Genomic DNA, 143191 nt, shown 5'->3' on the forward strand with positions numbered 1-143191 from the left:
TATTCACTGCTCTGGTACCAACACTTGACTCAAGCCCCAAAGCACTCAGGTCTATCTCCAAGGATCCCCCCCCCCCAAAAAATAACTTCCATCTCTTCAAAAGTCCTTGGACACACAAACCACATTTTGCAAGCAAACCTCCCGCCCAAAGGCACTCAGTTTTCCCAGCTCTGTGGTCTGAAAGCCCATCACTCCATTTCATGCTCTGGTTCTTGATTCCGCTGTTACCACTTCTCTCCTGTCATAAGCCTGTCTTCTGTATTGAGGAAGTGCAGCACACGTGGATCTCTACTCATGGCTCTTCTTTCTGCATGGCAGTGAGATTCGCCCCCATTTCCACTTCTGAGACAGCTCATACTAAACCGATCTGATGATGCCTCCTTTGCCGGGTGGGGAGGGCTGGCCTTTTTATGAGAGACACTGAGAAAAAAGAGGAACTGAGACCAAGAGCTCAAGTAGAAAGAAAATGTTTGGAAAATGATGATGGCAACATCTGGACAAATGTGCTTAATACAATTGATGTATGGATTATTATAAGAGCTATAAAATGATTTACTAAAAGGAGAGAGAGAGAGAGAGAGAGACTGGGGATGTTTCTTTCTTCCTCTTGCTCTTCCTTTCCTCTTTGCTGGGACTCTGGGGCTGCCTCCAGAGGTGACTCCATGTGGGTTGTGACGTGGTGAGCTGTCAGCACCCTGCCCAGTTTCCACCGACCCTGGATCCATGCAACTCGGCATTCACCAGCCTTTGATCTCCTTGCTTCCTGCTTCACCTTTCTGAATCATCAGCCTGCAGCTATGTGAATGTGACAAAGGTGCCAGCGACTATTGGACCCAGGGACTTGGCTTGGACTGGGCTGCAATCCTTCTTGAAATAAAATTACTTCTTTCTATAACATTATTTCCTATCCAGATATGGGCCGCTGGTTTTGTGTCTGTAGATAACCCAGTGACTTTATGTACAACAGAAAGAAACACGGCCCAGGCCTGCATCCTTCTCACAAGTGTTCTTAGGTTTGAGCCCATGGTTGCAGCACCAGGTCAATCCATTTGGCTGAGCGTCTTCCTCTTTTTCATGGGCCCTCTCCTTTACCATGCATGATGTCCTCTGCAGGGTCTGGTCTCTCCTGACAACATGTCCAAAATACGTGTGATGAAGTCTCCCTATCCTCGCTTCTAACAAACATTCTGGTTGTACTTCTTTGAAGATGGATGTGCTTGTTCGTTGGGCAGTCTATGGTACTTTCAATATTCTTGGCCAACACTATCATTTAAATGCACGTGTTCTTCTTTAGTCTTATTCATTGTCCAACATGTGAGGTGGTTGAAAATGCTCTGGCCTTGGTCAAACACACTTTAGTCCTCAAAGCAACACCACTTTAGAGAGGTCTTGTGCAGCAATGCAATGCAGCGTTTTATTTCTTGAACTCTGACTGTGAATCCAAACAAGATGAAATCCTTGACAACTTCAGTCTTTTCTCCATTTATCATGATGTGGTTTATTGGGACAGCTGTGAGGAGTTTTGCTTTATTTACATTGAGCTTTAATCCACACTGAAAGCCACAATCCTACACCTGCATCAGCAAGAGCTTCAAGTCCTCCTCACTTTCAGCGAGCAAAGTTATATCATCTGCATATCGCAGGTTGTTCGTACTCCTCCCTCCAATCCTGTTGATACTTCTTCATATCCTCCAGCTTCTCTTATTATTTGCTCTTTAACATTTTAAAGAATTCTTGTACAAGAGGCTTGACTACTGCAATACATAGTCTGATTTCTTGACTGCTGCTTCCATGTGCATTGATTGTGGATTCAAGTAAAAGAAAATCCTTGACAACTTCTATCTTTTCATTTATTATGATGTGGTCTATCGGTTCAGTGGTGAGGGTTTTTGTTTTATCGATGTGGAGGTTTCATTCATACTGAAGGCTGTTGTCTTTGATCTTTATCAGCAAGTGCTTTAAACTCTCATAACTTTCAGAGTTTCAGATTGTATCAGATTGCTAAGGAGCCTTCCTGCAATCATGAGGCCACATTCGTCTTTAGATAACCCAGTTTTTAGACGATGTGCTCAACATACAGGTGGAAAATATATGCTGACGGAATACAACCCTTACACACACCCTTCTTGATTTTAAACCATCCAGTAGCCACTTGTTTAACAACTGCCCTTAGTCAACGGACAATTTGTGCATGTACTCATGAACTGTCTGGAATTCCCATTTTTGGCAATGCTATCTACAGTTTGTTATGATTCACATAGCCAAATGCCTTCATGAAGTCAGTAAAATAGAAGTAAACATCTTTATGGTATTACCTTCTGTCAGCCAAAACCCATCTGATACCAGCCACGATATGCTCCCTTATTCCGCGTCATCCTCTGAATTTGGCTTGAGTTTCTGGCAGCTCCCTGTTGTTCTACTGCTTTAGTCATTTTGGAATTATCTTTAGAAAACATTTACTTGTATATTAATGATATATATTTTTTCACAATGTCTGCACTCAGTTGAGTCACCTTCCTTTGGAATAGCCACAAATATGCATTTCTTCCTGTTGCTAGATGCCTTCAAATTTCTTGGCATAAATTAGTGTTTCCAGCACTATATTAGTTTTTTTTAAAAAAAACAAAAACCTTTTATTAGGGGCTCATACAACTCTTATCACAATCCATACATACATCAATTGTGTAAAGCACATCTGTACATTCATTGCCCTCATCATTCTCAAAGCATTTGCTCTCCACTTAAGCCCCTGGCATCAGGTCCTCTTTTTTCCCCCTCCCTCCCCGCTCCCCCTCCCTGATGAGCCCTTGATAATTTATAAATTATTATTTTGTCATATCTATATTAGTTTTTTTGTAAAATTTGGAGCCTTTTTTTGGGTACTGTCTTCAGTGCAGCTTGAACTTCTTCTTGCTGTGCCATTGGTTTTTGATAATATGCTACCTTTTGAAATGGCTGAAAGTTGACCAACCCTTTTTGGTACAGAGATTCTGTGCACCCCTTCCATCTTGTTTTGATGTTTCCTGCATCATTCAATATTTTGCCCGTAGAAACCTTCAATTTTGAAATTTAATGCTTTTCCTCTTTCTTTTTTCACTTCTTTGCGCTTGAGATATGCTGAGTGTTCTTCTCCTTTGGTTTTCTACCTCCAGGTCCTTGCACATTTCATTATGATGCTTTACTTTGTCTGCTCTTTTACTTCATTTTTCCTTTTGCTTTAGCTACTTTAGCTATATTCAGTAGCAAATTTCAGAGTCTCTTCTGATATTCACAGGAGTGTTTCTTTTCTGTATTTTTTAATGTATGAAGTTCTTTTATTTTTAATCATTTTATTAGAGGCTCATAATGTATGATGTTCTTGATGTCATCTCATAACTCATCTGGTCCTGGTCATTTGTATTCAATGAGTCATATCTTTCTTTGAGTCATATCTTGCAATGAGTCAGATTATTCTTCAAAGGTCTCTAAATTCAAGTGTGATATACTCACATTTGAATGATGTCTCTTCTGAACTTGTTTTCATTCTTCTTTTTTTTTTCAGATTTAACCTATACTTCCCTATGAGCAATTGATGACCTGTTCCACAGTTGGCCCTGACCTTGTTTTTGCTAATGATATTGAGTTTCTTCATTGTTTCTTAAGTAGATGTAGTCAATTTGATTCCTGATTATCCCATCATGTGAGATTCACATATATAGTGCCCCCTGGTGGGTCTAGTGGTTATGAGTTGGGCTATAATCCATAAGGTCAGCAGTTCAAAACCACTAACCAACTGCGCTTTGAGAGAAAGACACAGTCTCAGAACTCACAAGAGCAATTCTACTCTGTCCCAGGGTCACTGTGAATCAGCATCATCAACTCGATGGCACAGAGTTTTGCTTTTTGTTTTTGTTGTTGAAAAGTTATTTGCTATGAAGAAGTTGTTGGTCATGTAAAATTCTATCATGCAATCGCCAGTCCTTGCTTCCGTAACCAAGGTCATATTTCCCAACTACTGCCCTCTTTATTTCCAACTATTGTACTCCAATCTGCAGTAATTATCAATACATCCTGATTGTATGTGTAATCAATTTCAGACTGAAGATTTCTTTAATTTCTTTGCATTGCCATTAGTGTTTGGTGCGTAAATTTAAGGGATAGTTGTATTGACTGGTCTTTCTTATGGGTGTAGATATTATCCTATCACAGACAGCATTGTACTTGAAGACATCTTGAAATAGTCTTTTTATGATGAATGCGATGTCATTTCTCTTGAATCAGTTGTCCCTGGCATATTAGAACATTATTACCCACTTCAAAATGGCCAATATCAGTCCATTTAGGCTCCCTGATGCCTGGATATCGATCTTTATGCGTTTCATTTCCTTTGTGATGACTCCCGATGTTCATAGACTCATACTTTGTGCATTCTTCATTCTGATGATGTGATATTTGAGGCCGTTTCTTCTCTTTGTGCCTCCTGCTCTTTGTGCCTCCTGCTCCATCAGCGGCAAATGAAGCCCCCCAAGCTGTGCTCCATTCACATCATGCGGGCCAAGTCTATCTTGAAGAGGCACCTCTTCCCCGGTCATATTTCAAGTGCCTTCCAAACAGAGACGCTTACATCTCAGACAGTGTTCCACAGCTATTCATAAGGTTGTCAGTGGCTACTTCCTATTTCTTCTTCTTAGTTGGCTCTAAGTCTGGAAGCTCTACTGAAATCTCTCCACTCTGGGTGACCCTGCTGGTGTTTGAAGTGCTGTGATTGACTTGCCTGTTGCTGTGATGTCCAAAGTACTTCAGATACCAACAGTGACATTTCTCTGCAGGGCTCCTTTATCCATAGTCTTTGTGACTCCCATCAAAATAAACAATGTTGTCATCTAAGAAATCATCTATATAAAATCAAATTTTTAAAAACAGCTATTTGAAAGCACACAGAGAAGCCCGGGAGCAGGGGAGTTTTAGCCAATGGAGTAAAACAACTAGAACAAACAGGGGAATGTTGATACCATGTGGAAAACGGCATCAATGTCACATATCTTTATGTCAGAGACTGTGGGATGGGAATGGATTTTGTGGTGTGTAGTTTCACAAAAATATTACAAAATAATAATTTCAATATTGATTCAATTTAGTTCAATTAAGAAAAATTGTTTAATTTCCAAATCTCAGCTTATAACTAACTGAGGTTACTTGGGTTTTTTGTTTTTTTCTTACATTTTGTATGTGTGTCAAGCATATAGGAAATTAAACATTTGTCATTTCAATGACTTAACTGTAGATGTTTAAAATACATTCCTCAGAAGTGGACCCCAAACAGCATAATGATAAATGGAGAAAATTCTGGAGTGGCCAAGTGTTTCATTTCACTTGGATCCTCAATCAATGCTCATGGAAACAATCCAGAAATAAAATCATATGGTATTAGGGTGGGTTCTCTAGAGAACAAAACCAGATGATCTCTACATTCAAATGGGGGTATACTCAAGGTCATAGTTTGGCTCCTGAGAACGTTTTTTTTTTTTTCCTTTCAGATTCAATCTGTACTTTCATAGGAGCAATTGATGGTCTCTTTCACAATTGGCACCTGACATTTATACCAAGGAAACAGTTCACACAGTTGTAGAAGCAGGCAAGTTCAACCTGGTTCAAGCTTATAGGTCAGATGTTAAGCTGGAGGGGCTGGCAAACCAGCAATCAGGCAGATCACAGGTTGTTGGAGACAGAAATAGAGGAATCCAAGTTCACCCAGTTAGGTTCATTGTTTCAGAGTCAAAAGAATCTAAGCTTGTCAAGCAATATGGCAGATCACTGATTGCTTTCAGGATTGGTAGGCAATATAGTGGGATGTTGGCTCAAGACCAAAAAATTAGAGGTTGGTGAGACAGATGCAGGATCCAGGACCAGCAACTAGCTTCTGCACAGCAACAACTTATATAGAATTAGGTCACATCCTGATGAAACTCCCTTCTAAGTGCTTCAGGGCTGTGGCCTGGTAAAGGGGCTATCACTCCATTCTAAGCTTACAACTGCTTGGCTTCTCACAGTTGAGGCCATCATGGAATTGACTACAATATGGTAGCTCACATTATGGGATAGGTCTCAACTATCAAACTGAGAATCTGGGTGCAGCCAAATTGCCAGAAGACCGAACTATCATAGATGTATTGCACTGGGTAAAACTGTTGCAAGAGATCTCCTTACAGTGTTGAGTAAGGATGTCACTTTGAAGACTAAGGAGGGCCTGGCCCACACCATGGTATTTCCAATGGTCTCTCGTGCTTGTGAAAGTTGGCCAATTATAGGTGTGGTGAAGTGAAATTTTTAATATGGCTCTTCTGCCCAAGTCTCTGTAACTCCTATTGGAGCTAGGCAAATAAGGTGTGTGTAACAGTGCTAAAGGGAATTGGCCAAATTTTGTTACCACCCCTAGTTATAAGGGTGTACCATCCTTGCTGCCGCTGCAGCAGCAGCAAAAAGAAAAAGCCCAGGATCCTTGGAAAAGCATCTTCCAGATCTGAAGTGTCTGAAGTGGTGAAGCCTGAGACCAGAGGTACTAGTAACCATGACATGGAGACTCAGGGGAGGAGTGCCAGGACTACAGGGTATCTTCTTCTCATCTGTTCTGAAACACTGGAATTGTGAGACAGAGCAACAGGTGGGCTTCCTGGTCCAGGAAAGCAGAGGCATGCGGGCCATGTGGCTGAGAGGTTGATGACCAGATAGAGACTTGGTTGCTGGCTGAGGAGAGGTGTTGCTGTGGACCAAGGACTAGATCCGTACAGTTTACTGATCCTTACTGTTTATTGATCCCGACTTGTGCTAACCTAATAACGTCCCTAATAAACACCCATCATTTTAAATACTGTCTATAGGTTCTGTGTGGCCATTACGGCAAATTATCGAGCTCAGCATAGAAGTAGAATGCCGTGGGAAGAATGGTTGATGCCAGTACGGATGGAGTGAGCGGCATGTTTGTCCCCTGACTCTTGGCCATAGGAAAGTCAGATATGGTCCATATACCATTTACTGCAATAGAAAAGACTGGCCATGAATTGTAATTTAATTCTGTGTTCACGAAGGATATTGAAATTACTATGGACTGCCAAAAGAATCAACAAATCTGTCTTGGAAGAAGTACACCAGACTGACCCTTAGAATCGGGATGGGGTAGACTTGGTCTCATGTACTTTGGAAGGACCAGTTTCTGGAAAAAGACATCATGCTTGATAAAGTAGATGGTCACCGAAAAAAGAGGAAGACTTCTCCATAAGATGGATTGATACGCTCTTAAAGGCTCCGGCCCCGCACACGCCAAAAATTTAAAAAAGATGGATTGCTACAGCGGATGCAAAAGAGGGCTCAAGTATAACGATGATTGTGAGAAGGCACTGGACTGGGCAGGGTTTCGTTATGTTGTACACATGGTCGATATGAGCTACAAAGGACTTGCGGGTCTCTAACAGTGACCTTTCCCACAGTTCAATCAATGCTTTTCTCTTTGTAAAACCACTTTCTTTTCTGAATAGACAGCAGAGAAAACAAGGCGTTTTCTTTAGCTCAAACAGCGATTTATCTCGCCTATTCAAAGAAGCAAAATGTAGCAAGCACTAGATTCCTTAAAGTTCAACGACTTTGTCTCCGTTTGTAACGAGTTTCAATCTGAATGTCAGGTTAGTTGTTAAATCTGTGATTTGCCTCAAAGTGTGGACACAAACCTTTTTTCAAATTATCAGAAATCCTTCTTCTCAGAGCAAAGTTAAGCATCCTCCTATGCTAGACCCACGAAGGCCTTAGGTGACAAGTACATTGGTCCGGGTGAATCTGTTCTCACAATAAGGTCAGCAACTCACGGGACAGAATTAGTCGAGGCAGATGACAACCTTGACTCGAGATAAGGGGTCCGGAGCGATAACGGACTGAACAGCACATCATGGAAGAGGGTCGTGGATTCATGAGAAGCCTGGGAAATCCTGCACTCCCTAGGAATTCAAGGTTGCAGTACACAACCCAGCCCTTCAAGGGGACCCAGTCAGCTGTGAACAACCGGGCGGCCAGGCTCGAAAGCAGCTGATTAATTCTCAGATTGGATGCTGGCGGGCACGCCCCCTAGGCACTCTTCCCGAATTTTATTGGCTGCAGCATCCCCTCTCTCATCACGTCTCTTTCATTGGTCAGAATTTCCAAGTTCCAGCTGCCTGGCAAGCATCATCTGCGCCAATAAGTAAGTGACATAAGGTTCCACCAATAAGAAATGAAAGTGAGTCTGTAAAGACGAGGCTTCTTCCCCTTTTCATCCATTGAATCAATACATGGAATAAAAGACTGAGCAACTGATGCTACCTACCAATCCGGAAGGACGGAAGATGATGTTGAGAGGAGGTGACGTGGCAGTGACGGGACCATCAACTAAAATGAGTAGCAGGGGCGACAGCCAATCAACGACCAAACGGGCCGGGCCCTCCGCATTTTCCCTTCCTTCCTGAGCGCCACAGCCCTCAGGAAAGCGCCAATGAGCTTGAGCCGGCGTCTGATTGGCCTGAACGGGGACCAATCACCGGCGCGGAAGGAAGCCGCGTCCCGCCCCGGGCTCTCACAGGCCGCTGTCGAATGCCGGAGCCCAGGGACATACCAATGTCCGACGGGCCCTTCGCAAGTGACACTCGGCGGCTCCAATCCACACCCTCCGTCCATGCGGCCGAGCCCGCCTCCCCGCCGCGGGCCTTGTGGGGCGGGGACGCTGCGCGGCGGCGGCTGAAGCGCTAGCCGTGTGGGGCGCTCCCGGCGGCGGCTCTTGTAGGCGGTTCCGGTCGTGTCTCGGGGCGGCGGCGGCTCATGGCGACGGCGGAGCTGAGGGGAGTGGTGGGACCGGGCCCGGCGGCCATTGCAGCTCCGGGCGGCGGCGCCGGGCCCCCGGTGATGGGAGGTGGCGGCGGCGGCCGCGGAGACGCGGGGCCCGGCTCCGGGGCCACGCCTGGGACGGCGGCCGTGGCGACGGCGGGGGGCCCGGGCCCCGGTGGAGTGGCGGCGGCGGGCCCGGCCCCTGCGCCGCCGGCTGGGGGCTCGGGCGCCGGGGGCTCGGGCTCCGCTCGCGAAGGCTGGCTCTTCAAGTGGACCAATTACATCAAAGGCTACCAGCGGCGGTGGTTCGTGCTGAGCAACGGGCTCCTGAGCTACTACAGGTAACTGCTTCCGGGGCGCAGCTCCCACCTCGCCCCCGCCGGCAGCCGGGACCCCGCCGCCAAGGTCGCCCCAGGCCCACGCTTGTCACTGCGCGGATTGACAGCCCGAGACATGGGCCCAGCTCCCCGAAAGCCAGAGCCCCAGAACTTGCCCAACCATCGGGTTACCCGCCTGATGCCAGCCTTTCCCCTTGCCCCCTTGGGGAAGCACCCACTTTTCGCAGCGGGCACCTAGCAGTTCGTCGGTGCACTGCGTTTTGCTTAGAAGGGCCCTGGGGTCGCTGCTGAAGCGCCCGCACTGTTCGCAGAGCCAAACTCCGAGCGCGCTGCTCCCGGGGAACTTCCAGTGAGAGCCCCACCTCCTCAAGGGCTTTCAGGCCCAGCCCCCCAGGTGCTTCGCAGCCACCAGGCCCAGGTCCACCGTGTGGCGTGGACTCTCTGGGCCCCGCCTTCTGTCCCCAGGACTTGCCCTGGAGATGGGCAGGCAGGCCAGCGTGGCTTTCCTTTCCCGCTCGGCCCTCTTGCCCCGTGGCGATGAGGAAGGGTCCTGTGCACCAACAGTTCTGGGATCGCCCCGGTTAGGAATGATGGAGTGCGTATTTCTCATCAGCGATGTTTCCCTGGAATGTTTCATGGTGACTCACAAGTTGGCCTGATGGTAGCATACAGGGGACCTTTTGGTTTCCCGTGTTACTATAGATAGAGGTAGAGCTATTTGGGGACAAGACATAAATATTGCGAAGGACTGGAGCAGCACAGCTTAGGTGTTCCACAGCGAAGGCCCCCTGCTGACAAATTTCCCACTTACTGACAACACCACCAAGTGATATGCGCCATTTAGTGCGATGTTCACTAGCCCTCACTTAGAAATGATTGAAGCCGTCCCTGTTCACAACATATTTTTCACCATAGTCACTTTGACGAGTTGTATGTACAACTTTGAAATCAGGGGACAGGCCTTTTTTTGCACGATCCCAAAGAAACACACTGCCAATCAATTTGATTCTGACTCATAGTGACCCTTGAAGACAGAGGAGAACTGCCCCACAGGGTTTCCAAGGCTGCACAGTTTTTTTCAGACTGCCGTGGTGGCTGGTGGGTTCAAACGACCAACTTTTCGGTTTGCAGCTGAGTGCTGTAACCACTGCACCACCAGGTTTTATCTTGCACTAAAGTAAGGCCAGGTAAGAACCACCCCTTGTGAGATGTTCAGATGCCTCTTACAGACATACTTAGGGACAGATCTCATTTGTAACCCAGGGACTGCCCTGCAGCATTTCATCAGCTCCCCAACACATGGAATTGGGAGATAATCCCATTTTACTGCTTAGGAAACTGAGAGCCCAGGTAGCTTTCCCAAGGTTCCCCTGAAGTCAGGATTTGAAACCACGTCAGTTGGAACTGGCATACGTTAAAACCCAAGTAAGTGTGACATGAATCGAATGCTATTTATATTATAGCTAATAAGTTTGTCAAGCATGGTTAATGTGGACATTTTACATTAAAAGTACAGAAGTATCCTTTAGCAGAAGACTGCCTACTATAGTAGCATCTCTCACTGAAATCCTGCTAAAGAAATTTTACTTTAAATTTTTGGGTTCAAAATGCTGATGTTAAAAAGCATTTCTTTCCTTAATAAAGTTAGGAGTCTGTGGCTCCAATAGTTGAGGGTATGGAGAGGTGGGTGTTGGAGATTGTTAGGAACACATGCTTGGGGTCTAACTGGGGAAAGTGCCATAAATTACAGACTGACCCCCGTTGCAAACAAGATGTGTTTTAACTGCATCTTTAAGTTTAATTTGTATGTACGTGGAACGGATGCTTAAGGTTCCTACTTTGCCTTACTTGGGTGTAAAAAAAAGACTGGAAGCCTTTATCATGATTTAAAAGCTGTGGGTGCAGCAAGTGAAGGTGGCTGTGAGGAAGGGTTTATTGTCAGTAGGAGTTGGTTCAACTATTTCAAGGGCAGAGTTACATAACACCAAAGGGCAAGTATTGAGTTGTCAGTAAGTGGGATATTCGTGACCTAAGGACTTACCTGTACCCTTTTCTGCTTAACCAAAAAAACTTCCTGCCGTCTAGTCAATTCTGACTCATGGCTACCTTACAGGACAGGGTAAAATGCCCCTGTGGGTTTCCAAGTCTAATTTTCTCCTGAGGAGTGAATGGTGGTTTCATCCTGCTGATCTTGTGCTTAGCAGCCCAGAGTGTAACTGCTATGCCACTAGGGTTCATGCTTCCAAAGCAGAAACTGCTGTTGAGCGCATGCAGATTCAGAGTGACCCTGTGGGACTGTGGCCTTATGGGAGTAGAAAACCCTGTCTTTCTCCCACGGAGTAGCTGGTGGTTTTGAACTGCTGACCTTGTGCTTAGCAGCCCAACAGTGTGTATTAGTTACAGTATTCTGAACTGATCTTAATTATGACCCTTTTTAACTAGTCTTCCAGGACTGCCAGGCCAATGTAACATCCGAAATAGAAAATTTTAGTTTGCTCCAAGGCCCAGTTTTTTTCCACTGTTCTTGTTCATCTATTATCAATTGACTGTCATGCTCATGTTTAGTTGATTTATATCCTGACTTGGCCCATAAGTCAATAGTAGCACCGATGCGTAGTCTCAAAAGTTTATCCAAGTTCTTATCCAGGCCAGCTAATTACTTTGATCCATTAGTACCAGTCTTGTCTTGATGAGTAATTGATCTTTGACATTTGTGTCATATGTGTTACTCTCTCTTCAAGTACTTTTCCAACTTTTAACTTTGTTCTTTTTTAAAATCATTTTATTAGGGACTCGTACAACTCTTATCATAATCCATCCATCCATCCATTGTGTCAAGCACATTTGTACATTTGTTGCCATCATCATTCTCAAAACATTTGCTTTATGCTTGAGCCCTTGTTATCAGCTCCTCAGTTTTCCCCTCCCTTCCCGCTCCCCACTTCCTCATGAACCCTTGATAACATAAATTATTATTATTTTGTCATATTGTACACTCTCTGATGTCTCCCCTTATCTACTTTTTTGTTGTTAATCCCCCAGGGAGGAGGTTATATGTAGATCCTTGTAACTTTTCCACCCTCCTGGTATCACTGCTCTCAGCACTGGTCCTGAAGGGATCCCTGGATGCCCTGTGTTTCCAGTTCCTATCTGTACCAGTGCACACGCTCTGGTCTAGCCAGATTTGTAAGGTAGAATTGGGATCATGATAGTTGGTTGGGGGGGGGGGGGAAGCATTTAGGAACTAGAGGACAGTTGTGTGTTTCATGGTTGCTACACTGCACCCGGACTGGCTCGTCTCCTCACTTTGACCTTTCTGTAAGGGGATGTCCAGTTGCCTACAGATGGGTCTTGGATTCCCCAGTCTGCACTCCACCTCATTCGCAATGATTTGATTTTTTTTTTCTTTGATGCCTGATACCTGATCCCTTCTCGACACCCTGTGATCACACAGGCGGGTGTGCTTCTTCCATGTGGGCTTTGTTACTTCTGAGCTACATGGCCACTTGTTTGCCTTCAAACCTTTAAGACCCCAGACTTAATTTTGTTCTTGAAACAGAAAGTGGTACCTGTCTTGATTACAGATTAAACTTTCACAACATATCAGCCGCATTTTAGGAATATGACCGCCCTTGTTGGCTAAGATGATACCACCCACAAACCATCCAAGCAACAGTATCTAAAGTCATCAAATCTATCCTCAGAGTCAGACAGAAGTACTTCCTGCTAATTGTAACCAAACCAAATTCACTGCCATCAAGTCAAGGCTGACTTATAGCAACCCCCCTAGTGGGTTTCCTTGATTATTTACGGGAGTAGAAAGCCCAGTCTTTGTCCTCTGGAGCTGCTGGTGGTTTTGAACTGGCGACCATGCGGCTCACAGCCCATTGTAACCACTACACCACTAGAGCTCCTGCTAACTAGAGGAGTAATTTATTCTTCCCCGGGAGAGATTTTCCAGTCCTTCATCGCCCCTTAAAGTTTTTTATCCAAGTTGTCATCATCATGCTTTTTCACGTTGTATGCCTTGTTTCAAAATACTGCTTTCTTTTTCATTGAGATCACATACTTCCTAGACCCGTTTCCGCACCAAACATTCTCACTAGTCCTTAACAAGCCACTTTCTTCCTTTTCTTGTTCTGCACTGTTTTATGCACCCAGTTAATCAGATGTCGCTTTATGTAAAATCATGCACAGAATCCACACTTTCCCAGAGCAGGATCATAGTATTAATTTTCTTGGCCAGCTTCTAGAGATTGAATTACTGTTTTGGCTTGCCTTTTCAAGCAAACCTTTCTAGCCAGAAAATATCCCTGTTGTTGATTGAATTATGCCCCTGCAAAATATGTTGTCAATCCTAACATTTGCTAATGGGTCGTCTTTGTTAAGTGAAAGAGACGGGATTGGTGTAGGGCACATTGACTCCGTCTCTTGAGATCTAGCTGACATGTAAACAAGCAAGCCAGGAAGCAGAGGTGAAGGAAGAGCGATGCCAAGCCACATGAAAGTCGCCCAGGAGCAGAAACTCGAGCAGACAAGCACCTTCCTCTAGAGCCAACAAAGCTAGTCTTTCTCTGCTCCCAGAGTTTGTACACTTAGTCCTCTAAACGGTGGGACCCTGTCGTGTTTCTGTTACAGCAGCACCAGATACAGGGAGATAGGATTAGGGTGTTCTTCCAGAGCTGAGCAAGAGAAAGAGAGCCTTCCCCTCCAGCCAGCATCCTGAATTCAGATTTTAGCCTTCTAAAATGTGAAAAAATAAATGTCTGTCTGTTAAAGCCAACCACCTGTGTTACCTCTGTAGCAGCAGCACTAGAAAACTTGAGAATTGTCTACCGAGTGGAGTATTGCTCTAAGAGACAACCTGAAGTGTGGAATTGGTTTTGGATTTGGGTAATGGGTAGAGGCTAGGAGAGTAGTGCCTTCTGGTAAAAGCCGAGATTGCCTTGAAGAAACTCTTGGTAGGATTGTGGACAGCAGAGGCAATCTGGAAAGGCTCCCAAGGAAGCATGGAGTGCTATGGATGAAGACTTGATATCTGCGAGAATGCATAGGGCACCACCAACACAGTGGTGCTTTCAGAGAGAACCGCGAACAGATGATTGTAGTAAAGTGGAGGGAGAGAGATGCTGTTTGTGCAGTGGGAAAGAACTGGTGTGAATTATTTTTAAGTACTTGGAGGGGAGAATTGTAAATGATGGGCTTGATGTCTGGTGGGTGAGATTGCTAAGGAAGCTCTCATAAGGGCCACATGGTTTCTCACCACTCAGAGTAAAATGCAAAGGGGAAAAGGTGGACTTGAAAGTGACCTGTGTAAAATTAAAATGGAAGTTAAAGGTTTGGGGAATTCCACTCCACAAAGAGCATATGTCCCAGGATGTTCATCAAGGAATCAAGGACGGGACTTCTGTTTTCTTGTTAAAGAAATTAAGCCTGAGATAGTAGATCTAACCAAATACCACAGCAGAGAACCCAACACCCTATAGATGGAAAAAAAGGGAGAGTTAAAGATTTGCTAAAATCCCAAAGTCTGGAATTCTACAGGCAGGAATCTATTGTCTGTAAGAAGAGAATAGGCCCATCCCTGGATTGGCAAGAGATCTGTTGGAAATGTTGGAAGGAACGCCTGAAGGAGAGCCTTCTTGTTTCCAGTGGGCAGGGCCATGGTCTCTTAGATCTCAAATGGTGGGGCCCCAGCCTTGTAGGCTTCAAAGTCTGATCTTAAACTACTTGGCTCCACAGACCAGGCTGCTCCTACAGTGCACCTGTGGGATAGGGCCGCCACCCAAAGCTGAGGGGCAGAAGAATGCGCTTAGGAGAATGGGCCGGCCAGGAGCTGAACTGCCATCTCAGAGGGCCTGAAATACAGAACTGTGGCCCAGGACCAAGAAAACCACCTGAGATTCATAGGGCAAACCCATCACCCAGAGTCCAGAGAGCAGGGCCATTGTCTAGACAATCTCAGAGAAGAAGGAATTATTTTTAGGCTTTGAGACCTAATGTAAACCTGCCTGGGTTCAGATTTGCTTTATGCCTGTTATTCCTTCTTCCCACCACTTTCTCCCATTTGTGTTGCAAGTGCCTATGTTGTGTCCATTCCGCCATTGTACTTTGGAAACAGATAACTTGTGGTCTAGATTTCATAGTTTCACAGATGAGGAGTTTTACTCCAGGATGGATTACGAAGAGTAACCTGTCCCCCCCATCTCCCCCAAAGAGGAATTTTTTTTTCTTTTACAAAACAACCTTATCCATTACACTTAGTACATTTGTCAAATCTGTGATATCATTCTTGGAAACATTTTTTCATACTCAGCTGTTTGGATGGCTGACAGCACCTCCCTCGTTTTTTTCTTCACCTCTTCTGTGTCTTCACATTGTTATCCTTTCATGTCCCTCTGCACTTGCAAAAGCATAAAGGAGTCGGGAATGGAGCTAGGTCAGGTGAGTAAAGTGCGTGGGGCAAGGGAGGCATGCTGTTTTTTGTGCCCCAAACTGGTGCACTGAGATAACTGTGAGCAGGTGCATTGTCGGAGTGGCAAAACCAGTCCCCCATCTACCACAAATTAGGCCTATTTTTTGTTGCACACGGTTAGGAAGTCTTTCAGAACCTCTAAATAGAAACTTTACAGTCTGAGCTGGTGGAACAAACTCCAAATGCACTATAAGCAGACATTTTCATCCCCTCGGGAACTTGACAGACATCTGGAATAAGGTTGGTCATCAATCAGCCTTTCACCTTCTTTGAAATGAGAAAGCCTCTCTTAACGTACACTTAAGTTTTTCCCACAGTGCTGTCCTTGTAAGCTGTGTTCAGCATCACAATAGTTTCTGTGGCATTTTTTCTGAGCAGGAAACAGAATTTCACAGCTGCATACTGTTCTCTTAAATGAGCCATCACAAAAAATGAGGTTCAAGCGAAACTGCTTTTACGAAAAAAATTCAGTGACCAGAGAGAACCTTCCCTGGTGACGCCACTGGGTGCACTAAGAGTGAGTTGCTGGATACTCATCTACTTGGGAAAAAAACTCTGCACCACCTAGCTCAATGTCGGGTGTTTTTTTTTTTTTTGGTAACTCCTCATTCACTTAAAAGTTTTGCACACAGTGGATTGAGATACCTCAGAAGATGAGATTTTGGACCTAGAGTTGATTTAAGAGTGGGGTATGATATTGTGACAAGGGTACATGTGGTCAGGGCATGAGTTGGGGGCACAGGATAGACTGTTATGGATTTAATCAAAATATGTTGTAACTCCTAACCTCTCTATTTGTAGCATAATCCCATTTGGAACTGAGTTGTCTTTGTTTTGTTAATGAGCTAGGACTTGAGTAGTGTGTACCTTGAATTCACTCTCTTTTCCGATATAAAAGAGTTAAGTTAAGCAAGCCTGGAAGCAGAGGTGGAGGAAGAGCGATGGCAAGCTACTTGAAGATTGCCGAGGAACAGAGGCCCACACGAGACAAGCACCTTCCTCCAGAAGCAACGGGAGAGAAGAGAAACTTCTCCTGGAACCAGTTTTCTGTATTTGGATGTTCAGCCTACTAAACTTGGAGGAAATTAATTTCTCGTTCTTACAGCCACCCACTTGTGGTATTTCTATTGTGGCACCCCTAGATAACCACCTAATTCTCAGAGGCCTAGAACACCCATCTCATTATATACTAAGAGCCCTATCTCTTCCACTTGTATATTGATCATATATTGTAACCTCTGGTAAATCTGCCCAAACCCAACACCTCTGAGGGCAAGCCTGCCTTACTCTCAGGGTCCTTTGGTGGTCCTTCCTTCATGAAATTGATCCAGGAAGAAGTCGTTCCCAGGGAGTTGGAGTCTCGGGCCCACAAGGCAGAGTGTGGGGGAGAGTTCAGCTAATACCTTGGGAGTAGAAAGCCTGGGTGAGCCGGGCCGCCAGCTGTGCGTCTGTCATTTGGCCTGTATTATTCATGATGTAACTGAAACAGGCCTCGGGGTGGGAAGTGAGAGCAGGAAAAAGACTGGGAGTCGTGTTACAGTGCGGCAGGTGCAGAGGATGGAAAATGGCCCTGTTGGTGGAGACCCCCCGGCTATGCCATACTGCTTGTTTGTACATTCACAGCAGATGCCCAGTGTCAAGTGGAAAATCAAACTGCCGCCACTCTGTCTTCCCAAACAGTAAACAGACTTTCAAACACCGAAGCCTCGCTCCTGGAGCCAGGGTGTGTGTCAAGTCTGTCATGCAGGAATTCTGGACCTGCCAGGTGTGTTTGGCTCCTGTGAAAGGGGGAGTGGCAGTGCTTTGTGCTGTGGCAGTAGGCAGAGGACTTTGACCTTCTTATGTTCCCAGCTGGTCTGGAGAAAAGTGCAGCCCCAGCCATGACCAGCAGGCCACAGGGAAATGAGTGTGCATCCTATCTCCGACCCCACCATTGTGCTAAGAGCTTGATGTTTTGTGAGAAGGGACTTACAGCTTGTTGCCACCAAGGAGTGCCGTAAAGTTCAAAAGTTAGTGTATGAATAGAACTGTCAGTAGAGGTGGAGAATATTTTTACACCCAGTCCTCCGAGAACAGACCGCTGAATCCCAGCTAGCTATTAATAGGATGGCTTAGCAGTCCCCACCGATAGAGGTCAGTGGACCGTCGGAAACCCTATTCCAGAAAGATGATACCACCTGGTGATTCTTTTCTACTTAGTCTTGGTTGACTCCCTCAGACGCATTCCTAGTTGAGGTCCTTCTTCATAGCACTTGCACTGTAGCCAGTGTTCAGTACTCCCGGCGCCTCAGTGTGCTTTACTACACTCTGGCCGCATCATCTCAGCCTCCGGCAACCGTCCTCACCCAGCTCGAGTGAGTGCTCAGTTACAGTGAGGGAGCGATGGTGCTTCAGCACACAGAAGTATTCTAGTAGGGAATGAGGCACCTCACTAGGCCATTTGTTGTATGAGTTTGTAAAGCACTTTGAAATTCTAACCTACTCTGTTAAAAAGAGAAAAAGCAACTTCCTGCCTGCAGAAGGGCACGAGGGTGCTTTGGGGTGATGGAAATGTTCTACGCGGGGCTGTGGCCGTGGTTACACAGTTGGGTGTGTTGTGGAACGTCACTGAGTGGCGCATTTAAGATTGGTGAACTAGTTTGCGTACTACCCCGGTAAAGCCAGTTTCAAAAAAGAAATGCCAAGAGCAACGGCAGGGCAATGGCATCCTCCTCTGAAGATTGGAAGGAAAGCCCTGCTGGCTGCTGCTTGAGGTTTAGGGAGCCTCCACTCCATCTTGCTGATCCCAAAGGCCTTTCCATGGGTTTAGAGTTATTTAAAGAATTGGAATGCGCTGCAAGACAAACCATCGCCAGCCTTTGCCATCCCCTGACGTGCCCTGTCTCGGTCTTGCTGTTGCAGGTCAAAGGCAGAAATGAGGCACACCTGCCGAGGGACCATCAACCTCGCCACAGCCAACATCACGGTGGAGGACTCTTGCAACTTCATCATTTCCAATGGCGGGGCACAGACCTACCACCTGAAGGCTAGCTCAGAGGTGGAGCGGCAGCGCTGGGTGACAGCCCTGGAGCTGGCCAAGGCCAAGGCTGTGAAGATGTTGGCAGAATCAGGTAGGACACAAAAGACACCTTGCCAAGAGAGCTTTCTAGGGCCCTTTTTTGGGTCATGTCTCATTTTGGTCCTCTGTGTGTTCTATTTTGATTACTGCCCATCTCCTAGGTAGCTTGGGCTTTTATTCCTCGAGCAGTATGTCTTCTAGAGAAGTGATTTTCACCCAGTGCGCCCCCCCCCCGCCCCGCCCCAGGCACATTAGTCAGTGTGTGGAGACACTTTTGGTTATCACAGCTTTGTGTGGATAAGGCGTTGTCAGCTTTATTGGCTTCTAGTGAGTAGAGACCAAGGATGCTGCTAAACCACCTACAAGGTACAGGCAGCCAAGAATTAGCTGCCCCAAATATCTGGAGGGCTGACACTGCGGACTTCTTATCCTGGAGGTGTAATACCTGTGCTTTTCTTTGTTGTACCAGTTGACTAGTTAGTGTAAAGTGGAGAAATAACTTTTTGTCGTAGTTCAGTCTTAGGACTATTTGAGAACGTATTCTCTGTTCGCAGTTTCGTCTTTTCTCTTGATACCTTTCTTAGCCATCTGTTAGTTAAGTGGAAACTGCCGTCTTGCTGGTGGCGGTGTGGTGTGTGTCCTCAAGCGGAATCCAACACACGATAGGGCAGAGTAGAACTGCCCCACGAGGCTTTCCAGACCTGTCTTTATGACAGTAGGTGACTGGGTCTTTTCTTCTGTGGTGCCACTGGTAGGTTTGAACTGTTGACCTCTTAGTTAGCAGCTGGGCACTTAACACCAGGCTCCTTAGCAGTCGTGGTGGTCTGCCCCAATTGAATGTGGTGCTTTCTGTGGAGAAAAACAACGTCATTTTGCCATGTTCACGTCTTCAGTGGTCAGAAAATGACAGCTATGCCCTGATGGTACTTGTACTGAGTCTGTTCACATACAGCTTTGTTTTGTTTGTGTATTATCCCTGTCATTTCCCATACGTTAACATCTAGTAAGCAAAACAAAGGAAAAAAACCTACTTTGTAAATTATTCTGTAGCGAGTGCTATTTTGCCTGTCATCCCACCTTGCCGTGTAGCAAAGAGGGCAGGTCTCTGGTTATTTCTTGTGTTTGGGTTTTCATGCTGGTGTTAGCTCTCCCCAAGGAAGTGGCACTGCTGGAAAAGCACTTTGCAGTTACAGAGTGCTGGGTACAAAGCCAGTAGTGAGAGCTGCAACTTAGCTGCTCTTCCTGACTAGCATCGCAAACAGATGAGCGGAAGACCCTGGGCTGCTTTCATGGTGGCGTCAGTGTCAGACGTTCCTGAGCTCTCCTCTGGGTGAGATGTGCATCAGCAGGCCATGGAGTGGTATGGCCTTTGTCTGCAAACGCTAGATCGAGATTCTCAACTCACTTCATATAGGACCCACAAGACCCCCAGCAATTTGTGAAAACCGTTATTTAGGACTAGAGTGGGACTGTCACGGTGGAGGCAAAAAGTTCAATACTTCATTTCCAGGACCTTTCAGCCTCTCCCTCTTGTGCTCTAGGTCAGTGGTTCTTAAGCTTTAGTGTGCTTCAGAACCCCTTGGGCAGCTGGTTAGAGACGTGGGTTCCTGGACCTTACCTCACCTCACACTGTTGAAGCTGTCTCTGGGGATCGACCCCGAGACTGTAGCATTCAGAAGGCCCGCAGGTGTTTCTGATGGTCTGGAATCTCCTGCGACTTGCAAGCCTGCTCAGTCAGAAAGCACAGCAGCGTTGGGCGGTCCAGCCTGGCTCAGTGCCGCTCCCTCGCCTTTTCACCCTTGCAGATGAGTCAGGAGATGAAGAGTCTGTCTCGCAAACTGACAAGACTGAGCTGCAGAATACCCTCCGGACCCTGTCCAGCAAAGTGGAGGACCTGAGCACGTGCAATGACTTGATAGCCAAGCACGGCACAGCCCTGCAGCGCTCCCTCAGTGAGCTGGAGGCCCTGAAGCTGCCCGCCGAGAGCAACGAGAAGATCAAACAGGTCAATGAGCGGGCCACCCTCTTCAGGATAACGTCCAATGCCATGATTAATGTAAGTGACCTCTTTGTTTCTTTCCCTCTCGGACATGTGGCTCTGCCCAAGTCCCCGAAAAATGGTAAACAGGCAAAGCACAGAACGTTCGGCCCTGCTTCACTGCTCCGGGGACTGAAGTTACAGTGTTGGTGGCCTGAATTAGAACAGGTTGCACCGATAAAACGGCTCCCATGCTGTGCTCAGGTGGTGAGGAGTACAGCTCCGTGGAGCTAGTGCTCCCTTGCTCCAGCCAGGAAGTGAGTTAGTGGTCCAGAGTTCTAGCTCTGCCCCTACAGCCCACAGGTCGACTGGTGGCGATGCTCCTTGAGGCCCTAACTTCGCTGGGTGGTGGCGATTTTCATTCTCACTTTAATTGCTAGGTCTAAAGGATTTCCGGGGGTCCTTTCACCTTAGCTCCTTTCAGCTTGAAGTTGGAGTGTTTGTTACCGCCACCATGCTAATCTTGCCTTGCAGCGTGGGAGTGAGTGGTACATTGAGTACCAGTAAGAGCCTTTTGCTACTAGCTAATCCCATGTTCTGGTCTTTGGATTTAAAGAGGGAGCCAAAGCTCCCACTTCCTTGACTCCTGCCTTGTTGAAACCCTTGAGTGGCTCGGGTAGGAGACTCCAGGTAAGTGTGATAGGCTACGGCAATATTGGCGTGTTTCAGGTGGGGAGATAAGTAGGAAATGAACACGTGGCTTAAACCTGCTAGTTTTCCTCAGCCAGTGGCTGGTTCTCACCAGGCAGGTTGTTTCAGCTGGTGTCCACATAGAAACATTAGGAGGGATTTCATGAGCAAGTGAGAAGAGTATTCTGTGGAAAAGGGCTTATGCCGCGCCCCCCCCTTTTTCATGTTTAATTAAATGGGATAAAATTACCTTACTAGGGTCAGATTTTCCCTTGCTTAGCAAGTGATAATAAGACTTCTGCCTACAGCGAATTTAATTCACATGCTTCCTACAGATCAAAGGACTTTTCTTGGGAAAGTCTAGTCTCTGTTAACCCTTTTGTTCCTTGAAAGAAGGCTGTGATCAGCTTTCTTTTTCATGGTGTTGAGCACTTTCATGCAAGGTAGAAAGAAAACACAATTTTCTCCGCTTTCTAGTGAGAAAGGATTGCAGGAAGAGTCGGGTTCACCTCCCAGCATCACTCAGCAGTCCTCAGTGAGGCTCGGGTGTCCGATGTCATGGTGCACTTTCAGCAAATTGCCCCGCTGCTTCTTAGGGAGCACGTGCCTGGCTTTATGATTATTATTATTATTATTATTTTTAACACGCCTGCTTTTCTAACTCTTTGTGACCAGTCATAAAGGCTAGGCAATCAGCAACTATAGATGCTCTTGGAATACAAGAGCTTAAGAACCAACAATTACGTATTCATGTTACTTTTTGTCCATGTCAATCCCTCCCCCCCCCAGTGTAAAAATTTGCTGAACAAAACACCTGTTGAAAATGCATTCCTCAAAAAAAAAAAAAGAAAGAAAATGCATTCCTCTTTCTTCTTCGAGGGAAGAGGGGGCTTCTCCCAAGGGCCTAACTCTGCAGTGTTGGGTTTAAAGGGAGTGAGCCCTTTGAAGTCAGAGAAGTCCTGTTCTCACCTCCTGTTTGGTGCAGCCTGTGTCCTTTCATAGGTGGCTATTGCTTGAAGAGTGTTTCCTGTGCCAGGGTTGTTGCCTTTGAACTTCCAAGGTGATGCAGGCAGGCAAGGCCTTAAGGGTAATGTGCATCCTAAACATGAGCATCACTTGGGAGAACTAGTCTGAGATGGAAGGGAAAGAGACCTGGATAAGTAAAACACTACAAAGGAAAACCAGGGTAGGGGAGACGATAAAGGGGAGCTGATAGCAAAGAGTTCAAGAACAAAAAAATGTTTCGAAACTGACGGTGGTAGCAATGATAACATTATGCTTGATCTAGCAGGATTATGGATTGTTATATTATCTGTAAGAGCTCCCAATAAAATGATTAATAAAAAAAAGCAAAACCAACAAAATAGGAAGTCTCTCACTTCCTGAAGTAAAAACCTGCTTCACAGCCACTGTAGTCAAAACAGCCTGGTGCTGGCACAATGACAGACACAGCGCCCAGTGGAGCAGAACTGAGAATCTGTGGTCCTTGCCCTTATGGTCAGCTGATCTCTGACAAAGGGATGAACGCTGTAAAATGGGGTGTGGAGAGTCTTTTGAAAACTGGTCCTGACAAAATTGAATATCCATTTGCAGAAGAATGAAGCATGACCCTTACTTTGCACCATACACAAAACTAACTCAAGATGAATCAAAGACCTAAAGAGTAGAACCTGAACCTGTAGATGATGAAAGTAAAAACAGGGCAAACGTGTGGGCCCTAATTTATCGTGTACATAGTTGATCAGACAAAACTTGACGATGCCCGCCCAGCAGAAGTTAATCTAGACAGACCTTCTGAAAATGAGAGATCTGGTGTATCAGACAGCTTCTGCAAAAGAGCGAAAAGAGAACTTACAGCCGGGGACAGCATTGTTGGCAATGACATATTTGACAAGGGCTTAAGCTCTAAGATGCACAGAAAACTGTAACACCTCAACAACAACAAAGGCAAACCAATCGAATTACAAATGAGCACCGAAGCTCACAGTGGGCCGCAGCTAGGAAAAATGACGTCTGAAGGAAGGAAACATTTCATTCACTATCCTGATGTGCTTAGGAGAGTGCTTTTCTTACTACCAGAGTACTCTAAAGTGGGGGTGCACTCTCAGTGGCACCCTTCCCTACGTCGCCAATCGCTAATAAGCACAGACTGTGTTCTGGGATAAGCAGTGGCTGCTCACCGCAGGTTGGCAGTCAAACCCACGAGCTCAGTGGTTCTCAGCCTGTGCGTCGCTATGCCTTTCAGGGTCGACGGACCCTTTCGCAGGGGTCATCCGATTCATAACAGGAGCAAAATGACAGTTAGGACGTAGCAATGAAAATAGTTTTATGGTTGGGGGGGTCACCACAACATGAGAAACTACGAAAGGGTCGCGGCATGAGGAAGGTTGAGAACCACTGCACTAGCTGCTGTGAGGGACAGTGTTGAGGCTGTCTGCTCCCATAAAAGATTTAGTCTTGGAAACTCCAAGGAGTAGTCCCCTTAACGGCCACCATGCGTTGGAATTGATTCAGTGGCGATGTTTTGGTTTGTTTTGATTTATGTTCTAGGTAAGAAGGCTGTCACCGTGGTTAAATACTCAACTACGATGGAGAGGTTGGTGCTTCATGCCCAGCAGCTGCTCCTTGGAAGAAAAATGTGACAGTCGTCTTCCAGAAAGATTTGTAGTCTTGGAAACCCTGTGCTCTGACCTATGAAGCTGACTCAGGGGCATTGAGTTGATTTGGATTTTAGGCTCAAGGCTAAGGGGATATAAGGTAAATGGGGACAGGTTCTTAGGGCGATTTCTATTTAATGAGGGGAGAAAGGTGAACTGGTTATTATGGAGTGCACTCAGTAAGGTGACCGAACGTCCCACGTTTGGAAGGACAGTCCCGATTTTCAACAATTTTTCCCGCGTCCCACGGTGTTTTAAAAAAGTCCTGATTTTTGGAAAGACTGCACAACAAGCTAGGGTATACGGTTTTCGGCTGCCATGTGGCTATTTCGCCAGGATATGAGTTTTATCAGTGGTGTCCCACTTTACCCATGTTAAAATCTGATCACCTAGCGCCATGATCGAGGTGAACGTAGGTTGCTCTGCTAGCACACTGAAGCTCTGCAGCTGGGATGAGGCGGATTGTAAGCAGGTAAAACCTCAACCGAATTCTGCGAGACCGAGGAGAGTCATATTGCAGAAAGGCAGTCCAGTCCCAACTGTATAACCAGGGGCAGCCTGCTTTCTCTGACCGTGATTCTTATCCGTAAACAGCATGATAGTAGTAGTATCCTCACAAGGTTGCTGAGACCAGCCACGAGACTGCCTCAAGTGGTGTAAAGTAGAAGCCAGTGGAAAATGCTGCAGAAATGTAGAGAAGAGGCTGACTGCTCCAGACTGGGGGGCGGTGCCACGGAAGAAGTACCATTTGCTACAGGTCTTGAAGAATGAAGACGACTAGGCCAAGCAGAGGGAACTCTCGGCAGTGGAAAAGCATATGCTAAGGAAGATAGTCTCGAGAGAAACCTGTGGGTCCATCATAGTGATGGACGGCTCATTGTAGCGCCACTGCAGGGTGCAGGGGTCGGCATGGCTGGAGCGGAGGCCGGTGTGCAGGTTCTGGCCATACTGTGAAGGGCCTTTTATACCTATAATCAGTATTTCTAGTTTGGCACTAGTATCAGTGAAAGGTCACTTAGAGGACTGATCTGAACAGATTAATCCTTTTCTCTAGAGCCCTGAGGTCCTCAGGCAAATCTTTTGTTTCTCTTGGTAACCAAGAATTATCACACTAAATATATTCATGTTTAGCCCTTCTCAGTGCAAAAGTCTCTGTTCTCAGTGTCAAAATTCAGTTTTAGGTTACTCAAAACTTGCCCAATGAAGTCAGGGGTAGAGCATAGATTTCAGTTCAGTCCAGCCTTGGTTGGAATCCATCGTTCCAGGCATTTTCCCTCTGGCTTGGTGTGTGGTTCGCAGACTTGCCCCAGGTGTTGCTGCCACACATACTTTGTCTAGGTTTACTGCTCACTTGGTATTCGTTTCGTTTGTCTGACCAGGAAAATGTGAAAGGACCATGACAACCGTGTGCTCGTTCTGGGTTTGACCTTGCTTGTAGCTCAGAGTTGGCTGTCACCGACACTGTGGCGTAACAAGCAAAAGCCTTCCATTTCCAGTGGACGTTCCCAGAATAATATTATTTAACAGTGACATGGCCTGAGGGAAATCTGATGAGTTGAGTGGCAGTGACACATCTCTCTGCTTTCCCCAAACAGGCCTGCCGAGACTTCCTCATGTTAGCCCAGACCCATAGCAAAAAATGGCAGAAGTCACTACAATATGAAAGAGACCAGCGTATCCGACTGGAAGAGACCCTAGAGCAACTGGCTAAGCAGCACAACCACCTGGAGAGGGCCTTCCGGGGCGCCACTGTGCTGCCAGCCAACACTCCTGGCAGCACAGGTTCCGGCAAAGGTGAGAGATGTACTTAGTTCCTCGGTGGCTAGTTCTGATATGACCAGGTGGTTTTCTGTGCCGGCCAGAGTGGGTCCCGACTCACTCATAGTCACTCCTTAGCACAGGGTCCCCGAGGCTCTCAGTCTTTATGAAGGCCTAGTCTTTCTCCGGTAGGGACCGGGGAGTTTGAGCCACCAGCCTTTCGGTGAGTTGCCCCTTTGGAATGAGGGACGTCGGTCCACTGGAATTGGAGCAGTTGATTTCTCTTGGCTTTTCCATTCTCTCTTCCATTTGTTGCAATGTTCGTGCCAGACGTGTGGTAAACATCATCGACGTAAATGAACGAGGCTTCTCTCCTTGTAGATCAGTGCTGCTCCGGCAAAGGAGACATGAGTGATGAGGATGAAGAGATTGAATTTTTTGATGCTTTTGATATCATCACCATGCCTGAAAATTTGGGCCACAAGTAAGTTACCTTTGACTCCTGAGGAAAGTACGCACACCTGCCCCTCACAAAGTTACTTAGTGGGGGTGTCACTGCCCTTGTCAGTGTTGGCCACGATGAAGGGGGCCGTCTTCCTTCTGAGTGTTGTCCTGTGGCCATCCTTTAGTACAGGCGTGTGCCCTGGGCTTGGCATTCTGCTTTGTAAAGAAATGTAGAGCCGACTCTCTAGTCCGATCTTTGTTCTCATTCTCCTGCATCTCCCCTTCACGCAGACGAACTGGCAGCAACATCAGTGGCGCCAGCAGCGACATCAGCCTTGATGAACAGGTAGTTCTCCTGTGGGAGTTGCCAGGGGCGGGGGACTTGCCGTATGTGATGTCAAAGGATTTGCTTGTAAAGAGCTAAGGCAGAAAGCCAGTCTTTTTTAGTCCAGGCGAAGGAAAAGGTTGTAAACACTGTGTTTGCTCTCCATCCTGGGTGACTGGATGACTTTGTTTTCATCCTCAGTACAAGCATCCTCTGGAGGAGACCAAGAAGGAGAAAAGAACCAGAATCCCATACAAGCCAAACTACAGCCTCAACTTGTGGAGCATCATGAAGAACTGCATTGGAAAAGAACTCTCCAAGATCCCCATGCCGGTGAGCTTGCTGGGGCCTGCGCTGGTGCCTGGTGGTCTTCTCCAGCTGCAGTGGGAAGAGTGCTATGCGGTGCCTTCTCCCCTGACAGTTGTAAACTATCCCTTCAAGTTAGCTACTGTCGTTTTCCCTTTGCATCTGGTGTCTCCACATCACCTGGAATCGGGTGCATTTGTTCATAACAGTTGTGGAAGAGCAAATTGGCTATGCTTGGTGTGCAAAGAGCCTAAAAATATAAGTGAGGCTAGGCTCCTGTAGTTTATAGAATCTAGCTTAAAGGAAACACATGAAAGGACGTAAAAAAACATGGTCTTCGAATTTCTTAACCTGGGCCTGCCCTCGTGGGTCTGAGGATGGTCCCAATGGGTTCAGGACTAGGTTTGCTCCACCCTTCCGTCCTGTGGCCCATCCCGGGAGTTTGGCTTCAGGCCCTCCCAGGCATCCGGTTGTCTTCCCTGTTTGAACTTGTTACCTGCTTTCGCACCTGCCATGGCCGCTTTTCTGCTGCTTTGGCGGCTACCACCCTTTCCTTTGGAATTCATCCAACACGTCGTCTCCTTCAGTCAAGTGTCTGGTCAGGGTGAGACGTCTCCCGGCTGTACTCCAACAAGTTCCATTGTTTCCCTCTGGCCAGTGTGTGTCACTTGCTCCTTCTTTTCCAAAACCTTTATGAGTGCCTATTGTCTGCCCGGAGCCTTAGTGGCTCCTGAGACAGGCATTGAGCTGATAGCTTCAAGGTCGGTGGTTCAAACCCACTAGCTGAGACTGGCTTCCCCTGTGAAGAGTTATAATTTCAGAAACCCAAAAGAGCATGCCTTCTTTGTCCTTGAGGGGTTCTATGAGTTTGGGTTGACTTGATGGCACTAGGCTTGGTTTATTGCTTGCCTGGTGTTGTGTTCCTGTTAGGTGTAAGTTCATTTCCAAGGAAGAGAGTCAAGCATTCCTCTATACCAAAGGTCAACTAATTCTAGCCCTTAGGCTAACTCTGGCTGCCATCTGTACAGTGTCCAAGCCAAGAATGGATTTTATCTTTTTATTTATTTATTTATAAAACATTTTATTAGGGACTCATACAACTCTTATCACAATCCATACATACATCAATTGTGTAAAGCACATCTGTACATGCTTTGCCCTCATCATTTTCAAAGCATTTGCTTTCCACTTAAGCCCTTTGCATCAGGTCCTCTTTTTTTCCCCTCCCTCCCCGTTACCCCCTCCCTCATGAGCCCTTGATTATTTATAAGTTATTATTTTGTCATATCTTGCCCTGTCTGACGTCTCCCTTCACCCCCTTTTCTGTTGTCCGTCCCCCAGGGAGGAGGTCACATGTAGATCCTTATAATCGGTTGGATTTTACCTTTTTAAAAGGTTGAGTGCTGATTGTACAATTCCTCTTGATATAATTGAACGATTGAACTATTCAGTGGTATGATATGTGAATTGTGTGCCAATAAAACTGTTGGGGCTGGAGGAAGGTTGAAAAATATCAAAAGGATAATGTTTTGTGACACAGGAAAGTTACATGGAACTGAGATGTTCGTGCCAGTAGACTTTTCTTGGAATACCAGGCTCCAAACAAATCTCACTGTCATCCAGTTGACTTCAACTCACAGTGATCCACTAGGATAGAGTAGACCTGCCTTTGTGGATTTTCAAGACTCTTCAGATCTGAGAGCAGACACCTCAGTGCTCTCCCTGGGAGCCGCTGGCGGGCTTGCGCTTGTGGTTAGCATTGTCAGCAACTCAATGTGCAGCTCACTGTGACTGTGACTACTTGAGGCCTGTTGGTGTAGTGGTTCCATATTGGGCTGCTAGCCACATGGTCTCAGCAATTCGAAACCACCAGCCACTTCTCAGAATAAAGGTGGGACTTTCAACTCCTGTAAAAGAACTACAGTCTCAGAAACCCACCAGGGCAGTTCTACCCTGCGGTAGAACTCATGGTAGGGTCGCCATGAGTCAGAATTGAATTGAGGGTAGTGAGTTTGTTTTTTCTGGCTCTGTTAGTCCTGCAGTGGCCGAGTTTAGTAGTTCTGATGGAGCCCATTTGGCCCCGAAAGCTTAAGTACAGTGTTTGCTGGCAAGCAAATGGGCCTCACATCAGGGTGTCCTTCCAGTCAGCAGGAAGAAGGGCCAGAAGAAACGAAGAAGGGCGAGTAAACCATCTCTACTTCCTTCTCTTTAGCCAGATCACCGTTATGTGGCCCCAGCTAGCTGGAGGAGAGACTAGAAATGGTAAAGTCTTGTTCCATGTTGACTGTTCTGTTGTAAACGAAAGGAACCCTGGTGCTTGGCTGCTCAGTGGGAGAAAGATGTGGCAGGCTGCCTCTGGGAAGACAGCTTTGGGGCGATTCTCCATGAGTTACTATGAGTTGGAATTACGTAGACAGTGGCTTGGTTTTGTTTATTGTAAAATAATGCATAGCAGGGAGTAGCTAGTAGGCTCTGCCCATGGTGAGGGGGAGGGGCATAGCATGCAAAAACATAGCCTTTTTCCTGCCTCTTGGAGCGTATGGACCGCAGTAGTTAGTTGCTCCTTCTCAGTGTAGTTTCTGGGCAGGGATTATGTCTTCGTGGCCTTGCTAGCCTTGGTGCTTAGCCCAGTGCCCAGCACCGATAGGCTGTTCGGCAAGGTGTGCATGCATTTGTGGATGGAACTGGATCTTGGAGCGCAACTAGGTTTCTAAATAATTCTTAAACACGTGGGGCTTTTGTTAGAAAACTGTGTGCTGTAAACCAGATAAGGCCATTAGTCTGCACACTGGAGAAATAGGTGGTAATTGGTTCGCCAGGGGCCACAGAGAAAGCTCAGCTCCCCTGGCAGGGGCTTAAGGGAAGTAGGTGAGATGAGGCTAGGAGAGCAGGTCATCGCAGCCTGGGCATGCATTTCCTGTGGAAAATGGGCTTCTGGGTTTAGATCACGTCTCTGTCCCACCCTACCGCTTGTTCCTTGTGTGTTGCCACCGGGAATGTACAAGTGCCGTGCCTGTTGGCCCACAGAACCAGTCCTGCCTCTGCCTGCTCCACATCCCAGGACAGCTGATCCCTCGAGACCGCTTTCAGGCCTCTCCAGCGTCTACTGTCTGTCTGGGCTCTGCTGGAGGGCCATGGAAAGAAGCCCCAGGGTGTGTCTCCCCATAGGCAGTGCTCTGGGAGCAGCTGTGTGGTTCTATTTTCCATTGGACAGCTCTCCCCCCTCCTCTCTCCCCCAGGTTTTAGCTTAATCTGGGTCCTGGCAGCCACCCAACTGCCCTCATCCCAAGGCTCGTCTTTGTCCCTCAAGCCTGCCAATGGTTATGTCTTCCTGCTCTTGCTAGTCTCCAGGTTGTCCTTTGTGACTGCTCCGCTCTCCATCAGCTGCGAACCTAATTGTCTGCAGCTTTTCACTTTCAATTACTCAGATTCATGTGTTTGCCTGTTGGGCTTCTGAGTGAGGAAACAGCAGTCAGAAAAGCGCGGCGCTTGTAGAGAAGCAGAGGTTTCTGGACCATTTAGACGGGAGGGGTGGGGGGTGAGAACAGCCACAGCCCAGTGACCACTCTACTCTCGCTGGAGGCATTGTTGGTGTGTCTAGTGACCCCGATGGCTGGCTCACGACGCCCACCCCTTCCGTTGTCCAAAATGTGAGTGGAAACATGATGGTGATTGAAGGTTCTGCCAATTAGGGATTTGTTGGTGTAATTAATCACTGTGATACTTGGGCTTGAGGTCACTTGTAACGTACAAATACTCCTGGGGATTAGGGTGTGAGCAGCCTGTCACCCCTGGATGTGCCTTTTCCTTCTCATAATGAATGCATTGTCTTTCGTAGAGAAGATTTTGGAGTTCGGTGCAGTCACATAAGAACAGTTGTGACGTTGGTACCGGACCAGGTGATGCTTTATGCTGTCTTCAGAATCCACTCAAGGGAGCTGAACAAGAGTGTTTTGGTTGAAGTAGGAGAGGCTCTTCTTCCCAGGGAATGATCCCAAAGTTGGTCCCGAGGCTCTCTTTCTTGGCTGCTCTCTCAGAAAAAACAGACTCTAAAGTCTGCTTTAGCTTTTAAAATGTTATCAATTCATCGACGCTCGAAAATATTAGCAATGTCTACCTTGGGTTGGTGGGGTTTCAGGTCATTGTTTTCCTTTACACTTTGTTTTTGGAGCTCATTGTGGTGAAAATTAGAAGATTAATATTGTATGGGTGGGGGTGGGACAGTAAATGTTAGGGTAGTGTGTTGCTCAGCAGCAGACTCCAGTATCCCCACAAGGACCCAGACCTTGGGTTACAGCTAGCTCAATGGCAAGTAGCTCAGGAATTTCTGGGTAGAAAGTTGGACAAAAAGTCCACAAGGTGGAGCTTTAGGAAAAAGGAAAATACCAGAACCCTGCAGTGTTTCTAAAGGTCAGTTCTAGGCAATGGAAAGAAAACTTGTTTCCTCCTCAGGCCCGTGGTAGTCAGGCTCGACATCAGATGGACTGTTGATTATACAAGCTGTACCAGTTTGTCTGGGTTCCCAATTGCTTAAATTGTTTCTGTAGAAGTTTATAAAATTACAGAGCCTTTTTAACTTCAGTCAATTTAGAAGCTTTTTTATTTTAAAAAAGAGGCCAGGAGTGTGGTTCACTTCTCTGTGTACACTGTGCTTATCCATAGGGCCTTGGAGCCCTGGTGGTGTAGTGGTTAAGCATTAAGCTGCAGTCCATGTGGTCAGCAGTTCGAAACCACCAGCAGCTCCTTGAGAAAAAGACTAAGCTTTCTACTCCCATAACAGTTACTTTCTACTCTCGGAAACCCCCAGGGTGGGGGTAACTATGAAATCAGCAGTGCGTTGAGAGTTATCCATAGAGGCTGGCACACCTAAGGACCAGGTAAATGTTAGAAGAATAAGTGAAGTCTGGGTGAACATCTTCCCCAGACAGGAACTAGCACCACAAACACACATTTGGCTTCATTCCCTGAGTGGGATTTAACGTTTGGGAGGTGAAAGCCCTCACAGCCTCCTTTCACCCTCATCATGACCATTCCAGGCCCAGAGACCTCCGAGCAGGAACCAGAATCACAGCCGGATGTAGACCTGAATGGAAACGTCACAATCAAGTCCAGGGGTAGAGGCTAGAAATGTAATCTTTTCATTCCTAGACTTAAAATTTGCTACTCTTCATTCATTCCTCCTGCAAGCATTTTAAGTTCCTAATTTCCCTTCTGAGTGTACACATGGTAGAGCCTACTTACTTGTAGTCATTCGTGCAACGCATGTTGACAGTGGTGTCCTATGGGGCAAGTCTTCAGAGGCGCCCGGGAGGCACAGCTCCACCTCACAGTGTGTGACGTCAGGAACTCTGAGGAAGGATTGAGGCTCGGGGAGGCACAGCTCCACCCCACAGTGTGTGATGTCAGGGCCAGAGGACCTGTCTCCTGCTCAGCTGGCAGAAGCCATTGACAGGGGAGAAGGGAGGCGTTGCATGCAAGTGAAATCTTTGAGCTGCTCTGCTGAGTAAAAAAGCCTTTCTTCTGCCTAATTGTTGATTATCTTGCTGTTTCTCGTTTTGATTTTTTTTTAATTAACCTCTCTTATGTAATTGTTTGGGGTAAAGTTTTTACATCTATTCTTTTCTTCTCTGCCCAGGTGAACTTCAATGAGCCCTTATCCATGCTTCAGCGCCTTACTGAGGATCTGGAGTACCACGAGCTGTTAGACCGAGCTGCAACGTGTGAGAACTCTCTGGAACAGCTCTGTTACGTTGCAGCGTTCACCGTGTCCTCCTACTCCACCACTGTGTTCCGTACCAGCAAGCCATTCAACCCGCTCCTTGGGGAGACCTTCGAGCTGGACCGATTGGAGGAGAATGGGTATCGATCCCTCTGTGAGCAGGTAAAGGGGTCAGACACCTTCCTTTTAGAAAAGAGGGGCGCCTTGTTCTGGTTGCTCCTCCTCAACGTGATGTTTGTAGAACTCCCGTCATCCCAGCCGGCCTTCTTTTCCTTCAGGACTTGCTCACGTACGACCTGGCTGTTGTGGGTGTGAATTTTAGGCGTCTTTCGGCAGTTTATAGGTAGTATCTTCTCCTTTTTCCTTCTTGATTCGAACCCCTGATTTCTTCCAGGTGAGCCACCATCCCCCTGCTGCTGCCCACCATGCTGAGTCCAAAAACGGCTGGACATTGCGTCAGGAAATCAAAATCACCAGCAAGTTTCGAGGCAAATACCTCTCCATTATGCCCCTTGGTAAGTTTTGAGGCAAATTCCTCTCCCATAGGTCGCTCTTTGTCAGTGTTGGTGTTTGCTGACGTGATGGAGGAGGCCTAGGAGCCAGGATCCCCGAGGCCTGCTTCAGGCTGAGCCTTACTAGCCCTGTGGCTCTGGGGAGGTCATACAACTTCTTGGTTATCTTTTTTTTTTTTAACAATTTATTGGGGCTCATACAATGCTTATCACAGTTCATACATATACATACATCAATTGTATAAAGCACATCTGTACAGTCTTTGCCCTAATCATTTTTTTCTCCTCTTTTCTTTTTTTACATTTTATTAGGGACTCATACAACTCTTATCACCATCCATACATATACATACATCAATTGTATAAAGCACATCCATATATTCCCTGCCCCAATCATTCTCAAGGCATTTGCTCTCCACTTAAGCCCCTTGCATCAGGTCCTCTTTTTTTTTTTCCCTCCCTCCCCATTCCCCCCTCCCTCATGTGCCCTTGGTAATTTATACATCGTTATTTTGTCATATCTTGTCCTATCCGGAGTCTCCCTTCCCCCCTTCTCTGCTGTCCCTCTCCCAGGGAAGAGGTCACATGTGGATCCTTGTAATCAGTTCCCCCTTTCCAACCCACTCACCTTCCACTCTCCCAGCATCGTCCCTCACACCCTTGGTCCTGAAGATATCATCCACCCTGGATTCCCTGTACCTCCAACCCTCATATTACCAGTGTACAGCCTCTGTCCTATCCAGCCCTGCAAGGTAGAATTCGGATCATGGTAGTTGGGGGGAGGAAGCATCCAGGATCTGGGGGAAAGCTGTGTTCTTCATCGGTACTACCTCACACCCTAATTAACCCATCTCCTCTCCTAAACCCCTCTATGAGGGGATCTCCATTGGCCGACACTTGGGCCTTGGGTCTCCACTCTGCACTTCCCCCTTCATTTAATATGGTATATATATACATATATACACATACATACACACACTTACATCTTTTTTTTTTTTGCATGATGCCTTATACCTGGTCCCTTGGCACCTCGTGATCGCACTGGCCGGTGTGCTTCTTCCATGTGGGCTTTTTTGCTTCTGAGCTAGATGGCCGCTTGTTCACCTTCAAGCCTTTAAGACCCCAGACACTATCTCTTTCGATAGCCGGGCACCATCAGCTTTCTTCACCACATTTGCTTACTCACCCATTTGTCTTCGCGATCCTATCATGGAAGTGTGCAGTCAATGATATGATTTTTTTGTTCTTTGATGCCTGGTAACTGATCCCTTTGGGACCACTTGATCACACAGGCTGGTGTGTTCTTCCATGTGGACTTTGTTGCTTCTGAGCTAGATGGCCGCTTGTTTATCTTCAAGCCTTTAAGACCCCAGTCACTATCTCTTTTGATAGCCGGGCACCATCAGCTTTCTTCACCACATTTACTTGTTCACCCACTTTGGCTCCAGCCGTTGTGTCGGGAGAGTTAGCATCATAGAGTTCCAATTTAATAAAAGAAGGTATTCATGCATTGAGGGAGTGTTTGAGTAGCGGCCCAAGGTCCTTCCACCACCTTAATACTTGACCTATAAATATAGACTTGGTTATCTTATGAGTAAGGAGGTTTTTATTTAAACGTTTTATTAGGGGCTCGTACAACTCATCACAATCCATACATATGTCAATTGTTTAAAGCACATCTGTACATTCATTGCCCTCATCATTCTCAAAGCATTTGCTCTCCACTTAAGCCCTTGGCATCAGGTCCTTTTTTTTCCCCTCCCTGTTCCCCCCTCCCTCATGAGCCCTTGATAATTTATAAATTATTATTTTGTCATATCTTGCCCTGTCCCACGTCTCCCTTCACCCACTTTTCATAGTTGTAAATTCTTTGTCATTTTAGTGATATGCCATGCATCTGTGGTGACAGCAATGGAGGTGGACAATTGTGACCTTGTCTGGCTTCCCTGTTGCCATGAGACAGGTGTCCGACATGCCTCCACATTCCATCCTCTTGTATTTATTCTGACGCTGTTTTTCCCATGGCACTCTGTGTGTGCCAGGATCCATAATTTGTTGCTACACAGAGCTCACAGACAATACTCGTGAGTTAGGGAAGTTAATAGGTTTCCATAAGTCAGGCCCAGTAGAAGGATACAGTCATTGGTCTCCTTAGCCAGCAGCCAAGCTCTCTCACGGGTTCTTAGTCTCTCACCACGTAGTCCCTTGGCTTTCACCTGCACAGACCAGAAAGCCAGCCCGCCTCGCACTCTAGCCCACAGTTCTGCCCTCTTGAATCCCCCTGCCACGGTCTCCGGTGCATCTGATCTCAGCAGCCTCCACCACTTCAGATAAAGAGCTTGGGCTTGTTCTTCCAAATGGTCTTGCAGGTTCTATTTCCCAGAAGTCTTGGAAATGCCTTTGGTGGAGGTGTGATTGTGTAGCTGAAGCTGGCCCTCCAGGGTGTGCTGCGTGCACCCCTCTAGTGGAGGTGAAAGACGCCTCCTAGGAAGCAAAGGGTGTGGCTTGGTCACACCCACTGCTGAAGTCAAGACTTAACCCCACCGCCAACACGCCATTGCCTCCACAGGCAGAGTCCGGACTGTGAGCATTGCATAGGGAAGGATGGCTAGAAAAGCCGTTTGGGTTGACTCTGTCTCACATTGTTAAGCACTGTCTCTCACTGCCCTGGACTTGATGTGACTCAGTTACTCTATAGGGCAGTGGAGCCCTCCTGTGGCCTTGCCAAGCTATATATCTTTTTTTAAAGTCATTTTATTGGGGCTGTACAGTTCTTACCACAATCCATACATACATCCATTGTGTCAAGAACATATGTACATTTGTTGCCATCATCATTCTCCAAACATTTGCCTTCTACTTGAGCCCTTAATATCTGCTGTTCATTTTCCCCCTTCCCTCCCCACTGCCCCCTACCTCATGAACCCTTCATCATTCATATATTATTATTATTTTGTCATATATTACACTGTCTGACATCTCCCAAGCTATACATATTTATGGGAGCAGAAAGCATCCTCTTTCTCCCGTGGAGCCGGCCAGTGGTTTCCCATAATCCACTACACCACCAGGGAGGGCTCCGTAAATGCCAACTTAGAAATTGTAAAATGCATCTGTTTGGGTTTTTATTCAATTGGGCTTTGTTGAACAGGTGTCATTTCCACCATTGTTCCAGCAGTCAGGTCTCTGTTCATGGGGACTTCTTGTGATTGCAAGATTACGTTTCCAGGCCTGTCTCGCCCCCTTTTGTCCTCCCTTCCCTCTCTTTTCCTCTTATGGACGAGCTAGGCGTAGTTTATGTAATGGCTAATTTCCAGATAAGATGAAACTTGATTTTTTAAAAGATCTTACTGGAGTACAAGTTAGTTGCATGTCAAGATCAAAGACTCCAACCCGGGAAGAGGAATCCCCATTGACAATGTCCACGCCCTGAGACGTGCTATCCAATAAGATCCTCTTCTCAGGTTCCAAGTAGGCATGGATTTTAGGACCCTATTCATCCCTATTCAATGCGGAGCTCTTATTGTGTGGATTCTTCTGGGAAACAAAAGATAAAGCAAGTACAAATTTAATTTTTGTCTTTGTTAGGTTCCATCAGGTTGGCTCCACTGCATAGTGCCCCCTGTATACCGGGAAACAAAACTGCCCAGCCCTGTGTAGTTGTTTGAGCTCATCAGCCACCGTGTCGGTCCACGTCATGGAATGTCATTGTCTTCCCTCCCCTCTACTTTACCAAGCATGATGTCTGTTTCCAGGGACTAAGCCCTCCTTAGTCACATGTCCAAAAGTCTGGGAGATGAAGTCTTAACCTTCTTTGTTTCTGAGGAGCATTCTGGCTGTACTTCTCTCAAGATAGACTGGTTTCTTTGGCACGGTGCTTTGAGTCTTTGCCAGCACCATGGTTCAGTTGTACGGATTCTTCTGTGGTCTTCCCTACTCATTGTCCCAGGTGATCCAAAATACCATGACTCCTGGGTACGGCTCACCTTAGTCCTCAAGGTGACAGCCCTGCCCTGCAGCATGTCATTCACTTACTTCAACACTTTAAAGGAGTTCTTGTGCGGCTGATAATTTCAATTTGAGGCAGTGGCAATCCTGTGAAGAAAACAGTAGAAATGGGAGTAATTGTTGAAAAAAAGAAAAGCAACTGTGTGCTTGAAAGGGTGTGGTGGTCAAAGAAATTCTCTCTGAGAAGGTTACATATGAACAAAAATCTAAGCAACCAACAGATGGTGTGGGGAGTGGGGGTCCCAGTGAGAGCGAGCTCCGAGGAGTAAAGTGTCTCACAGCTCAGGGGGCTACAAGTCCAAATTCAGGGTGTCAGCTGTGGAGGAAGATGGTTTTCTTTCTCAGACTCTAGTTCTGGTGCCCCTCAGTTCTTGGTGAGCCTCAAGGGGCCTCTGTTGACGCCATCTGTGCTTCGTCTTTGTCTGTTCTGCTCTTTATAACTCAGGGGGCTTATGGCTTAGGCTCTTCACTGCCCTCGTTTGATCTCAGCTGATTGATTGGCTACAGTGCATTAAAAGAGAGTGATTGCTGTCCATTCGATTCGATTCCACCCACAGGTGAGCATTGTAACACACATTTTGCAATCACACTTTCACCCATAATAAAAGGCCATAGCCATTCAAGAGTGAGCAGGGAAGTAGGTGGTGGATGGTCTCACAGGGATTGACAGGGACCAGGTCTTGTAGGGCCCTGTGTGCCCTGGTAAGGAGTTTGGTTTTATCTCCTGTGGGAAGGAATCAAAGGGTTTTGAGAACGTCTAATAATTTCATACGACTTGTTTTAAAAAGATCATTTGGACTAGAGCCGCCGAGGACAAAGGCGTCAGTTAGGAGACCAACAGCAGATAGTTACAGGGGTTCAGGCAAGAGCTGACGGTGACCTCAACTGTGCTGGTGGTGGAGGAGGAGGAGGAGGCGTTTGGTGCTGTATTCGGGTGGAGCAGATAGTGGGAGATGTTACGAGGATGAGATGACGTAATTCGTGGGGAGAGTGTAATATAGTGCCTGGTGTGGGCAGGACCCCTCCCCAGCGTTGCTGTCATTTTTGTGAGTCATGGTTGCTGTGGTCATCCTCATCAGCATCACCTGCACCATCACCTCCAGCTTCCAGGGCGACTGAAATCGTCTACACCAGAAAGACATGCCTAAGTCACAATTCGAATGTTCTTTTCTTTAGTGGCTACAGAGGAAGCCTAATCATACTGCTATTAGAGTTGACCGTGTTGGTAACATGTAAATATATTTATATACATCGATGCAGTCAAGGGCTAACATAATCTGTGAACTTGTATGTATGTAGCTTGTTCATTGGTTTTGTTACTTTTAAGTTCCAATTCGCTCTGTCAGACCATTGACTATGATTCGGTATTTGTGTGAGATCAACTGAAGGAGCAGGAGAAGCCCATGTCTGCCACGTGCTGTGTTTCAACAAGTTTGTTTGGCAAATAGGCATGTTTTCTTATTTGCTCTGAACAACAGGCTGGGATTACCCCCAGCTAATGGGGTAAAACTGAGACCTAGGAAAATCAGAAACCCACTCAAGGCCACACTTCTAACGAGGGGTGGACCCAGGATTGAGTCTACGTCTCTGTGACGCCAGAGCCTGTTCCCAGCCCTGTACCTTTTTTACTGTGAAGGCCCCAGGTTTCGTGGTTTGCATAAGTTCACACAGATAGTCACTAACGACTGGACCTCCTCATCCGCTCCCCCCACCCCCCACCTCAGACCTGACGACCAGTTTGGGCTCCTTCCCTAATGTATGCATGCGCTGGGGGGGGGGGGGGCACGGTGTGAAGATGGCGGATTTAACCTGTTGCTGTAATTTTGCAGTATTATAGGCACAGATGGCAAAATTATCAGAGTTGTTTCCTTTTCCAAATGTCTACTTTTGCAGAATATAGAGTACTCGCTAAGATGGGTCAAGGTTATCCTCATTTAGTTAGATCTTATGTACAGATGCCAAAGTCAAGCCGTGTCAAAGAAGTGATGTGAGTGTGGAGTCTGGGGGCCTCCAGCTGTGTACGCGGCAGATTGCTGTGGGGCTGAGGCCACGCCTGCTTCCATCCTCCAACTCTGTCCCTGCTGACACTGACTGCCCCAGCACTCCGCGTCTCGCTGGGATCAGTAACTCATTGCAGTGGCTGTCCAGAACTGGCAGACAATACTCGGGATTATGGGTTGCTAAGGAAGTTCACAGATTACAAATGCACCGGTACAGTTAGTTATTTAGACTTCATGCAGGCCTCCCTGACCTTTGGCCTCCGCCAGTCACGCAGCCCTTTGGACTCTGCCCTGCTTGTGCAATGTTCCAAAGCTCTTTCAGGGCTGCCAGGAAATGCCCAAACGGCATGCCTCTCGCACCATAAGCCTCAGCCCAAAGTACTGCCTCTGGGGGATAGCAAGCCCACCCTCACCCCCCACTTCCCCAGTCTCCCCCAGTTAAGTGCCTGAAGACACTCTACTCACCAGCCTGCTTGCCTTTACTTGCTTTGTGGGCTGCCAAGCCCACTGCCCTGTCTCATGCTCTGGCTCTTGGTTCTGTTGCTGCCACTTGTCTGCTGTCACAGCTGTCTCTTGAACCCAGGAGATTCCGTGCTCAGGGATGTGGGGGGGCCAAAGGACACTCTGCTCCTGGCTCTTCCATCTCCTCAATCGTGAGACTTCCCCCTTCCTGCTTCTGCGTTGCTCACTGTATCATACATACCCTGCGAGATGGCAATCACAGTCAACCCACAAGGGAGTCCTGTCAGTGTGGTCCCCACCTTCCCTTCCCCAGACCCTCAGTCCTTTGGTGGGAGGCACTGCACAATGAAAAAACATGGCTTCAATGGCGCCAACATTCAGTCGTTTATTAATGCTTTTTAATTTGTTTTCTTTTGTTCACTAGGAGAAATAAATCAATCTCTTATTATTTCTGGCTGGCATTGTGTTATTTTCCTAGTCTTTGCTTTTAATCTTTGTATTTTCTGCTTCCAGGTACCATTCACTGCATATTCCATGCAACTGGGCATCACTACACTTGGAAAAAAGTTACTACCACGGTCCATAACATTATCGTTGGCAAGTTGTGGATAGATCAAGTGAGTAAGAGGACCCACGGCACTTGAAGTTCAGAAGAACACCTCCCTCCTCAGGTGTCTCCTTGCAGGACAGGCAGTCCTCTTGAGGCAGTTCGAGTCTGCCCTCCCGGGTGGCTCTGAGTCAGAATCGACTCAGTGGCAGGTAGTTGGTGGGGAAGTTGGAACAGATGCATTCGGTTCTTATTTAGCCCGTTAGCTTCTTAGGTTCTTACTTAGCTTCACTTCAGTGCAAGAAAAAGCTTGGAGCCTTTGCCATGACTTAAACACACACACACACAGAGAGAGAGAGAGAGAGAGAGAGCAAGTGAATGTGATTGTGATGAATTTGTTGTAAGTGGGACTGGTATTACTGATTTCAAAGTGAGGGCAAAATTGCGTACGTGCCATTAAAGGGTAAGTTGGACATTCATAACATGGAGACTCCCTGTACTTAGGAGCTGTGAACTGAGCCCCAGAATGTTGCTGGTTCACAGGTTTCTTCTGAGCAGTTTCTCCCAAGTACTATTCCCCCTCTTCCTCCTCCATCACCCACCCCCCTTCCCAGTTTCACAGTAATGACCCATGAGGGGGCTTCACAAAGGTCATGGACATTTTTCTTTCTTTTTATTGATCATTTTAATGGGGGGGGCTCTTACAAATCTTATAACAATCTATCATTCAATTGCATTAAGCACACTTGTGCATATGTTGCCACCAACCTTTCCAAAACATGTTCTTCCTACATGAGCCCTTGGTATCAGCTTCTCTTTGTAATCCTCCCTCCCCCACCCTCCCATTCTCATGAATTCTCGATCAATTTTATATTATTATTTCGTGTCTTACTCATGGTTGTTTTTCATTACCTTTTTCATTCATTTTTTCCCCCACGAACTTTGGGAAGCCTCTCAGTACTATTTATAAAAGTCCAAATTAGAACATCCCTTCAGTTACTGTCTGACGGTGTCGGGCACTGTGGAGAACATGGTGTTGTTAGGTGCCACCCCGTCAGCCCGACCCATGGCGACCTTGTGCACAGCAGAAGGCAACACTGCCCAGTCCTGCACCAGCCTCACAACTGTTGCTGTGGTTGAGCCGAGAGCAGTCTGGCTCCTTGAGGACCGCCCTCTTTTTCACTCTCTCTACCAAACATGATGGCCCTTTCTAGAAACCTGTCTCTTCTGATAATGTGTCCAAAATATGTAAGACAGTCTTGTCATCCTTGCCCCTAAGGAGCGCTCTGGCCATACTTCTTCCAAGACAGATCCTTTTGTCCGTGCTACTTTCAACACTCTTCTCCAGCGCCACATTCCAAATGATTCCATTCTTCTTCGATCTTCTTTATTCAGTGTCCAACTTTCACGAGCATATGAGGCTTGTGTCACGTGCTTAAAACAACATCTTTGCTTTTCCGTATTTTTTGGCTTTTCAATCCTCCTCAACTTCAGCAAGCCAAGTCGTGTCATCTGCATATTGCAGGTTGTTAATAAAAGTTCCTCCAGTCCTGATGCCACATTCTTCATATGCTCCAGTGGAGACATAGGGTCGTAACAAACCCAATTGCCATGCTTCCTCCTTTCGTCACTCAGCAGGCATTTATTGCCAGGCTAGTAGGAGATGCCCTAAGATAAGATGGTTTTTCCCTTAAAGAGAGTAAACTCTCATTGCCATCAGATCAGTTTTAATCCATAATGGCCTTATAGGACAGGGTTGGCAGTCGCGGTGTGTAACAGCAGAATGAAACACTGCCTTGACCTGCGCCATCCTCACAATTGTAGGACAAGGTATAACTGTCCTTAGGAATTTCTGAGACTGCAACTGTTTACAGTAGTAGAAAGCCTCTTTCTCCTGCTGAGCATTTGGTGGTTTCGAACTGTTGACCTTGCGGTTAGCAACCATCGTGTAATCACTGTATCACCAGGGCTCCTCCTAAAGACAGTGTTTGCAGGGAAGTGAGGGAACTCTTCTGAGGAGCCGGGCCAGGTGCCACAGTAGATGTGGGAGCTGAACTGAGTCTCCACGGTGGGGGGGCTTGCATGACAGGAGAAAGAAATGGTGTAGAAAGGCTCATGGGGGTGGTGAATAGTGAGCAGAACGCATTGGTTAATCATGCAGTTATTAAGGGTGCTAGCAGGGGGCTGGTTTGGACAGGTAAGTTATTGTGAATTTCAGTATATGAAGGGGCTTCAAAACACCCTTAGAAAAATAGAATTGAAAAGAATGAAATTTTTCCACATAATTTTTAAACCCTGTGCTGTTGCTAAGGCTGGGTAGTCAACTAGTTAATTCCAGCTCGATCCCCTGCTGAGAATGTGCTTTTCTTCTTCTTCTTTTTTTAAAAATATTTTATTAGGGGCTCATACAACTCTTTTCACAATCCGTACATACATCATTTGTGTCCAGCACATTCGTACGTATGTTGCCATCATCATTCTCAAAACACCTGCTTTCTACTTGACCCCTTAGTATCAGCTCCTCATTTTCCTCTCCCTCCCCCTCCCCCTGAACCCTTGATAATTTATAAATAATTGTTATTTTCTCATAGAGAATGTGCTTTTCTATCCCAGATTTCCTACATCAGAATCTTTGTAAGAATCACCTGGAGACCTTTTTAACCATCGATAGATTGTGATTCTGTATAACTGGGGTGGAGATGGCACATTGTCATCAGGGGGTGAACCAGTCTGAAGCCCTGGCTGAAGTTCACACCCAAAATGACACACTTAGAAACAAAACTAAAGGGTCATTTGTTCTTGATTCCAACCCAGAATATACAAAGATTACAGAGGAATGGCCTCACCTTTCCAAGGTTGTTTGAGGCCTGAATCCTTAAGGTAAGGGAGTAGTGGAATGTCAGGTGGAGTAAAGAAGTGTGGGGTGTGTGGCATAAAGGTTACTTGATCTAATCCTTAATAACACATTTCTTTTCCCTTTTCAGTCAGGTGAAATTGATATTGTGAATCACAAGACAGGAGACAAGTGCAATCTTAAGTTTGTTCCGTATAGCTACTTCTCTCGGGATATAGCAAGAAAGGTAAGGGAAGTTGGAGTTTAAAAAATAAAATTAAAATCCTCCCCGGCACACACACACATACACAATTAATTTGTATTTCTTAGAAAGCCTACTCCCGTGGAGCTGGCCAGATAGATGTAAATGGATGTGGATGAATGGGTCAGTATCCCTAACATGGTGATCAGAAAGTGGAGTTCAAGGAGAAAGTCAGCAGTCAGGAGGAAATATTAGTTGCCTCATTAATCCAGAGCTGCCTCTGTCTGGTGAAGATGACATGTGAAGCAGAAACAAGTACAAGCCAGGAAAGAGACACTGAGTAATGCAGAGGAAAGATGTAATACAAGGATTGATTGCAGGAAGAAACCAGGGGCAGATTGACCCCAGGGAAGTGTGAAGGAGAGTTGTGTGGCTTATGACACCCCCACCCCTGCAGTGCAATTGTGCCCCGAGTTTCTGGGGGAGTGAAAGATCTGGAGAGAGCAACACACCACCCCTGTGAGCCCCGCTCAGCCACTTCTGTATGGATTAGTACAAGACAAACTCCTGAATGGAAGATGAAAATAAAGCCTCTGGCTCCTGGCCGTTGCTGTCTCAAGCAGCACAAGAAGTCAGTGCCCTGATTCGGATGGCCCCTGGTGTTTTTAACTAGATTTGCTCAGTGCTTGCCCTTAGAACTTGGCTTCTGGATTAGTCAGGGAAGCTCGCCCCACTGTGATGCTTCCCCGCAAAGCTTGTTCTCCCATCCTTGTAGGTGACAGGGGAAGTGACAGATCCATCAGGAAAAGTCCACTTTGCCCTTTTGGGGACTTGGGACGAGAAGATGGACTGTTTCAAAGTCCAGCCTGTCCCTGGAGACAATGGGGGTGATGCTCGTCAGAGAGGCCACGAAGCCGAGGAGAGCCGGGCCATGTTGTGGAGAAGGAACCCTTTGCCGTGAGTACCAGCCCATGTGCTGCTCAGACAGGGTGGCACCTCACCCTGTGCTGCTGGCAGCTGAGCCTGTCTTCCCACTTGAATTCTGAGCCATTGAGCCGAGGACACTGGCGCCTTTGGAGAAGTGATTGGAACCAGACGCCATTGCTGCATCGTTTCAGCTTTGCCACACCTGGTTTCAGAAAAGTGCAAAGCAGTCAGGTCATGTCTGCCAGAAAATGACCCGGTGCTTTCTAAAGGGCCTTTGTTTGGAGCAAAACTGCAGAAGAAGCTGGGAGCGAAAGGTGCCTGCCTCATAGCAGCTTACCTCAGAGGCTCAGCTGCAAGACAGTGGCAGCATGAAGGACTCTGGGAACAGCCAAAATCCGAGGCCGTTTGACGCCTGTTATTACCTAAATAAATCAGAGGCTCACAGATTGACTTGGCTTACTGCCCCCTTTCCAGTAAAAGAATTACTCAGCACCTCCCTGGCAATTAAACACTTTGTACCATAACCCGTAATCCACCATGCAGTGTAGGCATCTGCTGTTACCCGGTGGGGACAGCAGGGCGGTATTGCTCACTTTGAGAAACTGAGCTAAACTATTTTTTGTGGTGATAGCCAAGATTATGCCAGAAAGAAGATAAAAGGGAAAGAAAACAGGGTTAGGAATGTCCATTTAGCCAGCAGAATGTCTCCTTCCTACAGAATGGAGATCCCTGCGGTCGAGTGCCAAGAGAGTCCCGAGAACGATTTGATGGCGAGATGCTGGGGCTGGGGTACATCCTGAGTCCCAAGCACCTGCCGTGCTTCTCAGTACTTTCTGTTTGCCTGGGGAGAGGAAGGCATCTGGCAGTGGGATGATTCTCGCTCCTTGCCTGGGGCCTGGGCTTCGGCATTACCTGTTCTCTGTCTCCTCCCCCACTTCTAGGAAGAATGCCGAAAACATGTACTACTTCTCAGAGCTGGCTCTAACTCTCAATGCCTTTGAAGGGGGCACTGCCCCCACAGACAGCCGCTTACGGCCTGACCAGAGACTGATGGAAAATGGGCGCTGGGATGAAGCAAACGCCGAGAAGCAGCGCCTGGAGGAGAAGCAGAGACTCTCCAGGAAGAAGCGGGAAGCCGAAGCTGTGAAAGCCACAGAGGATGGTAAGGAACCTGCCTTCAACCTCATGTCCTGCGGCGGGAGCTTGCCAGGGTCTTTTCAGCCCTAATTGGCCTCTCCTTTGCCCTCTCTCTTGTAGGCACTCCCTATGATCCCTATAAGGCACTATGGTTTGAGCGGAAGAAGGATCCAGTTACCAAGGAACTAACCCATATTTATAGGGGAGGCTACTGGGAGTGTAAAGACAAGCAGGACTGGAACACATGTCCGGACATTTTCTGAGGTGGCAGAAGCCAGTCGGAGGACGACCCAAAGGAGAAGAGGACAGGATGTGCGGGAAAGCTGGCGCTTGGGACTTTCTCACCGAGTGCTTTTCCTCCAGGTGTTCTGTCTTAACCAATCAATTTTTTTCCCCCAAATCAATCACCAGAAACAGATGCCAGTGGTGGTGATTGGCTGGTTGCCTTAGCTGATTGAAACGGAAATCGACATGCTAGAGAGCTGATGTGTGTAAGGGTGAGGCTCAGTGGCTGGCAGTTCAGTTCGGGTCGCCTCACGTCTGCAGAGTCGATTGTGGGCTGACGCTTCTCCCTCTGCCCCCAGTTAAGATGACGCCACCCACCTTCCTCTGCACTACCCTGTTCAGCCCACGGAGGATGGAAGCTCGGGTGTGATTGCGGTGCGTTTTGGTGCTGTTCAGAGCGAGAGCTGATTTTAAAATTCCTTTCAAAAGAAACAAAGAGGGGCTGGTTGTGGGCGAGCTTAGTGGCGCATTCACAAGCGGGGCGGGTGTAGCGGGGGTAGATGACTGCCGCACTGGAGTACCTGCCAGAGGGATGTCCCAAGGGGCTCGGAAAATTCAGAGTCACATTCTTGGACGTTTCTACTTTCACTTGCCTAAAACACCTTCCTCCTGGTGCCCTCCTTTGGCATCTGCCAGAGGCCATGTGAGTGGCAGCAGGAGCGCTGGAGCAGCCTCACGACAGGGTCGGTGGACGTCTTCAGACAGACCTGCGAACGATGGGTGAAGACTGCTAACCACCGCCAGCCACTTCTGCTTTCCCGGCCCCGCCTCGCCCCATCCTTCACCGCCATCCCAGCTTTTCTCCTTTCACCTGGCACGCTCCCAGTGGGTACGTGCGCCCAGGTGGATAAAACATTGCCTGTCCCATTCTGATAGACTCCAGAATTTGAGAGATGGCGCTAATCTGGAATAAAAAGTTGTCACCATCTCTCAAGCCCTGTGGACTGGAGCCGCCTCTGGAATAATGTGTTCAATATCTGTACATTATATATATGTAGAGAAAAATCTAATTTTGTTGTTTGGTTTTCCTCCCTCCCATGAAGAGTTTTTTTGGGGGTGAGGAGGGGGCGGTATCACTTGGTTCCCTGGGACTTGTGTTGGGCACTCGGTGACATAGAGTGATGTGCCTCTCGGGATGGAGGCAAACCTGGGCAGCGACAACAGGGACATTTGTCTGCTTTGTATCATGAGAGGTTCATTGCTGCCCAAACTCAGCTCCAGACCCTTACCTCTGTCCTGTTCCTCTCCCTCCTCTTGTTGGGAAAATCACGGTGGGAGGGCAGCAGGGTACTCTCCAGTTGAACCTGCCTCTGTCTGCATCGAGGCCCCAGGAGAAATCCCCAGAGAACCTTCCAGATTGCAGGGCTCAAGCACCATCTTGTGGGGCGGAAGATTGGACCGCCCCCTGCAAGTCCTGAGTTCCTCTTGTGTGTTCTTTATCTGTTGTCTTTTTTAAAAAATGGAACCCCTGTGCCACCTACCCTTGATTGAGGATCAAGAATTGAGGTGCCTTCCTTGTGTGTCTTTGTTAGTGTTTTGTTGTTGTTCTTGTCCCTTGACTTCTGAGCCTCGGTCCTGGGTAGGTGGGTGGGTGGGGATATCATTCCAGAGGAAGCCATCCCTCCCTGGGGAGAGGAGGTCTCTGCTGGGGAACTGAGTGCACTCAGTCTTTGCTCACCCTTCTTCCCTCCATGCCTTTGAGAAATCTGGGCAGGGAGCAAGCTCCGGGGAAACGTCCTCTAAAGAACCCTGTCTCCAGCACACGTGACGACGGGTGGAGCCAAGGCCTTCAGGGAGGCTTAACCAGGGGCTTCAGACCGTGGGAACTGGCCAACTTAACGGTGAACTTCCCCGCTTTATCCTACTTCCTCCTCCACCATCTGCACTACACCTCCGGCTTGATCCCTCCCCAAGCCGATTCTGCTAAGGGAAGAAGCTTCGAGTCCTTCAGGTGGAATAAAGTCACACGAAAGCAAAACAAAACGATATATATTTTTTGGTTTTTTTGCCTTATTGCTTTTTTTCCAAGAAAACTACTAAATTAAATAATTTTTTAAAAGCCCCATGGTTTGTCTGATTTCGCTTCTAGTCCTGCCTGGGGTTGGGGGAGGCATGGCGTGTCTGGTCCAATGGTGATTTCATCAACTTGGGAGTGTAGGAGCTCTGTCCTCCACTGAGGGTGTGGGGTGTTGGGGGTGGGGGGGGGGGTTATAGAAAGGGGCAGAAATGAAAGAAAAGGGCAAGAATGCCAGGTGTGTTCTCCGTTTACGCCGTGGAACGCCCAGGGGTAGAATCGAAGCGTCCTTTAAATTCACCCTGCGCTGTCACTGTGATGTCGTCAGTGTCCTGCCCCGTGCGGGAACAGAGGAGCCAGTATTTTGATACTCTGCCTGTTTGCCTTTTTAAAAGAAGGTCTTTGGAAGAGTCTCTTTCTCAGTTTGTATTCCAATACTTGGCTGTTTCATCTCAGTGACCCTACAGAACAGGGTAGAACTGCCCCTTTGGGTCTGACCTCATCTAAGGGTTCAAATTCTGAGTTTTTTTGAAGCTTAATGAAGTGACTGCATTTTTGCTTCAAGACCTCTGAGAGAAGTAGTAATATTTGTTTGTTTTCTCTGGAGTTCAGGTGGAGGGAGGAGACAGGCAACTGTTAGACTGGGTTGCCTAGAGAAATCCAGAGACATTCATGTGTGTAAGAGAGCACTATGTCAAAGAACAATCATTGTGAAAATACCCTAGCCCAGTCCAGATCAAGTCCATAAATCCGTTATTCGCCATATGTCTGATACTAGTCCATAAATTTCTCTTCAGACTCACATAGCCATTCACAATGACGCCGAATGCAGGAAGGTCACAGGGCAGTTGGTGCAAAGTCTTGTAATCCATTGGCAGTGGAAGCATCTCCAGGGTTCTGGCTGCCATCAGCTTGGATTGAAGTGGCTTGTCAACAGGAAGGCAAAGGCAGAGTTTGGCCCTCAAAGAGGAAGTTCCCAGAATCTTGAGAAGGCCACCTCTAAAAGGAGGTATCAATAGGCAGTGACCTGATTGACAGGCTAGACTCCACCCCTTCACTTAATAACCTCAAGTTGACAGGAGATTATGTAACTACCACAGCAACCAATGGACAGAGAACTTACAGACCAGAGCACCACACCGTGAGGGGGGAACTCAGGTGTGCTGAGCAGCTGCTGCTGTGTAAGGGTTGCCAAGGGGGGCACTCAGGGTTAGCTGGTTCACACTTAGCAGAGTTTTCAAGGAGGGATAACAGTCATTTGGAAGACGAAGGCAGTGCTCCCAGGAAATCTAAGCCTATTCCCAGAAGGCCGTACAGCTGGTTGGTACCCAGTGCTGGTTTTGCAGAACCCCTGAGTTTGAGAGCTTGGGAGACATGGGGGGGCTGGCAGGCAGCTGGATAAGTAACTCGGATGATAGCACATCATGCCAACTCTATTTTTAGTTAATGTAGTTAGTCCCTAGATACTCCACTACTAACTTAAGGTGGGTGCTGTGAACCTGGCCAGTGAACCAGGCAAGGAAGGCTGTGAGGATTCCAGCCAAGGAGCCCGCTGGGGCAGTTCTACTCTAGAACACGGGGCTGGGGGAGACCACTGGCTTCTTTGCAGCCTCTTGGGCCTTCCCCCCCCCATCATTTTATTTGGGCTCATACAACTTTTATCACAATCCATACATCCATCAATTGTGTAAAGCATATTTTGTACATTCGTTGCCTTCATCCTCAAAACATTTGCTCTCCACTTAAGCCCTTGGCATCAGCTCATTTTCCCCCTCCCTCATGAACCCTTGATAATTTATAAATTATTATTTTGTCATATCTTACACTGATGTCTCCCTTCACCCACTTTTCTTTTGTCCATCCCCCAGGGAGGAGATTTTATGTAGATACCAGTAATCAATTCCCCCTTTCTACCCCACCCTCCTGGTATCGCCCCTCTCACCACTTGTCCTGAATTTCCTGTTTCCAGTTCCTCTCTATACCAGTGTGCATCCTCTGGTCTAGCCAGATGTGTAAGGTAGAATTGGGATCATGATGGGAGCGAGGAAGCATTTAGGAACTAGAGGAAAGTTTCATCATTGCTACCCTGCACCCTGACTAGCTTGTCTCCTCACTGCTTCCGTAAAAAGATGTCCAGTGCCGACAGATGGGCTTTGGGTCCACACTCCGCACTCCCCCTCATTCACAGTGATAAGATTTTTTTGTTCTTTGATGCCTGATAAACCTGATCACATAGGCTGGTGTGCTTCTTTCATGTGGGCTTTGCTGTTTCTTGGGTCTTTAGAACTGAGGAATACCCTGCTTGTTTTGGAAGCCCACCCAAGGGAAGTCCACCTCCAGTCTCCTTGATCTCTCAGGTTTCCATGTCCCCCAGAATGAGTAGGGCTATCAGGGATTCTCTTCCTAGCGTGGCTCTCCACTCACTTCATTTGCCTTAGCGACGTTGCTGGACTTGATGGTTAAGTTTCAGCAGGTTTTTTTTTTAATCTAAAAAACAAAAAACTACAACAATAACAAAAGTAAAACAGAAAAACCAGAATCAAAAGGAAAACATTGAAAAGTACAAACAATTTTAAATGGGTCAAAAGGTAGATCAAGTGATAAGGTGTTAAATTTTAACCTAATATATATATATTTTATATTTCACCTAATGCATATATATTAACCTAACTGCATCAGCAATCTACTTCCGAAGGCATGCTACTAAATAGCAAGGCTTATTCACATCCCTGGTCTACAGTCAGAGGAAATTCACCAGAGGCTTAACTCATATATTTTCTCTTCACCTTTTTTTCTTTTTTAAACTGAAAACAACTTTAAAACAAAGGAGGGGAGATCAAATGATCAGATCTTACATTTTATGTCTGCCATAATCTACACAGCAATGTTTCAGCAGTTTTTCTGCCAAGCGAAAATCCACTGAAATAGACCCTTGACACGGGTGAGACAGACATCTTGCTATCTCGTTACACGTAATTTCCTCTATTCACAGAAAACCAAGCTCACGGTCATTGAGTTGATTCTAATTCACAGTGGCCCTATAAATCAGCCAAGCAAAACTCACTGCCATTGAATTGGTGCCAATGCATAGCAACCCTTTAGGACAGGGAATTTGGGACTAGTGCTTAGTGGGACTTGAAAGCCCTGTCTTCTCCAGAAGGCGGTGGTGGTTTCAGACTGCTGACCTTGCAGTTAGCAACCACTGCACCACCGGGGCTCCTCCAGGGACCCTGTACTTACTGCCATAGACTTCATTCTGGCGTATAGCAACCCTATAGGACAAGGTAATACCGTCCCGGTGAGTTTCCAAGACACTTACAGGAGTAGAAGGCCTCGTCTTTCTCCCAGTGACCCTGTAGCGACAGTCAAAGGGAACTGAAATAGTTTCATAAACCCTGCTTGAGTTCCCTAGAGCCATAGTGTTGGGTCAGAGAGATGCAGTGACCTATCTGCCCCTGTCAAGATTACAGCCCTGGAAACTTAGAGAGCAGTTCTAGTCTGCACTTCATGGTTAGATCTGACAACAGTAGGCTTTGAGTTGTGTTTTTTTTTTTGGGGGGGGGGGTTGTTAGCTCATTAATGGCCACTGTGAAAAGAGTTGGCATATAAATCCAAAAGGGTGGTCACCCCACTTCAGCAATCAGATGCGAGAACAATTCCAGCACAGTCCTGAAATGGGGCAGAAAACCCTCGCAATGGATTCTTTGTTGACGTATCCTTGATGGAAGATAGCAAAATGTAGCGCTTGCTTCTTAAAGAGCTGACAAAACTTTTGTCCTTTTGTCGAGAATTCTGCCCTGCCCTGTGGGGCACATCCCAGCCCTTTCTCATGCCTTCCAGTCCCAAGCTCCTTATCTGGCCACCCTCCCCTTAGCTGCCCTCCCCACTGTCTTCAAATAGAGAACCCTTGGGTCTCTGAGGGGCAGGGAGCAGGGGCAGATGAGGGACCAAGGGGTGTGTGCTCTTATGCAGGCAGCCTTGCAGAGGTCAGTGTTTCACACTTCACCAGGCGATTCGAGTGTCACCACCCTCTGGGGCAGCGCTGCGTCCTGTAGATTTGCTGTGGGTTGGAATTGACTCCATGATGAGTTTGGGAGCTACTATTACTAAAGGTCTTTGGGTGGCACAAGCGATTCATTTGACGACCAAGTTAAAGGCTAGCAGTGAGAGTTGACGATTAAATAGGAGGTAGGGGGAAAATAATGTAAAAAAAAATGAACAAGACACCAGAACAGAACAAAACAAAAATATTGCCCAAAGATGAAGAGCAAGGCCCAAAAAAGCATCTGGGATGATTTGGCTGGTGGACCACCTGGTGAGGGTTTCGGGTGGAGGAGGCATTCAGAGGCCTTGCTGGAAGGTCAGGTTCCAAGTTACACAAGGCTTTATTTCTAACGAGGGAGCCAATACATGGTGTTTACGCAGTGCGGATTATGGTTCGTAGGCAGAATGACCAAGAGGCTGGAGAGGATGTGAGGATGAAGGGACGTGAAGGGATTCTAGAAACATTACGGATGAATATGACCTGGGTCTGAATACGAGTGGAGAGAGGAGACGGGTTAGAAACATTTTTTTTTAATTCTGATGGGAAGATGGGAGGTGGTGGTAAGATAAACAAGTTGAGAGCGCAAGATGAGTTCGTTTTTGGAATTACTCAGTCGGAAGTACTTGTGGAGAAGATGAACAGGTATTTGGAAAATGGGTTTGATATGTGATAGCCACCTTTCTTTGAGGAAGTGGTGGTTTGCTGACAGAGGCTGCACATTAAATCTTGGGATTTAATGTACAAAAATTCTGACTCAACCAAACTAGAACTAGTGCAATAATATGTATTTTATGAAAAAGGGAACTGCATTACCTCATATAGTCCAGTAAGTGACTGAACAGATGTAAATTGGCCCGTTGTCATCAATGTAACAAATGTAGGGCGGGTCTGCACTACGGTATTGTTTGTTACTTCTGGCTGTATCATGGATGGCCATAAACCTTGTGGTTTAGGATACCCAGGACTAGGTCTTAGGTCAGGAGTCTCACATGGCTTGGGTGGGTCTCTTGCTCAGAACATCACAAGGATGAAATCAAGGTGACAGCCAGGTTAAGGTCTAACTTAGAGGCCTCAAGGACAACTCTCACGTCCAGGTTTACTATTATCGGCAGAATGCAGTTCCTGTGGCTGTTGGGCTGAGGTCTGGTTTCCTTGCTGGCTATCAGCTGGGGAGGTGCTGGGCTCCCAGAGGCTGCCCACATTCTTCAAGTCTCCAAGGGAACACTGCTGCTTTCTTGTGCTTTGAACTCTGGCTTCCTCTCCTGGGACCTAGCTGGAGAAAACACTGCTTTTAAAGGCCCACTAGGTTAGGTCAGGCTGACCAAGATAATGCCCCTATCTTAAAGCCAACTATGCTTTTCAATATAACCCAGACACTGGAGTACAATGGCTCCTATTAACAGCCCCAGGGATTCTACAAGGTGTTTCAGAGGCTAAGGTGGGGGTGGGGGAAGGGGGGGAATGGGACGGGACGGGAGGGGTCATAATCTTGTGGACATTTTAGAATTTTGCATAGCACAAGTCACCAGGGAAAGCCAAAAGTATAGGCTGAGCAAAGAAGAAAAAAAGAATCTCACCAAAGTCACTGCCATTAAGTTCCTTCTGACTCAGAGACCCTATAGACCATGGTAGAACTGCCCCTGTGGTTGTCTGAGACTGAAACTCTTTAAGGGAGTAGGTCTCATGTTCCTTCTGAGGAGCAGCTGATGGCTTTGAACTGCTGACCTTGCAGTGAGCAGCCCAATGGTAACCACTATGCACGCAACACAGATTATATATATATATATATATATATATATGATTTTTTTTGTTCTTTGATGCCTACATGATCCCTTCGACACCTCGTGATCGCACAGGCTGGTGTGCTTCTTCCATGTGGATTCTGTTGCTTCTGAGCTAGATGACTGCTTGTTTACCTTCAAGCCTTTAAGATCCCAGATGCTATATCCTTTGATAGTCAGGCACCAGGTGCTGTCTTTACCACATTTGCCTATGCACCCATCTGTCCTCAGCGATCATATCAGGAAGGTGAGCACACAATGATATGATTTTTTTCTTCTCTGATGCCTGATCCCTTCAACACCTCATGATCACACAGGCTGGTGTGCTTCTTCCATGTGGGCTTTGTTGCTTCTGAGCTAGATGGCTGCTTGTTTATCTTCAAACCTTTAGGACCCCAGATGCTATATCCTTTGATAGCCAGGCACCAGGTGCTGTCTTTACCACATTTGCCTATGCACCCATCTGTCCTCAGCGATCATATCGGGAAGGTGAGCACACAATGATCTGATTTTTTTTCTTCTTTGATGCCTGATACCTGATCCCTTCAATACCTCATGATCACACAGACTGGTGTGCTTCTTCCATGTGGGCTTGGCTGCTTCTCAGCTAGATGACCGCTTGTTTACCTTCAAGCCTTTAAGACCCCAGATGCCCTATCTTTTGATAGCTGGGCACCATGTAAGTATGGATTGTGATAAGCGTTGTATGAGCCCCCAATAAAATGAATTTTTTAAAAAAAGAGTCTAAGCAAAGAATGGAATCTTCTTTTTATTGGAAAACACTTGGCCACAATCTAGTTTCCGCATGATGACCCCATACTTTTCATCTCAGGAACACTCTTCTTTCTCTCCAGGGTGACCACCTGGAACCCTCCGTTTGTAAGTGGGCTGTTGTTGGGTGTCGCTTTAGGCAGTTCTGAGCCCTCACAATCCCTGCGGCAGAACTACCCCCTCCCCCAGGGGGTTCTGGGCTGTAATCTTTACGGAAGCAGATACTAAGGCTTTTCTCCTGCATAGTCACAGGTAGGCTCCAAGTACCCACATTGCCATTTGCAGCAGAATGCGGAAAAGTTGTGCCCCTGTACCTTCTGAAGTCATGCTCTTATCTGAAGCTGTAAGAGCCCTGCGCTATGACATATGAATCAAGCAATACGAAAGCCTTGGTTCATTCTGACACTACAGCTTTAAGGAATATATCTAAAACTTTTTTTTTCCCCTTAAATGACTGCATGCAAAAGAGACACAATTAACAAACTGGGTGGAATCAGTCAGCTGGGAGTTGGAGGTGGAATTAAGTCAGCTGATTAAGGGATATTATGAAACTAAAGGTTGATTTTCTTTTCCAGTTTGAGAGAAACCAGAGTCAATCCCATTCATGAGAGGAACTGGGGACTGTTAAAAATGAAGAAATACCCAGATGGGATTGGAAATATTGAGGCCTATTTCAAACATTTATATTTATTGATAATTTTACCGTACACGCCCAGTGCTTCTACGCACCCCTCCTCTGGAGTTAAGATCCAAAGTCTACGGCTAGCCTTTGACACACAACCTTCTTGTAGTCTTCCATCAATGTCTCGGGTTTGGCAGTGCCTGTAGACGATTCAGACTTTGAAAAAAATCTGTCCTGGGACTTTTGTTATAGAAACCTTTTGCACAAGAACAACATATACAAAAGGATATTCACTGTTGTTTTAAAGGATGAAAACTAGGTTGGGCTGGGAGGGGATCCAAATGGCTACCATCAGGTGGCTAATGAACCAGATTGTTCTGAATCCACCCAATCCAACCCATGGCTTAACAAGAATGAACTATCTAGACACCACTGACCCAGCGGGGGAAATTCATGATTCCGTGCAAGTGAGAAAAACCAATTGTAAAAAAATTAAGTTTGTAAAGAGGGACCTTGCTTTACCACCTCTGGTATTTGTGTCTATGTCCCGCAGAGCAGCCAGGAGTTGGAATGGGTTCGAGGCTGTGGACTCTGCAGTCCAGCTGAAGCCAGCCCGGACCAACAGCATTCCATGACAGCGAGAAGGAAGTCGCGGCTACACAGTGGTTCCTCCTGAGAGCCTGTGCGCCTGCAGAGATGCCTGGTCCCGCATTGTCTGTTAGGAGGGATTTTAGTGTAGAATGCGGGCCGTGTGCCTCAGTGCGCTCTGTAAACTTTAACCTTAAAGACAAAACCCCCCATATTGCCACCCTCTGGTTTCTTACTCGCAACGCCAGTTGGTAGTCGGTTGCCGGCAGGGCAGGGCTCGTCCTGTTTTTTGGCTGGCTGGGGACAAGGGAGAAAGGGTTTACCAAAAGAAAGCGAACCCGCTGCCGGCTAGGAGCTTCGGACTGGTAGAGCCTCATCTTTCTGGTTGGTGGGTTTGAATCACTGACCTAGAGGTCAGCGGGCCCAACGCTTAACCCGCAGCGCCACCAGGGAGCCTGCAAGTAGATTTCGTTTTATTTTATTATTATTATTTTTTTCTTTTCCCCTCCAATCGCTCAGAGCAAGGTCAGGGTCCCTTCCTTGGGCCTGCACCTGGACCTGGGACCACATTCCCCAGTTCAAGGAGCTGTGGGGTGGCTGGGCTTCAGATCTGGCCCGAGTGTCAGAGAATGGGTTCCACCCCGTGGCCAGGGGTGGCCCGGGCTGCTGCGAGACACCGATCCGGCTCATCTGGTTTGACAACCGCAAGGGGGATGGATAAGTTTCGGTGTGTGTGTTTTGGGGGAGGGGAGGGAAGGGGCCAGGGCGGGCGGGCGGGCCCGGGCTTGGGGGATAGACGTCCTTCTGGTTAGGTCTACACTAGCCCTGCCTGGTTGCGCAGTGGTTAAGCGCTAAGCGAAAACCCAGCCTTTTACAGACGATGCCATCGCAACAGCTGAAACGGATACTGTTTGGTTTGGGAAGGTTACAAGAAAATAGAAGGCGCCCAATGACATCTGAATTTCAGACGACGAAAGGTTTCAGTCTAAACATGTCCCAAATCTTGCATGGATGGATCTGCACTAGGGAAAAAAAAAATATATATATATATATACTTAATTTTTACACGTTTCCCTCAAGTTCAAATGCACTTCGTCGCTCTGGGTTTTCTAGATCACAAACTACCATCGCTTATCATGTATCCTGAAGCATCTTGACTCGGATGCACCTTCCACCCTCCTGAAACACTGGCCCTGAGCATCTGCAGTCTCGGGCACTTGCCTTCAAGGGAGGCCTGATACTCTTTCTGAACAGACACCTCCACCTAGCACTTTCCAAATAGAATCGGTGGCGTGGACCAGTTGACTTGCTGTCACAGACAGCAGACAATCCTTGAGGCTAGGGGAGAAGTGTTTCCGGGAACACCCCCGCTCCCCCAGTCCCCACCGTTGAACACTGGGGTGAGGACTGGACTGGGGCAGTACAGTGACTATGGGTCCAATTCCAAACCTTGGTAAGAAAGCGAACCACTCCTCTCAAGACAGCTGCAGTCGGCTCTGCATTTAAACTAACTAAAAACCAAGCCCCCTCGCATCCAGTCCATCCACACCGACAAAGCCTCCAAAACAAGGCATGGTTTGGTTGTTTTTTTTTTTAACCTCTCCTGGGGAGTTCTTACATTCCAAGAACTCAGCGTTCAACAATGAGAGATTACTGCCTTTGATATGATTATGCCTATCTCTCCTTTCTTTCATCCTGTGCTAACAGACTGTGGGTTTGGGATGAAGGGGTGCATTTTCATAACAAAGACTCAGGAAAACCCAGTGATGATCCAAAAAGAAGGAAGTCAACAGTTCACACTTGGCGTGTAACCCATCTGTGAGGAGGAGGGATGAGATGATTATTGCTGTTTACAAGCAAAGTGCCTTCTGAACAAAACCAGCTAACTTCAGACCCCAGAGGCTGGGGCCATTTTGCAAATGTTGGAACATAGTCCTTTCAGGGGTCAGCCCCAGGAGAATCACTGAGGTAAGAACTTGGGGTTCAAGCAAGATGCTCTACCGACTACCCTGAAAACCACTCTTGCCTACCAGGCTCCCAGGCTGAAGAGGTATCCTTGTGTACCTTCTGAGCACCCAGTTTGCGGAAGGCTATGAATAACAGTAGCCCCAAATCCATTTAGATTACATTGGAAAATAGATTACTTCTATGGCCCCAAAACTGCCCAGGGAGGCAGAGCTTCCTTAGGGACATGCCTGGATGTATCCTGGATAGAGATGCCATATTGGGGTCATATAGTCTTGAGTCATGTCCTGACTTCCATGGTTGGAAGGCCCTGGACCAATCTTATAAGTGCTTCTGTCTAAAACAATGTATGTGTTCCAATCGTGGTCTTTTTCCAGCTTCTTCACTCCCACCTGTGACCGTGATGTACTGGCCTGCCACCAACCATGCTTTCGTGACAGCCCCTTGGCTATTTCATGTCCTTTTAAAGTTTAAGGGTCTCAGCAAACACGTAGACCACCCCACCCTCATTTGGATGATGTGGATGTGGCTTTGTCTTGTCTTTGTCCTGTGCAAGGATTCACAAATGTTCTCCTTAAATGATATTTGAGATTTGGGGTCTCCTTTGTACCCTAAAATACTACTCACCTTTCAAGGTGCAGCTCTTATGCCTTTTTCTTTTCCGACCTGATTTCTTCCTTGTCCTCTGCACTTCTTTCTCCTGCTTGCATTTCCCCATATTAAAGCTTTGATAAAACAAATCTCAAACGTTTGCTGCCTGCCTGCACGTTTGCCCAGTAGGTGGTAGCTTTGACTGCCACCAAACAAAGGCTGGAGATGTGTACACTCAGACGTTTCTCGGAAGAAAGGCCTGGTGATCTTCCAAAGAATGGGCTCTTGAAAATCTTGTGGAGCATGCTCTACTACGACACACGTGGGGTCGCCAGGAGTTAGAATCGGCAGGCAGCTGTGGTTTGTCGTTCACTTTGGCATTCGTTAGCGGGGACAGGGCGTGCAAAGCCCAGGGGGCAGAAAGGGCAGGGCAATTTCAGTGAAATTTAAGTATGTAGTTGGCGACCGGGTGACTTCCGTGAGCGAGAGCGCGCATGCGCGGAGGTGTGCTAGTGGGTGGGTGGGTAGGTGGCTGGGGAGGGGAGCCGGAGGTCCTAGGGACATCGGGACCACTCGGTGGGCGACTGGGAAAAGTACAGGGAACTGCATCCCGGAGCAAGCGGCAGGCTGATTGATACCTGGAGCCACTGAATTGTGGCGTCTGGGCGGAGAACAGTCAACGTGCAGCAGGCAACGGCCCACTCCTCCGGATTTTGGAGGACTCCGGGTCACGTTTACCAAGGAAGAGATGGCCTTCGAAATAAAAAGGCGTTTGGGTTGGTTTCCATTGTAAATAAATCTATTTAGCGGCCCTCCGTAGTCGCCTCTCCCACCCCCCGCGGGATCTCGGGAAGGAGCTGGATGGAATCACAGACAAAGGAGGGGCTGAGAACTGCCCCAGCACGCAGACTGTAAGTGCGCATGCGTGCACAGAGCGCCGCGGCAGTCTTCACTCAGCCACGGGGAGCTGCTCCCGTGAGCCCGGATAGCTCAGTCGGTAGAGCATCAGACTTTTAATCTGAGGGTCCAGGGTTCAAGTCCCTGTTCGGGCGAGCAAAAGTTTTTGGCAGTATACTTTAAGAAATGCCGAAACCTCAAACACACCCACCCACTCCAAAATTATGGGCGCTGTTTGTGAGCCTTCTCCCTTTAGAGGGAGAATTCTGGAGTGTGTGTGAGTACAGTCGGACCTTGGCCAGGATGGCCACGCGCAAGTCTCTTCGAAGAGGCCCGCGGGCAATTGCTGCACGTGACTTGCTGGCCGTCGTAGGGGGCTGAGGACTGCTGCACCCCCGCTGCGGCGGTGCTGAAGGAAGGGTGGTGGGCGACACCCAACAGACCCTGGGGCTCCGCAGGACGCCCGGCTTTTACTCTGCCACCGTCAGCCCCTGCCCCTTGTTCCCTGGAATGGGACTGGATTCCCACCTGCTTCCTTCCACGAAGGGCTGATTCCCGGCCTTCTCCCTTCTCTAGGTTCAAATGGAAGAGTTGACTTCCCAGCAACGGAAACCCCAGAGTCACTCTTCCAAACCAGGTCAAATTTTTGTGCCCTAAAGGGGGAAGGGGAAGGTGAGCTGGCAGCTTCCGGGGGATATTGGGAGAGAGCTCATCTTTAAGCAACTGGCAAGGGGAAAATGGTAGCGAGATTAAAAAAAAAAAAATTAAAAACCCACAAAAAAAAACAACCGACAAAAAAAACCCACCAAAAAACACACACATAAAAACTCCCTATGAGTATAATTAATTCATAAGGAAAATATTTATCACCTAGTGAAGTTTTAGGAAGTTGGCTTAGGAACATAAGAAGAGGTGAAGACACAGGGTCACAGAGACGAAATTAATTCCCCACTTGAGGTGAAGGGACCAGGTAGGTCATCTAGATTTAAGCCTTCCTTGCCTTAGGCAGGCACCAGAGGAAACGTCGGTCTTTGTGTGTGTGTGTGTGTGTGTGTTTTGCTAGTAGTTTCACCGTTTTTATTATTTATTTAAATTAGGAAATCATTTTATTGGGAGTTCTTAAAGCTTTTATAAAAATTCATACATCATTTGTGTCCAATACATTTGTACATATGTTGCCATCATCATTTTGAAAACATTTTCTTTCTACTTGAGCCCTTGGTATCAGCTCCTCCTTTTCCCCTCCCTTCCTCATCTTCATGGATTCCTGACAAATTATAAATTGTTATTTACAAATCTTACCGTCCGCTGTCTCCCTTCACCCACGTTTCTGTTACTTGTCCCCCTGCAGCGTGGGGGTACGGTCTGGGAAGTCTTGATTTCATTGACAGGATGGGTGAAATGAGCCAGCTGCCCTCATTAGTGGACTGTGGTACCCACTGGGTTCTGAATAATTGGGCAGGGCGGGCTAGGATGGAGGGACCCTCGTGTGAGCCCTGGCCTCTTATCCACTCGGGAATGCCTTACTAAGTGCCACACAAACTCACCAGGACCCCCCCACTTGCCCGCTGTCAGAATAATAATAGTAATAAAAGCACCCACTTCATAAATTTGTGGCGATTAAATAAGATCACAATGCCCACACAGTTCTTATTACAGTCTGCCGAAAGGCACGTGTCTCAACACAGAGTCGTTATTATTAAAGAGCTTTTGATCTAGGGAGGACAAGAAAGATGCACATTAAAGTAAGGGGCTATTTTCAAGGAAAAAGATGCCCAATATGTCTAACCCCACACGCTCGTAGTCACGTGCATTGTATTGGTTATTCTGTCCTGAAGGGGCAAGAACGGCCCCTGATCCAAGGAAGAGGAGGCAAGCCAGATAAGATGGCCTTCTTTCTTGAAGAAAACGAATCATAAGCCCATAAAGCATTCCAGGAAGACAAATAAAGCAAGGAGCCGTGGCAAACATTCAGCCTCATCTTCTTCCCGAGAGAGTCCGTGGTGAAGAACTCTAGTTCACGTTTGGCAGCCTTGAAAGAGCGAAGCCTCTTTGCTCCCAGCAGTCTGAACAAGAACAGACTGGGCTGAGCCAAAGAGAGGTTAAGGTGCAAAGGATGAAGGTCTCCTATTCTTTTTTTTTAATTTTAAACATTTTCTTAGGGGCTCATACAACTCTTATCACAATCCATGCATATACATACATCAATTGTATAAAGCACATCTGCACATTCTTTGGGGTCTCTATTTTTATCCCCTTTCCCTTTTCAAGCCCACTCCCTCTCCAGCTATGATTTCCCACTTTCACCCTTTGGGATGGGAATAACAATAATTCAAGTCCTTCTTGACCCAGACTTTTTGTTTTTTGGAGCTAGATCTCGTTGCCTCCGTTCTGGATGATTTAGGGCAAATCATTTATTTCATCTGAAAATGTTATTATCATCTCCCCTAACTCAGGGGTTGGGGGGCGGGAGGGGCTGGGGATGGAATGCAACCATGCAGATGACGTGCTGGGTACACAGTAAAAACTTACTATGTTTTTATTATGGGCCCTGGAGAGAGGGAGGGACTAGGGCGACAATTAAAGGGAGCTTGGCACAAAGCAGAACCAGGAAGTTTCTTCACATGAATTAGTTTTCTCATTCAATGCGCTCAAAGTTTCAGAGATAAAAGCTGGAGATTATAAACGAAAAGTGAGAAAAAAAATGGTTACCTTTTCTCTTGCTAAAAAATTCCTTTAGCTGGGTAGGAAGCACGTATGTGTGAGCCGAAATAGCTCAGTTGGGAGAGCGTTAGACTGAAGATCTAAAGGTCCCTGGTTCAATCCCGGGTTTCGGCACAGTTTTTGCTGGCGCCTCTCCTTTGAGCAGGTAGTCCTGAAGTTCACTTCCGTGTTTGTAATATTCCCAAGGTAAAACACGTGTGCAAACTACACACAGGTGGCAAGCAGACTGTGACTGTGTACATAAACTCTCTCCCTCCTAAAAAGAAGACCTGTTTTTCCTCCAGAAATCAATGAATAACCTGTCCCCGCCTGGGAGGCACGTTACTCAAACTCCTGGACCAGGCGCAGCAGCAGGTCTCAGAGAGGTGGTTGTCACTGATCCTTTGGGTTTGAAGCACAGTGCAGCCCTCGTCACCCGCCCCCTCCCCACCCCCCCTCTTCCGCACAGGATGTTAACTTTCTTCAATGAAAACGAACATCAGACTGTGACAAGTCTTCTAAAGCCTTGATTATACAGCAAGGCTCACAAGCTCTAGGGTCCCCATCTCTGGGTTTCCATCCTGAAAATCTCTTGGAATCAGTTTGCTTTCGAGCTTTTCAGTGCCCCAAAGAACATTAATCTGAAGACTGACGACAGATGTTCTTAAAATGGAAGTTTTGAAAATAAAAATGGCATATGCTAGGTCTAAGCAAAACTGCCGATCTTAAGACAAGATTGGAAGGGGAAGATCTTTTTGGTTGTTTTTTTTTAAATAGGCTGGATTGTACGTAACTAATTTAACTTTTAAACGTTTTAATTTTTGAACTTAAAATAACTTCCGCCCGAACAGGGACTTGAACCCTGGACCCTCAGATTAAAAGTCTGATGCTCTACCGACTGAGCTATCCGGGCTCTTGGTCTGCTTAATTTCCTTAGCCTATCCGCAGTTCAACAGGCCACGTGGAACTAGCACCATGTATCCATGTTCCTTTCCGGAGGAATAAAAAAATTTTTTTATTTCAGAAATTGGCATGCATGTTTTTATTCAACTTCATGAAAAATCGAAAATGTGGGCGAACATTATCATGGCATCAATACAACCATTAAAAATCAACAACAGATTATTATAATCTGGTTGATTACATAAATCATGGTATATTTATGAAATCATTAAATATTATCCTTACAATGAGTTTTAAAAAATTTTTGAATACATATCTCTATAAAAATGTCTTATCAAAAATTGCATTTTTAAAAAAATTTTAAATTCTTTTCTTTTTAAAAATCATTGTATTGTGAGCTCTTACAGATATTATAACAATCCATAATTCAATTAGATTAATCATAATTGTGCAATTTCTTCTACCATCAGTTTAAAAACATTTTCTTTCTTCTTGAACTTTTTGATATCAGCTCCCCTTCATCCCCTCCCTCCACTCCCCATTAATCCTTATTATTGTATAATATATTGTTTATTCATGGATGTATCTTATGCCATCCAATGTATCCATTTTCTTTTTTTTAAACATCATTTTATTAGGGGCTCATGCAACACCTATCACAATCCATCCATACATAAACTGTGTAAAGCACATTTGTACATTCATTGCCCTCATCATCCTCAAAACATTTGCCCTCCACTTAAGCCACTGGCATCAGCTCATTTTCTCTTCCCTCCCCGCTCCCCCCTCCCTCATGAACCCTAGATAATCTATAAATTATTATTTTGTCATATCTTGGATCTACATATAATCTCCTCCCTGGGGGCCGGACAACAGAAAAGTGGGTGAAAGGAGACGTCGGATTAAAATCTGGTCTTTCCCTGATTCTCTTGCCAAATCGATGGAACAAGTGTTTGGTGAGATCGACTCGTCAGCTTCCCTTTCCTTCATCCCCTGTGGGATTGCTAATTCCCTGTAAATCTTTGAGGAGCGATGATGAATAACTAATCAGCCCTTTAGTCATCTGGTGGACAGACATTCACGGAATACCCGTCATACTCTAGACCCTAAGACAGGTGGGGCGGAAAGACCCAGTTCCCATCGTCCGTCCGTAGCGCCTGGCGACTCTCCAAGCAGCAGGACCCAGTCAAGCTCTTGAGTGGTGCGGAGGCCGCAGCTGCGCCGAGCAGGGAACCTGGGCTCCCTCCAGAAGCAAAGGCCTTTGAAGTCCCATGTGCTGGTGACGCTGGACGGGACCTGGGCCCCTGGAGATTTCTCAGGAGACCTCTGGAACGGGGGCTCTGGTGGCATAGTGCGGTTCCAACATCGGTTGCTTTGTGGGAGAAAGATGTGACTGTCAGCTCCCAGGAAGATTTACAGCCTTGGAACCCTTAGGGATCCCTCTACGCTGTCCTATAGGCTATGAGTTGGCATTGCTGCGGGGGTGTGCGTTTGGTGTATTTCCCTAGGGGATCGGAGCTTTCCCAGAAACTTCTGCTCAAAGTGTTTGATCGGTCCTACTCCAGGCAGGGTACTCTGATTGCTGTGTCCCAGACCCAACTAATTCTCCAGATTTGTAATTCTTCCTCTCCTTCCTTAAGGCACTGGATAAAATTCCTTGAAATTGAGAGGATTCTGGGAAGTGGGGCTGCACACAGATGTTAGCTCTCCTAGGGGACACTTGACTACGCGGAGGAGGAGGGTAATGGAGAGAGTGTTCTATTATAGAGAAATATATCAGGGCTCAGATTTAAAACTGATCAGCTAAGGAAGGAGATCAACACTCTGTTGAATAAAAAACAAAACAAAACAAAAAACAAGGTATCAAACAATATGCAAGTGTTGTTCATTGCTGTCAAATTAAGTGTCACTCCAGCTGATACTATGTGCTCAGGGCAGGGCTTTCCAGGTGCTGGTCTTTCAAAGAGTGCCACACCTGTCTTCCAAGGTGCCTCTGGTTGGGTTGGTAAATATTTTGCCTAGCAGTTGAGTGTGTTTGTAAAAAAAAAGAAATACAGGATATATTTATAGATTGACCTATGTATGCATATAGACACATAATTTTATTAGGGTGCTGGTGAAGAATATTGAAAATCCCATGGAGTGCCAAAAGAGCACACAGATCTGTTTTGGAAGAAATGCAGCCGGACTACTCCTTAGAAGAGAGGATGGTGAGACTTGGACTCATGTACTTTGGACATGCTGTCGGGAGAGACCAGTCCCTGGGGAAGGCCATGATGCTTGGTAAGGTAGAAGGACAATGAACACAAGGAAGATCCTCAGTGAGATGGATGGACACGGTGGCTGCAGCATTCGGCTCAAACATAAGAACAATGTTGAGGATGGTCCAGGACCGGGTGGTGTTTTGTTCTGTTGTATACCAGGGTCACAATGAGTCTGAATCTACTCATGGCACCCCAGAACCACAACAGCAACATATTTCAACACATACAAGCCGTTGTTGGATGTCACTGAGCTGGTTCCAGCTCATCAAGGCCCTATGGGCAACAGAACGAACTGCTGCCTAGTCTGGCACCATCCTGACATTTGCGGTTATATTTAAGCCCGCTCCTCTGGGCGTCTACTGGAAGCGCTTCTTCTTTTTCTGTGCCGACCCTTCATTTTAACAAACACGATGCCTTTTTCAAGGACTGGTCTCTCCCGAGAACACGTCCAAAGTATACCCCCCCCCCACACACGCATGCGCTGACACTGTGGGCTAGTTGTTAGTTGCTAACTGCAAAATATGTGTATGTATGTATGCATATGTATATGTTGTTGTTATTGTTCTTAGGTGCCATGGAGTTGGCCCAGAGATGCAGCCACTGTGTCCATCCACCTCATTGAGGGCCTTCCACTTTTCTGCCGCTCCTCTACTTCACCAAACATGATGTCCTTCTCTTTGTATGGATGTATATAGTTATGCAGAATGTGCTCATACATTCTGGAGATATCTATAGAGAACAACCAGGCAAAACCGCTGTCTTTATGGAAACCGGCAGTGAAGTATATGGGAGGAGACTCTCATGACTTCCTTTATGTGTGTCTGTATTATTAGAATTTTTAAAAACAAGCATGTACTACTTTTCTTTTTTTTCCCAGCTTTAAAAATATATATGGTGGGAATACACACCAAATGCCAATCTGACAAGCACGGCACTTTTGAAATAAAACAAGTGAAGCAAAAAACAAAAACAAACAAACAAACAAAACAAGCGAAGCACAAAATGCTGTTTGTCCAATTCTTCTACCCTTGAAGGTTCTCATGGGACGGCCCCTCAGCTCGAAGCTTCCCTAACCCTGGGTTCTCTACAGATGACAGCAGAGAAAGCTCTCCCCTTCGAAGTTCCCTCCCATGCCTCATCCTTTCTGGAAGGTGGTTGCTGGTAGTGACAAGGCACAAATGCAATAGGTCCCATTGTCACTAACAAAGAGTTGGATCATTCAGCAGGAATCAAATCACAAGTCTGGGTTCAACCAGGCTCCCCTGAAAAGAAGCTCCCGGGCCGGGAGGAGGTCTGCGTCTGACCAGTTACTGAGAGTCTGCCTGTTCGTCTCTGGATCTCTGGCTGTTCTAACACTGCCAGGTACACACACACCTGCTGAGTCCAGGTTTGGGAGCATGTGAGCATGAGGACTGGTCTCCTGGGAAAGACAAGGTGGACAGGTAGTACGCAGTCTGCAAGTGGAATTTAATTGAGTGTTGATTGTGTGGGCACCAGCCACGGCACTGCTTTGATTTTATGTAACACTTCATACTGTCCCTTTCCCTGTGCCTTTTTGCCCCCCATTTTGAAATTCCATTCCCTTCCCACTTTCTTACTGCCTTTGATTTGGGAAGTGGCTGCTGGTCCTTAGGGTCAGGACTAGGCAGTTGTTCCAGATGGAGTCAGTCAGCAGGGACTCCCATCCTGTCCTGTTGCCGTGGCCACCACAGTCTACAGCTATTGCATGGGTCTGAGAAGGGCGCTTCGCTTCTGCTTTACAGACCAAACCAAACTCAGTGCCATCTAGTCAATTCTGCAAAACTGCTTCCGTGGGTTTCCAAGGCTGTGAATCTTTACAGGTGTACAAAACCAAAACCAAACCTAAAACAATCCCTGCCTTCCTCCCATGGAAAGGCGTAGTGGTTTTGAACTGCTGACCTCGTAGTATAGAGGCTCAGCACAGTCACCACGCCACAAGGTCTTTAAAAACAAAAGCTTTCTAGATGCCCAGTACCTGGTGCAAAGCATTCTGAAAACCTGGGTGTAAATGGAAAGCCATTGGCCAGGGCAAGGGTTTTGTGGGGGTGGGGGTGGGGATGTGGGGCAAATTGGATCTAGTATGGTAGAACTATGGGGAAGGAGCCCTATTGTAACGTCCGTGGATCATGGGAGAAAGATGAGGTCGCCTTCAGCTGCCGTCCGATTCTCCCGTGCTTCGTGGCAGCTCTACTTATTCTATAGGGTCGACTCCAAGAGAGTGGGTAGGTAGGGCCACGGGGAGAAAGATACTTGTAATGATTTTTTTTACCCCATGATCAAATGGATTAGGTTTATCCTATTCATTATTGTGCGCCCTTATTTTCTTTCACTTATACCAACCCGGAATCCTTCCATGTATTATTTTTTTGTTTCTATGTCACCTTTTCCAATGTACTTGACAATGACCTTTCCAACAAGGGCCTCCGTCTAGTCTGTTGTTCTTATGACTGTTATTTTTATGCTTTGCTTCGCCTTTTAAATCATTAAAAAAAAAACAGCCCTGCCCCCCATGAGGGCCCCGTGTGTAGAACACGACTTGGGATGAAGCAGCAACTCCAGACGTAAGTGTCGCTGCTTGCAAGGGGCACCTTTTCCTGGCACGCTGTGGGGTCGGTCCCCTCGCGGCCAGTGCAGCAGTTTCATGCGGATGCGTTTCCCTCTGCTTTCCATGTCTTCATGAATGCCGTTGTGATTACACTGTTCCCACCTGGCAAAAAGACGATAAATTGAAACAGTCATCGCTCCTTAAACCTGTCGAGGTGTGGGCTTCAGTCTTCTCTGGACTCCTCGATTTCAAAAGAGAAGCCCCCAGGCACAAGCTTATCACGAGGCCAGGCAAAGCTGCCCGCCGGACCGGGAGCAGGGCTTGAACACACGCAGATGAAGCCGCGGGTTACCACACCTGACACTCTGGCCGCTCGGCTACTTCGTCCTTAATAAAGCCTATCTCTGTTTGCCATCCCGAGAAACGAAAAAGTTGCTAAGAATTCAAAGGGGTTCTTATTCTTACTGCAAAACAACAATATGGAAAATAAAGGTAAGACATTTTGAGTGCAGCCTCGTAACTTTTTCATTACCAGGCACTCGGAGGCACTGAGAAGGGATGGAGAGAGGATGCAAGCACCCAGCTCTCTAAGCGCCCCCCACAGCTTGGAACAACTTAGAAAAGCGCTGGTCTTGGTTTCTTTTTTAAAGGTGGACGGCCCGGGGGCTGGCAATGTCCATTGCTGCTTGTCTTTTTCTTCCTACTCCCTGAGTAAGGAACGAAAAACAAAAGCGACTCTGGTGGGACTCGAACCCACAACCTTTGAATACCTCAGTCTGTCTAGAAGTCCAATGCGCTATCCATTGCGCCACAGAGCCAGATGCTAGTACCTTCTGCGCTGCTCGCTCCAAGTACAGAGCAGCGGCCGCCGGGGGCACTCACCCGAGGCGGCCACGTGGTCCTTCCCCGCGCCCCGGACGGGCAGGTTGGCGAGGGCGCAGGGACGCCTGACATCCTCTCCAAGGTTTCTGTCTGCGCGCGGTTGCCGGGCGTTCGCCCTCCATCCCGCGACGCGCCCCGGAGAGGAAGCCAGACCGAAAGTCTTTGTATTGTCTAAGGAGCGTCTGTCAGGACCGTTGAGCAAGCGGTTCCATAGTGTAGCGGTTATCACGTCTGCTTTACACGCAGAAGGTCCTGGGTTCGAGCCCCAGTGGAACCATCTGTTTTTCGGTTTTTGTTTCAGTTTGATTGGTGTCTTTCGGGACCTGGAAGTATGCTTTTGCTCCTGGATGCGGGATGCGCAGCCGTTTCGGGTCTACGCGTCTCGCCCTGCCGGCTGGCTGCGCGTCCTCGGCGAGGCTGCCCTCTGGTGGCCGCTTTGTGCCAGGTCAGGCGGCTGGCACGGCGCGCCTTCCCACCTGCACGCCCAACCGCCTTCCAGTCACCTGTATGGCATAAACGCTGCTCGCTTTGCATCCTACTGACACAAGCAAACAAACGAAAACAGACAGAAAACCCAATTTCTCGATCAATGCACCCACCCATCCATTCGTTTATCTTTAGAAATCCTTCACTCAGGGTTAAATTTGAAATGCCTTGTATAACACAGTTTTAAAGGTTGCTTTTACCTTTCGGTTGAGGGATATTCTGAAGGGCAAGCCCTCCATTGCTGATACGCTCCAAGTCCACTGACCTTCTAGTTGACACATTTATATTAAAAACAGTACTCTGACATTTTAATGGGTGGATCTGCCCAGGGTGAAGAATTCACACAGCTCCACATTCTTTCCAATGTGTTTTCAACATATTGAATTTTCTTCTGGTGCACCTCCAGAGATGTTCTATGCATTCACTGGTGTAGGTGCATGCTACATCAGACGTTTCTATCTGTTTATTTACTTTTCATTATACGTTTTCATGGTTATTTTTGGTAAGAATGATAGGCCGGCTGTAGGGATCTTTGCCACCCCATCCGCACAGGCACTTTGGACGCAATCTTGGGAGGTTATGCCTGGAGGCACGCTATCCCTGGAGAAAGACGTTCATACTTGTTGAAGCAGAGCTTCAGTGAAAAACAGGAAGAGCCTCAATGAGATGGATTGTCCCCTGGGCTGCAACACTGGGCTCCCACTTCAATGATTGTCAGGGCGGCGCAGGATTAGACACGGTTTCCTGCTGTTGTAAGAAGCTTGGTTTTGAGAGAGAATTAATCCCAGGCACCTGAAAACAACTCATGGAGAAATATTTCAACACACTCCCCTCTGTACACATGGTTCCTAATCCCAGGGGAAAGTACTGCTTTCCAAAGGTGGGGAATGAGCAGTGCTGCAGCTAAAATGGGAACGATGCTCTGTGAGTGTCTGCATGTCGGTCAAACAAGACATTCTCATCCTTGAAAAAGGAACACACTTTTGTGGGAAAGGGATTCTTAAGTATACCTGAACCCAAGAGTACCATGGTCTTTTAGACATTTCATCATCAGTTAATTATCCCTTAAAAGCAAATGCATCTTTATGCCTCCTGTGAGATTCTTAAAGTAAAAATGACATGTGTTTGTGTTAGGTAGACACCCCGAGGCTGTTGAGGGTTGTGTGTCTGGCTACTAACTGCAAAGGTAGCAGTTCAAACCCACCAGCCTCTTCTGGGGAGAAAGTCGAGGCTTTTTGTGCCTGTAAAGATTCACAGCCTCTGAAATGTAGGGGCCGGGGCAGTTCGACCCTGTTTTATAAGGTCGCGATGACTGGAGGGAAGAGAGATTTTTGAGTATGTGCGACTTAGTTCATCCTATTAGGATATTCCATCCTTTTGAACGTGGCCTCTCTCTGGCACCCTGGGCATCTGGACAGACAATGAAGGTTTCCTGTTCTACAGCTTGTCCACCGTGGGATGATGTCTAGGGTCTTCTGAGAGCCATCTAGACCGCCGAGATTAATCCCTAGCCAGGCCATAGTGACAGTGGACCCCTCTTCCTCCCTCTACCCAATATCATGGCACAAAGCTTTACCCTTCTGGAGTGATGTCGATCTTGCAAAGCTGCGGCATTGGATCTGGCTTGCCTCGATGCACTGTGTCTACCTGATGGACCCTCTTAAGAGCAGGAATTCCAGGCCAGTCCCAAAGGGTAGAACACAGATGCAGCTCTGGGGACTATTACAGAGCAGGGTTTCCTTGTCTGTTCTTCCTTCTGAAATCACTTTGCACAAACAACTCCTTGGCCTCGCTTTCCATGGTCCAGCACCTGTGCATCAGAGATTGCACGAGAGAGAGAAAATCCCAGCAAATGGATGGTCAACCAGTGTATCCTAGTCAAGTCCTAGTTGACCACCTATTTCAACGACCTGCGTGCCAAGCGAATGAGTCATCAAGGGCCCAGATAAAATGGAATCTTATGTTTTATTTTCCTTAGGTGAGTAAAGAGGGAGTTGGGAAGAGGACTTTGGGGTGGGTGGATTTGTAAATTGTGAAGTCATTAGTTCCTGAAGTGTGGGAAAATAGCTTTTTCTTGGGCCTGTGCTTCTTCAGCTTTTGTGTCTTGTGGACATGTGAGTTGGGAAGCGTCTACATAAGCAGACAGGAGAAGATGCCTTTTCCTGGGAGCAAAGCCCAGGCGTGAATGAGCGCAGCATGCTATCCCGATTCTGAGAGGGCCTCACAGGCTGGCAGCCTGTGCTCCTCGGTTAGGTGATAAGAGCAGCTACAGAGCTCTCAACACTACCGTGGAGGAGAGTGCTTTATGGATGGACTTGCTTTCAGCTCCATGAAATCCCATATGAGGCAGCAGTAGTCAAGTCTGTACTAGCCGAGGGTCAGTTTGTTGAGCTCTAGGTTGCCCTGAATTCTCTGGGAAATTCTGGGTAGGACAGGAACCCTCTCTGAGCTTCTGCAAAGGAAACCCGGAGCCTTCTTTGAAAGCAGACAGACTCATTTGAGTCCTCCCAGCTGAGCAATGGAAAACAAATTTCCACCTAGGAAGAGTTGGCTGGATAGTTAGCCCCTGTGCCTCAACCCTGGAGATTAGTTGGCTCTTTCTGGTTTGGGCCGCTCCTGGTGTAGCAAAGGACTCAGCACAAAGCCAGTCACTGGTTGGTTGCTTCTGACTCTGTGCTGCAGAGTATTCAAGGCAGCAAGCTTTCAGAAGCAGAGGGGCAGGTCATGCTTCCAAGGCATCCCTGAGTGGGTTCAAACTGTCAACCTCTGGATTTCTAATCGAGTGACCCAGGGACTCCTACAGCTCAAGCCCAGAGAGGCCATATCTCTTATTGTCTACACCTATGCCTGTAAAAGGAGATGTGTGGGTGATAGAAACCAAACAAACAAACACAAGTGAACTTACTGCCGTCGAGTGGATGCGGACACTCATTTGACAAGGCATAGGATCTATAGGACAGGGTAAACTGGCCCTATAGGTTTCCAAGACTATAACACCATAGGGCAGTACAACCTCCCATCTGTCTCCCTCGGAGCAGATACTGGTCTCAAACTGCTGACCTTGAAGGTAACAACCCAACATACAACCACTGCATCATCATGGCTCCCATGTTGGGTGATGAAAACCATGTAAACAACAACAACAAAAAATCCTGACTCACTCTGATTCCCACAACAAGGAGCCCTGGTGATGGGAAGCTCCTCCCCAGGACTCCTGATGGAACCATTCGAGGTCTTCTAGGTTAGGGACCTGAGACTCTGAGCTTGCCAACGATCTCTCTGCGAGATACTGAGACAGTCTTGCGGGATGAGCAAGACAGACCTCTGGCTTCCCGGTGGTGTCTTGATTGAAGCATTCCATTGTGTTGTGTTTTTTAGAGATGGTTTTGTGAGAAACCAAACTCACGGCATTGAGGAGAGTCGGACTCACAGCAACCATTAGACCAGGGGAGATCTGCCCTTGGGGGTTTCTGAGACTGCCAAAACAGACTTGGGTAACTTTCTGAGTAGAAAGACTCATCTTTCTCCTATGGACTGGCTGGTGGTTTTGAACCGAGCAGCCTGAAGGCTCCTGAGAAGTGAGGCTGGCCAGACTTTGTCTCCCGGAATTTGGACAGGTCTCCGGAGACGCAGTCCCTGCAGGAGGACGTCCTTCTTGTTAGAGTAGAGGGGCAGTGAACAGGGGAAGACCCTCAGCTGGCACAGTGACCATGAACAATGGGCTCAAACAGAAGAACAATTGTGAGGATGGTACACGGTCGGGGGCTGTTTTGTTCTGTTGCTCTGAGTCAGAACCGACTCAACAGCACCTCCCCATCACATCATTGTGTTGTAAAACAGAACCAAACCCAACCCAACCAAACCTCATTTCTGTTTTAATTCCCCAATCTGGACTTCACACCGTGCAGTTCTTTGGAAGGCTCAAGTCTTCTCTTGAGTCTCCTCATGGCTGACTTCATCTCCTGGTTCCTCAGGGTGTAGATGATGGGGTTGAGGACAGGGATGATGACGGTGAAGGTGATGGAGACCACTCTGTCCATGGGGAGGGCTGTGAAGGGCCTGGCATACACGTAGATGCAGGGCACAAAATGCAGGGTCACCACCGTGAGGTGGGCCGTGCAGGTGGAGATGGCTTTCCTCCGCCCCTCCCCAGTGTGAGACCTCAGCATCCCCAAGATGACCGTGTAGGACCCCAGGAGGAGCACAAACCACAGGGTGGTGACCAGCCCGTTGTTGGAAATCATCAGGAGCTCAAGGGCGAAAGTGTCCGTGCAGGCGAGTTTGAGGACCTGGGGGACGTCGCAGTAGAAGCCGTCCACCACATTGGGCCCACAGAAGGGGAGAGGGAGCAACAGGGCGATCTGTACGATGGAGTGGACAAAGCCCCCCACCCAGGAGGCCGCAATGAGCGCGGTGCAGCGCCCCCTCCCCATGATGATCACGTAGTGCAGGGGCCTGGAGATGGCCACGTAACGGTCGAAGGCCATCACGGAGAGCGAGAAAATGTCTGCCCCGCCGAGCAGGTGGAAGAAGAACATCTGTGTGAGGCAGCCTTCGAAGGAGATGGCCTTCCTCCGTGACAGAAGGTCCACGAGGATCTTTGGGGCAGTGATGGAGGAGAAGCAGATGTCCAAGACAGAGAGGTTGCGCAGCAGGAAGTACATGGGGGTGTGGAGGCGAGCGTCCCAGGTGACAGTCACCATGATGGCGACATTTGCCAGCACCGTGGTGACATAGACCATCGATAAAAAGAAAAATAAGAAGAGGCTTAGCTTTCGAGACTGGGTAAGTCCACAGAAAAGGAATTCAGGCACCCTGGTGTAATTTCCCAGGGCCATTGGAAGGGGCTTTGCTCTGCGCACCTTAGCGAGAAAAAAAAACAAAACAAATATCCTAAGGCAATGTATTTGAGTCAAGGTTTATCTGTCTTACAGAACTTGGGCATCAGTATCTATATGTATGGAGTCACACGTCTTGCTTTTCCTGAACTTGCCGTGTTGTGTGGTGGAATCACTGAGTTCTGCTTGCTTCACTGGCCTCACTGGTACAAGCAGAGGTTCGGACTAGATGGCTCATTTTCCTCCGGTGGGCACCGAAAGGCTTGCTCCTCTAGGTTTGCTGAGGAAGAGAATGGAAGGGAGGCATTGTGGGAGGATTTGGGGTCTCCATGCTGGTTGGTGACTTAGGGCAGCTCTGGTCTCATTGACATCTACTTCACTTGTTTGTCACCAAAGGCTTGCAAAGCCCAGCAACACGTCAAACCTTGATCCCTCCCAGGAAGAAGCACCAGGAGGGGGACCGAATGGCTTGGCATAATTAAAAACCACCACTGAGCACCTGCTGGAAATGAGGCTTTGCCAACAGATCTCTGAGATCAGAAAGGAACCATTATTATCACCACTGTACCAGGTCTGAGGACTCGTCCCAAAGGGTACATCTATTTTTCCCAGGGCCTGGGAGTCACTTCGAAGGAGGAAAAGACTGCCTTTTCTTGGTCTGCACTCAAGGATGGTCCTAGCGTGCTACACTGACTGCCAGTTTCAGGATACACCAATCCAAGGCCCACATGCATAAGGACCCTCTTTAGACTTTTGAGGGCACTTTAAGCAGGTGGCTTCACCATCCTCTCTCCTTCCTTTTATCAACGTGATGGGATGTCAGGCCCCTTCCCTTCAGTTGCCCCCCTCATCTGCCAATTTGGGGTGGCACTAGGGTGATTCGGGTGCTGTGGTGATGCTGGAGGCTGTGGCCCCCACCCGAGAGGGAGACTAGTTAGGAAACCAGTGAGACTCTCTATGGAGAGCTAGTAATGGGTGTGTTGAGGGTGGGGAGGACAGGACACATGACAGACTCGAAGAAAGTAGAACCCCTTCCCCCCACAAAAACCCCACAATGTTCTCAGTCCCTGTGACTGGAGGTCAGTCTTTCCAACAAAATGTGCTCCCATCAGTCCTGTGCTGAGGAGGTGACTGTGCCCACAGGCTGGATGGACTGGGAAAACAAGACACATTTCTCCAGGGACAAAGAGAGCTGACATGCGTGTTGTTTTTTGTTTTTTTTTCTTAAGCCGTATGATTTCAAATGCCAGCAGGCTCTCCCAGAGTGGATGGGGAGGATGTCTCAATGACGTGACACAGACCCAGAGTTAGGAAAGCCAGGAGGGGAAAGAATATCCCCAGGGGCTCTCAAGCTGAAAGGGGAAACAAATTCAACGCTAGGCTCTCCGTTCTACTGCTACCAGTTGGAACCAATTGGATGGCTCCCCAGGGGAGCAACAGTCTTAACCACAGCCCCCACCCCCGTTACCTTTCAGTGACCATAAGTCTTTAATCTTGCATTTTATTTCATGAGGTCTCAGGGGTTGGCGGTACATGATGTCCTTTATGCAAAGAAGAAGCTGGGCGTGGTGATGGGACCAACTCTGTCTATGACGAATATGGCACAGATTCAATGTACCTCTGATTCCAACCCTGCTCTTGTCCCTGTGCCCACAGCCAGACCTCCTCTACCCACCTTCTCTCTTTCTCTCTCTCTCTGGGCCAGTTTCCACGGTGAGGTAGTCAGAATATCATTTTCCTCCTGCCTCCTTCCTACAAAAGTTAATCTGCGTGTCCTGAGCTTCGATGCTGCATTTCTGGTAGAAGAAAATCCATGCATTGATGTGAGTGCAAGACAGAAACAGGGGTCACCCCACCTCACCCCATGGATTGTGGGTCCTCTTTAGTCCTGGGTGGGGAGGAAGGAGCAGATCCAATGAAAGAGTTTTGAATTCATTATATTCTGTCTACTGGACCAGGCATAAGTAACATTTTCATCCCCTTTTGGGTTGCCCATATATTCAGGACAAATAAAGTCCCTGAGGGGCTGAAGTGATTGTGGGTCACCGAGTAAGTCATTGGTGCAGTCAAACCTTGACATTCAGCCTGATGCATCGGCCATACCATAAAGGACTTCAGTAATTTTTGAAAAGATTTATCACATTGGTAGTGGTGACCAAGTTAACTCCTAGAAAACAAAGCAACATTCAACCAAGCCCAAACAAACAAAAAACCACCACAAAAACTAGAAACCAAACCAAACCCAAACAAAACAAATCCACAAATACCCAAACTCACTGGATGCTGACTACAGGGTAGAACTGCTCCCGTGAGTTCGGGGACTGTAACACCTTAAGGGAGTAGAAAGCCCCATCTCTCTGTCACAGAGGGTCTGGTGAGTTAGAACTGCTGGCTTTGGGGCTAACAGCCCAATTTATACCCAGTCTGCCACCAGCGCTCCTACTCTCAACCAAAGGATCCTCAAATCAGCACCCGGCAGGGAAGCTGAACTCTTGGTTTGTGTAAAAGCAGCCTTTGGAAATTGTATGGCTAAACCAATCCCAAACACCTCTTGCCTCTCTTTTTCTCTGGAGAAATGTAGCTCATTTTCCCAGTCCATTCAATCTGTGTTGCACAGCCAACTCCACCGCATGGCATGGATAGGAGGAGTCCTTGTCATTGCAAAGATTACTTGCAGTCCCCACGAGCGAGAGCCTTGGGTTAAAAAGAAAACAAACTCTTGTGAGATGTCTACTTTCTTCCCTTCTCTCCATTGTGTCCTCTGGAAAGAGTGCTGGGGGTCTAGGGAGTAGTGTGCAGGACCAGCGGCTCAGCAGTTAGGACTCCCAGTGACTTCCTGAGCTTTCTCCTTCTGGGAAGACCCAGAGGGTCCATTCCATCTTCCCTTCTAGGGTCACTAAGGGTCCCAACGGATTCAACGGCAGGGAGCTTTCTCCGCCTTCAACTAATGTCCTAGGCCCTCTCCTAAGATGGTATGAGTTTCCTAACTGGTCTTTGTTAAAAATATATATATTTTGGCTTGGGTTCTCTCTCCTTCATCCTCTCTGCAGTTTACAGACATCTCTTTATAAGTCGTAAAAGGTACTAAGTTGCCACATTGTTTGAAACGCTTCCCGGCTGACTATGACCTGGAGAACAAAGATGACGCGTCTCTGCTGGCGTCCGGGGTGTCTTCCGTCTAGAACGTCATCTGGCACCCCGTGTCCCTTGACTCCTCTTTCAGTGGCTCAGACTCTATGCAGCTCCTTGCCAGTCCACACTTCTGTTTCTGCATTTCGACTGCTTCCTCTCCCTGCCATAGGCCCCTGATTCTCACAATCTCATCCTCAGCACCACCTGCGCCTGTTATCAGCAAGTACTGATATCCCAACACAACGCAGAGGGTAGAGGTGTAGGTCTCCTCATCTGTAAAAACATCGCTCATGTCCTAAGCTGGATCCCTCCCCTGTGACTCTAGGGATCCCTGTATTCACATTTCTTCTGGCACCGGTGATAGCTCACCCCGCTAATTTCATAAATGCCTTTCTCTTCGTAGGTCATTGGACTTTCCCTAGTAAGCCTGAAGTTCATCCTGTCTGCACAGTGTTTTGTTTATCCTAATATTGTCAGTTTTTCCAGGCACTTGATAGGTGCTTCATGAGTGCTTTTTAAAAATCAGTGAATACACCTCATTGGCTTTTCTGTGGCCGTCTGCGAGGGGCTACATGAACACAGTTAAGAAACCATCTTGCTAGCGTCTCTGATCCTTTGGCTTTGGTGATACCCGGTAGAGACTGACTTTCTTATCCAGCCTACTAAAGAGTACCAGGTCCTTGAGAAAATCATTCCCCATTCTGAACCTCCCCTGTGAAATGTGAGGTAGTCTCGTGAGGGGACAGGGGGCACAATTCCAAGAGCTTTGGAATAGCGGACATCAGTGTTAGGCTGGAATCTTGCTTCTTCCTTCTTTGTTACCTGGGCAAAGTCCTTTCATTTCCACAGCTTCCTTTTCTGTAAACTGGTTAACTGAACTTGCTTCCTGTTCTAGCACGTTGAAAACAGTTCCTTTCTCTTCTGCCCTTCGTACTGCAAAGGGGTATTCAGGAAGACATTTGTAAAAGGAGATTTCACAAAAGAAGAGATTGTTTTTGATAAGGTTTCTTCTTGTTTTGTTCCGTGCACTTGTGTGAGTTGCCCCAGTGGACCAGAGCCTTGGAGGTTGGCTGAGGGGGATCAGGAATGAGGCAGAATCTGGGTCAGCAGGGAAGGTGTCCTGGTGAGCCATGGGCAGTGGTTGAGGATGGCACTGCCTTTGAAACCTGCAACCCTTTTTGAGGTATTATGGTGTTAAATAAAATGTGAGAAGAGACTCCCTGAATCCCTTGGAAATAACCTAAGCTGAACACAAGTAGCAGCTGAAGCTTTCTATCAAGCACCAACTACCTTCTCTTACTGTGCTACTTTGTTTCTGTAGCTATCTCTTTTTATGACGTTTCTAACCTTCACATTCATCTCTTTACTGTATGTCAGTAAGGGTTGCAACTAGGTTTGCAATGCCTTACTGCCTGGTGCATTTTCCATGCTCCTTAAATGATATTCATGCACAGTTCACAAGGTCCAGGGTTCTTACCTACATTTTTCAATATTCAACCAGGAGTCTACACCATCTGGGACTGGAACCCGAGCCTCATCCTGAGTGAAACTGAGGAAACAGTGTTTGCAGATGAAGTCTTTCAGAAGATGAGTTACACCAGACTTGAATGTCTCCTCTTTGAGCTTCGCTTTGGAAAGGACCAGATTCACAGAGTCACACCATCTTAGCTTTTCTGCCTGTCCCAAAGCGTTCCTGCTAAGCGCAGTAGTCCCTGAGGTCCAAAGCTAATTTATGAATCAGCAAAGGGAATTTTATTGGACGTGACTGTAGAAATCGAATGGACATTTTTCTGGTAGTGTTGGAGTTTCTTTGGGAGTTATTAAATAGTTTCTTGGTCATTATGCAAGTTATCTTTCTTGCTCTCTGTCTTTTTCTTTCTGCATCCTGCCTCTCTTCCTGACATGAGGACATCTCCTGCCTCTCTTCCTGACATGAGGACATCCACATTCTCTTGTTTCCAAATTCATCAAGACTATGGCACACAATTAATTTATCTTGTGATTCTTTGAGTTTTGGGGAGATTGCTCTATCCAAACCTTTTATGTCATGTAATCATGCACTTTTACTGGGGGGCAGTATTGTCCCTAAGGGGACAAAAATGGATTCTTGTGGTGAAATTAAAAAAAAACTTAGAAATTATAAATTGTTTATAGTTCTTCAAAGGGCCATTGCACATAAATAAATCTACAGCTTATTTGTGGTGTTAAAATTTTATGGAGGAGGAATTAGGCAAAAAAATTAAAGGCTTTTTGAGGTAGGAGAGAACAATTTTAAAAGGTTGTCTCTGTCCTATAGAGCATAACGAGGATCATAGAAGTGTACTATCTTTTTAGACCTTCTTAACCAAACATGACTATTGCTTCTCTTGATTAAGTTTTGAGTGATATTGATGATCTTTGAGGTGAGTTTAGAGAAAAGGGAGCTTCATTTTTTCTCTCTCAACCTTCTTGAAATCCTTTGTGTTGGGAGGGCTAGATTCCAACATAGTCCCTATGATGATTATGACATGATTCTGAATCGGATGCCTCTTTGTTTTCTTTCCCGGTACATAAAATATGCTTTGAGTGGTTTGAAACATGTCTTTGATAGTTTTTTGGGGGGTCTGTGAGCTATAGAAATGTAGCTCGAATAGTGAATTCACACTATGTGATTTCATCTCCATGATAACACACAGACTCAGGTAGTCTGTCAAGGAATATCTGGTGACCACTTCTGAAAAAAAATGGACAAGAGGATGTCTTATGAATAGCAGCAGAACATTATCTGAGAACAGTGCTGGAAGATCAGCCCTGCACATTACAAAGCACCTGAAATGCAACTGGGGCAGAGCAGTGTCTTTGAAAGAGGGGTGACTGTAATAGCGTGGGGGAGTATAGCTTTGTTGACCATCCTTTGTGGCTGTGGCATGACTCAAAATGAGAAGACAGCTGCAAATGTGTTTTAATAATTGAATCTATGAAGTATGAATTTAGGAAAACTGGAAGTAATCAGAAATGAAATACATAAAGATCGATATCCTAAGCTTTACTGAACTGAGATGAACTGCCATTGGCCATTTTGCATTGGACAAATCTACAAAGCTGGGAGTAACATCAAAAAGAACATTTCAAGATCGATATTGAAATACAATACTGTCAGTGATAGGAGAATATTCATATGCATATAAAGAAGACCAGTTCTAGGAGCAAGATGGTGGGGAGTGAGGCTGCAGTCTCTCTGGGGCAGCCTCATCTTTCTCGGCAGGATCTCACCACATTGGATGTTACCAAATTGACACCACTGTCATATGACGTCATCAGCACGCAAGCCACCAACAATATAGGCACAATTGGTCATGTAGCTCGTGGGAAGTCGACAGTCGTAAAAGCCATTTCTGGCGTCCACACTGTCAAGTTCAAAAATGAAATAGAAAGACATATTACCATCAATGTTGGATATGCTAATGCTAAGATTTATAAGCTTGATGGCCCAAGTTGCCCTCGACCAGAATGCTATAGATCCTGTGGACGCAGTACACCTGATGAGGTTCCTACAGACATTCCAGGGACCAAAGGGAACTTCAAATTAGTCAGGCATGTTTCCTTCATGGACTGTCCAGGCCATGATATTTTGATGGTTACCATATTGAACGGGGCCATGGTGATGGATGCAGCTCTTCTGCTGATAGCTAGTAATGAGTCTTGTCTCCAGTCACAGATGTCTGGACATCTGGCTGCTATAGACATCATGCAACTGAAACATGTTTTGATTTTACAAAATAAAATCAATTTGGTGAAAGAAAGTCAGGCCAAAGAACTGTAAGAACAAATCCTTGCATTTGTACAAGGTACAGTGGCAGAAGGAGCGCCAATGATTGTAATTTCTGCTCATCAACTGAAGTACAATATCGAAGTTGTCTGTGAGTACATAGTAAATAAAATTCCAGTACCTCCCAGAGACTTTACTTCAGAACCCCAACTCGTTGTGATTCGGTCCTTTGATGTCAACAGGCCTGGTTGTGAGGTTGACGACCTTAAGGGGGGTGTTGCTGGAGGTATTCTTCTGAGAGGAGTGTTGAAGATGGGCCAAGACATAGAAGTCCGACCTGCTATTGTCTCCAAAGATAGCGAAGGAAAACTCTTGTGTAAGCCAATCTTTTCTAAAATTGTGTCACTTTTTGCAGATTATAATAATCTTCAGTATGCGGCTCCAGGGAGTCTTACTGGAGTTGGGCAAAAATTCACCCTACATTGTACCGAGAGGACAGAATGGTCAGGCAGGTACTTGGTGTCATAGAAGCTTTACCGGAGGACTTGACAGAGTTGGAAATTTCCTATTTCCTACTCAGACAGCTTCTCGGTATATGTAATGAAGGACACAAGAAAGCAGCCAAGGTGAAAAAGCTGTCCAAGAACGAGGTGCTCAGGGTCAACATTGGATCCCTGTCAACTGGAGGCTGATTTGGGCAAAATTGTTTTAACTAATCCCGTGTACACAGAAGTAGGAGAGAAAATTGCCCTTAGCCGAAACGTGGAGAAACACTGGCGAATAATTGGCTGAGGCCAGATAAGGAGAGGAGCGACAATCAAACCAACAGTTGATGATGACTGAAGATGCCAGTTAAATAACAGTAAAGCTGGAAAATCGCTCCCCCGCCTAGGGCTGTCGGAAGATGGCCAGTTAAATAGCAATAAAGTTGGAAATCGCTCCCCAACCTAGGGATGTATTTTCAAAGTAATAACACAATTCCATTTCACCGCTCATTACCTTCAGCGGTAACCATAAGATTACTCTGAGTATTTGCTGATGAAATTTAGTGTCTAGTACTAAAAGGAGTCCATAATAAATCAACAATTAGTGTAATATTGGATTTACTCTACGGTGTAGCAAAAATCTGATTCCCAAGTAATGTCGAATTTATACATTATAAATCAGATTATTTGCTACAGCTAGCCTTTGTTGTAGCATACATGCCAATTGAACCTATTTGAAATAAAGATTCTGATCACATTCCCTTCATCTTTGGGTAGTTCCAGGAATAAAGGGTTGTCACGGCATATTAAAAAAAGAGACAAGTTAATGATGCAACTATTATTCAAAAAGTGCCCAAACTCACTAATACCCAAGGTGGTGACATTGAACATTTTTACCTCCTTCTGTCGTCTGGACTAAATCCTCACAGCTCCATGAGCAGGGATCAGGGTTCAGCCACATTGTTGCTTTTGTTTACATCTCTGCTCATGTCCCCCCATGGTCTTGGAGGGCTACATAGGGGCTTTTTCTCAGCTCAGCTGAGGCAGGGAATAAACTCTTGCAGCTCCATGGGTGAGGAGTAGGACTCAGCTACATAGTTGCTTCGGTTTCCCTCTCTTCCCTATATTCCACACCCCCCCCCCCCCCCGCACAGTCTAAACATCTTACTTTTAAAATTTTCACCTCTTTTTCTCTTTCCTGTTCTCTCACACTCCACTGCTGACTTCCAGACCACTCCCCTTAGCCTAGGGCATGTACGCCTGCAGCACACCCAGCTAGGGGAGCTCCCCACTGTGTAGTTAGCCGGCAGGGAAAGCCCTGCTTTCCCTCCAGGGGATATTCTGACCAACTTCTCACTGGGGAATTCCTGCCTATATACTTGGGGGCATAAGGCTGCTTGGCCAACACTCATCAACATTCCAAGCTGTTGCAGGAACCTCACCCCAAACTCAACAACACCAAAGCAGGCAACCCACCAGCCTTCTGGAGCACTCCCCTGATAGGGAAGCCACATGAGGATAAAGTGGTAGGTTACTCCCATAGTAAAATAAGCTGTAGGCAGATCAAAGAACCGTTCCTACAAGTACCCCAGAGAGAGCCAGTGCTCTTTGACTCCCTGGAAAATGGCACCTGGGTCCTCTAAAACAAAGCAATGTAAACAGCCATCAGCCCAAACGACCTCGACGAAAAAACAGGAGAAACAAAAGGCAATACCAGAAGATATCCTGAACATAACGACATACATAGAAGAAGCAGACATTGAGCTGCCACAGAAAGAAATTTACATAATGCTGCTCATATAGGATATGAGGGAAACAATACAGAAAAAGGATGAAATGATAGAGGAAATTAAGTATATAAACCAAAGGGAAATAGAGGAGCTGAGGGAGGAGATAACAAAACCCAGTAGCAGACACACGGACCTTGAGAATCAACTGGAGGAATCAGAGAACTGCATCAGTGACTTGGAGGACAGACAATCAGATATTAACAAATGTGAACACAACTCTCATGAGATCATCAGAGAAGCTGAAGAAAACCTAAGAGCTATGTCTGATGCTATGAAGCGGAACAACATTAGTATTATTGGCTTAAGGGAGGAAGACACACAAAGAAGTCATCTACAACAATAGTGAGAGAATTCTTGAAGGAAAACTTCCCCAGCTTAATGAATAAAAAAACGAAACCATTCAGGAGGCTGAAAGAACACCAACTAGATTGAATCCCAAGATGAAGTCACCAAGGCACATAGTAGTTAAACTATCTAACTTTGAGGAAAAGGAGAAAATCCTGAGAGCCGCTAGGGAAAAACAAGCAATCACATGTAAAGGTTCCCAAATAAGAATATGCTAAGACCTAACAGCAGAAACTTTGAAGAAGAGGAGAGAGTGGAGTAACATATTCCAAAAATTGAAGGAAAACAATGCAAACCCAAGAATACTCCATCCAGCCAAATTATCAATCAAGAAAGATGGAGAAGTAAGAGTTTTCCCAGTCAGGAAAAATCTCAAAGAATACATTAGAAGAAACCCAGCCCTACGAAAGATCCTTGCTGACCCTGTATGGGCAGAAGAACAACGTTCACAAAGAATAAATAAGAGACCACCACATAGAACAACCTCACCCAGAGGGCAAAAAAGAAAAAACATACCCCAAGATAACATTGGCTTAAGGATGGAAAGAAGTCAAGAATCACACACACACACACACACACACACACACACACACACACACACACACAAACACATTAATGAGAAAGGAAAGCAGGAAAACTCACAACACAAAAGGTATAAGATGACATCACAGAGTTCGCTGATAGAGATAACCCTGAATATCAATGGCCTGAACTCAGGCATTAAAGAGTGAGACTAGCAAGACTGGCTTAGAAAGCAACCCATTATCTGCTGCCTATAGGAGACACATCTCAAGTCTACAGACAAAAATAGGCTGAGAATCAAAGGCTGGAGAAAGTCATACCAAACAAACAGCAATTTGAAAAAGCAGGGGTTGCAATCCTGATCTTGGATAAAATTATCTCAAAGTGAAAACCATAAAAAGAGATAAGGAGGGACACAATATAACGCTCAAGGAATGGTAGACAAATAACCACTAAGCAATGTAAACATTCTCATTTGGGAAAGAGAGACCCGCAGAATACGTCAATCAAACATTCCAAATGATTAAAAAAGAAATCACAGCCTCAACAATTAAAGTGGATGACTTCAACGCACCACTCTCTGAGAAAGATCGATCGCAGGGAAAGAAACTCATCAACGAGGCTAGAGATCTAAACACCACAATTAGATAATTTGACCTGCTAGATATTTACAGAGCTTTTCATCCACGTACGAAGGAATTCACATTCTTTCCAAGGCCCGAAAGCACATATTCGAAGATAGACCACATACTGTGGCATAAGGTGAATCTACATAAACTTAAACACATTGAAATCATACAGACCTCTCTCTCTGACCACTGTGCCATAAGGCTGGAAATCAACCAAAGGAAGAGAACAAAAACAAGAGCAAACAATTGGAGGATCAATCACTCTCCACTGCAAAAGGAGCACGTATTGGCACATATCAGAGATGAAATTAGGACATTTCTAGAAACCAATGAGCATGAGCACACTACATACCAGAACTTATGAGACACAACAAAGGCAGTCATCAGAGGAAGTTTCATAGCAATACAAGCACACCTGAGAAAGGAAGAGACTCATGATTGATATGCTGGCAAAAAATTTACACAACTAGAACAGAGTCAGTAGGACAATCCTACTAATAGCAAAAGAAAAGAAATGATAAAAATAAGGGCTGAAATTCAGGAGAGGGAAAATAAGAAAACGATGGAAAAAATTAATACCGCTAAAAGTTGGTTCTTTGAAAGGATAAACAGAATCTATAGACCACTGGCAAACCTAACCAAAGAAAGAAGGGAACAAATCTCAATAGCAAGGATAAGGGATGAAAGAGGGGACATTACAACAGACCCTAATGAAATAAAAATGATAGTTATATAGTACTACGATGGATTGTATTCCACTGAATTCACCAATTTGGAAGACATGAACAAATTCTTGGAAAAACAATCCCTCCCTAGACTCTCCTCGGTGGATGTCAAGAATCTCAACGGACCCATAGCAATAGAAGAAATAGAAATGGTTATCAAGGGATTACCAACAAAAAATGTCCTGGACCACATGGCTTCACTGGAGAATTCTACCAAGCATTTAGAGAAGAACTAACACCAACCCTATGCAAACTCTTCAAGAACATAGAAAAAGATGGCAAACTCCCAAATTCCTTCTATGAAGCTCGTATAACTCTGATACCCCAACCGGTCAAGGATCCCACAAGAAGCGAGGACTACAGACCAATATCCCTAATGAACTTGATGCAAAAACCCTTAACCAAATACTAGCCAACAGTATACAAAAGTATATAAAACAAATAATTCACCATGACCAAGTGGGATTCATACCAGGGATGCAGGGCTGGTTCAACATATGAAAGACGATTCATATTATTCATCACATTGACATGAAAAACTATAAGAACCACATGATAATATCGATAGACGCAGAAAAAGCATTTGACAACATCCAACACCAATTCCTGTTTAAGACACTAGCGAAGATAGGAATGGAAGGAAAGTTCCTCAAGACAATACAAGCTATATATGAAAAACCAACGGCCAACGTGGTAGTCAATGGAGAAAAGACTAACACAATCCCACTGAAAAAGGGAACCAGACAAGGATGCCCCTCGTCCTCACTCTTATTTCATATGGTGCTTGGGGTTTTAGCTAACAGTATAAGGCAAAGAAGAGACATCAAAGGTATTCATCTGGGAAAGGAAGAGGTAAAACTATCGTTATTTGCAGATGATATGATTTTATATATGGAAAATCCCAAAGGTTCCACAAGGGGAGTACTGGAAGCAATAGAGGAGGTTGGCAGAGTGGCAGGACACAAGATAAACAAACAGAAGTCCATCGGGCTGTTATACACATCGGATAACACTACCGAAGAGGAAATAAAAAAGTTGGTACCCTTCACAATAGCCAAGCACAAATTGAACTATTTAGGGATATACCTGAATAAAAGAACAAAAGATCTATCTGGGGAGAACTACTAAACACTATTACAAGAAACCAAGAGTGACCTCAATAATGGAAGCTTATCTCATGCTCGTGGATTGAAAGACTCAATATAGTGAAGATGTCAATTCTGCCAAACGCACTATATAAGTTTAATGCAATCCCGATACTATTACTCACATCTTTCTTCAGAGAAATTGAAAAACGTACTACCAACTTCATATGGAGAGGGAAGAAGCCCAGAATTAGCAGAGAACTCCTCAAGAAGAAGGACAAAGTGGGAGGGCTTGATTTACCTGCCTTTAGCACATACAATACAGTCACAGTTGTCAAAATCTCATGGTATTGGTACAATGACAAATACTCAGACCAAGAGTAAAGACTGAAAACACTGAAATGAAATCATCAGCATAAAACTGATGTTTGATGAGGGCCCCCCAAATATCAAATGGGAAGCAGATGCCCTCTTTAACAAGTGGGGCAGGAAAAAAATATATATTTACCTCAGAAAAATGAAGAAGACCCTTACCTCATTCTATGCACAAGAATAAACTCAAGGTGGATCACAGACCTTGAAGTTAACCCTCAAACTATTAGGGCCATCAATGAAGGAATTGGGACCAAATTGAGAACTTTGGCACAGGGAATACATAGGCTATCAGAAATAGGGAAGGACACAAACACACAGGAGGCACAAATTGACAAATGGTATATACTGAAGATAAAACACCTGTGTACATCAAAAGAATTCACCAAGAGAGTAATAAGAGAGTCCATGGACTGGGAAAACATATTTAGCAATGACACATCAGACAAAGGCCTTATTGCTAAAATCTACAATTCTCTGCTAGTTTCCAGAAAGAAAAAAAACGAATTGCCCACAAGAGAGTTGGGCAAAGGACTTGAACAGAAGTTTCATAGGGGCTGAAATCGATGGCCAAGAAACATATGAGAAAATGTTCCCGATCTTTAGCCATAAGAGAAATGTAAATTAAAACAACAATGAGCTATCACCTATCACCTTCAAATGTAGCCCAATTCTAAAAATCAGAAAGCAACAGGTGTTGGAATGGCTGTTGGGAGACAGGAACTCTCATGCACTGCTGGAGGACTTGCAAATATGTATGACCACTATGTAAATCGATCTGGCGATGTCTAAAACAGATGGAAATGGAGTTACCATATTACCCAGCAATCCCCTACTGTTCATAAACCCAGAAGAGGCAAGAAACAAACGAAGGCCAGACATCTGTGCTCCAATGTTCATTGTGGCACAGTTCACAATTGCAAGGAGTTGGAAGCAACCCTAATTTCCATCAACTGATGATTGGATTAAAAAACTGTGGTATATACATACAATGGAGTACTACACATTGCTAAAAAGCTGTGATGAACCTATGAAGCACATCGCTGGATGGGAAGAACTGGAGTAAATCATGCTAAGCAAAGTAAATCAGGCACAAAAGGACAAGTACAACGTGAGTCCGCTGAGGTAAGTGTTAAAAAAATGCAAAAGGGGCATAGGGCAAAAGCTACTGTCTACAAACATTCTTGGGGTGAGGACCGTGGAGTATTGCAGGGACCAGATCAAATGCAGGGATGCACATGGTAGACAACCAAGGAGGATGGGGAAAGGGGAAACATGATGAAAATAAGGAAGAAATGTGTAGCAGGGCATGGGGCGCTAACTCACCCAAGGGAAGGTTATTGTTTATATCTCCACAGGGAAAGAGGGACCAGACTTCAACCTAGTGCCCCAATGTGTGAATGCAACATTCCACCATGGAGTAGGCAACCAGAGGAGAGGTCTGGGGGGCTGGCCCCAGTCTCAAATACTAAGTAGATGCCTGCCCCTCCCCCCAGAAGAATTTATTTCAAAGGACAGCATTGAATCTGCAGCTGGGAGAAGGACATATCTGATCAGAGCCCAGGGGAGCAGATGAAGGGGGAGTAGGAGAGAGTGGAGCACACCTGGCCCACCAGACCTTGAGGATGATTACCCCAGTTAGAGCAGCCCGTCCACAGAGAGGATCACGTGGCCAGCCCCACGATGAGACATGATGCCCCTCACTGACCCGTGGCCCTGCGGGGGACAGCATCAGAAACAGTGTGTGGGAATTGCGCCCCATCTGAACCTGCCACACTGAGGCAAAATACTGGGGGAGTGCAGCGGAACAGCAAGGGAATGGAGCGGCAAGGTCCCCAGGGAATGCCGAAGCAGACTTTGGGGCCAGAGCCTGGTGCCCCAAGAGACTGGACAGAAAAACACTCCTACAGGCCAACAAATGATCCTTGAACTGACTACAAGCTTTTCTTTCTTGTTGTGCTTTGTTTTGTTCTTTGTCAGTGGTTTGCTGTTGTAGATATTGTTTTGTTGTATATTGTTGCTTGTTTTTGCTGTGTCTTGTTTTTGTGTATGTTATTACCTCCGTAGGTCTGTCTAAATAAGATAGGCTGGATGAACAATCTGGAGGAGAAAACAACAGGACTGACAGTTTTTGGGTGGGGAGGCGGGACATGGGGGAGGTGATGGGAAAGGAAGTGTTAACAAACCCAAGGACAAGGGAATAACAAGGATCCAAATTGGTGGTGAGGTGGGTGTGGGAGGCCTGTTAGGGCATGATCAAGGGAACTGTAACCAAGTGGAATTACTGAAACCCAGGTGGGAACTGAGCGTGATAGTGGGACAGGAGGAAAGTCAAGGGAAATAGAGTAAAGAGCTGGGAGGTAAAGGGCACTTATATAGGTCTAGATAAAGACATACATATTCAAATACATTTATTTATGAGGATGGGGAAATAGGTCTATATTTATAAGTTTAGTATTAAGGTAGTGGAAGGACATTGGGCCTCCACTCAAGTACTCTTCAATACAGTAATACTTTCTTCTATTAAATTGGTATTCTATGATGCTCACCTTCCTGACACAACCGCTGAAGACAAAGCAGGTGAATAAGCAAATGTAGTGAAGAAAGTATCTTTTCTTCTTTTTATTTTTGATATCATATGTATCCTTGGTTTTGGTCTTACTCCTGCCATAGTACCTGGTCCTTAGTTTGGAAATTATGCATCAGGTTTGTTTTCCTCTATTCCCTTTGTGCTGTTTGAACTTACCTCAGTGGACTCATGTTGTATTCATCAGTTTGTGCTTTGCTAATTTCACTTGGCATAATTTCCTCCTATTCTTTCAATGAGATAATATGCTTCATGTTTTCACTGCTGCTTTTTAGGGATTCGTAATACTCCATTGTGTGTCTATACAAGTTTTAAAAACAATTCATCTATTACTTTCCAATTCTTTGTGATTGTGAATTGTGTAGTGATGAGCATTGGAGCACACATGTTTGGTTGTGGTCTGTTTCTTACTTCTTCTGTACATATGCTCAGTAGGGGGATTGGTGGGTCGTAAGGTAACTGAATTTCTTTTTCTTTTTAAAGATATTGCCAAATTGCTTTCCACAGTGGCTGCATGTATTTATAAGACCACCAGCAGTGGATGAGAGTTCCTATCTCACAACACCCCCTCCAGCATTTGTTCCTTTCTGTTTCTTGAATTGGGCGACCCTTGTAGGTGTTAGGTGGTATCTCATAGTTGTTTTAATTTGCATTTCCCAGATGGCTAATGATTGGGGACACTTTCTCATATATTTATTGGCCATTCAGATTTCTGCTCTTGTGAATCTCCTGTTTAGACCTTTTGACCAGTTCTTCAGTGGGCAATTCGTTTTGTTTTTGTTGAAGGCTTGCGGAGTTTTGTAGATTTTAGTACTAAACTTTGTCTGATATGTCACTGCTAAATATCTTTTCCCAGTCCGTGGGCTCTCTTATTATTCTCTTGATGAAGTCTTTCAATGTACACAGCTGTGTTATCTTCAGTCTTTCCACTTTTTTCTTTTAGCTTCCTCTCTGTGTGTGTCCTTCTCTATTTCTGATAGGCTAGATATTCCCTGCACCAAGGGTCTTAGGTTTGTCCCACTTTGATGATCCTAATAGTTTGGGGTTTTACCTTGAGGGCTGTGGTCCACCTTGAATTTGTCCTTGTGCATGGAATGAGGTAAGGGCCTTCTTTCATTTTACTGCAGGTAGATATCCAGGTTTTTTATCCGTACCATTTGTTAAAGCGGGCATCCACATCCCATTTGATTCTACTTGGGCCCTTATCAAAGATCAGTTGTCTGTGTGCAGTGGATGTTTTTTTTTTTTTTTGCAGGTGATTTTATTTCTGGGTTTCCTGCTCCTTTCCCTTGGTCTGAGTATCTGTCATTAAACCAGTACCATGTTGTTTTGACAGCTGTGGCTGTTAAGTAGGTTTTAAAGTCAGGTAATGCAAGCCTTCTGACTTCATTCTTCTTCTTGAGGAGGTCTTTTTTTTCCCTTTCAGGTGTGTGATTTTATTGAACTGGAAAAGTCAGTGTCCAGCTAGAGCCCTGGCTCCTCCACACCCTCACCAACTCAGGGGGACCCCAAAGCCTTCACATCTTGCTAAATTTGGCGGGACAACAAGGGAAGGGGGAGCGCCCAATGGCTGACCATTCGAGAGGAAAATTTAAAAACAAAAGAAAATACAGAACTTTAAAAACAGAAAAAGAACAATAAACAAGCAATATTTAAGGCAAAAGAATTCTTTAAAAAAATGTTAGGTCACATAATTTACACAAAAGCAGTGCTCTTTTTGCTTGCACCACCATGTGGGCCTGTAGGGGCGGGGACGAGGGCCGGACCTCCTTCTCGGAAATGTGGATTGGGGCCGGCTTTGGAGAAGGGCTATAGTCTTCTCTCACATGGTATGACTATTTAATAAAAGAAAAACACAATCATGTACAATCAGAGTCTTGGTCATATTGTAGAACTTGGGGATGCTGTCTCCCTCTGCTGTCACTCTCACTGTTCCAGTTTTAAAATCCTGAGTCAAGAGCCCAAACAAAAATGAAAAAAAAATCAATCAAAACCAAACAGATAAACCCATGCCAATTTCATCTTTTAAAAAAATTTCCTGGTCAAGTTAGGTTTTCCTCAAGAAAGGGATAATGGTAAGGAACAGTTCCCGGAGAAGCATTTGCGGTGGACGATGGAGGGGCTGGACTCGTCCTACTCCTGCTTGCGGATCCACATCTGCTGGAACGTGGACAGCGAGGCCAGGATGGAGCCACGGGACCACACGGCGTACTTGCTCTCAGGGGCAGCCATGATCTTGATTTTCATCATGCTGGGTGCCTGTGCTGTGATCTCCTTCTGCATTCTGTCTGCAATGCTGGTGTACGTGGTGGTGCCATGGGACAGGACTGTGTTGGCGTAGAGGTCCTTACAGATGTCAATGTCACACGTAATGATGGAGATAAAGGTTTCATGGATGCCGCAGGATTCCATTCCCAGGAAGGAGTGCTGGAAGACGGCCTTGCGGCAGCAGAAGCACTCATTGTCAACGGTGATGACCTGGCTGTTGGGGAGCAGGCGGTGGTGGCCATCTCCTGCTGGAAGTCCAGGGTGACGTAGCCGAGCTTCTCGTTGATGTCACGCACAATCTCATCCGTGGTGGTGAAGCTGTAGCCCCGCTCCGTCTGGATCTTTATGATGCAGTTGATCAGGTCCTGGACACCCAGGTCAGATGCAGGATGGCATGGTGGCAGGCATACGCCCTCGTAGATGGGCACTGTGTGGGCGACCCTATCACCGGAATCCATCACAATGCCAGTGGTACAGACAAAGGCAAAGAGGGACTAGAGAGCCTGTATGGCAACATCCATGGTGGTGGTGGGGGTGTTGCAGGTCTCAAACATGACCAGGTCACCTTCTCTCGGTTGCCCTTGAGGTTCAGGGGGGCCTTGGTCAGCAGCACGGGATGCTCCTCGGGGGTCACGCGGAACTCGCTGTAGAAGGTGTGGTGCCAGATCTTTTCCATGTCGTCCCAGTTGATGACAAAGCCATGCTCAGTGGGGAACTTGAGCTGCGGCCTCTTGCTCTGGGCCTGGTCACCCATGTAGGAGTCATTCTTGCCCATGCCCACTATCACACCCTGATGCCGTGGATGTCCCACGATGGAGGGGAAAACAGTCCGGGGAGCATCTTCACCGGTGAAGCCGGCTGTGCACGTGCTGGATCCTTTGTCGACCATAAGCAAAGCGAAAGCATCACTTGTGGTGATCTTGGGGTTTCGAGTGTGAAGCAGCAGCAGTGACTGTCCAGCTTGTGCTCACGAGAGGGACGCAGTCTCGGCTGTCTCTTGAGGAGTTCTTTAGTAATTCTGGACTTTTCCCCTTTCCATAAGAAGTTGTTACATGCACCCCCCCCCCCATATCTTTGAAAGAAGATGCTGGTATTGAGATTGCATTGAACTTATATAGCACCTTGGGTAAAATGGGCATCTTTTTAATATTGTTTTCCAATCCATGAGCATGGGGTACTCTTTTATTTATGAAGGTCACTTTTGGTTTCTTATCCTAATGTTCTGTAGTTTTCCTCGTACAGATCTTTTGTATTTTTGGTTAGGTAAATCCCTAGATATCTCAATGTATTCTTGGCTATTGTGAAAGGTACTACCATCTTGGAATCATTTTATGTTATCTTATATGATTACATAGCAATCCAACTGACTTGTTTGTTAATTTTGTATTCTGCCACTCTACCATATTCCTATATTGCTTCCAGTGCTCCTGTTGTGGAACTTTTGGGGTTTTCAATATACAGAATTATGCCATCTACAAATAATGATAATTTCACTTCTTCTTTCCCAGTGAATACTTTTGATGTCTGTTTGTTGCCTCATGTTATTAGGTAGGCCCTCCAGAATGACTTTGCATAGAAACCGGGACAAGTGACCTTCTTGTCTAGTCACCTATTTCAGTGAATAAAATAATTCATTTTTCTATTGATTATAATGTTAGCTCTTGCTTTTTCATCTTGAATTATATTGAGGTAATTTCTTTCCAATCCTATCTTCTTGAGTGTCTTAATTAGGAATGGACATTGAATATTGTCAAATGCCTTTTCTGTGTCTCTTGATATTGTCATGTGGTTCTCGTCCTTTTTCTTGTCAATGTGCTGGATAATGTTAATGGACTTTCAGATGTTGAATCATCCCTGCTACCCTGGAATGAATCCCACTTGGTCATGATGATTTGATTTGCTTTATGTACTTTTGTATTCAATTAGCCAAAATTTTGTTGTGGAATTTTGCATCAATGTTCATTAGGGATGTCAGTCTGTAGTTCTCTATTCTTGTGGCACCCTGGCCCACTTTTGTTATCAGTCTTATAGTAGCTCCATAAACTAGAATGAGTTTGCCTTCCTTTTCTATGTTTTTGGAGAGCTTGTGTAGAATTGGTGTCCGCTCTTCCCTGAATGTTTGGTAGAATTCTCCTGTGACACTATCTGGGCCAGTAGTTTTTTTATTTGGTAGTTCCTTGATAACCTTTTCTATTTGTTCTTTTGCTATGGTTCTGTTCAGGATCTTGACATGTACAAGGGATAATCTGGGGAGGAATTATTTTTCCAAGTATTTGTCCATGTCTTCTAAGGTGCTGCATTCATTGGAGTACAGACCTTCATAGTACGGTGTAATTAATCTTTTTAATTTCATTACAGTCCACTGTAAGTTCCTCTGTTTCATCTCTGATTCTGGCAATTGATGTTTTCTCCTTCCTTTCTTTGGTTAGCCTTGCCCATGGGCTGTTCGTTTTGTAGTGATGGTTTCTTTTAAATGTATTCTGTGAGTTTCCCTTATGTGGAAAAACACTTATCTCTGTCTATTTTGATGGGGAGTTTGGTAGGAAGAGGATTCTTGGGTTGGCATTATTTTCTTTGAACTTTTGGAAGATGCTCCACTCTGTCTTTTGGTGTCTGCTGATTAGGCTGAGCATATTCTTAACTGAGAACCCATATAAGTGACTGGCTTTTTAAAATTTAGCTGCTCTTATGATTTTCTCCTTTTCCTCAAAGTTGGATAATTTGACTACTGCATGCCCAGGTGAGTTCTTCCTGGAGTTCAGTCTGATTGGTGTCCTCCCTGCTTTCTAGATGATTGTCTGATTCCCATTCATTAAGTTTGGGAAGTTTTCTTCCAGGAATACCCTCACTATTTTGGCTGTGGATTTCTTTGTTGTGTCTTGTCCTGATATCCTGATTATTTGAATGTTGTTCCTCTTCATAACATCACTCACTGTTCCAAGAATTTGTTTAGCTTCTTTGCTTGTCCTGTTTGATTGACTTCCCCATTTGTTGAAATCTGCTTGGCTATCTTTGAGATTGATGATTTGCTTCTCCACCTCTTTTAGCCTGCTGATGAAGTCTTCTACCTTGTTCTTAGATTATGTTGCCTTGTCCCTTAACTCTTGTATCTCCCTTTGGTATGTGAACTCTGTCTTTTCTATTGCTTCATGCTTTTTGTGAATTGTTTCCTTTATATCCTGTATGACACTAAGGGACATACTAAAAATATCTTTCTGTGACAGTTCAGCATCTGCTTCTTCTGTGAGCAACGTTAGAGTCAAGTCTTCCTTTGACAATGCATTGTGTGTCTCTTGATTTCTTGTAGAGGTTGCTGCTGCAGGTTGTTGTCTGCATGTTGTTTTGGTGGAGCTTCAGGCCATTTTCTCGGGAGGCTAATAAGAATGATTCTGAGGGCTTCTGTAGCCAGGTGCACTGTGGCATTGGGCTGCTTCTTTATCACCCTAGACAGCTGGGGTTACTTATTTGGAGGGCAAACCAGGTGGTGTTCATGGGCAGCATGGATTGGGCAGTTTCAGGTAGCAAAAGTGGTGCTGTGCAGGTTGATAGCATGGGAAGCCACAGAGGTGGTGACTGAGAGAGTGTGAAGTTTCCAGGCTGTTTGCCTGCAGTGATGTGGAGCGCCCTGGAGGGTGGGCAGGGTTGCCGACAGAGGCAGGGAACACCCTGGAGGGTGGATGGGGGCGGCTGCATGTGGGGATCACTCTGGAGGCTGGGCAAGGGGTAATTGTAGGGTGCAACATGGATGATACAGGCTGGGGTAACCCAAGAATCAGGCCACAGGTCGCTGGAGCTCTGCAGTGTCTACAATGGGAGTAGAGAGAGGGATAGTGCCTTGTAGAAGTTGTCAGAGCAGAGCTCTGAGTTGCTGTGAGGTTTAATGATATGTCCCAGACTGCCTTTTCCCCACCTCAGCCTCCTGATCCCCAAGCTCAGTGATCACCATGGAGCTCCCAGTGCAACCCGTTTACCTCAGTACCATCTTGGCAGAAATCCCCCGAATTTGTCACTTTCAGTAGTAAGGTGCACTTGACCTAAGCTGAGGCATTTTTAAGAGTATCATATGCATGTGCAAGTCAGACAATGCATCAGTAAGATTGATGAATTGATTTATTTGAATTATGGTATTGGTGAAGAATATTAAATCTATCATGGAATGCCAGAAAAATGAACAACTTTGTCTTGGAAGTACAGTCTGAATGCCCCTTAAAAGCAAGCATGATGAAACTTAATCTCCTGTACTTTTGCATGTTATCAAGAGAGACCAGTCCTTGGAAAAGGACAATGTGTTTGGTAAATAGAGAGTTAGTAAAAATGAGAAACTCCCTCTGTGATGTGGCTTTACACAGTGCCTGCAAAATTGTCCTCAAACAGGCATTGACTAGTAGCAGCCATGGCTGTACCCTGCCCTATGGTTATGGAGTTCAACAAGATGAGCAAGAGTGTCAACAAGCGAAGGCATGGCCACCTTGGGAGGTGAACAGCTTCGAGCAAGTGTCATGGTGTGGCTCAAGGTCTCCAAAGAAAAGTGGGCATTCCAGTTCATCAAGAAAAGGTAAGGGTCTACATCTGAGCGTGGAGGAATGAGAAGAATTGAAGAATGTGCTGGCCTCTAAGAGGAAGGCAGCTGCCAAGAAGCCTGAGTGTCACTGTACCTCCTCCCAATAACAATGGGGGACCAATCATAGTAACAGTGGTGAGGACAGTGCAAGTTCAAGGATTGTTCTGTTCTGTTGTAGATGGGGTCACTGTGAGTTGGAACTAACTAAATGGCACCAATAACAAGGAGTATTTCTCGGTAAGTGTAGTACTCTGTACAAAGTACCTGGCACACAGGTAGCTGGTGCTCTCATAACAAAAATACTAGTGACTGATGTGCATTTATTTTTTTTACCTCTCAGGAGACTGGAAGTTTGAAATCAGGATGTGTCCTTAGGGAGAGGGCCTACCTAATTAATTTGAGCTTCTGGTAGCCAGCCATCCTAAAGTTTCTGGGCTGTAGATTTATCTGCCTCTGCCATCAGATAGCATCTGTCTTTCCCCTCTAGCAGCACACATATCTCTGTGTTTATTCTTATCTTTTTATAACTGAGAAGTTATAAAGTTTTTTGTGTGAGATGAACTGATTGATGACATTACATTGCATTATGAGAAGTGATTGCATCACATTAGATTAGATTACATCTACAGATCAGGGGAATAAGGACACAGAACACATTTTGGGGGAACACATTCAATGGTCTAATAAATGTTGACTTTCTTTTCTAATCCATATCCCAGGATATTCTGTTACAGGTGCTCTGGCTATTTCTAACAAGACAGCTTCAGTGCCATCAAGTCAATTCTGACTCATTGTAATCTGCTAGGATAGGGTAGAACTGCCCCTTTGGGTTTATGAAACTGTAACTCTTTATGGGAGCAACGAATCTCATCTTTCTCCTAAGGAAATTGGTGGTTTCAAATCACTGACCTTGTGTTTAGCAGCTGAGTTCATAACCTACTATGCCACTAGGGTTACCAACAAGACCGTAGCATTAATCTTCTGCAGATTTCTCTGAACCAGGGGCCATATGTTTAAGTTTGCCAAGGACATTCCTAGTTTATGCTTCTTGTCCCCGCATAATTATTAATAACATCCCATTCTGCACGCAGACGTTTTTCAGTGTAAACAACAAGTCAGGATCATCCTATCTAGATGATCTCAGAGTCTTCCTCAGGGCATCTTTCAGTTCCTTGTTCCTCATGCTATAGATCAATGGGTTTAAAATAGGAGTGATGAAAGTGTAGACCACAGACACCATCCGGCCCATCTCCGGAGAGTAGCTGGAACGGGGGGACAAGTATATGAAGCTGGTGCAGCCATATTGCAGGAGGACCACGATGATGTGAGAGGAGCAGGTGGAGAAGGCTCGGTGGCGCCCTTCTGCTGACTGGATCCGCAAAATGGCGGCCACAATGAAGACATAGGAGATGGTGATGAGTGAAAGAGGAATACTAAGGGCAATGAAGCTGATGATATACAGGACAGTCTCATGAACATGTGTGTCTGCACAAGCCAGGCGCATGACTGCAGGCAGGTCACAGTAAAAATGGTAGATCTCATTGTCATTGCAGAATGGGAGATGGAAGATTAACATGGTCAGTGGCAGTGAAAACAGGAACCCAAGTATTAGCGACCCTGCCACCAGCTCCACACACAAGGGCCAGCTCATGATGAGGGTATACCTCAGAGGGTAACAGATCGCTATAAACCGGTCATAAGCCATGACTGCAAGCAGGACACAGTCAGCACCACCCAAGAAGACGAAGAAAAACATCTGGGTGCCACACCCAGTGATGGAAACAGAGGTTTTGCCCATCGACAGAAGGTTGGCTAAAGCCAGAGGGGCGATAGAAGTTGTGTAGAAGATTTCCAGAACTGCCAAGTTAGCCAAGAAGAAGTACATGGGAGTGTGGAGGGAGTGGTTGACCTGGACGATCCCTGCGATGGTAGCATTTCCACAGAGGCTGGTGAGGTACATCAACAGGAAGGCCACAAAAATCACCATCTGCACCTCGGGGTGAGTTGAGAATGGGCGGAAGAAGAACTGAATCTTCAAAGTTTTATTGATTCCTTCCATGAGTAGCTCATTGGACCTCCTAATAGGAAAGAGGGTAGCTACCTCTGGACATCTGTCCTTGAAGGTGACCCTTTCCCATGCCCTCCACGCCAATGTTAGAGCCCATTCCCGAGGCATCCACCCCTAGGGGCATACTTCCATGTTAAAGGTGATTCTATAATTCCTAAATTTGCCATCCTATCACCTTTCTGTCCCATCCCCAAAGACTGAGAAATTCTGAGGTTGGGAACTCTGGTGCTTTCATCTCATACCAGTGCCAACCTTCGCACAGTGCCTGATATAGCAGCATTATCAAGAAATATTTTGTTGGGTGTATTAATAGATTAGTGTATAGAAGTTCAATATCATACAATTTTAAAGTGTGGCATCAATTCATTTGTGACATATGAAATCTGAAACTTCAGGAAAGATGGATATTGTGACTTAAGGAGACCCAGACCTGGTGCGTTGAGCGATGCCCTAAGATTCTCGTGAAGGAGCAGTTTTATGCTAAGATTGTAGTCTCGGGTCAATAGCTTGGGGGTCAATACAGCTGGTATAAAACACTCAATTCTTTAGGATATTGGGGATAAAATGTCTCAATGATCATCTCTGTTCATGTTAGTCTCTTTAGCTTCCACAAGTTGGACCAGATAAATGCGTCCTATCACTTGGGCATAAATTCAGCCAAACTCAATCACTTGTGTCTCAATATAACAGGTAGTTTTCATTGGTTATATTTCATTCCAACATCGAGAAAATGGAAAAGGAAATCAAACATGGAGAAATTCTGTAAACTCCAGGGTCTTCGTAAATACTACCATGCTAAAACAATCCATTTACGACAACACACATTTATTGCACACTATCTTATCCCCTCCAGGTAGCAGAACTTAAAAGAAGCCTAGAGAAGAAAAGATTCCTGATCTGGGGCGAAGTTAATTATATAAAGAGGAAGGCTTGTAGTATTGCCTAGTTACTAACAAGAAGCCAAGGAGCCCAGGTTGTGTAAACAGTTGCTTGGCATCTCATCGAAAGGTTGGTTGTTCAAACCCACCCAGTGGCTATGCAGGAGCCTAGCAACCTCCTTTCATAAAGGAAACTCTATGGGACAGACCTGCTCCATCACATATGGTTGCTATGAGTTGGAAACACCTTGACTCCACACATCAACAGCCACAAGATAAATACACTTGAATGCAAGTAAGAGTCTATATGGAAATGATATCAACTTAGACCAGGTAATGGGCTTTTTGTGATTGCAAACAGAAAAATAAATCAGAAAGTAACTTTTTGAAGACAGACTTTCAAAATATGACAGTAAACATCAAATAGGTGCACACTTTGCAGATTCCATTCATTATGCACAATTCGAAGGGGGATAATGATTATTTGGATCCAGGCATGCTTTGTAAACTGAAAAGAAATATATTCTAGTGTCCAGAAGGCACAAAGCTTGTGTTGGGAAACGTGAAGTCACAGGATCAATGTGACATAGCCTGATTCAAGTGTCAATTTTAACTTAGAAATGATTTTCTATCCAAACAAGCATGGAGACAATGTGAGGTAGGAGGAAGGCTTGCATGAATTTTGAGGGATGAAAATTGTAAGATTTCAAAAAAAAAATTCTCACTAGTGGTTAATCCTCAAGCCATCAGGATTACAAATTATTTATCTTCCAAATGAAAATACTTAAATGGGAGAATTTAATGTGCTACTTTAGATCATAGATTGGCTACTACCTAAAGAAAAATACATTTCTCCATATGTCCCAACTTCATAATTCTGATTTGAAATATGTCCCCGTTTATTATCCCAAAGTAGGTAACTGAAGTAATGGTTACTCTCTTCTAAAATAGGAGTCGTCCCCAGAAACCCTCCCAGGACACAGCTCGTCTCTGGGAAAAAAATCAGTTGATCTTTTCTTGAGCTTGTATACTATCTTGCAATCAAGAAATCCAGTCTCCAAGGTCTTTGTCCTTTAGCTAAACCCTGAACAACTTGATGAATGATCTTAGAAAAGTCAGAGATGCCTGTGGGAATCAAAGATCTACCCAATTACTTGGTCTATGTCTTCCAAAGAGATGGAAAGACCAAGGGTGCATAAGAGGGTACATTTTAAATCCATCTCATAAATGTACAAAAGTACTCTAGCGGACATGTGGTGATTGAGATATCTTCTACTCACCCCACCCTCCACAATCATGACCCCCAATTCTACCTTACAAATCCGGCTAGACCAGAGCATGTACACTGGTACAGATAAGAGATTACAGCACAGGGAATCCAGGTCAGATAACCCCTTCAGGGCCAATATTGAGTGTAGCGACACCAGGAGGGTAAAGGGAAGGTGTGGGGGGAAAAGGAGAAACCGATCACAATGATCTCCATATAACCTCCTCTTAGGGGGATGGGCTACAGAAAAGCGGGTGAAGGGAGACTTCGGTCATTGAAAGACATGAAAAAAATGATAAATTATCAAAGGTTCAAAAGCAAGGGAGGGAAAAATGAGGAGCTGATACCAAGGGCTCAGGCTCAAGTAGAAAAAAATGTTTTAAAAATGATGATGGCAACAAATGTACAGATGTGCTTGACACAATGGATATATGTGTGGATTGTGTATGAGCCCCCAATGAAATGAAGGAAAAAAAAAAGAATTGAGTACAGGCCTCAAGTATGGAAGGAAGAATTCTAACACTAAACCACTATACCTCCACCCAGCTCCCGGGATTTACATATGATGCTAAACCATTTTAGAGCTATTCAGTAGGTTTTTTTTATTATCCATGTTTTTCCTTCAGAGGAATGTATTGAAATTCAAGTTTAAATAATTTGCCTAGCTAGTAAACGACAAAGTAGCACTTAATTCCCATGTCTCTCTGGAAGCAAGTCTAAGTTAATATAATTGATAGATGATTTCTCTCTGAGCATTACAGCGGGTGCAAGGCTGAATAATTGGTATCCTACAGAGGCAAATTCTTTTAGTTCTCATTATTCTTGTTACAAACTATCTCGCTGTGAAGTGATGTGCTCCAAACTTCCCGAGATCCTTACAAAGGAGGGCTCAGCACCCGACTTTGTGAGTTTACTCTCTCTCCTTTTATTCTTCTTCCCCTCTCTCTATTTGTTCATTTAACCAACAGTATTCATTAAAAAAAATAACACATATATAGTAAGGCACTACTCTAGGTAATTCTTATTCTGTATTGGAAAATATTGAGTCTTCCATGTATTACCAGAAAAATAATACATCTGTTTTGAAAGAAATACAGCCAGAATGAACCTTAGAAGCAAGAGTGGCGAGATTCTATCCCCGCCTCCACACACATATTTAGAGTATGTCATCAGAAAGGACTGACTTCTGAAGAAAGGCATCCTGCTCAGTGAAGCAGAGCATCAGTGAAACTGAGAGATACACATTAAGCTGGTTTGACACAGTGGCTGCAAAAATGATCTTCAACACAGCCACAATGCTGAGAATGGAGAAGGCCTGGGAATCGCTTCATCCTGCTCATAGGGTCACTGGGAGTCCAAGCTGACTTGCTTGCACCTCAAAATGACAGACAGCATCATCTTTCTCCATGCCACTACCAGAGCTCCTCAGCACTCATGACATTAAGAAGGCATAGCTCCAGTTTGTGGGAGAGGAGGGAGCAGTGTGGCACCTCAAAGAGGGTGCTCTTGTTAGGAGAATTCAAAATCCTACTAGTAATTAAAATATTGATGTTCGGAGGCGTCCAATCACTTCTAACTCAGAGTGACTTCATGTACAGCGGAGGTCCTAGCCTCAGAGTAGATGCTATGCTTATATCTACTGTTTCATCCACTGTATTAATCCATCCTGTGGAGCGAGAGTCTCCCTCTTTTTTTCCCATCTTTTATTTTATGAAGCATGATATCCTTCTCCAGAACAAGTCCTTCCTTAGAACGTGTCAAAATACATGAAATAACATGCTGTCCTCACCCCCAAGGAGCATTCTGACCGCACTTTTTTCAAGATAGACATATTCATTCCTCTGGAAGTCCATTGTATATTCACTATTCTTCACCAACACATTTCAAATGCATCATTCTTCAACGTTCCTTATTGTGTAGCTTTCACATACATTTGAGGTGATTGAAAATACATGGGTTGGGGTGGGGACAGGTGTACTTTTGTCTTCAAAGTGACATTGTAATAAAAATAGCACAAATCAAATTGGGCTGTGTGCTGTCCTAAGAGGACAATATTCCAGGAGTGCAGAATACCGTCTTACTTTATGCAAGATGCATAATCAATTGCATGTCCTGAGGGCACTGCAGGAAGAGAGCAGGGTGCGGGGGATGGGGAGCTGATAGCATTGATGACTGTGTAACCCCTCTTGACGGGATAGAACAACAGAATTGTATGTCAGTGGATATATTGGACAGTGTAAGATATGGCAAAAATACCCTACTGTAGGGAAAAAAGAAGGGTTGCTGGAGAGGTGGGGTTATGGGAAGGAAGGAAGGGGATAAAGAGCTGATATCAAGGAGTTCAAGAAGAAAGTAAATGTTTTGAAAGTGATTGTGGTAGCAATTGTACAACACTGTTTTATGCGTTTGAACTGTGGAATGTTATGATATCTGTAAGAGCTCCCAATAAAATGGGTTTTTACACTTGCTTGTCATTAGAATAGTTTAAAAAAATATGTCAGGGGATTCCTGACTGGGAAGGAGGCTGGTCATTCCTTTTGTAACAGGAGTTGGAATTTTCTAACTTTTCCACTTCTTTGGGTCTGAAGTTGGGATTGTTAGATGTCGACATACTAGAGAAGCCTTTGGAAGTGCTCTCATTGTGTCTATTCCAGGACTGGGCAGTGTTGAGCGCATCTTCTCCGACAGAAAGTGTGCTGATGTCCTCATCATTTAGAAGAGGCCTTCATGGCATTTCACTGGTCTGAACACCATAGACTTTTCAGTACATATTGAGTTCCCCTTAAGCCATTTGGTATAAAACACTGGTTCTGTGGAACTAGATTCTGACTTCCTGTGAAAAGCATCACTCTATGCCCAGACTACTGTCTGTCTAACAGCTTGGTTTAGTTACAAACAAAAGACTTTTTAAATCTAAAACTTGGAGTCAGGGAGGAGATTCTTACCTTTTGCCAGTGTGCCATCGCAGACTTATTTAGATCCTACGCTGCGGACCCCTGGAGTCTGCCTTGAGGTCCATCTGCCCTCAGAGAAATCCCAAGGTGTGGTAAATGGACCCCTCCTAGATTCATACATCTTTCAGAATCAGGGCACTATGTTGAGACATTCCTCAGACTAGACCTGATTCCTATCAGATCAAGTCATGGACTGAGAGCTATCATCTTTCCTCTTTGTTTTCTCTACATGAAAGCATTTGGACTTTGCTTATCATATCTCTGCTGCATGAACTTTTTCTTGAAGTTCCCCTGGTAGACGCCGTATTTTCATCAGCTAGAGACATTCATAACTCATGTGGCTAGAGAGTCATCCTTGGTCTCTTGAGGCGATGAAATCTTGGGAAGCACAATGATTGAAAATAGTGCTCCTAAGAGTTAAAATTGCATCAGGGTGATTCCACTGGCACTTATTCCCTAGGGAATATCTTTAGCATCATGAGAAGTTCAGTGATGAACTAAGTTGGCAGAAAGAAAACAATATAATTTTCATTTGAGTTATCTAGAAATTAAAAAAATATTACATATGGCATTATTCTTTTCTGCCATATTTAACAGTAGCTTTCCTTCTGGGAAGTTATATTCTCCTACTTTTACTCGGTTCTTCCTTCTTTTTAAAATTTTTTTCCCAGATGATCCTTCTTAATCTACTTTACTAATTCTCATCTTTTCCTAATTTCCACCCAAGCTGTGTCTTTACGCTAAGTCCTCTTTCCTATTTCCTCCTTCCCCCTCCCCCACAGATGACCCATGTTAGCTTGACTTTCAACTCAAATGAACTCACACACGTGATGCCCCTGGCATCAGCTCCTTATCTTCTCTCCTCCTTCCCTGCTGCCCCTGCCCTCATGAACCCTTGATAATTTATAAATTATCATTTTGCTATATCTTGCACTGTTTGATGTCTCCTCTCAACCACTCTTACATTGGAGAAATATTTCAACACTCTCCCATCTGTATGCATGGTTCCTAATCCCAGGGGAAAGTACTGCTTTCCAAAGGTGAGGAATGCGCAGTGCTGCAGCCAAAATGCAAACGATCCTCTGTGAGAGTCTGTATGTCAGTCAAACAAGACATTCTCATCCTTGAATAAGGAACACACTTTTGTGGGAAAGGGATTCTTAAGTATACCTGAACCCAAGAGTACCATGGTCTTTTAGACATTTCATCATCAGTTAATTGTCCCTTAAAAGCAAATGCATCTTTATGCCCTCTGTGAGATTCTTAAAGTAAAAAACATGTATTTGTGTTAGGTAGATGCCCCGAAGCTGTTGTGGGTCGTGTGTCTGGCTACTAACTGCAAAGTCAGCAGTTCAAACCCACCAGCCTCTTCTGGGGAGAAAGTCGAGGCTTTTTGTCCTGTAAAGATTCACAGCCTCTGAAATGTAGGGGCAGGGGCAGTTCGACCCTGTCTTAAAGGGTCGCGATGACTGGAGGGAAGAGAGATTTTTGAGTATGTGCGACTTAGTTCATCCTATTAGGATATTCCATCCTTTTGAACGTGGCCTCTCTCTGGCACTCTGGGCATCTGGACAGACAATGAAGTTTCCTGTTCTACAGCTTGTCCACCGTGGATGACGTCTAGGGTCTTCTGAGAGCCATCTAGACCACTGAGATTAATCCCTAGCCAGGCCGTAGTGACAGTGGACCCCTCTTCCTCCCTCTACCCAATATCATGGCACAAGGCTATACCTTTCTGGGTTGATGTCGATCTTGCGAAGCTGCGGCATTGGATCTGGCTTGCCTCGATGCACTGTGTCTACCTGATGGACCCTCTTAAGAGCAGGAATTCCAGGCCAGTCCCAAAGGGTAGAACACAGATGCAGCTCTGGGGACTATATTACAGAGCAGGGTTTTCTTGTCTGTTCTTCCTTCTGAAATCACTTTGCACAAACAACTCCTTGGCCTCGCTTTCCATGGTCCAGCACCTGTGCATCAGAGATTGCACGAGAGAGAGAAAATCCCAGCAAATGGATGGTCAACCAGTGTATCCTAGTCAAGTCCTAGTTGACCACCTATTTCTTTTTTTTTTTTTCTTCTTTTACATTTTATTAGGGACTCATACAACTCTTACCACAATCCATACATATACATACATCAATTGTATAAAGCACATCCATACATTCCCTGCCCCAATCATTCTCAAGGCATTTGCTCTCCACTTAAGCCCCTTGCATCAGGTCCTCTTTTTTTCCCCTCCTCCCTCCCCCTTCCCCCCTCCCTCATATGCCTTTGGTAATTTATACATCGTTGTTTTGTCATATCTTGCCCTATCCGGAGTCTCCCTTCCCCCCTTCTCTGCTGTCCCTCTCCCAGGGAAGAGGTCACATGTGGATCCTTGTAATCAGTTCCCCCTTTCCAACCCACTCACCCTCCACTCTCCCAGCATCGTCCCTCACACCCTTGGTCCTGAAGGTATCATCCACCCTGGATTCCCTGTACCTCCAACCCTCATATGCACCAGTGTACAGCCTCTGTCCTATCCAGCCCTGCAAGGTAGAATTCGGATCATGGTACTTGGGGGAAGGAAGCATCCAGGATCCGGGGGAAAGCTGTGTTCTTCATCGATACTACCTCACACCCTAATTAACCCATCTCCTCTCCTAAACCCCTCTATGAGGGGATCTCCATTGGTCGACACTTGGGCCTTGGGTCTCCACTATGCACTTCCCCCTTCATTTAATCTGATATATATATATATACATATATATACACACATATATACATATACACATATATACACATACATACACACACTTATATCTTTTTTTTTTTTTTGCATGATGCCTTATACCTGGTCCCTTGGGCACCTCGTGATCGCACTGGCCGGTGTGCTTCTTCCATGTGGGCTTATTTGCTTCTGAGCTAGATGGCCGCTTGTTCACCTTCAAGCCTTTAAGACCCCAGACACTATCTCTTTTGATAGCCGGGCACCATCAGCTTTCTTCACCACATTTGCTTATGCACCCATTTGTCTTCAGCGATCCTATCATGGAGGTGTGCAGTCAATGATATGATTTTTTGTTCTTTGATGCCTGGTAACTGATCCCTTTGGGACCACTCGCTCACTCAGGCTGGTGTGTTCTTCCATGTGGACTTTGTTGCTTCTGAGCTAGATGGCCGCTTGTTTATCTTCAAGCCTTTAAGACCCCAGTCACTATCTCTTTTGATAGCCGGGCACCATCAGCTTTCTTCACCACATTTACTTGTTCACACACTTTGGCTCCAGCCGTTGTTTGACCACCTATTTCAACGACCTGCGTGCCAAGCGAATGAGTCATCAAGGGCCCAGATAAAATGGAATCTTATGTTTTATTTTCCTTAGGTGAGTAAAGAGGGAGTTGGGAAGAGGACTTTGGGGTGGGTGGATTTGTAAATTGTGAAGTCATAAGTTCCTGAAGTGTGGGAAAACAGCTTTTTATTGGGCTTGTGCTTCTTCAGCCTTCGTGTCTTGTGGACATGTGAGTTGGGAAGTGCCTACATAAGCAGACAGGAGAAGATGCCTTTTCCTGGGAGCAAAGCCCAGGCGTGAATGAGCGCAGAATGCTATCCCAATTCTGAGATGGCCTCACAGGCTGGCAGCCTGTGCTCCTCATTAGGTGATAAGAGCAGTTACAGACCTCTCAACACTACCGTGGAGGAGAGTGCTTTATGGATGGGCTTGCTTTCAGCTCCATGAAATCCCATATGAGGCAGCAGTAGTCAAGTCTGTACTAGCCGAGGGTCAGTTTGCTGAGCTCTAGGTTGCCCTGAATTCTCTGGGAAATTCTGGGTAGGACAGGAACCCTCTCTGAGTTTCTGCAAAGGAAACCCGGAGCCTTCTTTGAAAGCAGACAGACTCATTTGAGTCCTCCCAGCTGAGTAATGTAAAACAAATTTCCACCTAGGAAGAGCCGGCTGGATAGTTAGCCCCTGTGCCTCAACCCTGGAGATTAGTTGGCTCTTTCTGGCTTGGACCGCTCCTGGTGTAGCAATGGCTGAGGGACTCAGCACAAAGCCAGTCACTGGTTGCTTGCTTCTGACTCTGTGCTGCAGAGTATTCAAGGCAGCAACCTTTCAGAAGCAGAGGGGCAGGTCATGCTTCCAAGGCTTCCCTGAGTGGGTTCAAACTGTCAAGCTCTGGATTAGTAATCGAGTGACCCAGGGACTCCTACAGCTCAAGCCCAGAGAGGCCATATCTCTTATTGTCTACACCCATGTCTGTAAAAGGAAATGTGGGTGATAGAAACCAAACAAACAGAAACACAAGCAAACCTACTGCCATGAAGTGGATGCGGACACTCATTGAACAAGACATGGGACCTATAGGACAGGGTAAACTGGCCCTATAGGTTTCCAAGACTATAACATCATAGGTCAGTACAACCTCCCATCTGTCTCCCTCGGAGCAGATACTGGTCTCAAACTGCTGACCTTGAAGTTAACAACCCAACACACAACCACTGCATCATCATGGCTCCCATGTTGGGTGCTGAAAACCATGCAAACAAGCAGAAAACATATCCTGATTCTCTGATGCCCACAACAAGGAGCCCTGGTGATGGGAAGCTCCTCCCCAGGACTCCTGATGGAACCATTCAAGGTCTTCTAGGTTAGGAACCTGAGACTCTGAGCTTGCCAACGATCTCTCTGTGAGATGCTGAGACAGTCCTGCGGAGATGAGCAAGACAGACCTCTGGCTTCCCGGTGGTGTCTTGATTGAAGCCTTCCATTGTGTTGTGTTTTTTAGAGATGGTGTTGTGAGAAACCAAACTCACAGCATCTGGGGGAGTCGGACTCAGGGAAACCATAAGGTCAGTTTTGGGAAACTTTCCGTGAAGAAAGTCTCATCTTTCTCCCACGGACTGGCTGGTGGTTTTGAACCGAGCAGCCAGAAGGCTCCTGAGAAGTGAGGCTGGCCAGACTTTGTCTCCCGGAATTTGGACAGGTCTCCGGAGATGCAGTCTCTGCAGGAGGACGTCCTGCTTGTTAGAGTAGAGGGGCAGTGAACAGGGGAAGACTCTCAGCTGGCACAGTGACCATGAACAATGCGCTCAAACAGAAGAACAATTGTGAGGATGGTACACGGTCGGGGGCTGTTTTGTTCTGTTGCTCTGAGTCAGAACCGACTCAACGGCGCATCCCCATCGCAACATTTTGTTGTAAAACAGAACCAAACCCAATCCAACCAAACCTCATTTCTGTTTTAAATCCCCAATCTGGACTTCACACCGTGCAGTTCTTTGGAAGGCTCAAGTCTTCTCTTGAGTCTCCTCATGGCCGACTTCATCTCCTGGTTCCTCAGGGTGTAGATGATGGGGTTGAGGACAGGGCTGATGACGGTGAAGATGATAGAGACCGCTCTGTCCATGGGGAGGTCCGTGAAGGGCCTGGCATACACGTAGATGCAGGGCACAAAATGCAGGGTCACCACCGTGAGGTGGGCTGTGCAGGTGGAGATGGCTTTCCTCTGCCCCTCCCCAGTGTGAGACCTCAGCATCCTCAAGATGACTGTGTAGGACCCCAGAAGGAGCACAAACCACAGGGTGGTGACCAGCCCGTTGTTGGAAATCATCAGGAGCTCAAGGGCGAAAGTGTCCGTGCAGGCAAGTTTGAGGACCTGGGGGATGTCGCAGTAGAAGCCGTCCACCACATTGGGCCCACAGAAGGGTAGAGGAAGCAACAGGGCGATCTGCACGATAGAGTGGACAAAGCCCCCCACCCAGGAGGCAGCAATGAGTGCGGTGCAGCGCCCCCTCCCCATGATGGTCACGTAGTGCAGGGGCCTGGAGATGGCCACGTAACGGTCGAAGGCCATCACGGAGAGCGAGAAAATGTCTGCCCCGCCGAGCAGGTGGAAGAAGAACATCTGTGTGAGGCAGCCTTCGAAGGAGATGGCCTTCCTCCGTGACAGAAGGTCCACGAGGATCTTTGGGGCAGTGATGGAGGAGAAGCAGATGTCCAAGACAGAGAGGTTGCGCAGCAGGAAGTACATGGGGGTGTGGAGGCGAGCGTCCCAGGTGACAATCACCATGATGGCGACATTCGCCAGCACTGTGGTGACATAGACCATCGATAAAAAGAAAAATAAGAACAGACTTAGCTCTCGAGACTGGGTAAGTCCACAGAAAAGGAATTCAGGCACCCTGGTGTAATTTCCCAGGGCCATTGGAAGGGGCCTTGCTCTGCGCACCTTAGCGAGAAAAAAAACCAAAACAAATATCCTAAGGCAATGTATTTGAGTCAAGGTTTATCTGTCTTACAGAACTTGGGCATCAATATCTATATGTATGGAGTTACACGTCTTGCTTTTCCTGAACTTGCCGTGTTGCGTGGTGGAATCACTGAGTTCTGCTTGCTTCACTGGCCTCACTGGTACAAGCAGAGGTTCGGACTAGATGGCTCATTTTCCTCCGGTGGGCACCGAAAGGCTCGCTCCTATAGGTTTGCTGAGGAAGAGAATGGAAGGGAGGCATTGCGGGAGGATTTGGGGGCTCCATACTGGTTGGTGACTTAGGGCAGCTCTGGTCTCATTCACATCTACTTCACTTGTTTGTCGCCAGAGGCTTGCAAAGCCCAGCAACACGTCAAACCTTGATCCCTCCCAGGAAGAAGCACCAGGAGGGGGACCGAATGGCTTGGCATAATTAAAAACCACCACTGAGCACCTGCTGGAAATGAGGCTTTGCCAACAGATCTCTGAGATCAGAAAGGAACCATTATTATCACCACTGTACCAGGTCTGAGGACTCGTCCCAAAGGGTACATCTATTTTCCCCAGGGCCTGGGAGTCAATTCGAAGGAGGAAAAGACTGCCTTCTTCTTGGTCTGCACTCAAGCATGGTCCCAGCGTGCTACACTGACTGCCAGTTTCAGGATACACCAATCCAAGGCCCACATGCATAAGGACCCTCTTTAGACTTTTGAGGGCACTTTAAGCAGGTGGCTTCACCATCCTCTCTCCTTCCTTTTATCAACATGATGGGATGTCAGGCCCCTTCCCTTCAGTTGCCCCCCTCATCTGCCAATTTGGGGTGGCACTAGGGTGATTCGGGTGCTGTGGTGATGCTGGATGCTGTGGCCCCCACCCGAAAGGGAGACTAGTTAGGAAGCCAGTGAGACTCTCTATGGAGAGCTAGTAATGGGTGTGTTGAGGGTGGGGAGGACAGGACACACGATGGACTCGAGGAAAGTAGAACCCCTTACCCCACAAAGAACCCCACAATGTTCTCAATCCCTGTGACTGGAGGTCAGTCTTTATAACAAACTGTGCTCTCATCAGTGACTGTGCCCACAGGCTGCATGGACTGGGAAAACAAGACACATTTCTCCAGGGACAAAGAGAGGTGACATGCGTGTTTATTTTTCCTTAAGCCGTATGATTTCAAATGCCAGCAGGCTCTCCCAGAGTGGATGGGGCGGATGTCTCAATGACGTGACACAGACCCAGAGTTAGGAAAGCCAGGAGGGGAAAGAATATCCTCAGGGGCTCTCAAGCTGAAAGGGGAAACAAATTCATCGCTAGGCTCTCTGTTCTACTGCTACCAGTTGGAACCAATTGGATGGCTCCCCAGGGGAGCAACAGTCTTAACCACAGCCCCCCACCCCCTTTACCTTTCAGTAACCATAAGTCTTTAATCTTGCATTTTATTTCATGAGGTCTCAGGGGTTGGCGGTACATGATGTCCTTTATGCAAAGAAGAAGCTGGGCGTGGTGATGGGACCAACTCTGTCTATGACGAATATGGCACAGATTCAATGTACCTCTGATTCCAACCCTGCTCTTGTCCCTGTGCCCACAGCCAGACCTCCTCTACCCACCTTCTCTCTTTCTCTCTCTCTCTGGGCCAGTTTCCACGGTGAGGTAGTCAGAATATAATTTTCCTCCTGCCTCCTTCCTACAAAAGTTAATCTGTGTCTCCTGAGCTTCGATGCTGCATTTCTGGTAGAAGAAAATCCATGCATTGATGTGAGTGCAAGACAGAAACAGTGGTCACCCCACCTCACCCTATGGATTGTGGGTCCTCTTTAGTCCTGGGTGGGGAGGAAGGAGCAGATACAATGAAAGAGTTTTGAATTCATTATATTCTGTCTATTGGACCAGGCATAAGTAACATTTTCATCCCCTTTTTGGTTGCCCATATATTCAGGACAAATAAAGTCCCTGAGGAGCTGAAGTGATTTGTGGGTCACCCTGTAATTCAATGGTGCAGTCAAACCTTGGCAATCAGCCTGAAGCATCGGCCATACCATAAAGGACTTCAGTAATTTTTGAAAAGATTTATCACAGTGGTAGTGGTGACCAAGTTAACTCCTAGAAAACAAAGCAACATTCAACCAAGCCCAAACAAACAAAAAACCACCACAAAAACTAGAAACCAAACCAAACCCAAACAAAACAAATCCACAAAAACCCAAATTCACTGGATGCTGACTACAGGGTAGAACTGCTCCCGTGAGTTGGGGACTGTAACACCTTAAGGGAGTAGAAAGCCCCATCTCTCTGTCACAGAGAGTCTGGTGAGTTTGAACTGCTGGCTTTAGGGCTAACAGCCCAATTTATACCCAGTCTGCCACCAGCGCTCCTACTCTCAACCAAAGGATCCCCAAATCAGCACCCGGCAGGGAAGCGGAACTCTTGGTTTGTGTAAAAGCAGCCTTTGGAAATTGTATGGCTAAACCAATCCCAAACACGTCTTGCCTCTCTTTTTCTCTGGAGAAATGTAGCTCATTTTCCCAGTCCATTCAATCTGTGTTGCACAGCCAACTCCACCGCATGGCATGGATAGGAGGAGTCCTTGTCATTGCAAAGATTACTTGCAGTCCCCACGAGCGAGAGCCTTGGGTTAAAAAGAAAACAAACTCTTGTGAGATGTCTACTTTCTTCTCTTCTCTCCATTGTGTCCTCTGGAAAGAGTGCTGGGGGTCTAGGGAGTAGTGTGCAGGACCAGCGGCTCAGCAGTTAGGACTCCCAGTGACTTCCTGAGCTTTCTCCTTTTGGGAAGACCCAGAGGGTTCATTCCATCTTCCCTTCTAGGGTCACTAAGGGTCCCAACGGATTCAATGGCAGGGAGCTTTCTCCGCCTTCAAGTAATGTCCTAGGCCCTCTCCTAAGATGGTATGAGTTTCCTAACTGGTCTTCTTTAAAAATATATATATTTTGGCTTGGGTTCTCTCTACTTCATCCTCTCTGCAGTTTACAGACATCTCTTTATAAGTCGTAAAAGGTACTAAGTTGCCACATTGTTTGAAACGCTTCCCGGCTGACTATGACCTGGAGAACAAAGATGACGCGTCTCTGCTGGCGTCCGGGGTGTCTTCCGTCTAGAACGTCATCTGGTGCCCCGTGTCCCTTGACTCCTCTTTCAGTGGCTCAGACTCTATGCAGCTCCTTTCCAGTCCACACTTCTGTTTCTGCAGTTTGACTGCTTCCTCTCCCTGCCATAGGCCCCTGATTCTCACAATCTCATCCTCAGCACCACCTGCGCCTGGTATCAGCAAGTACCGATATCCCAACACAACGCAGAGGGTGGGGGTGTAGGTCTCCTCATCTGTAAAAACATTGCTCATGTCCTAAGCTGGATCCCTCCCCTGTGACTCTAGGGATCCCTGTATTCACATTTCTTCTGGCACCGGTGACAGCTCACCCCGCTGAATTTCATAAATGCCTTTCTCTTCGTAGGTCATTGGACTTTCCCTAGTAAGCCTGAAGTTCATCCTGTCTGCACAGTGTTTTGTTTATCCTAATATTGTCAGTCTTTCCAGGCACTTGATAGGTGCTTCATGAGTGCTTTTTAAAAATCAGTGAATACACCTCATTGGCTTGTCTGTGGTCATCTGAGAGGGGGCTACATGAACACAGTTAAGAAACCATCTCGCTAGCGTCTCTGATCCCTTGGGCTTGGTGATACCAGGTAGAGACTGACTTTCTTATCCAGCCTACTAAAGAGTACCAGGTCCTTGAGAAAATCATTCCCCGTTCTGAACCTCCCCTGTGAAATGTGAGGCAGTCTCGTGAGGGTACAGGGGGCACAATTCCAAGAGCTTTGGAATAGCGGACATCGGGGTTAGGCTGGAATCTTGCTTCTTCCTTCTTTGTTACCTGGGCAAAGTCCTTTCATTTCCACAGCTTCCTTTTCTATAAACTGGTTCACTGAACTTGCTTCCTTTTCTAGCACGTTGAAAACAGTTCCTTTCGTTTCTGCCCTTCCTACTGCAAAGGGGTATTCAGGAAGACATTTGTAAAAGGAGATTTCACAAAAGAAGAGATTGTTTTCGATAAGCTTTCTTCTTGTTTTGTTCCATGCACTTGTGTGCGTTGGCCCAGTGGACCAGAGCCTTTGAGGTTGGCTGAGGGGGATCAGGAATGAGGCGGAATCTGGGTCAGTGGGGAAGGTGTCCTGGCGAGCCATGGGCAGTGGTTGAGGATGGCACTGCCTTTGAAACCTGCAACCCTTTTTGAGGTATTATGGTGTTAAATAAAATGTGGGAAGAGACTCCCTGAATCCCTTGGAAATAACCTAAGCTGAACACAAGTAGCAGCTGAAGCTTTCTATCAAGCACCAACTACCTTCTCTTACTGTGCTACTTTGTTTCCGTAGCCATCTCTTTTTATGATGTTTCTAACCTTCACATTCATCTCTTTTCTGTCTGTCAGTAAGGGTTGCAACTAGGTTTGCAATGCCTTACTGCCTGGTGCATTTTCCATGCTCCTTAAATGATATTCATGCACAGTTCACAAGGTCCAGGGTTCTTACCTACACTTTTCAATATTCAACCAGGAGTCTACACCATCTGGGACTGGAACCCGAGCCTCATCCTGAGTGAAACTGGGGAAAGGATGTTTGCAGATGAAGTCTTTCAGAAGATGAGTTGCACCAGACTTGAATGTCTCCTCCTTGAGCTTTGCCTTGGAAAGGACTAGATGCACAGAATCACACCATCTTGGCTCTTCTGCCTGTCCCAAAGCGTCCCTGCTAAGCATATTAGTCCCTCAGGTCCAATGCTAATTTATGAATCAGCAAGGGAATTTTATTGGATGTAACTGTATAAATCGAATGGACATTTTCCTGGTAGTCTTGGAGTTTCAATGGGAGTTATTAAACAGTTTCTTGGTCATTATGCAAGTTATCTTTCTTGCACTTTGTCTTTCTCTCCCTGCACCCTGCCTCTCTTTCTGAAACGAGGACATCCACATTTCTTTTCTTTCCAAATTCTTTAAGTCTATGGCACGCAATTTGTTTATCTTGTGATTCATTGAGTTTTGGGGAGAGTGCTCTATCCAAACCTCTTATGTCATATAATCATGCACTTTTACTGGGGGCAGTATTGTCCCTAAGGGGAGAAAAATGGATTCTTGGGGTGAAATTTTAAAAACTTAGAAATTATAAATGGTTTATAGTTCTTCAAAGGGCCATTGTACATAAACAAATCTGCAGCTTATTTGTGGTGTTAAATTTTTATGGAGGAGGAATTAGGTAAAAAAATTAAAGGCTTTTCAAGGTAGGAGAGAACAATTTTAAAAGGTTGTCTCTGTCCTATAAAGCATAAAGAGGATCATAAAAGTGTTCTATCTTTTTAGGCTTTCTTAACCAAACATGAATATTATTTCTCTTGATTAATTTTGAGTGATATTGGTGATCTTTGAGGTGAGTTTAGAGAAAAGGGAGCTTCATTTTCTCTCTCTCTACCTTCTTGAAATCCTTTGCCTTGGGAGTGCTAGATTCCAACATAGTCCCTATGATGATTATGACATGATTCTGAATCAAATGTCTCTTTGTTTTCTTTCCTGGTCCAAAAAATATGCTTTGAGTGGTTAAAAGTATTTCTTTGATAGTTTTTTGGGGGGTCTGTGAGCTATAGAAATGTAGCTCGAATTGTGAATTCACACTATGTGATTTCATCTCCACGATAACACACAGACTCAGGTAGTCTGTCAAGGAATATCTGGTGACCACTTCTGAAAAAAAAATGGACAAGAGGATGCCTTATGAATAGCAGCAGAACATTATCTGAGAACAGTGCTGGAAGATCAGCCCTGCACATTACAAAGCACTTGAAATGCAACTGGGCAGGGCTGTGTCCTCAAAAGAGGGGTGACCGTAATGGCGTGGGGGAGTATAGGTTTGACGACCTTCCTTTGTTGCTGTGGCGGGACTCAAAATGAGAAGACAGCTGCAAATGTCTTGTAATAATTGAATCTATGAAGTATGAATTTAGCAAAACTGGAAGTAATCAGAAAGGAAATGGAATACACAAGGATCGATATCCTAAGCTTTACTGAACTGAAATGAACTGCCATTGGCCATTTTGCATTAGACACTTCTACTATGCTGGGAGTGACATCAAAAAGACCATTTCAATATCTATATTGAAGTATAATACTGTTAGTGATAGGAGAATATTCATATGCATATAAAGAAAACCAGTTAATAATGCAACTGTTATTCAAATACTGCCCAAATTCACTAATACACAAGGTGGTGACATTGAACATTTTTACCTCCTTCTGTCATCTGAAATTTCATGCAGTCAAGATGCCTTGGTGGAATGAAGACACACGGGCAATTGACATGTGAAAGCTGCAACCAAAGAAGCATCATCGGTCATTGGAAAGTAATGTCTTGGTGATAGAAATGGCTCTGGAATTCCATGATAGAATTTTGTAAAACCAATGGCTTATTCATTGCAATTACCTTTTTCAATAACTTAAATGGAGACTGTACACGTGGACCTCACTGATTGGAATGCACAGGAATCAGATCTTAGACGCCATTCCTAGCCACCACATGCACAACAGAATACAACACCACCAGGTCCTGCTCCATTCTCGTAATGTTTCTATGTTTGAGCCTTTTAGGCAGTCACTGTCTCACCATGTGGTCGGAGGTCTTCCTCTTTTTCCCTGCCCCTCTACTTGACCAAACTTGATGGCCTTTTCCAGGAACTGGTCTTGCCTGATAACATGTCCAAATGACATGAGACAGTCTCACCATCCTGGCTTGTAAGGGAAATTTTGGCTATACTTCTTTTAATACAGATTTATTTGTTCTTTTGGCAGTCCATGGTACTTTCAATGTTCTTCACAAGCACCATCATTCAAGCGCACCTATTCTTCTTCAGCCTCCCTATGCAATGTTCTATTTTCACCTACATATGAGGTGATCAAAAATATCTCGGCCTGGCTCACTCTCGCCTTATTTCTTGAAGTAGCTCCTTGCCTTTCAGCTCTTTAAAATGATCTTGTGAAGCAGATTTATTCATAAAATGCTTAGTTTGATTCCTTGATTACTACTTCCATGGACATTGATTGTGGAGCTGAGCAAGATAAAATCCTCAACAAATTCAATCGTTTTTTTCCCCCTGTTTATCATGATGTTACCTATTTGTCTAGTTGTTTGGATTTTAGTTTTCTTTACATTGAATTGTAATCCACAATGAATGTTGCAATGCTTGATCTTCTATTAGTAAGTAGCTTTTAAGTTTTTGTCACTTTCAGCAAGCAAGTTTGTGTCATCTTGTGTCAATTTTAATGCTCTGTTCCTTTTCTTCAGTTTCTCAGATTATTTTCTCAACATGCAGATTGAATACGTCTGGTGAAAGATACAACCTTGACATACATCTTTTTTGTTCCATTTAAGCGACTTCCTTTTGATCCATGTATTGATTCCTCAAGAGCATAATGAAGTGTCCTGAAATTCCCCTGCTTCTTAATGTAATCCATAGTTGGACATAATCCACCCAGAGGAATTCCCTTGCATAATCAATAAAACACAAGTAAATTTTCCCCCCTGGTATTCCCTGCTTTGAGCCAAGATCCATCTGACATCAGCAGCAATATTCTTCTATGTCCTCTTCTGAATCTGGTTTGAATTTCTGGCAGCTCCCTGTCAATGTTCTGCTGCAACTGTTGTTGAGGGTTTCTCGGCCAAATTTTACTTGTATGCGATGTTAATGACATTGTTTTGTAATTGACACATTTTGTGGGGTCACCTTTCTTTGGAATGGGTACAAAAATGGACCTTCTTCAGTTGGTTGACCTAGTAGCTGCTTCTAAATTCCATGGCATAGACTAGTGAGTATTTCCAGTGTTGCATGGGTGGGTTGAAGAATTCAGTTGGCATTCTGTCAATTCCTGTAACCTTGTTTTTCATTAATGCATTCAGTGCAGCTTGGACTTCTTCCTTCAGTACCATTGGTATTTGAGCATGTGACATATTTTGGAATGATTGAATATTGAATAGTTCTTTTTGTTATAGTGACTCTGTGTGTTCATTCCACTTCTTTTGATGCTTTTTGCATTGTTCAATATTTGTCCATAACATTTTTAAGTATTGCAACCTGAGCTTGTTTGTTTCTTCTTAAGTTCTTTCAGCTTCATAGATGCAGAGGATACCCTTCATTTTTGGTTTCTTAAGTTCAAGTATTCCCACATTTCATTATAATGATTTTTTTTTCTTCTCCAGGTGCCCTTTGAAATTTTCTGTTCAGCTCTTCTACCTAATCATTTATTCCACACGCTTTTGCTACTCAGACCAAGTTTTGGAAACTCTTCTGAATCTCAAGAATAAATATGAAATACAGAATGCTAATGATTAAGGTCCAGATGAGTTGTGGAATGGCATCAAGAACATTATACACGAAGATCCCAAAATGTCATTGAGAAGACAAAAAGACACACACAGACACACACACACACAAAGAAAGATAAGACCAAAGTGGGTGTCAGAAACGACTTTGAATCTTGGTTTTGAACCTAGAGTGGCTAAGGGTAATGGAAGAAATGAAATAGAAAAGCTGAAGAGATGATTTAAAAGGTTGGAGTGAGAAGACTTAATCAAACATTATAAAGAAATGCACAAAGACCTGGAGTTAGAAAACCTGAAACACCCGGCCTTACATACTTAGCTTTACTTAAGCATTGCTCAGCCTAACTCAGTCTTACTCAAAATAAAAGAAATGAGAATAAAAAGTCAAACCTCCGTTTGAAGAATTGAATAAAAACAGAGAAAATCTATGGGTAAAATAATGAATGATACAGAAAACTTCAAAAGGAGATAGAAGAAATACACAGTGTCACTGTACCAAAATAATTGGTTGGCATGCTCATCCAATAAAAGAAGTAGCATATGACGAAGGACCAATCAAATTAAAGTAAGAAGGTCAAGTTTCTTTGAAAGAATTGATGAAAACCAAGGTTTCAGGAATCAATGGAACCCACCTGTAACGTTAAAAAGAAATGAATAGAATGCCAGGAGTGCTATGTCTATGCCAAGATATTTGGAAGAAAACTACCAAGCGGTAGTAGTTACATAATCTAATGTCAATTTGAGACTGATGAATGAAGGGGTGCAGTTTAGCCCGTTAATCAGGTGACAGCTCAATGACCTCATTTGGAGGCGCTAAGGAGATAAACAGCTCACTGGAGGGAAGCTACACACTCACTCCCTGCGAAACATTTCCGTTGAAAAGATACATGGAGCTACACTAGAGCTCTGGAGCTGGAGGAGCCATGAGGAGACCCACGCCAGCTCTGTCACCAAAGGATCCGTGAGACCTTCCTTCAACTCTCCTGTGATCTTCCTGCATTAAGTGTCATTGCATATATTTCATGAGTCTGAAGGGGACTTTGTATATTGCTATTGGGCATATAGGTTATTAATGGATTTATGGACTTGCTCTGGACTGGGCTGGCATGTCTGCTCAATTGCTTTTGTATATAAAGCTTTTTTTTAAAAAAAACCATTTTATTAGGGGCTCATACAACTGTTATCACAATCCATACATATACACACATCAATTGTATAAAGCACATCTGTACATTCTTTGCCCTAATCATTTTCTTTTTTTCCTTTTCTTTTCTTACATTTAATTAGGGGCTCATACAACTCTTATCACAATCCACACATATACATACATCAATTGTATAAAGCACATCCGTACATTCTTTGCCCTAATCACTCTCAAAGCATTTGCTCTCCACTTAAGCCCTCCGCATCAGGTCCGCCTTTTTCCCCCTCCCTCCCCGCTCCCCCCTCCCTCACTAGCCCTTGATAATCCACAGATTGTTATTTTGTCATATCTTGCCCTATCTGGAGTCTCCCTTCCCCCCCTTCTCTGCCGTCCATCTCCCTGGGAGGAGGTCACATGTGGATCCTTGTAATCAGTTCCCCCTTTCCAACCCACTCACCCTCCACTCTCCCAGCATCGCCCCTCACACCCCTGGTCCTGAAGGTATCGTCCACCCTGGGTTCCCTGTGCCTCCAGCTCCCATATGCACCAGTGTACATCCTCTGTCCTATCCAGTCCTGCAAGGTAGAATTCACATCATGGTAGTTGGGGGGAGGAAGCATCCAGGATCTGGGGGAAAGCTCTGTTCTTCATCGGTATTACATCGCACCCTGACTGACCCATCTCCTCTCCTAAACCCCTCTATGAGGGGATCTCCAGTGGCCGACATTTGGGCCTCAGGTCTCCACACTGCACTTCCCCCTTCATTCACTATATATATATATATATATATATATATATATATATATATATATATATATATATATATATATATATAAAGCTTTCTTATACACATGTGAGTGTCTATGAATTTGTTTCTCTAGTCTTCCCAGACTAACATACTGGTCAATCCAATGGTACAGATAGTATTTTTGCCCATTCCAAAAATGATGATTCAATAGGATGCAGACATTTTCAAATGATTTTATTAATATATGAAAGTATAATGTTGCCCAACGTACTAGTTAGAGACAGTTACAATAGTATATTGACAAAGAGCTTCCAGACATTGAAGCTGGATTCAGAAGGGAATGTGAAATGAGGGATATTATTATGGTTGATGCCAGGTGGAGCTTGACTGAAGGCTCAGAACACCAGAAAGAGAGGAACTCATATTTCATTGACCACGAAAAGGCATTAGACCATGCAAATCATTAAAAATTATGGAAAATATTATAAAGAATGGCAATTTCATACCAATTCGTTGTGCTCATGTGGAACCTGTACATAGACCAAAAGACAGTTGTTTAAACAAAACACGGAGTTACAAGGTTCAAATTAGCAAAGGTGTGTGTGTCACTATACTTATTCAAAGTGTTTGCTGAGCAAATAATCTTAGAAGTTGGACTAGTTGAAAGTAAAACATGTATCATGTTTCAAGGAAAATTCATTAACCTGCACTTTGCAGATGACTAAACCCTGTTTGTTGAGAGAAGAGTCTTTCAAGCACTAGTGAAGAGGATTTAAGACTACAGCATTCAGTATGGGCTACCATTCAACATAAGGAAAACAAAACTTCTCAGAACTGGACCAATAAACAACATAAACAGATGTTGCTCTGATAAACAGAACAAATATTGAAGTAGCAGTGTATATTACTTTACTTGGATATTCACAGTCAATGTCAATGGAAGCAGCAGTCAAGAAATGAAATGACATTGCACTGAGAATATGTGCTGCAAATGATTTTGAAATGCTACAAAGATGTCACTTAAGAAAATCATTTTAGAGACTTCTGGGAAGATGGCGATGGAGTGACACATACGAGTGAGACTTGGCAGAATCCAGCCCAGGAGAGTTGCTTAGAGGGAACTTTAACACAGCTGGAAGGTAAGAGGAGCATCATAAAGATAAGTAGACAGAGACCCATGGGGATTTGAGGGGCTTGGTGCTTTTGGCCTCGGTGGAAGCAGGCTGGGACTTGACCTTGGCCCTGCCATTGTCTCTGCTGGAGCCCATAAGGGGCTTGATCTCAGCAGAGCCAGTTTCCCTTGCCTGCCTCAGGGCAGGGACAGGACCCGTGCAGTTCCAACCGCAGGGATCAGGGTTCAGCTACATTGTTGCTTTTGTTTACATCTCTGCTCTCTGCTTCCCCACAGTCCTGAAGGTATTCACAGGGGCTTTTTCTTGGCACAGCCACAGCTTGCCAGGGCCGCCTCTGGGTGGGGACTAAATCCTCACAGCTCCACCAGCAAGGATCAAGATTCAGCTATATTGTTGCTTTTGTTTACATCTCTGCTCTCTGTCCATCCACGGTCTTTGAGGGATACAGCAGGGGCTTTTTGTCAGCTCAGCTGTGGCTTAAACCCTTACAGCTTCACAGGTGTGGAGTAGGACTCAGCTGCATAGTTTCTTTTGTTTCCCCCTCTTCCCTATATTTCTGCACAGTCTGAACTCTTACTTTTTAATTTTTCACCTCTTTGTCTCTTTCCTGTTCTCTCACACTCTAATGCTGACCTCCAGACCACTCCCCTTAGCCTAGGGCATTTACGCCTGCACCTCACCAGCTAGGTGAGCCCCACCCTGTGTAGCTAGCCTGGGGCTAGATAAAGCCCTGCTTTCCCTCCAGGGGATAGTCTGCAATGGCAGAAGATATCTTGATCATAACAGCATACATAGAAGCAGACATTGAGCTTCCACAGAAAGAAATTTTCAGAATGCTGCTTGGAGTCATATAGGGTATGAGGGAAACAATACAGAAAAAGAATGAAATGATAGAGGAAGTAAAGGCCATACAACAAAGGGAAATACAGGAGCTTAGGGAGGAGATAACAAAAACCAGGTGCACACACAGGAACCTCGAGAATCGACTGGAGGAATCAGAGAACTGCATCAGTTACTTGGAGGACAGCCAAGCAGACTTTAACAAATGTGAACAAAAATCTAATAAGATCACCAGAGAAGCCGAAGAAAACCTAAGAGCTATGTCTGATGCATGAAGTGGAACAACGTTAGAAATATTGGCTTACAGGAGGAAGACACAACAAAGAAGTCATCTGCAACAATAGTGAGAGAATTCTTGAAGGAAAATTTCCCCAGCTTAATGCATAAAAACCAGACAACCATTCAGGAGGCTGAAAGAACATAAGCTAGACTAAATCCCAAGAAGAAGTCACCAAGGTACATAATAGTTAAGCTAGCTAACATTGAGGAAAAGGAGAAAATCATGAGAGCAGCTAGGGAAAAACAAGCAATCACATATAAAGGTTCTCAAATAAGAATATGCTCAGACCTATCAGCAGAAACTATGAAGAAGATGAGAGAGTGGAATAATATATTCCAGAAATTGAAGGAAAACAACACAAACCCAAGAATGGTCTACCCAGCCAAATTATCAATCAAGAAATATGGAGAAGTAAGTCTTCCCAGACAAGCAAATACTCAAAGAACACGTTAGAAGAAACCCACTCCTACAAAAGATCCTTGTTGACCCTGTATGGGCAGAAGAACAATGCTCTCAAAGCATAAATAAGAGACCATCACATAGAACAACCTCACCCATAGGTCAACAAAGAGAAAATATATCCCAAGATAACATTGGTTTAAGCATGGAAAGAAGTCAAGAATGATACACACACCACACACATGCACAACACACTAATGAGAAAGGAAAGCAGGTAAACTCCCACCACAAAAGGTATAAGATGACATCACAGAGTCTGTAGGTGGAGATACTAAACCTGAATATCAATGCCTGAATTTAGGCATTAAAAGACTCAGACTAGCAGACTGGCATAGAAAACAGAACCCATAAATCTGCTGCCTGCAGGAGACACAACTCAAGTCTACAGACAAAAATAGGCTGAGAATCAAAGGCTGGAAAAGGTCCTACCAAGCAAACAGCAATACAAAAAAAATCAGGGGTTGCAATCAAGCAAACTGCAACACAAAAAAAGCAGGGGTTGCAATCCTAATCTCGGATAAACCAGACCTCAAAGTGAAAACCATAAAATGAGATAAGAAGAAAGAACCCATCTTGGGGATCTACATGTAACCTCCTCTCTGGGGGATGGTCAACAGAAAGGTGGGTGAGGGAAGACACCAGGCAGTGTAAGATAGATAAAATAAGAATTTATAAATTATTAAGGGTTCATGAGGGAGGGGGTAGTGGGGAAGGAGGGGAAGGGAAAAAAAGGAAAATGAGCTGATTCCAGGAACCCAAGTGGAAGCCGAATTTTGAGAATGATGAGGGCAACGAATGTATAAGGGTGCTTTACTCAATTGATGTATGTATGGATTGTGATAAGTGTGATAAGAGTTGTATGAGCCCCAATAAAATGATTTATTTAAAAAAAGGAGATAAGGAGGGACACTATGTAATACTCATGGGAATGGTAGACAAAGAACCACAAAGTATTGTAAACATATAATCCCCAAATGAGAGACCCGTGGAATACATCAAACAAACTCCAAAAGATTAAAAAAGAAATCACGGCCTCAACAATTATAGTGGGTGACTTCAACCTACTACTCTCTGAGAAAGATAGATCCCAAGGGAAAGGAGCTGAACAATGAGTCTAGAGCTCTAAACACCACTATTAGACAATTTGACCTGCTAGATATTTACAGAGCTTCTCATGCAAATACAAAAGAATTCACTTTCTTTTCAAACCCACATGGCACATATTCCAAGATAGACCACGTGCTGGCACATAAGGCGAGTATACATATATTTAAGCACATTGAAATCATACAGACCTCTCTCTCTGACCACTGTGCCATAAGGCTGGAAATCAATAAAAGGAAGAGAATGAAAACAAGAGCAAACAATTGGAGGATCAATCACTCTCCACTGCAAAAGGAGCACGTCATGTACTGGCGCAGATCTGAGATGAAATTAGGAAATTTCTAGAAACCAAGGAGAATGAGCACAAGATGTACCAAAACTTATGGGACACAGCAAAGGCAGTCATTACAGGAAGTTTCACAGCAATGCATGCACACCTGAGAAAAGAAGAGACTCATGATTGATATGATGGCAACAAATTTACAAAAACTAGAACAGAATCTGCAGGACAATCCTACTAATAGCAAAAGAGAAGAAATTATAAAAATAAGGGCTGAAATTCAGGAGAGGGAAAATAAGAAAACGATGGAAAAAACTAATACTGCTAAAAGTTGGTTCTTTGAAAGGATGAACAGAATCCACAGACTTCTGGCAAACTTAACCAAAGAAAGGAAGGAACAAATCTCAATAGCAAGAATAAGGGATTAAAGAGGGGACATTACAACAGACCCTAATGAAATAAAAATGATAGTTACACAGTACTACGAAGGATTGTACTCCACTGAATTCAACAGTTTGGAAGCTATGTACAAATTTCTGGAAAAACAATCCCTCCCTAGACTATCCTCAGTGGATGCCAAGAATCTCAACAGACCCATAGCAATAGAAGAAATAGACAAGGTTATCAAGGGATTACCAACAAAATATCCCCAGACCAGATGGCTTCACTGGAGAATTCTACAAAGTACTGAGGGAAGAACTAACACCAATCCTACACAAACTCTTCCAGAACATAGAAAAAGTTGGCAAACTCCCAAATTCCTTCTATGAAGCTCGTATAACTCTGATACCCAACCGGTCAAGGATCCCACAAGAATCGAGAACTACAGACCAATATCCCTAATGAACATTGATGCAAAAATCCTTAACAAAATACTAGCCAATAGAATACAAAAGTATATAAAACAAATAATTCACCATGACCAAGTGGGAGTCATACCAGGGATGCAGGGATGGTTCAACATACAAAAGACGATTCGTATTATTCATCACATTGACATAAAAAACTATAAGAACCACATGATAATATCGATAGTTGCAGAACAAGCATTCAACAACATCCAAAACCAATTCCTGTTTAAGACACTTGAGAAGATGGGAATGGAGGGAAAGTTCCTCAAGACAATACAAACTATATATGAAAAACCAACTGCCAACGTGGTAGTCAATGGAGAAAAGACCAACACAATCCCACTGAAAAAGGGGACCAGACAAGGATGCTCCTTGTCCTCACTCTTATTTAATATGGTGCTTGAGGTTTTAGCTAACAGTATATGGCAAAGAAGAGACATCAAAGGTATTCGTCTGGGGAAGGAAGAGGTAAAACTATCATTATTTGCAGACGATATGATTTTATATATGGAAAATCCCAAAAGTTCCACAAGGGGAGTACTGGAAGCAATAGAGGAGTTTGGCAGAGTGGCAGGATACAAGATCAACAAACAGAAGTCCATCGGACTGTTATAGACATCGGATAAGACCACAGAAGAGGAGATAAAAAAGATGGTACCCTTCACAATAGCCAAGAACAAATTGAACTATTTAGAGATATACCTGACTAAAAGAACAAAACATCCACATAGGGAAAACTACCAAACACTGTTACAAGAGATCAACCGACCTCAACAAATGGAAGAATATCTCATGCTCGTGGATTTGAAGACTCAGTATAGTCAAGATGTCAATTCTGCCAAAGGCACTATATATGTTTAATGCAATCCTGATACAATTACTCTCATCTTTCTTCAAAGAAGTGGAAAAACTTATTACCAACTTCATATGGAGAGGGAAGAAGCCCAGAATTAGCAGAGAACTCCTCAAGAAGAAGGACATAGTGGGAGGGCTTGTTTTCCCTGACTTTAGCACATACTATGCAGCCACAGTTCTCAAAACTGCATGGTATTGGTACAATGACAGATACTCAGACCAATGGAAAAGAAATGAAAACCCAGAAATAAAATCATCAGCATACAGACAACTGATCTTTGATGATCCCCCAACATATCAAATGGGAAACATATGCCGTCTTTAACAAGTGGTGCTGGAAAAAATGTATATTTACCTGCAGAAAAATGAAGCAAGACCTTTACTTCATTCCATACACAGGAATAAACGCAAGGATCACAGTCCGTGAAGTTAAACCCCAAACGATTAGGGCCATCAGTGAGGTAATTGGGACCAACTTGATAACTTTGGCACAGGGAATACATAGGTTATCAGAAATAGGGAAGGACACAAACACAGAGGAGGCACAAATTGGCAAATGGGATATATACTGAAGATCAAACATCTGTGTACATCGAAAGACTTCACCAAGAGCGTAATAAGAGAGTCCAAGAACTGGGAAAACATCTTTAGCTATGACACATCAGCCAAAGGCCTTATTACTAAAATCTACACTACTCTGCTAGCTTCCAAAAAGAAAAAAACTAATTGCCCACATGAGAGGTGCGCAAAGGACTTGAATGGAAGTTTCACAGGGGCAGACATCCGAATGGCCAACAAACATAAGAGAAAATGTTCCTGATCTTTTGCCATAAGGGAAATGCAAATTTAAACAACAATGAGGTATCACCTAATACTCTCAAAAGTAGCCCAATTCAAAAAATCTGAATGGAACAAATGTTGCAGGGGTTGTGGGGAGACAGGAACTCTTATCCACTGCTGGTGGACTTGCAAGTATGTATGACCACTATGTAAATTGATCTGGCGATATCTAAAACAGATAGAAATCGAGTTACCATATGACCCAGCAATCACCCTACTGTGCATATACCCAGACGAGGCAAGAAACAAACCAAGGCCAGACATCTGTGCTCCAGTGTTCATTGTGGCAGAATTCACAATTGCAAGGAGTTGGAAGTAACCCAAATTTCCATCAACTGATGATTGGATTAAAATACTGTGGCATAGACATACAAAGAAGTACTACACATTGCTAAAAAGCAGTGATGAACCTATGAAGCACATCGCTGGATGGGAAGAACTGGAGTAAATCATACTAAGCACAGTAAGTCAGGCACAAAAGGACAAGTACAACATGAGGCCGCTGAGGTAAGTGTTAAAAAAATGCAAAAGGGGCATAAGGAAAAAGCTACTGTATACAAACATTCTTGGGGTGAGGATTGTGGAGTATTGCAGGGACCAGATCAAATGCAGGGATGCACATGGTAGACAACCGAGGAGAAGGTGAGGAAAGGGGAAAAATGATGAAAAAATAAAGAAGAAATGGGTAGTGAAGGCTCGCGGCACTAACTTACCCAAGGGGAGGGTATTGTTTATATCTCCACAGGGGGAGAGGGCCCAGACTTCAACCCAGTGCCCCAAGGTGTGAATGCAACTTTCCGGTGTGGAGTAGGGACCAGTGGAGAGGTCTGGGGGGCCGGGCCTAGTCTCAACTACTAAGTGGATGCCTTCCCCTCCCCCAGAAGAATTTATTTCAAAGGACGGCATTGAATCTGCAGCTCCAGGAGAAGGACATAGCTGATCAGAGCCCAGGGGAGCAGATGAAGGGGGAGTAGGAGAGAGTGGAGCACATCCTGGCCCACCAGGCCTTGAGGATGATGACCCCAATTAGAGTAGCCGGTCCACAGAGAGGATCACAGGGCCAGCCCCACGATGAGACATGATGCCCCTCACTGACCTGTGGCCCTGCGGGGAACAGCATCAGAAACAGTGTGTGGGAATTGCGCCCCATCTGAACTCGCCACACTGAGGCAAAATACTGGGGGAGTGCAGCGGAAAAGCAAGGGAATGGAGTGGCAAGGTCCCCAGGGAATGCCAAAGCAGACTTTGGGGCCAGAGCATGGTGTCCCAAGAGACTGGACAGAAAAACACTCCTAAATGACAACAAAAGACCCTTGAACTAACTACAAGCTTTTCTTTCTTGTTGTGCTTTGTTTTGTTGTTTGTAAGTGGTTTGTTATTGTTTTGTTGTATATTGTTGCTTGTTTTTGCTGTGTCTTGTTTTTGTGCATGCTATTATCTCCGCAGGTCTGTCTAAATAAGATAGGCTGGTTGAACAATCTGGTGGAGAAAACAATGGGACTGACAATTCTGGGGGTGGGGGGTGCATGGGATAGGGGGAAGTAAGGAGAAAGGAAGTGTTGTTAACAAACCCAAGGACAAGGCAACAACAAGTGATCCAAATTGGTGGTGAGGTGGGTGTGGGAGGCCTGTTAGGGCATGATCAAGGGTAATGTAACCAAGAGGAATTGCTGAAACCCATGTAGGGACTTAGCATGATAGTGTGACAGGAGGAAAGTCAAGGGAAATAGAGGAAAGTGCTTGGAGGCAAAGGGCATTTATATAGGTCTAGATAAAGGCATGTACATATACAAATATTTTATTTTTAAGATGGGGAAATAGGTTTATGTGTCTATATTTATAGGACCATTATTAAGGTAGCGGAAGGGCATTGGGTCTCTACTCAAGTACTCCTCAATGCAAGAATACTTTCTTCTATTAAATTGGCATTTTATGATGCTCACATTCCCGACACAACCGCCGAAGACAAAGCGGGTGAATAAGCAAATATGGTGAAGAAAGCTGATGGTGCCCAGCCATCAAAAGATATAGTGTCTGGGTCCTAAAAGCTTGAGGGTAAACAAGCGGAAATTTAGCTCAGAAGCAACAAAGTCAACATGGAAGACGACATCAGCCTGTGTGATCATGAGGTGCCGAAGGGATCAATTATCAGGCATCAAAGAACAAAAAATCATATCATTGGGTGCACACCTCCATGATACGATTCCTGAAGACAAATGGGTGCATAAGCAAATGTGGCGTAGAAAGGTGATGGTGCCCGGTTATCAAAAGGTGCAGCATCTGGGGTCATAAAGGCTTGAAGTTAAACAAGCGGCCATCTAGCTCAGAAGCAACAAAGCCCACATGGAAGAAGCACACCAGTCTGTGTAATCACGAGGTGTTGAAGGGATTAGGTATAAGGCATCATCAGAACAAAAAAATCTTACCATAGTGAATGAGGTGGGGAGTGCAGAGTGGAAACCCAAAGCCCATTTGTCGGCCACTAGAGATACCCTTGCAAAGGGGTTTAGGGGAGGGAGGAGAAGAGCCCATCTAGGTGCGATGTAGCAACGATGAAAAATACAACTTTCCTCTGGTTCCTAAACGTTTCCTCCCTTCCCCCACTATTATGATCCGAATTCTACCTTGAGAGTCGGGCTGGGCCAGAGGATGTACCCTGGTACAGATGGGAACTGGAATCACAGGGAATCCAGGGTGCATGGTCCCTCCAGGACCAATGGTGTGAATGGCGATACTGGGGGTAGAGTGAGAGTGGTGTTGGAAAGAGGGAACCAATTATAAGAATCTACACGTGACTTCCTCCCTGGGGTATGAACAACAAAAAAGTGGGTGAAGGGAGACGTCGGACAGGGCAAGATATGAAAAAACAATAATTTATAAATTATCACGGGTTCATGAGGGAGGGTGGAGTGGGAAGGGAGGGGAATAAGTCAGAACCTGATTCCAGGGGCTTCAGTGGAGAGCCAATGTTTTGAGAATGACGAGGGCAATGAATGTACACATGTGCTTTGCACAATTGATATATGTATGGATTGTGATGAGTTTTATGAGCCCCTAATAAAACGATTAAATAAAAAGCTCTTATACTAATAAAAAAAAAGGAAAATCATTTTATTGGGGGCTTGTAATACCTTATCACCATCCATCCATCCATCCATCCATCCATCCATCCATCCATCCATCCATCCATCCATCCATCGTGTCAAGCACATTTGCCCATTTGTTGCCATCATCATTCTCAAAACATTTGCTTTCTGCTTGAGCCCTTGGTATCAGCTCCTCATTTACCCCATTCTGTCCCTTCTTCAAACCCTCCCTCATGAACACTTGATAATTTATAAGTTATTATTATTTTGTCATGTCTTACACTGTCTGATAGCTCCCTCCACCCACTTTGCTGTTGTTTATTCCCCAGTGGGGTGTTATAAGTAGATCATTGTGACCAGTCCTCCTTTACCTCCCACTTTCTCCTTCACCTCCTGGTATCACTACTCTCATTATTGGTCTAAGTGATTTTTCTGTCATGGGTTCCCTGTGTTTCCAACTCTGATCTGTACCATTGTATATGCTTTGGTCTAGCCGGATTTGTAAGGTAGAATTAGGATCATGATAGTGAAGGGGACGGGGCAGGACGCATTTAAGGACTAGAGGAAAGTTGTAAGTTTCATAATTGCTATACTGCACCCTGACTGGCTCATCTCTTCCCGGGGTCCTTCTGTAAGGGGATATCCACTTGCCTACAGATGGGCTTTGGGTGTCCACTCCACACTCCCCCTCGTTCACAATGATTTGATTTTTTTCCTGTTCTTTGATGCCTGATACTTGATCCTATCGACACCTTGTGATCACATTGGTGGTGTGCTTCTTCCATGTGGACTTTGTTGCTTCTGAGCTAGATGGCCACTGGTTTATCTTCCGTCTTTAAGACCCCAGGTACTATATCTTTTGATAGCTGGACACCATCAGCTTTCTTCACCACATTTGCTTATGCACCCATTTGTCTTCAGTGATCGTGTCGGGAAGGTGAGCATTTTAAAATGCCAGGTTAATAGAACAAAGTGTTCATGCATTGAGGGAGTACTTGAGTGGAGGCCCAATGCATATCTGCTACCGTAATACTAAACCTATAAATGTATGCACATAGATATATTTCCCCATTGTCATATATAAAGATATTTACACATGTACATGTCTGTATTTAGACATCTATAAATGCCCTTTGCCTCCTAGTTCTTTCCTCTATTTCCTATTGCTTTTCTCTTGTCCTACTATCATGTTCAGCCTTCATTTGGTTTTTAATAGTTCTTCTCAATTACCTTGCCCTTGATGAAGCCCTAACAGGCCTCCTATACTCTTCTCACCATCAATTTTAGATCACTTGTTGTTCCCTTTTCCCTGGGGTTTTTAACACCCACTTCCTTTCCTCTGGTTCCCCCTCTGCCATGTCCCCACGAAACTGTCGGTCCCAATATTTTCTCCACCAGATTGTCTATCCCACTTATCTTATCTAGACAGACTTGCAGAGATAATAATATGCACAAAAAACAACAGCAATGCAGAGTTGGGAGCTGGAAGGGAGGGGTTAAAATGCTGAGATGATGTCAAGGGCTTAGGTGGAGAGCAAATGTTTTGAGAATGATGAGGGCAATGAATGTGCAAATGTGCGTTACACAATTGACACATGTATGGATTGTGCTAAGAGTTGTATGAACCCCAATAAAATGATTTTAAGGAAAAGAAAAAAAGCAACAAAAAAGAGCAAAACAAATTAAAAAAGGAAAAGAAAACAAAACAACACCAACAAAAGAAAAACCAACAATAAAAAGAGAGAGAGAGAGAGAGAGAGAGAGAGAGAGAGAGAGAGAGAGAGAAGCCTGTAAAGAGTTCAAGGGCTGTTTGTTGACCTTTAGTAATATTTTCCGGTGGAGTCTGATGGGGTGCCACTCCCTGGCCCCAAAGTCTATTTTTGGTATTCCCCGGGGACTGTGTCGCTCTGTTCCCCTTGTTGTTCATTCGCACACCCTTAATATTTTGCCTCAGTGTGGTGGGGTCAGATCGGGTGCAATTCCCGCACGGTGTCTCTGGTGTTGTCCACTGTAGTCCTAGAGCGACATTATGTCTCATAGAGGCGCCGGGTCTATGGTCCTCTCTGTGCTTTGACTGCTCTCAGCAGGATTATTGTCCTCAGGGCGTGGTGGGCAAAGATGTGTTCCACTCGCTCTTCCTCTCCCTTCATTGCTCCTGTGTGCTCTGACCAGACATGTCCTTCTCCCTGAGCTGTAGCTTCAGAGATGTCCTGTGCAGTGAATTCTTCTGCCAGGAGGGGGCGGGCTGTCCACATAGTTGGGATTGGGGCCGGCTCCTCAGACCTCTCTATTGGTCACATTTTAAAAATAAACATTTTATTAGGACCTCTTACAGATAGCATTACAACCCATAGTTCTATTAGATCAGGAATACTTGTATAATTGCTGTCATCATCATTTTTAATACGTTTTCTTTCTTCTTGAACTCTTTGATCTAAGCTCCCCTTTTGGCCCCCCCTCACTCTACCATCCCCATAGACCCTTAATATATTATATTATTATTATTATTATTGTCATGTCTTACACCATCCAGTTATTGCCATGTCTTACACCATTCAATGTATCCATTCACCTACAATTCTGTTGTTCATTACCCTCAAGTAGGGTTATTCACTCATCACTGCTATCAGTTCCCTCTTCCACACTCGCCCATCCCCACTCTTCCCATATCTTCAGGGAATTCCCATTACTGTTTTTTAGGGGGTTTATATATCATGTATTTCATACACTGAAAGATCTTGATTGGACAAGTGAACATATGCAGGTCTAGAAAGATTGTGATGCAAAACTAAGGTCATACTAGTGGGGCTGGGGAGGAAATATTAAAACACTAGAGCAGCAATTCTCAACCTGTGGGTAGTGACGCTTTTGGGGGTCCAATGACCCTTTCACAGGGATTTCCAGATTCCTAGCATTATCAAAATTATACCTATGAAGTAACAACAAAAATAATTTTATGATGGGGGGAAATCACCACAACATGAGGAACTGTGTTAAAGGGTCGCTGCATTAGGAAGGTTGAGAACCACTGCACAAGATGACAGTTATGTGTTTCATCAGTATTGTACTGCACCCTGGATATATTATCCCTCCTGTGTGGCCTCTCTGTGAGGAACAGTCCAATTATCTTACACGTGGGTTTTGGGTCTCCACTTTGTCCATGCTCCTTCACATCAATTTGATTGCTTGTGTTTGAACTTCTAATACCTGTTCCTGTTGACTCTTCCTGATCACACAGGCTGGTGTGCTTCTTCCATGTGGGCTTTGCTGTTTCCCTGCTAAATGGCCCCCTGTTTAACTTTAAGTCTTTAAAACCCTAGGAATTCTATCTTTAAATAGTTAGGCACCATCAGCTTTCTTCACTACATTTGCTTAGGCACCCATTTTGTCTTCAGCTATTGTGTAGGGGAGGTGAGTCTGCTACCTTGCCACGATATTAGAACAAATTGTTCTTGTACTGCGGTAAAATTTAAGTAGAGGCCCAAAGTCCATCTGATTCTTTATTGTATTTACATATATATTTATGTATACCGACAAATACGCTCATCTTTTTATATGTACACATTTACATATCTATATTTATAACCTATGTGTATAATTTTTACTTCCTAGTTTTTCCTCTATTTTTCCTTCCCTCCTGTCCTACTATCATATTCATCCATCGTTCACCTCTCAGGAATCTCTCTTGGAAACATTGCAACTGGTCAAATACCACTAGGAACACTACCCCCACCTCCCTTACTGTGGATTTTAAGTCCCTTGTTATTCTCTTGTCCCTGATGTTATTTACTCACCAATCCCCTCCCCCTGCCTCCTCTTCTCCCATATCCCCTACCCCAATCGTTGGTCCCATTGCTATTTTCCTGGGATTGCTTATCCTGCCTATGATATATGTCTATATATATAGACATCGAAGAAGAAACCAAACCAAACCAAACCAAACCCATATACATAGTTCCAGGTCTAGCTGCTGACTTTTCTGAATATCCCCAACCAGCTAGGATGAGGTGCCAAGTGCTGCCCCCACCCCTCCTCATCAGAAGTCAATATTTGGAATTCCATAGGGACTTCATGACTTTTCTCCCATTGGTGATCTCTTGTACTCTCCTCTTGGTTTGCTCACCTGTGGGGAGGTCAGGCGGCTGCACTCCCCACCTTGTCTCTTCAGTGCTGCCCTCTGTAGAGATATGATTTAAGGAGGGGACAACACGTCCCCACCTGGGCCTGGCCCTGCAGTCCTCTCTGTGATCCTGCTGCTCCAAGCAAGAATATTGCCCTCAAGACTTGGTGCGACAGAGTGAGGTCTACTCTCTCTCTCTTTCCCACTTAGTTTGTTCCCATGTGAATGGGACAGACCAGCCGCTCTCACTGGGCTGTATCATCAGTACTGTCCTCTGTATCGCTGTCATCTAGGGTGGGGGACATCATGACATGAGCTTGGGCCATCCCTGAGGTCTTGACTGTTAACAAGCTGTTCTGTGCAGGTGGGTTGCCTTCAAGGATTGGCATAGTGCATTGAGGGCTGCTCTCTCTCTCTCCCTTTCCTGTGGAGACATAAACAATATCCACCCCATGGGTGGATTATTGCCCTGCTTCCCCAATGACATCTTTAAAAATTTCCCCCCCTTTCCAATCTCCCTCAGTGTGCCTTAGGCATGATAGAGGAGGAAAAGAGGTCTTTCAGCCCTGGTTCTATCTGCATCTTTTAATTTTTTTATACCATATGTATCCTTGGTTTTGGTCTGACTCCTGCCATAGTACCTGGTCCTTAGTTTGGAAATTATGCATTATGTTTGTTTTCCTCTTTTCTCTTTGTGCTGTTTGAACTTTCCTCAGTGAACTCATGTTGTATTAACCCGTTTGTGCTTGGGTAATTTCACTCAGCATAATTTCCTCCTATTCTTTCAATGAGATAATATGCTTCATGTTTTCACTGCTGCTTTTTAGGGATTCGTAATACTCCATTGTGTGTCTATACAAGTTTTAAAAACAAGTTATCTATTACTTTCCAATTCTTTGTGATTTTGAATTGTGTAGTGATGAGCATTGGAGCACACATGTTTGGTTGTGGTCTGTTTCTTACTTCTTCTGTACATATGCTCAGTAGGGGGATTGTTGGGTTGTAAGGTAACTCAATTTCCTTTTCTAAAGATATTGCCAAATTGCTTTCCACAGTGGCTGCATGTATTTATAAGACCACCAGCAGTGGATGAGAGTTCCTATCTCACAACACCCCCTCCAGCATTTGTTCCTTTCTGTTTCTTGAATTGGGCGACCCTTGTGGGTGTTAGGTGGTATCTCATAGTTGTTTTAATTTGCATTTCCCAGATGGCTAATGATTGGGGACACTTTCTCATATATTTATTGGCCATTCAGATTTCCTCTCTTGTGAATCTCCTGTTTAGGCCTTTTGCCCAGTTCTTCAGTGGGCAATTCGTTTTGTTTTTGTTGCAGGCTTGCGGAGTTTCATAGATTTTAGTAATAAACCCTTTGTCTGATATGTCACTGCTAAATTCTTTTCCCAGTCCGTGGGCTCTCTTATTATTCTCTTGATGAAGTCTTTCAATGTACACAGCTGTGTTATCTTCAGTATTTCCACTTTTTTCTTTTAGCTTCCTCTCTGTGTGTGTCCTTCTCTATTTCTGATAGGCTAGATATTCCCTGCACCAAGGGTCTTAGGTTTGTCCCACTTTGATGATCCTAATAGTTTGGGGTTTTACCTTGAGGGCTGTGGTCCACCTTGAATTTGTCCTTGTGCATGGAATGAGGTAAGGGCCTTCTTTCATTTTACTGCAGGTAGATATCCAGGTTAAAATTTTTTTTTTTTTAAAATATCAGCACCATTTGTTAAAGCGGGCATCCACATCCCAGTTGATTCTACTTGGGCCCTTATCAAAGATCAGTTGTCTGTGTGCAGCAGATTTTTTTTTTGCAGCTGTTTTTATTTCTGGGTTTGCTGTTCCTTTCCCTTGGTCCGAGTATCTGTCATTAAACCAGTACCATGTTGTTTTGACAGCTGTGGCTGTTAAGTAGGTTTTAAAGTCAGGTAATGCAAGCCTTCTGACTTCATTCTTCTTCTTGAGGAGGTCTTTTTCCCCCCTTTCAGGTGTGTGATTTTATTGAACTGGAAAAGTCAGTGTCCAGGTAAAGCCCTTGCTCCTCCACACCCTCACCAAGTAAGGGGGACCCGAAAGCCTTCACATCTTGCTAAATTTGGGGGGACAAAAAGGGAATGCGGGAGCACCCAGTGGCTGACCATTCGAAAGGAAGCATTAAAAGTAAATACAAAACTTTAAAAACAGAAAAAGAAAAAACAAACAAACAGGATTGAGGCAGAAGAATTCTTTTTTTAAAAAAAAATGTTGCGTTAGATAATTTACACAAAAGCAGTGCTCTTGTTGCTTGCACCCCCATGTGGGTCTGTAGGGGAGGGGACGAGGGCTGAACCCCCTTCTCAGAAACGTGGAGTGGGGCCGACTTTGGAGAAGGGCTATAGTCTCCCCTCACATGGTATGACTATTTTAAAAAGGAAAAACGCAATCATGTACAATCAGAGTCCTGGTCACATCGTAGAACTTGGCGATGCTGACTCACTCTGCTGTCAGTCTCACTCTTCCAGTTTTCAAATCCTGAGTCAAGAGCCCAAAGAAAAACTGAAAAAAAAAGAAGAAAGAAACCAAACAGATAAAGCCAAGCCAATCTCACCTTTTTCAAAAATTTCCTGGTCAAGTTAGGTTTTCCTCAAGAAAATGATAATGAACTAAGGAACAGTTCCCGGAGAAGCATTTGCGGTGGACGATGGAGGGGCCGGACTTGTCCTACTCCTGCTTGCGGATCCACATCTGCTGGAACGTGGACAGCGAGGCCAGGATGGAGCCACGGGACCACACGGCGTACTTGCTCTCAGGGGCAGCCATGATCTTGATTTTCATCATGCTAAGTGCCTGTGCTGTGATCTCCGTCCGCATTCTGTCTGCAATGCTGGTGCACGTGGTGGTGCCACGGGACAGGACTGTGTTGGCGTAGAGGTCCTTACAGATGTCAATGTCACACGTAATGATGGAGATAAAGGTTTCATGGATGCTGCAGGATTCCATTCCCAGGAAGGAGGGCTGGAAGACGGCCTCGCGGCAGCAGAAGCACTCATTGTCAACGGTGATGACCTGGCTGTCGGGGAGTAGGCGGTGGTGGCCATCTCCTGCTCGAAGCCCAGGGCGACGTAGCTGAGCTTCTCGTTGATGTCACGCACAATCTCATCCGTGGTGGTGAAGCTGTAGCCCCGCTCCGTCTGGATCTTTATGATGTAGTTGATCAGGTCCTGGACACCTAGGTCAGACGCAGGATGGCATGGTGGCAGGCATACGCCCTCGTAGATGGGCACAGTGTGGGCGACACTATCACCGGAATCCATCACAATGCCAGAGGTACAGACAAAGGCAAAGAGGGACTAGAGAGCCTGGATGGCAACATCCATGGTGGTGGTGGGGGTGTTGCAGGTCTCAAACATGATCAGGTCACCTTCTCTCGGTTGCCCTTGAGGTTCAGGGGGGCCTTGGTCAGCAGCACAGGGTGCTCCTCGGGGGCCACGTGGAACTCGCTGTAGAAGGTGTGGTGCCAGACCTTTTCCATGTCGTCCCAGTTGATGACAAAGCCATGCTCAGTGGGAAACTTGAGCTGCGGCCTCTTGCTCTGGGCCTGGTCGCCCACGTAGGAGTCCTTCTGGGCTATGACCACTATCACACCCTGATGCCGGGGATGTCCCGCGATGGAGGGGAAAACAGTCCAGGGGGCGTCTTCACCGGTGAAGCCGGCTATGCACGTGCTGGATCCTTTGTCCACCATAAGCACAACGAAAGCATCACCCATGGTGATCTTTGGGTGGCAAGTGTGAAGCAGCAGCGGTGACTGTCCAGCTTGTGCTCACGAGAGGAACGCAGTCTCAGCTGTCTCTTGAGGAGTTCTTTAGTAATTCTGGACTTTTCCCCTTTCCATAAGAAGTTGTTACATGCCCCCCCCCCATTTCTTTGAAAGAAGATGCTGGTTTTGGTATTGAGATTGCATTGAACTTATATAGCACCTTGGGTAAAATGGACATCTTTTTAATATTGTTTTCCAATCCATGAGCATGGGGTACTCTTTTATTTATGAAGGTCACTTTTGATTTCTTATCCTAATGTTCTGTAGTTTTCCTCGTACAGATCTTTTGTATTTTTGGTTAAGGAAATCCCTAGATATCTCAATGTATGCTTGGCTATTGTGAAAGGTACTACCATCTTGAAATTATTTTCTGTGATCTCATATGTTTATATAGCAATCAAATTGATTTTGTATCCTGCCACTCTACCATGTTCTTTTTTAAAAATTAATACATCTTTATATTGGGGCTTATAAAGCTCTTATCACAATCTGTACATACATTAATTGAGCAAAGCACCCTTATACATTCGTTGCACTCCTCAGTCTCATAATTCACCTTCCACTTGGGTTCCTGGAATAAGCTTGGTTTCCCCTTTTCCCCCTCCCCCTCCCTCCCCGCTCCCCCCTTCCCCCTGGTCTCTTGATAGTTTATAAATAATTATTATATCTTATCTTACACTGCCCGGCGTCTCCCCTCACCCACCTCCCCATTGCCCATCTCCCAGAGAGGAGGTTACACATAGATCTCCAAGATTGGTTCTCCCTTTCTGCACCCCCTTCCATCCTGGTTTCGCCACTCCTACCCCGGGTGTTGAGGGGTTCGTCTGTCCTAGATTCCCTGTGTTTCCAGATTCCTACTGCACCGCTGTACATCCTCTGTTCTAACCAGGTCCGCAAGGTAGAATTGGGGTCATGATAATTGGGAGGGGAGGAAGCATTCAGGAACCAGAGGAAGGCTTTGAGTTTCATTGTTGCTACACGGAACCTTGAGGGACTCATCTCCTCCCCACTACCCCTCTGGAAGGGATGTCCAGCTGTCTACAGATGGGCATTGGGTCCTCATCACGCACTCACCCTCATTCACGGTGATGTGATTCCCCGCCCCCCACCTTTGTTGTTTGAGACCTGGTCTCCTCTGCCCTTCACGATCACCTATGTTGGTGTGCTGCTTCCGTGTGGGCTTTGTTGCTCCTGGGCTAGATGGCCGCTTGTTTCCTTTCAAGCCTTTAAGTCCCCAGACGCTATATCTCTCAGTAGCCGGGCACCATCAGCCTTCTTCACCACACTTGCTTATGCACACTTTCGTCTTCAGTGATTATGTGAGGAAGGTGATCACACAATGATTGTTTTTGTTCCTTGGTGTCTGCTACATGGTTCATTCAACACCTTATATTCGCTTAGGCCATGTGCTTCTTCTCTGTGGACTTTGTTGCTTCTGAGCTAGACGGCTGCTTGTTTGCCTTCAATTCTTTAATACCCCAGACGCTATATCTTTTTGATAGCCGGGCACTATCAGCTTTCTTCACCACGTTTGCTTACACACACGTCTGTCTTCAGTGATCATGTCGGGAAGGTGGGTACCATGCAATGACCGTTTAGCAGGGCGAGGTGCTATTGTAGCCAATGCATTTTTAAGAGTCTCGTATGCATGTGAAAAATCAGACAATGAATCAATAAGATTGATGAAGAATTTATTTCTTTGAATTATGGTGTTGGTGAAGAATATTACATCTATCATGGAATGCCAGAAGAATGAACAACTTTGCCTTGGAAGTACAGTCAGAATGCACCTTAAAAGCAAGCAGGATGAAACTTAATCTCATGTACTTTTGCATGTTATCAAGTGAGACCAGTCCTTGGAAAAGGAAAACGTGCTTGGTAAACAGAGTGTCAGTAAAAATGAGAAACACCCTCTGTGATGTAGCTTTACGTAGTGTCTGCAAAATTGCCCTCAAACAGGCATTGATTAGTAGCAGCCATGCTGCCCAGTCCTATGGCTATGGGCTTCAACAAGACGAGCAGAGTGTCAGCAAGCGAAGGCATAGGCACCTTGGGAGGTGACCGGCTTCAAGCAGAGTGCCATGGAGTGGTTCAAAGTCTCCAAAGAAAAGTGGGCATTCCAGTTCATCTAGAAGAGGTAAGGGTATACATCTGATCCAAGAGGAAGTGAGAGAAGCTGAACAACATGCTGGCCTCTATGAGGAAGGCAGCTGCCAAGAAGACCTGGGTGTCACTGTACCTCCTCCCCCCAAAAGTAAAATGTTGCTAGAAACAATGGGGGCCCAATCATAGCAACGGTGCAAGTTTAAGGATTGTTCCGTTCTGTTGTAGATGGGGTCACTCTGGAAAGAACTAAATGGTACCAATAACATGGAGTATTGGTAAGTATAGTACTCTCTACAAAGTACCTGGCACACAGGTAGCTGGTGCTGTCATAACAAGCAGACAAGTGACTGTCGTGCATTTATTTCTTACTGCTCAGGAGTCTGGAAGTTTGAAATCAGGATGTTTCCTTAGGGAGAGGGCTTACCTAATTCATTTCAGCTTCTAGTAGCCAGCAATCCTAGGAGTTTATGGCCTGTAGATTTATCTGCTTCGGCCATCAGATAGCATCTGTCTTCACCCTCTAGCAGCACACATATCTCTGTGTCTATTCTTATCTTTTTATAACTGAGAAGTTATAAGGTTTTTTTGTGTGAGATGAACTGATTGATGACATTACATTGCATTATGAGAAGTGATTGCATCACATTAGATTAGATTACATCTACAGATCAGGGGAATAAGGACACAGAACACATTTTGGGGGAACACATTTAATGGTCTAATAAATGTTGACTTTCTTTTTAAATCTATGTCCCAGGACATCATGTCACAGGTGCTATGGCTATTTCTAACAAGACAGCTTCAGTGCCATCAAGTCATTTCTGGCTCATCATAATCTGTTAGGATAGAGCACCGCCCCTTTGGGTTTATGAAACTAACTTTTTATGCGAGCAAAGAATCTCATCTTTCTCCTGAGGAAACTGGTGGTTTCAAACTACTGACCTTGTGTTTAGCAGGCCAATGCATAACCTACTATGCCACTAGGGTTACCAACAAAACAGTAGCATTAATCTGCAGCTTTCTCTGAATCAGGGACCATATTTCTAACTATGCTAAGGACATTCCTAGTTTATGCTTGTTGTCCCAGCATAATTATTAATAACATCTCATTCTGCACCCAGAAGTTTTCCAGTGAAAACGACAAGTCAGGATCAGCCTATCTAGATATTCTCAGAGTCTTCCTCAGGGCATCTTTCAGTTCCTTGTTCCTCATGCTATAGATCAATGGGTTTAAAATAGGGGTGATGAAAGTGTAGACCACAGACACCATCCGGCCCATCTCCGGAGAGTAGCTGGAACGGGGGGACAAGTATATGAAGCTGGTGCAGCCATATTGCAGGATGACCACGATGATGTGAGAGGAGCAGGTGGAGAAGGCTCGGTGGCGTCCTTCTGCTGACTGGATCCGCAAAATGGCGGCCACAATGAAGACATAGGAGATGGTGATGAGTGAAAGAGGAATACTAATGGCAACGAAGCTGATGATATACATTACAGTCTCATGAACATGTGTGTCTGCACAAGCCAGGCGCATGACTGCAGGCATGTCACAGAAGAAGTGGTAGATTTCATTGTCGTTGCAGAATGGAAGATGGAAGATTAAAATGGTCAGTGGCAGGGGTAACAGGAACCCAAACACTAGTGACCCTGCCACCAGGTCCACACACAAGGACCAGCTCATGATGAGGGTATATCTCAGAGGGTAACAGATCGCTATAAACCGGTCATAAGCCATGACTGCAAGCAGGACACAGTCTGTACCACCCAAGAAGATGAAGAAAAACATCTGGGTGCCACACCCAGTGATGGAAACAGAGGTTTTGCCCATCGACAGAAGGTTGGCTAAAGTCAGCGGGGCAATAGAAGTTGAGTAGAAGATTTCCAGAACTGCCAAGTTAGCCAAGAAGAAGTACATGGGAGTGTGGAGGGAGTGGTTGACCTGGATGATGCTGGCGATGGTAGCATTTCCACAGAGGCTGGTGAGGTACATCAACAGGAAGGCCACAAAAATCACCATCTGCACCTCGGGGTGAGTTGAGAATGGGCGGAAGAAGAACTGAATCCTCAAAGTTTTATTGATTCCTTCCATGAGTAGCTCATTGGACCTGCTAATAGGAAGGAGGGTAGCTGCCTCTGGACATCTGTCCTTGAAGGTGACCCTTTCCCATGCCCTCCACGCCAATGTTAGAGCCCTTTCCCGAGACATCCACACCTAGGGGCATACTTCCATGGTAAAGGTGATTCTATAATTCCTAAATTTACCACCCTATCACCTTTCCATCCCATCCCCAAAGACCAAGAAATTCTAAGTGGTGGGAACTTTACTGAACTCTTATCGAATGCCAGCACCAACCTCAGCACAGTGCCCTATATAGCATCCTTATCAAGAAATGTTTGTTGGGTGTATTAATAGGTTAGTGTATAGAAGTTCAATGTCATATAATTTTAAAGTGTGGCATCAATTCACTTGTGACATATGCAAACTGAAACTTCAGGAAAGATGGATATGGTGACTTAAGGAGACCCAGACCTGATGTGTTGAGCAATGCCCTAAGATTCTCGTGGAAGGACCAGCTTTATGCTCTTGCCTCCTGGTGACTAAGATTATAGTCTTAGATCAATATATTGGGGGTTGATACAGCTGGCATGAAACACTCAATTCTTTAGGATTTGGGGGTAAAATGTCTCAATGATCATCTCTGTTCACGTTCTTCTCTTTAGCTTCCACAAGTTGGGCCAGATAAATGCGTCGTATCACCTCTGCATAAATTTAGCGAAACTCAATCAGTGTGTCTCAATATGGCAGGTAGTTTTCTTTGGCTATATTTCATTCCAAGGTCTAGAAAATGGAAAAGAAATACTGTAAACTCCAGGGTCTTTGTAAATCCTACCATGTTAAAACAATACAAGAATGACAACATACATTTATTGCACTACTATCTTTTCCCCTCCACGTAGCAGAACTTAAAAGAAGCCTAGAGAAGAAAAGATTCCTGATCTGGGGTGAAGTTAATGATATAAAGAGGAAGGCTAGTTACTAACAAGAAGCTAAGGAGCCCAGGTTGTGTAAACAGATGCTTGGATTCTCACAGAAAGGTTGGTTGTTCAAACCCAACCAATGGCTCTGCAGGAGCCTAGCAACTTCCCTTCATAAAGGAAACTCTATGGGACAGTTCTGCTCCATCACATATGGTTGCTATGAGTTTGAAACAGCTCGACACCACACATCAACAGTCACAAGATAAATACACTTGAATGCAAGTAAGAGTCTATCTGGAAATGATATCATCTTAGACCAGGTAATGGACTTTTTGTGATTGAAAACAGAAAAATAAACCGGAAATTAACTTTTTGAAGACAGACTTTTAAAATATGACAGTAAACATTGGATGCATAAGAACAAATAGCAGCGCCCTTTGCAGATTCCCTTCATTATGCACAATTCGAAGGGGGATAGTGGTTATTTGGATCCAGCCATGCCTTCTAAACTGGAAAGTATATATTCTAGAGTCCAAAAGGCACAAAGCTTGTGTTGGGAAACGTGAAGTTACAGGAACAATGTGACATAGCCTTATTAGAGTGTCAGTTTTAACTTAAAAATGATTTTCTATCCAAACAAGCATGGAGACAATGTGAGGTAGGAGGAAGGCTTGCGTGAATTTTGGGGGACGGAAATTGTAAGATTTCAAAAAAAGAGTCTCACTTGTGGTTAATCCTCAAGCCGTCAGGATTACAAATTATTTATCTTCCTAATTAAAACATTTAAATGGGAGAATTAGATGTGCAACTTTAGATCATAGATTGGCTATTACCCAATGGAAAAAACATTTCTCCATATGCCCCAACTTCATAATTTTTATTTGAAATAGATCTCCTTTTATTATTTCAAAAGAGATAGCTAAAGTAATGGTTAATCTCTTCTAAAATAGGAGTAGTCCACAGAAACACTACCAGGACACAGCTAGTCTTTGGGAAAAAAAAATCAGTTGATCTTTTCTTGAGCTTGTATACTATCTTGCAATCAAGAAATCCAGTCTCCAAGGTCTTTGTCCTTTAGCTAAACCCTGAACAACTTGACAAATGATCTTAGAAAAGTCAGAGATGCCTGTGGGAAGCAAAGATCTAC

At 45.4% G+C, this 143191-nt stretch overlaps 5 protein-coding genes, 5 non-coding genes and 3 pseudogenes across 10 annotated transcripts; 5 read left to right on the forward strand and 8 right to left on the reverse strand.

The window, feature by feature from the left end:
- The first annotated feature begins 8756 nt into the window (after nucleotides 1-8756).
- Nucleotides 8757-46998, forward strand: OSBP (oxysterol binding protein). Its single transcript, XM_075545663.1, has 14 exons — nucleotides 8757-9164; nucleotides 18538-18746; nucleotides 20500-20750; nucleotides 25615-25813; nucleotides 26159-26261; nucleotides 26513-26567; nucleotides 26748-26879; nucleotides 32488-32733; nucleotides 32966-33086; nucleotides 40067-40170; nucleotides 43085-43180; nucleotides 43911-44092; nucleotides 45004-45224; nucleotides 45320-46998. The coding sequence occupies exons 1-14, from the start codon at nucleotides 8818-8820 to the stop codon at nucleotides 45460-45462; spliced, it is 2409 nt and encodes an 802-aa protein (XP_075401778.1). The 5' UTR covers nucleotides 8757-8817; the 3' UTR covers nucleotides 45463-46998.
- Nucleotides 46999-58840: 11842 nt separating this feature from the next.
- On the forward strand, nucleotides 58841-58913 carry TRNAK-UUU (transfer RNA lysine (anticodon UUU)). Its single transcript has one exon. It is a non-coding gene; the product is annotated as a tRNA-Lys (tRNA).
- Nucleotides 58914-61523: 2610 nt separating this feature from the next.
- TRNAF-GAA (transfer RNA phenylalanine (anticodon GAA)) lies at nucleotides 61524-61596 on the forward strand. The gene has a single exon. It is a non-coding gene; the product is annotated as a tRNA-Phe (tRNA).
- Nucleotides 61597-62301: 705 nt separating this feature from the next.
- TRNAK-UUU (transfer RNA lysine (anticodon UUU)) lies at nucleotides 62302-62374 on the reverse strand. The gene has a single exon. It is a non-coding gene; the product is annotated as a tRNA-Lys (tRNA).
- A 5552-nt stretch (nucleotides 62375-67926) lies between these two features.
- TRNAR-UCU (transfer RNA arginine (anticodon UCU)) lies at nucleotides 67927-68012 on the reverse strand. Its single transcript is given in 2 exon segments — nucleotides 67927-67962; nucleotides 67976-68012. It is a non-coding gene; the product is annotated as a tRNA-Arg (tRNA).
- A 268-nt stretch (nucleotides 68013-68280) lies between these two features.
- On the forward strand, nucleotides 68281-68353 carry TRNAV-UAC (transfer RNA valine (anticodon UAC)). The gene has a single exon. It is a non-coding gene; the product is annotated as a tRNA-Val (tRNA).
- A 4084-nt stretch (nucleotides 68354-72437) lies between these two features.
- Nucleotides 72438-73400, reverse strand: LOC142446281 (olfactory receptor 4D11-like). Its single transcript, XM_075548046.1, has one exon. It carries the CDS (start codon nucleotides 73398-73400, stop codon nucleotides 72438-72440), a length of 963 nt encoding a protein of 320 aa, XP_075404161.1.
- Nucleotides 73401-79722: 6322 nt separating this feature from the next.
- Nucleotides 79723-81123, forward strand: LOC142446282 (eukaryotic translation initiation factor 2 subunit 3 pseudogene; annotated as a pseudogene).
- A 9755-nt stretch (nucleotides 81124-90878) lies between these two features.
- LOC142445622 (actin, cytoplasmic 2-like) lies at nucleotides 90879-93410 on the reverse strand (annotated as a pseudogene).
- A 3365-nt stretch (nucleotides 93411-96775) lies between these two features.
- On the reverse strand, nucleotides 96776-97708 carry LOC142445623 (olfactory receptor 10V1-like). Its single transcript, XM_075547576.1, has one exon. The coding sequence runs from the start codon at nucleotides 97706-97708 to the stop codon at nucleotides 96776-96778; it is 933 nt and encodes a 310-aa protein (XP_075403691.1).
- Nucleotides 97709-108040: 10332 nt separating this feature from the next.
- LOC142446283 (olfactory receptor 4D11-like) lies at nucleotides 108041-109003 on the reverse strand. Its single transcript, XM_075548048.1, has one exon. It carries the CDS (start codon nucleotides 109001-109003, stop codon nucleotides 108041-108043), a length of 963 nt encoding a protein of 320 aa, XP_075404163.1.
- Nucleotides 109004-135767: 26764 nt separating this feature from the next.
- On the reverse strand, nucleotides 135768-138794 carry LOC142445624 (actin, cytoplasmic 2-like; annotated as a pseudogene).
- A 1427-nt stretch (nucleotides 138795-140221) lies between these two features.
- On the reverse strand, nucleotides 140222-141154 carry LOC142445625 (olfactory receptor 10V1-like). The gene has a single exon (XM_075547577.1). The coding sequence runs from the start codon at nucleotides 141152-141154 to the stop codon at nucleotides 140222-140224; it is 933 nt and encodes a 310-aa protein (XP_075403692.1).
- Between the last annotated feature and the right edge of the window lie 2037 nt (nucleotides 141155-143191).

Source organism: Tenrec ecaudatus, chromosome 4 (genome assembly GCF_050624435.1).
Source record: "Tenrec ecaudatus isolate mTenEca1 chromosome 4, mTenEca1.hap1, whole genome shotgun sequence".
NCBI classification, from domain to species: domain Eukaryota; kingdom Metazoa; phylum Chordata; class Mammalia; order Afrosoricida; family Tenrecidae; genus Tenrec; species Tenrec ecaudatus.

Coding starts and splice junctions, on each gene's coding strand:
- OSBP (XM_075545663.1), top strand. CDS start 8,818: ATGGCGACGGCGGAGCTGAGGGGAGTGGTGGGACCGGGCCCGGCGGCC. Junction 26,880..32,487: donor TCTCCAAGATCCCCATGCCG/GTGAGCTTGCTG, acceptor TTCTCTGCCCAG/GTGAACTTCAATGAGCCCTT. Junction 40,171..43,084: donor GCAAGTTGTGGATAGATCAA/GTGAGTAAGAGG, acceptor TTCCCTTTTCAG/TCAGGTGAAATTGATATTGT.
- LOC142446281 (XM_075548046.1), bottom strand. CDS start 73,400: ATGGCCCTGGGAAATTACACCAGGGTGCCTGAATTCCTTTTCTGTGGA.
- LOC142445623 (XM_075547576.1), bottom strand. CDS start 97,708: ATGGAAGGAATCAATAAAACTTTGAAGATTCAGTTCTTCTTCCGCCCA.
- LOC142446283 (XM_075548048.1), bottom strand. CDS start 109,003: ATGGCCCTGGGAAATTACACCAGGGTGCCTGAATTCCTTTTCTGTGGA.
- LOC142445625 (XM_075547577.1), bottom strand. CDS start 141,154: ATGGAAGGAATCAATAAAACTTTGAGGATTCAGTTCTTCTTCCGCCCA.